Here is a 121,896-nt window from a genome sequence, read left to right as displayed (position 1 = left end):
TTATTGAAGGGCCACGTGACCTGAATCTGATTGGCCCAGCTGTTCATTGGTCACGTGACACTTCTCTGACGCATTCAATCTCCGGATCTTACGTCACAGATTGACGTCAATGACCAGCAGAAGGAGAGCCTTTGAATGTTGGGCCTCTGAGATCATTTGGTCACAAATCGTTTCCTTGTCTTTGCAGTAAATGCTTGCAAACACAAAGCCCATTAGAGAATTAATGGGCTTTAAGATTGGTTTATCCTTTCTTAAGTTTACAAGCTATGCACTGCTCAGGGAAATGTAGGGTCATGAAAGGCCTGTTTGACCCCCGATGACAAGGGGGGCTGTGTCATGTGATTATGGTCACATGACACATAGGATGGGAAATAAGCTTCCATACCTAGGTATGGAAGCTTATGTGTCATGTGACATTCTCTTATGTCACATGACACATGGGATGGGACAAAAGCTTCCATACATAGGAGAATCTCAAATGAACATCTATCGATCGATATCTATCGACATCTACCTATCGATTTCTATATTTCTATCTGTGTGTGGAGACATATTTAAATTTTGTGAATGACATTTTTACACTTTGTCACTTAAGTTGTAGAAAATTATAAAAAAGTGAACACTAAGTGATCATTTCTTTTACCATAAATCCCAGAAATGCATGCGTTTCAATTCATGATTAGACAGAAACAATGTGAGCCTGCCTAATACGCCAACATTATATGCAGTTTCTCTTACACATTGGGGTTCACATTATACAGAGGGGATCCAAGTGAATATTCATGTGTGATACTGGAAGTAGTGGGTTAATATGCTGTGAACCAACACAAAGTGGAATCAACCACATAAATACAAATTATACCAATTCAAATTCCAATGAAATCTCCTAGTCTGTGTGCTGAATGGAGATTTGAGACTTAGCATAGAAATAAAGCCATTACAAGGAGGTTGTTTAAAACAGTTTTAGTGCTGTGATTTATTCTAAAACCAAACAGAAGTACAGGACCTTTGGATAAATGGATCCCTTTCTTCCTTTCAAACAGATTTAAGCATTATAAGTTGAATTAAAAGATTTTTTAAATTTTGTTTAAAACCCAGGAAAACTGATTTCCGAACTTAAAAATAGTTACATTTAGTTTATCAGTGATTGGCGCACCCCCAAATGTTGGACTTATTGCTCTGAAAGTGGGAGAAACTGTGACTGTCTGTAGCTAGGGTGTATTACTTAAGGAAAGTAAACTCTAAAACTATGTGCTTTGGTGTTGCTATGTTGAAATCCTAAGCTCTCCAACTATGTACTCTCGGATGTGATGTCGATCGCAGCTCCAATTTCCAACTTCTGAGGTAAATGAAACGCATATCCTCAAATAAAAAATTTGATTTCACAGGTTCACAAATTTGCAGTGACATTCACTTTATCGAGGACTAAATTGACACTTTGATAGAGATGCTGACAGTTACATAAAATCATTAGACATTAAAACTCTTCACAGATCAAATGTAAAAGACTGTAGTTTTTGAATAGAAAGTTAATCCAGCAAAAGGCACGGTCGTGATGTAAGAGTTTAACATTTGAAAACACAGAGAATTACAAACAATTATCAAAATAGTTTGAGGTTTTTTCTTAAAAAATAAATATAAAGTTTGAATTTTATAATTACTTGGTTTTTTTTTTACTCAGATTTTAAATATAATAAAACAAGATAATATCACATTAGGGTCAAAAATGCCTCACGTATTTAGTGATCAACTTACAAAAATACTTCAGTCTGAAAGAATCTCTAGAGTCTTTAGAAAACTACTAAGGACATCAAATAGTGCAAGGAAAATTTCTCACGGCTCAGCAGTGTTAACGCTTTAAATAATGAGCTGTGTGCGCCTGTGTGTGTGTCAGGCGACACTCTGCCCATCACAGTCCCCTGAGCAGTGGTGCGAGAAGTCCAGAAAGATCCCGTCTGGTTCCTGCTCCGAGTCCAGAGACTCTGTGTTGTGGTCTGCCGTCATCTCTATGCTGGACGCCGGACTGGGACCAGAACTCGTGTCTTGCGCAAGAACCTTGGAGGATGACAGAGAGTCAAACTCCAGCGAGCCAGTACAATGAGCGTCCTCAGCTGGAGACGGGTCGGGGAGGATGCTTGGAGAGGGCTGCTGTGGTTTGAGAGGGTGGAGCATGGAGGGGCTGTCGTCGTCTCGGAGCTGGAGGTCTTGACTGGATGTTAAAGTGTCTGAACAAACAGTGTAGAGATTATGTTATGATTTTTTGTTTCTGCTAAAGAGATTCCTTAATGATAGGTGCTTCATAAAGGTATTCACACCTGTTGAAGTCTTTCCAAAACATGACAGTACAACACACAGTGGCATAACAATGGAAGGTAAACAGTACGTGATTTTCAACTACTTTCACAGCTAAAATCCGAAATGTTTAGCAAGCATTTCCATTGAGCTCCCTTTGCTCCCACACTCCTGAAAAAAAAATCCACAACTTATTCACTCAAAACCCAAAATGAGAATAATTTAATCAAATGCAGCTACTGAGTGAAAGACCCAGAGGCATGTTAGAGAGCATTAATGAAAAATAGAGTTCAGGCATACATCTGCTGTAAAACCTCTAGCAGTCAGGTCATAAAACAGCTAGAAACTACAGATCAGCCCCAAAATCTGGATGTAGTAATGGACTCCAACTTGAACCATCAGACACACACAAAAACAATTTAAACGGCTAAAACCTGAATCACATTTCCAAGATCAAAAGGACTAATGTCCCAACAAGATCTTGGGAAACTCGTCCATGTGTTTATCTTTATTCAAACTGATTACTGCAGTAGTGTCTTTACAGGTCTGCTTAAAACTCAGACAGCTGCTTGCGTTCTCACTCTACATGGGAAAATAGAGCACATTACCCCCGTTCTATAGTCCGTCCACTGGCTCCCTGTGGCTCAGATAACAGACTTTAAAATAAATTTGATAGTATAAAGATCACTGAATGGGCTGGCACCAAAATGTATTAAAGATCTGTTGGCGTAGTATCAACCTTACAGACTTCTCAGGTCGTCTGGTTCTGGTCTTCTCAGCATTCCCACTCAAAACCAAATACGGTGAAGCAGCATTCAGTTTTTATTCTCCTCTAACCTGGAACAAACTTCCAGAGAATTGCGAAACACTGAATTTCGTTAAGTCTCTAGATCTCCAAAACCGTTCCCGCTGTAATTGCAGCAAGTATTCATCTCAGATTTCTTGCTCGTAAAGGATAAAAGAAAGGAAGGAAAACATGTAATTTTCCCATTACAATACAGAAGTTCTTTGTGTTGGTATGTAACATAAGATTCCAATGAAGCACATTGGAATTTGAGGATTTTACGTGACGAAGTGTTGGTAGGTTCAAGGGGTGTGATTGCTTCTGGGAAGCACAATAAAGAAAAAATAGACAACTTCTGTTTGGTTTACCTGTCAGTGCAGCAGAAGTGGTTGACGCTGTGGAGGAGTTTGAAACGCTGATGTCATCAGTCATCCTAGCAGCGCATTTATTCATTGAGCTGCTCTCCTCCATGCAAGAGGGCATCTCACAGACGGAGTGCCGTCTGATGCCGGTGTTGCCACCTGAGGATGAGTCTATGTCATACTCAACAACAGGAGTCAGCATGGGAACGTTGTAGCTCTTAGAGCGGACCACTGGATTCTTCACAATGGGAGAAATGTGTGGTTTGGGAGCCCTTGAGTACTGCAACTTCTTTTCTACAGTGAATGAGGGAAACGAAGACATTTTGTAATACAGAGTATGTAGTGCCGTGGAAAAGAGCATACGAAAATACCTAACAAGCAGGATGAGCAGTGCAAATTGGAGGATTCGTCTCTGGAGTATAAACCATGAGTCCCCAAATACGGAGAGACTACCTTCTGGATGAGAGACTCCAGACGAAGGTAGTCGTCTGTTACACCTTTGGATTCATGGACTCCCTGGGTCAAAGGAACACAAAGCGAAGTCAGAAAATGTACAAAGCAATAAAACATTCTGAAGTAAAAGAATAAAGACTGAAATGTGACTTCCTGGAGTGTCGCACAATCTTCTTAAAAGAAAAAAAGCATCGGAGATGTCTTTTGGGTCTTAGTTTAAAACATGACATTCATGTTTGAGCTGTGCTTTGTCCCTTTCTAAACAAAGTTGATTAGTAAGATGATAACAAAACCTGCAAAAAAAAAGTTAAAGTCTTGAGAGAACTTAACATTTTACAGATTCGTTTTAGCCAATATCAATCATGTTAAAAAACAAAAGCAGCAATTATAATAATAGACATTTTATTTATTTTTTTATTTTTTTAAAAGCAACAGATAACTTCAACACCAAAGATAAAGATTAATATACCAGAGATGATATGACTAATGGTTTTATTTTCAGTCATAATAAATAATAAATGTACTTCAATTATTATTTCTCTTATGGAGAAAAGTAGACACTACGATTTAACTGGAAACATTGCAACCTCTGGGATGTTTGGCTCAATGAAAGAATAAAACAAGCAAACAAATTTATTCTGTGTGACTTAGAAGCTTAGCCAAAAAGTTAATCTATAATATAAAGTTGATTCTGTTGCTGATTTCAACAATAATCATAAAAGCCATTGAAGGAATGGAACAAAAATTATCGCACTTAAACCAGGTTGCCGCTGCAAAACTGAACTCCCTGAGAAAATCAATCAAGTTTCTATACTCTGAATCACTGAGCTGCTGCTTGAAAACCACAAAGATCAAAACCACATGAGTAAAGTACACGTCAGTGAACTGGCGTCATGTGGTCTTAAAGAATAAAGAGAAAATTACCATCAGATGTGAACAAGGAGAAGCAAAGACATCTTAAATTCACAATTAAACCTAAACTTTTTGCTCTGTTTCCTTCCTTTCTTCCGTCCCTTGGTTTTAAAGAAAAACAAAAAAGGGATTAAGCAAAAATACACTACTTTCTATGTGTGTCTACCGTTCTTCCTGGATGCCTGTGTGACCTCTGTGTCTGAATGTAGAAGAAGCAGATTTGGGTCAATGAGTCACTACATGTTAACCCAAACACAAAGAAATACAGACTCTCATACATGCAGAGAACACAAGCACAGGAAATATTTAAAACTCAAACATGTTTAGTTGCCGATTAGTTGAACCCACCACAGCTAAATGATCCTCAAAGAAGAACTTGTCAGGAACTGCAATGTTGAACACAAATTGGTAACTTAAAAATCAAAATTATTCACACAACCAGGGGGTTTATTACCTCCTCGAGTCTGACCTTTTTGTTTAACTTTAACACTTACTACTATTTCACAATAGTAAGACAACGTTGTAATACTCAACGCTGACAAAATGAAGGAAAAAAGGGACAATTTTCACAAAGTAGCAGAACATCGATTAGGGTTTGTAAAGTCACTTCAGAAAACATCAGACCAAACCTATTTTTACTTGAGAAAACATTTGTAAAGTTTGTGGCAGAGGAAGGAAGCCGTAACAAATGTTTTTAAAGTCCCCAGAACAACTGGAGACACACTAATGAATGACTGAACCAGTTCAGATATTAAAGGAACGAGATAAAGTAAACTCCTCTTCTGCTGAAGAAACACCATCAAATCAAACTGTTATGCTACAAACAGCCAGAAAAAAAATATCAGATAACTAGAAGCAACAAGCTATAAATTTAACCATTTTAACAGCAAACGAAACACATAGTTAGCATTAGCTTTAACTAAAATATAATTTCCAGTTTGCATTTTATGAATTTCATGAAAAACAAAGGCCCTTTACAATTTTGTTGAGGAAATGCATTTCTTTTAAAGTCTTCCTGATTTTTCACCAATTCTCCTTTGCATTTTACATTAAAGCTCAGTTTTCCTTTAGTCTTTTTTAGCCTTATTCTGAGAAACAACAGCTTTCTGCCATCTTCTGTGTTGCAGTGTTACACATCTTTTCACATGCAACACAAGTTGTACTGGTCATTGCATGACAATGAGCAGTTCAGTCACAGGGGGTGACGGTTTTCCTCCAGGCTTAAAACAGAAAGGCCAAATAGTTCAGTTTTTAGAATAAAGGATCAGTGAGTTAAAAAAAAAGATTTTTATATAGTATTTGTAAACCACCTTATCACTGTTTGACAACTAAGAGTGTAAAATGATAGCTTTATAAACTCTAATGTGAAAACAAATAGGTCAAACTTTACGAAGAATTGCCTCCCAAGGGGAAGAAAAAAATCCCAATAAAAATTCTTCTGAAGCAGTTTTCAGTGGAGTTCCTTACTCAGCAAACTGCCTCCCATACCTCCAGAGTACCACTACCCTGCTTGACTAGGCGCAGCGTTCTTTTCTTGAAATGCAAAGCTACTTTAACAGCAGATGTAACAGGACGCACACCTTCCACAAAGATTCACTTTTGTCTTATCAGTCCTCAGCAATGGGAGATCTGAGTCAGGCCTTTAAATTCTTGTTCTTCCAGAGTCTCTTTAAATTAAATTCAGTTAATAGTTTGAGGAACTTCTAATCATGTTTTTAAAGCACTGTAAGGATGCAAAACCACAAGTTTAGCTCAAATACAATGCAGAGTAAGCCAATTGTGACACCATAAAAGCAACATGTAAAATTGGCTTAAATTGTCACATTTAACCATAGAAATGTTTCCAAAAGGTTCATAGCACATATGATTTAATTATGCAGCTTCATCTACTTTTGAGGCAAAACTCTTTTAATGTTTTTTTTCCTATATTATTCATATGAAGCAAAGGTCAGAAAAGCTAAGGCTTATACTGACAGTTGTTCTGGTTTTGTGGCGTTGTCATTGCTTTAGTGTAAACATGAATAATTCCCTGCAGGGAGAGTGCAGAGGGGACTAAATAGTCATGGGAAGACAACTCCATTCTGTGTTCACACTGAGATTACTTCCTTTGAGATCTCTTTGAAAGAAAAAAAAAAAACTCCCTCATCCTCTAACCTCTGCTCTTCTTCTCAAAAATATTATTTAGTCCGCTTCTCCTGCTCGCACAGCTGAAACTTATTTTAAAATAAGGTTTCACAAGGAAAGAAGATACCTGTAGTATCATCAGCATTTGAATGATGGAGGGGGGAACTCTGGCTCGAGGTCGAGACAATGCCTCATCCAGTTTCAGGTTGAGGGTGATGATGTTCCTGAAGTGGAGGAGAGCAAGTTGACGCACTGAAGGCTCCTTTCCCTTTTCAAACAAGCAAAAAAACAAAACAAAAAAAACTCTTATAACAGTAAGGCTGTCACTAGAAGGGGACATGTGCATGTGTGAGAATTTGCATACCTGCACAGGGTAGAAAATGGCCTGCAGCATGGACAGAACATCACAGAAGAAGAAATCCCACGTGTCTGCCAAGGAGTCCAACAGCTTCTGACCTTGAATGCAGCCAAGGTGATAAACATGCAACAATATAAGTTAGGTATCATAGTAAGAAAGTAAAATTATTTTTGCATGCCAAGTTTTTATTATTTTCTGCTTTCGTCTCCCTGTATGCACACTACATTATCTACTTTGAGATTGTGTGCTACATTGTGCTGCTTTATCACATAAAATCCCCCTAAAATACACAGAAAATTGTGGTTTCAAAGTGACTATGTGCAGAAAAATTCAAAGGCTATGAACACATTTGCAAGACACTGTACCTCCCACTCCTATGTACATAATTTTATTTTTGGGCACTTTAAGTCTAGTCAGAACAATATGTCTGTAGGTTTCTGTGGTTTGACTTATCCTAAATTTCTCACCATCTAGATGAAATGACGTAAAAGGATCACTTCCTGCCTATGTTTCTGTGACAACAATGCTGAAAGTCAAAGACGTATTTCTGTCAGTTTAAAACTGCTTCACATTTACTCTGCATGTTAACCAGCAACAGGAGGAACCAATGCCTTTTGTTTTGTGTTGCTCCTGTCTTTTCAAAGTCTTTGAAGTAACTCTGTGTTTGTGTCGGGAAATGTCCTTCATTAAAATTCTCCAAGGAGAGATAAAGCCATACACTCCCAGTTCAAACTAATGGTTAACTCATGAGGTAAACTCAGCATCTGGTATTGTAGTCAATAATTATTTTCCCCTGCCAGTCCTTATCTGAGACCAAACAAGATAAAACACTGATCTTGGAGTTTCCCTGAAATGAATCAGGGCTACGGCGAATATTGTTAATCAAAGCAAGACGACACAGATGTCTTACAATGGAGACAATTCTTCCAAAGAACATTCAGGCGGAGACTTTCTGTTTCATAGCTATTTGTAATGTACTTCTCCAGAAGTTATGCAAATTATCAAAAATATTGACAGCTTTACTAATTAAAGGAAAACAATAAACCATTGCTTTAAAGGTCTGAAAGCAGGTCTTACACCCAAACAAATTTGATTTTCCAATCAAGTTTGTTAAGGTGCAAACTTTCATAGATTAAATCTGCCAGCAGAACAAGACTTTTGAACCAACGAAAAACTAAAACAACTTCAGTCATCAAAGGTCTGACAACTAAAAATGTACCTCTTAACATATTCTCAAAGCTTTTTGAACCAGTGTAAAATGGTGCTCAAGCTGAAGTTCACCTTCCTTGAAGCTTTTTTTTTAATTTCTAAAAATTTAGTGACTATTTTCAACAAACAATTGAGCCTAGAAAATGTGTCAGATTCTAAAAGTCCCTTTTTGTGTGTTTTTTATCCGACCTCACCATCTGTAAATATCATAACTCGCCACTCAAAAGAGGGAAGTGATGACATGACATCTATCCGTTCTGCGATGCCCGTCACTGAACTCTACTAACCGCAATGCAAGTGCTTGAAGTTTTCAGAAGATAAAAATTTGGTCTGCAGTTGTCAGAGTTCATTTCAATACAATTTATCAGCAATTTATAGTTCTAATGTTAAAAAAATAAATACACGCATGCTGAAAGTGCTGCTATTTTGATTGACTCATCATTACGTTCAACTAGAAGTAGTTTGCACCTTCATAGAAGCGAATCTTGTCCCTCAGTATGACCATGCCTTTGGTGAGGAGCTGATTCTGCAGGTACTCTGTGAAGAAGGAGCCCAGCTCAGTCTTCAGCAGCTGCCTATAAAATGCAGATACACAAGGGCTTATGAAGCATGAAGACACACACACGCATCACTGGTTGGTTCTTATTTAAAAACAAACCAGATGGAGAAGTAAACTGCAATGTTCAAACAGCAACAGTCTCAGGAATTAGCAGAGATGCCCACTTTGTGTTCAGGAGCTAAAGCAATATCCCAAAAAGCTGGTTCACCCCTGACAAATGGAGAACATGGGCACATAGAGAAAAATATGGTTGCTAAACTGCTCACATGTGAAATCGCTGTTCAAACACTGCATATCTGGCGACTATAAAATCTTTATTGAAACTGTCATATGGCGTAGTTATGGCCATGTTTTAAAGCCTTACAAAAGCATTCATAACCCCTGGACATCTTTGTATGTTCTCATCTTAAAACCACTAGTTTCAAGAAGGACAGACGTTGCTCTGACTATTGCGCGTACCTGTATGTTACCAGAGAAAACCTGTTTGTGTGCTTTAATATTTACACCACACAGTTTTAACAACACTACATAAGCAGCCCTCAGGTACATTGAAAGTAAACAGCAGTGACCCCTGTGTAACCTTAACCTGTCTGTTCCCATCTGATCAAATAATCATAAGGTGTTTCCTTTTCAGTGGGAGCACCTACTGTTATCATGTATGTGCAAATGTCTGAATGAAGAGTTGAGGGCAACACCAATGCAGCTCAGTAAATGTATGTCAAATAAAAATCGGCCACAATTAAAGAAGTGCAGTATGCTTGCAACAGAGGGCTGTACCTGACGCCTTCATTCAGGATGTAGAGCTCATTTTCTCCCAGGTCTTTCTTCTGGAAAACCGAGATCACCGCATTGTGGATGCTGAAGACAGCAAATAAAAATGTAAGTAGTTGCTGAGAAAATCACACCTAGCTGAAAAGTTTCCAACATCATAAACTTTTGAGGTTAGAGGTTGAGGTCCAACAATTCTCAGTATATGTTGGAAAACAAAATTGTGTTCCAAATAATAAAAACAACAAGGCATGGAATATTTTTACATATTGCTTAGTTTCCTATATTGCCTCTTTTCTCTCTCTCTCTCTGTGCAAATAGAGCTTCACACATTTCAAAGTAACAGAGTAAACATGATGAATATCTAATCCGCTGACCTGTTCCAGGTGGCATTAGCTCCGGCCCTCCTCTGCTGAGTCTCTTTGTTCCTCCCGCTCTCCTCTGACAGCCCCCCAGCCGACCCTCCTTTCTCCCCACCTCCTGATGAACTTTTCGCCTGCGAGAGGTCGGTGAGGCTGGAGGACGAGCCGGTGCCCAGCCGCAGCTTGTTGTGGAGGCTCCTTGAGATCCAGCAGGAAGGAAACAAAAAATAGATAAATTTATGGACATGAGTAGCAAAAGTTGTAGACAGACTAGATTGCAAGCTGATACAGTTACCACGGATAAACTTTTATAAAGCAAAGACTGATTTATTTGGTTCAGCGAAGTACTGCGTGTTTGGAGAAATCGAGGTAGTGGCAGCATCATGCTGAGGTGTCAGCAGTCTGAGTAAAATAATTATTAGCGACGGCTTCCAAGCTCTTCAACAGCAGTAAGGCTAATAGTTTTTTTCTGCAAAAAATCAAATGATGCTGAGAAATTTTTTTTGAAAAAACTTACAGTTCTGTTGGTTTAATAATTAAAAAACTTCAGGAAGTTTACTATGCTCTATTTTTATTTTTTTTTAAAGAAAAGAGTCAACTACATTAAAAAGCTGGGAGCCAGCTTGGCAGTTATTAAAGGATGGTTGATACTAGTAACACAAGCTGACGGACCTGTTTGAAACTCAAAGGACATCGCTTTGAAGGACAAACAGAGGAATAAAACAAATAAATGAAAACCTTTCGAAAAATTAGAAGAAAGTACGAAGTGTGCAAAAAGAAGAAAGTCAAGTATCTCAAGTGGTGCTTGAAGAGTGTGAGCCGGTGCATGACGATGAAAAAACATTTCCTTTGATTCGGATCACGTAGAAACTACTAAACTGAAAAAAAAGAGAAACACAAATCCATCTTCTGCTCCCACAAACATGATGATATATACTTACTCAAGCACATAAAAGAGTATCAGATATCCCCACTCCATGACTGGATGTGTGTGAGTCACACTAATCTGGATGGAAGCAGCGCCTCTGACTCCCCTTTTCCAGTTTTGAAAAGTTCCCAGCGCTACTCGTCCCGAGCCACTCTACCTCTCTGAGCTTCTGTCCCTTTGCCAGTCTGTGTCAGCTTGGTGCCCATGTGACCATGAGAGCTTTTGTGCCAGGGGAACAAAGCAACTCTTTGAGGTTCAAGGGCTACCGAAGAGGGAGGGAAGAGTTTAAAGGTGACGTGTTTCACTCCATCTATCTCTCTGTCCATCTGTGAGCAGGACTCAGAGAAAGAAGCTGGACTCAAGCTGCTTTACTCAAGTCAGTTTTGATGTTAAAGGCTGTGGGTGGGTTTGCACTTTAAAGGAACATTTTTAAAGCCAGCAGATTAAACCCACTGATGTTTTCCATTATGGGGTTCCAGCAGATTCAAGTTCTTTTAATGAGAAACTGACCTATATTTTGTCTGGCCACATGCAGAAGAGTTAATGCAGCAAAACCCCTCCCCTACCTGTTGCTGTGCACTGCCACTCAACTATTTGAAATACGTTTAAAGCAATTTTTCTCAGCTACAGATGAAAGCTAAAGATGAATTTGGCTACTCAGAAATATTTACATGAAAACGCTTGCAAGCAATTTTTTTTGTGCTACACCTAGAAACATTTGTTACACTAGCGGCAATAAATAGTAAAGTTAGACAAAGCTATATAATGAATTAGCATGTGGAGGAAAAGGAGAGAAGGTGCGGATCTTAGTCCACATAAATAGGTCACTGTGGGAAACAGGAGCCGTGTGCATGTTTGGACGCAGACTAGACTTGGTAAACTATGCAAAGCTTCTCAAAAAAGATGGTTCAAAGTCATGCATACAGCTACCATGACTTTGCACACTTCAGTTGCACACTTCAGTTTTGTCAAGCTCAGAGAATAAATAGATACCAAGACCAAAAATAAGTATGGAGTTGCTCTCGCTGTCTAGACATGTTAACTGAAGTGGGGAAGAAAGTGTCTTTTCTGGATTTGCAAAAGACAAAAATGTTCTGATGTGAGCAGGAAGTGAAACACATTTGAATATTTTGCCCCCTGTTCTGCACAGGAAGGCTGCAGTCTAATCACCGAACAAAGGAAGAAGAAGAGTGAATGCACGAATGAGGTCATCCAGGAATGCATGCGCATTAATGTGAATTATTGTAAGTCTTTGTGCGTCCACGAGGACAGAGACAGCGGGAGCTGAGGTGAAGCTGAATTTGAATGTTTGTGGTCTCACCTCCTAAATGAGCCCTCTCGCTCCATGTTAGCCCCCGGCAGATGGCTAACAACCGATCTGCAACTGCAACCGGCGATCCAGCATCTGAAAGAAAGTGATCAGGCTTGAGATACTCCTGCATGACATGTCACAAAAAAAGCGCAGGTGTAAAAACATACGTACATTTGTTTTCATTCTAATCTACAGGTTGCAAGGTTCTCCAGTGCAGATCTCCCTTACAGGAGATGTGGCTAACAACACGCCTGATTCTAATCAAATTACAGTAAAGTGGTTGAGACAGACATTTGATCCTGCCACAAACTCAGATGCCCCCTGTTTGTTCGCGCGTAGTCACACAGACAGAGTGGCACATGCATTTCAGACAAATCTAGGCAGGTGAAGCTGAAGCTTTTTTGCCCTTTACCATACAAGTTTGGCTCCCTTTTTCTCAGGACCCCAAAGCTGGTGTGACTACGTGTGAACCGCTTTACTGCTTCAGATGTGGCTTTAGATGTTTGGCTGCAAAGCATGCAAGCAAGCAAAGTTTCAGTAGAGACCTCAGGGCTTTATAAGAGAAGGGTGTTGTGGGTGTAACCTGTCTGGTGAAGCTGAGGTCAAGACTGAGGGTGATTAGAGTCTGTTTATATGAAAACTGTTGTGTGTTTTCTCCAGTCCTGCCCTGATGCCAGCACTTAGGTCCTTGTGAAAGCTTTCTGAGGAGGTTGCTCATGCATATCTGATTTGTAGTTAAAATAATAATAAGTGAAGTGCATGTTTTTCAAACCTCTACCCAAATAAAAAATCTGGCCTTTATGGAAGGGTGGCAGGAAGAAAGCCACAAGAAGTCATGGTTGTTATTTGCCAAGAGCCATGGAGGGGCTACATCATCATGTTGAATGATGTGCTTTGGTCAGATGAAACCAAACCTTAATTTGCTGGCTTCACTGATTAATGCTACCAGTGGTGGGAAACCACTGCACATTATCCTGAACACAACATTCCAATTAGGAGAAAGATGGATTCGGCAGCAACGTGCGCTATCGGCAGGGAAGTCGATCCGAATTTCTAGGAAAATCAAGTATTCCTCGAAGACAATCTGTTGTTGCAAAAATATTTTACACTTTCACCTTTCTGTGGTCTCCAGATTTACAAGGGACAGACCACATATGAGCAACGCACTTTTCAGATCTTAATCAGTAAAACAAAGTGAATAACTTTTGTTTGTCCATCTTGCATCCTCTGGTTGCAAGATGGACCAGACAACATGACAAAATGTGAACAAGTGGAAGGAGTATGTACTTGTACAAAGAACTGCACTGCTGAAAATGAATACCCATAATCTGCTTCAACACACACACACACACACACACACACACACACACACACACACACACACACACACACACACACACACACACACACACACACACACACCCACACACACACCATTCTAGAGGCTGGCAGCCCAACAGGGAAATTATAACCCAGCACCAGACATGTGCTAAAATAAATGCCTGTGACTTGCAGGAGGTTGTTTGTTTTACTGACATAAACCACAAGTTGGTGGTCCAGCTGTTAAAAAAAGCAAACCATTGCTGTCTCTCTTTTTTTAAAATTATTTTAAAATAACTATTCTACTATTCTTCAGGACTGACAGCCTCTATATGAGGCAGCCACAGAGCTAAACTAGAGTTTAAGCGCAAAGTATAATAGTTGGACGTGTCCCTCAGGAAACGTCCAAATCACACTCCTGTGACAACTGAGACTTCAAGTTCAGGCTAAATGTTTTCTGTGAGCTGAAACAGCTGAAACAACGAAGCCAAATATTACCTGCAGGGCTTCGACTGACCCTCTAAACTCGCGTGGAAAGGTCCACGACGTTCCGCCCGAAAAGCTCCGTCACGATATTGTGAATCTCCGCGCGCGCGACCCACCGCGAGCTGTCAGCGCAGCTTTCACTGTCCGCGAGCGAGGAAGACAGGGAGGAAATGAGAGAGAGAGAGAGAGAGAGAGAGAGAGAGAGAGAGAGAGAGAGAGAGAGAGAGAGAGAAACCCGAGAGCCGCGCGCGCGCGAGTGTGCGCTCGTGTTTTTTTTTTTTTTTACCCCTGTGGGTGAGATGGAGGTGCAGACATGGTATAAATTGAGTCCACCCTCTTTGTGTGTTAGAATCGGACGCACAACAAGATATTAGTCATTACCTATTGACACCCTTAAATATGTTTTTAATTGAATTAAAACACAGAAATGTAAAAATAAAAAACACCCAGTCACGCCCCAGGTCGTGAAATCATCACGCAGCAGTGAGTTGAATTCTTTATCGTCAATAACTCGTCAGGAGTTGTTGAGGATGTTGAGCCCACTCTTCTTGGCGCTGTTTCAGTTGAGGTTTGTGGGCTCCTATTTCTTTGCAGCTCTCTAAATCTCACATTTGACACCAGAATACTGAAAAAAAAACAACAAAAAAAACTGCAAAACAAGCATCTATTCAAGGCGCTTGTGCTGAAGTTTCTTGATTGAAATATGTCCCTCTGCAAAATAAATTGCTAAAAAAAAGAGAAACTTGTTGACTTGGAAACATTTCAGTTCTAAGACTTTGCAAAGACAGAAAATCTAACTTTGCAGTTAATTTTCTAAATTGTATTTAGTTTTGTAAATGAACAAGACTGAAATGTTTCTCTTAAACTTGATAAATTTACTGATAAGGCATTCAGTAAATAATTTACATGCATGACTCAAACTCTCCTCAGTACACTCCAAAGTATCTCACAAGGTCCATCCTGAGGGTTTTGTGTAAAATTGTGCAGTTACTGGTTGTATTAAAAAATAATTAAAGGCTTGTGTGTAGATAGACCTGAACTACCCAACACAATCCATTCAGATAAGTAAAATAGAATAAAAAAAAGAAAAGGCTGCGATACTCACGAGTGTAACATTTAAGGGAAAATGTAATCTTGCTTAGATATTAATGAAACGTGGCTAACTTCTGTGGATCAGGTTATATTTAACTTACTCCTCAGCTACAGAAATACTGACCTAGATTCTGGTATTTAGTTCAGAAGTGGAGGCCAGTAAACAACTTTCATTTTATCCACTATAGCGAATGCGAACAGAAGGGTAAAAGTACAGAAACATCACCTAAGTGGATAAAACTTATTGTGTTTAATGCAGCAAAATAACTCTATAAGAATAAACTGTTTGGTATTTTTAAGCAGGAAGACTGGCCGTCCTCTTCCACACGTTTGCATGAAGGGGCATGGCTGAGCATGCATGCATGCGTGGCCTCTAGTGTGGGGGGGCTTTCAGCAGAAAGATTAGATCAATGCATTAACCACAGAGCTTGAGCTCACTGTCACACATCCCACAAACTGCATCTGCAGAGGCTGAACACGTTTCCAGCACCTCGGTTCCCCGCCTACCAATAATGCATCACACACCCAAAGGCTAAATGTTTCCCTTCCCCCCTCGTGGATGTAATAAGGAACCTGTGTATAGCGGTAAAGTGGACCGGTCAAGGACAGACTGTTTCAAAGTTCCTTGGCTCATTTAAAGCCCTCACATGCGCACGCACCCACACACACAACCAAAGAACCTGGAAAAACACAGTTTGCACGTTACTCAGTGTTACATAAACAGCAGCATCTGGCCGACACAACAACATCCAGACAAAGAAACAGTGGACATTTTCACACAACATCTCAACCACCTACGAGCTCGAAAAGTCTGAGGTAAATGAGAGCTGGCAGTTTCTCATGCAGTGTTTGCTTTAGGTCATGTTCTACTCAAAGCCTCTCATGACCTGGACATGTGTTTGGACAATTTTATTTTCCACATTAAAGCGCGGGACCAACCTCTGCGCCTAAAACGACATAATAACTATGACAAACTACTTGGACACCCTGGCCGTATAAATAGTAAAACATGAACCCAGACTACAAAAAGAACAACTAATTGACGCAGATGATTATTTATTTCCTATGATGTGAAAATAGAATTGCTCTGCCTTTTATCAGTCTTTTTATGGCATGGTTTATGGCTGTCATTTCACAGACTTACTGCTCATTTTGAACCCGAGCTTAACGAGCGAAGTCTTTAAAGTCTACAGGGTTTTGGCCTGAAGATGAACCAAAAGTGGTTGAAACTTTTGGTTCAGCTGTGTTAAACGTAGACCCAAAGGACAAAATTAGACAAAACTGGTTTACAAACCACTCGCAGACCAAGAAAAACAATTTACTCCTACATATCCATAAGTTGGGAAAGGAGATGAACCTTTGCTCTCCAGTGATCAACTGCAGGAGTTTTGGGCAGATCATCCACTCTGAAAAGCTCCAGCTCTGAAATAAACTCCGAGACAAATGTGTTTTGTTGGATTGTTAATGATATTTGTTTTTGAACAGGTTCCAAAAGTGTCACAAATTTTGTTCCGAGTTTTGCATATAACTATATGAGATTCTAAAAACTTGAAAAAAAGTACTGTTCATGTTTATGCAGGATGGGTCTCATGTTTATATAATTCTTCTGACTCTACATGACTCTGTTTTTGTCCTTGAGTGCATTTTTATACCGTGATCTGGTTTGTTTAGCTACTTTTAAAATTTGTTTAAAGCACAATAGTTGTCCGTTTTTTTAAGAACGTGACACACATTTCTTGCCCTGATCATCTGCAGACTTTCTTCAGCTCAATTTAGGCCTTTGTGCTTTTCACTTGAAAAAAAACAACAACAAAAAGAAACTAATTTCCTCTTTGGCCAAAGAGAAGCAGGAGCTTGCAGCTACCTCCACACGGCCCTGAGCAGACCTGCAGCTTCTGCTCACAAAGCTACGTGATTACACTAAACACAGAGGGGCTGCAGCAGCACGGATGTAGCAGGGAAAGCATGAGATTCTCCTGCAGAACTCATCAATCATTCTGCAGAACTCAGACAATCATGCAACATGTACGGCTCAGTAAGATTAAGTTCACCCTTTGGTATCCGGACATTTTCTGTGAACTAAATAAACTTGTTTTGCCTAAGTTGCCTCTCTCGCCTCGGTCTCTTCTCTTGGAACGATTTTAATTCAAAATGCAGGCTTCAAGCTGCATCTGCCGACCCCGGGCTGGAAAACAACTCTAACCTGTTTTCACCCTCATTGTGGGCAACAGCAGGCGTTCTGCTTCAGCTGCATCCAGGTCAGCTTTCTTCACATTTGGGTTGTGGTTGTGAGCCTAAATATTTCATCTAAGGGCAGCTGAGAAAAATGCAGATGGAGCAAGTGAAACTGAGTTTTTTTTTTTTAAGTTCAAAGGTTCTGAACGTTTGGCCTGTTACTGCCTCCGCACTCAGTTTTTCTGCACTCTAACAAACTAGTGATGGTTGCTTTATTCCTCCTGTTTAACAGAACAACAAAGCTATGAGAGATGATGTCTTTACTTGCTTTGTTTAGTACAGTTAAAGTTGGACTAATCAGAAGTCTTTTCATAAAATCTGATTTTCTTTGCAATCAGTAAGGTTTAAAGACAAATGAAAGACACTGAATGTGCCATAAACTTGTTCTGAATGTTAAAATAAAACACTGGCAGTCACAGGAGCTTCCATTACTGGTTTTGTTGATTCCGCATTATTTTTTTACACTAAAACCAAACATGAAACTTAATGGTTGCCAAGGAGCATTAAACAGCCGAAGCTGCAAATCACCCGCCGCATTTTCGTCCTCATGTGAAAACTTTCACATTTTAAGTCTATTGTGTTCAGTTTCAAGATTCTTTTGTTGGTATTTTTTCCCCCCACAGTTTTCATATCGTAGCAGGAAAACTGCTGGATTGATTTTTTTTTTCTTTCTTATTGTTTTTGTGTTGCAGAAAGTCTCGTTTTCCTTCCTCCTTTCCTTCCCCAGGCCTCCAGTTTCACTGGAGGCCAAACCATTCCCATCGTCTCCATGGCCACAGATAACAGGCGAAGATTCACACCTCACAACAAGCAGCTTCCTGATCACATGTGAGACAACAGGCTACTTTATGTTCCAACAGGATGCGGATTGTGACTCAAAACGGAGAGGGCTGTGAGGTGAAGTGAGGCAGCGCAGCCATGTGGACAGTTGGAGGTACTGCAACACCTAAGTTAGGCTTGCAGAAGCCCATTTCTGCCTGTTACAGGGAACAGAAATTGTACAATTATAAGCTTTAAAGTCATACTTATGACGAACAAGAAAATTATTGCCTTGAAAACTGGATAGATTTCATAATTGATGGAGATGCTTAATTACGCAATTATGTGATTAGAGCAAAGATGGGAAACTAAGGTCAGAATGTACCTCAAAGTATGAAAATGGCTAGAATTTCCATTTTCTAAACAATGAATTGCGTCGTGTGGAACGGCGAAACTTTCAGCTGCTTCCGTTCACCACACAGCTTTTGTGATTATTTGAATGCAACTTGTATAACTGCTCCGTTGATTGATGGCATCAAAGAAATAAATCTAGTTAAAATCGAAGGATCCATGATGTCTTTATGAATAGAGACAAAGTTCTTTTTCACACCAATAGGCAGCCGCCGTTTCGTTTAGAAACAGACTGACGTCACAAAGAACAGAATTTGCTTTGAAAGTAATACAAAAAAGCTCATTCCAATTCTACTTATACATCACTGTGAGTCAAAAAGAAACAAAACAAAAACTTATTTGGTTTAAAACCACACATCAGATATCTTTGCAGAAGAAAACCCAACAAATACCACAAGCCTCATCTCTTCCATTCATTTAAACAACTTTATTTATTAAGGTTTTACAAATAAAGTAACAAATGTCATTGTGTTGTAGCGCAAATTTTCTTTCTTTTAATTTGAAGCTTGAACACTCTATATAGTAAGTGCAAAACATAAAGCTCTGGGTGTCATTTTTCCGTTTTCCGTCTTTCGCTCAAGCCCTTCTGTATGACGCTGAGCGCCGTGCAGGAGGAGCCCACATGCTTTAAAACAGCTCATAAAACAACAGACTTAAAAGTTGTGATAAAAAAAGAGAGGCCAAATTGATAAAGATGTTGAAACAAAAGAATGAGAAATTAATGCTGTGTCTGACAAAATGCTTTCTTGAGACAAGGAGATATAAGCAACACTGCTAAGGTTGTATTAAGGCGGCGTTGCCTATTAGTGCTCCTCTTTTATAGCTTCATGGCAAAGGGTCACTTTAGCTTTACTGCTCTGCACTGTAAGTACTTATTGAAATGGGGAACAAGTTAAATGTGGAAATCATTAGCGATACTTTTGCCTGGCAACTGGAGCAGCTCCAGCAATGAAATGCTGTTAAATCTGTTTTCTTCTGATGTTTTTCCACCATTAAGGCTACCTTAAAAAAAAAAAGCACAGATGTCTTTGTGCTGTGGTATTGTTGCAGGTCAGGAGGAAAGCCCATCCGCAGATCTAAAGAAAACCGGCTCAGAAAGCATTCACAGCTTTAACGTAAAAAAAAAAAAAAAAAGCATAAGAGAAATTGTTTTTGGGATGGGGAAAATATCACAATACAAATAGCTGAATTTGCACAAGCTATATTTGAATTGTTTAGAGAAAAAAAAGGCTTAACTGAATACATTCCCCAGCAACAAAACCGTCACAGTGCTTACACTTCCAAATGTGCCATGCTTAGGTTCCTAGACATTTAGGAGTAAAATTTGCTGAATTCTCATTTGTGTCGCCTCAACCGTAGGCATCTAAACAAATGTTGACCTTTTCTCAGTGGAAAAACGGCAACAAACAAAAACTGTGACCCAAACTGGGGTGAAAAAACTAAGCATCAAGCTGAAAAATACTCCAAACGTACAGGATGGTAAGTTTCCAAAATAAAACCTTACTACTTAGCATACTAAGAATAGAAATAGATTTAGTAAAGAAAAGTGAGACTTTTAGCTGCTTCCATTCACTGCTGCCATGTTTTACACAACCGCTGCATCCCCAGTAACCAAATTGCACATTCTGGAGAAATTATGTAGGTCTGAAGATATTTTGGGTGGATTTTAAAATCGATTTAGATTGAATTTGTTTACAAACACTGTTTACACAGTGATATTAATGTAGCTAAATACTTCCTTTAGCTGAAATACACAGTAAAGTGTTAAAGAGCTTTTCAGCTCCTTCCATTCACTTCTTCTGCATTTTACAGAACTCCTGTGAAGCTCACCATGTCAAACTATTCAGAGGAAAATTAAGGATGTCTTGAAATAAAATAAAAAATGTAAATCTTATGTCAAACAACCTCCAATGAAACTTTCGGTTCAGGTTAAGGAAGCAGTATGTTGCACCCAGAGTACAGAGTGGTCCAAGCTTCAGATACAATCTTTAACAACTTCCCTCCTTAAAAATGAAAAGACTCACAGCAACAGAAACAACACTGACGATTGACGGCTGCCTTTTCTAACTCCTGGATTGAACAGCGGCAGAGTGACGACAGATTTACCTTCCCATCTTTTGGACTGGAACAGCAGTCACATGTTTGCATTTTCGCAGAAAGTAAACGCCTCGTTCGTCACCGTCGCACCTTGAACGCATCCCAGCCGTCGGCGGCTCAGGTAAAATCTAAACACATTCTGCCGCTTTCAACCGACAAGCAACAGGAAGGATGCAAGGCACTATAAGTTCCTCTGGTTTTAACCCGAGGCTCTAAGATTTAGGGGAGAAGACAGTGAAAATAAAAAGACAAAACAGTTTTTTCTTTTCAAGTACATTAAAATGGACACCATTGGTTTATACATTCACATTCATCCAACAATACCGGGGTGGAAAGGGAGCAGGAGGGCGTGTTTAAAGTGTCTGACATACAAGTACTGTATTAAGGAAAAAATAGCTAGCTTTGTTTTATTATCTAAATATCAACTATCCTGCCATTCGAATGCAGGAACGATGTCAGTTTCCCCTTTCAGTTCAATAAGTAATCAGAGAAGCTGATCAGCTATCAATAAGGCCTTGGATTTAAAAAAAAAATACAAGCTCGAATATGGATGCCCGGATGATTATTATTTTTTTTTTTTGAAAGAAATGTCACGAGGCATTTTACTGGATTCAAGGTTTCAAATAACATACAAAATGGAGAATAATCCTCTGTGCTGTTGTTTCTAAAGTTCTTCAAAGGAAATGTCAAAGAAACTGTTGCAGTCTGGAAAAATGCTAAACTTTTCCTTTGCATAATAGAAAGGAACAAAATCACAAGATATGCGGTTTCCTGTATTGTAAAATTTAGAAAAGTGTCAAAAATCTTTGAATATTCTGCAAAATTGTTGTATTTTAGGTCATTTTAATAAGAGATTTGGCAATCAGATTTATCTGGCTGTATACAAATTAGACAAACAGTTTCACCCCATCTCCATCCATTGCAGCAAAATGTCATTTTACTGAAAGAAATGTCACTCTTTTCTTGCAACGAGGAAGACAAATTAGTTTTTTCCCCCCAGTTATAAACATAAATGCAAAGTCTTTGTGGTTACTGGTTTTCCTGTCGCAAAATCACTTTTTCTGCTCCTTCAAAGCAACAAACTCTGGGGAACGGCCTGATTTTGGTCGCTTTGAAAGTCGGACATTTTTGTTTGAAACGACCAGCCCGTGCCTGGTTTTGCATTTTTGTTTTCAAATTTTGATGGGAAGCCATTGAACTGAAAAGGAAACGACTCGAACCGCTCTCTGAATGCTTTTTGTGACGCATCGCCCTAGAAACTAATGTTGTCCAACAACATTTATTTTTTTTGCTAAGAATAAACAAGAGTAATCACAGTGTCTCCACATCGTACAGCGATGTGCACGTAACAGGTCCGTTGACAGAACGTTTTTTTTTTAATATTTGTTTCTTCTTAAATAGAATAACATTAATATAGTAATTTACATTTGCAATTATTTCAACCCAAACGTTGAAACCAGCCTAGTCAGAAATGAGGCATACATACATCTGTGAGTCTAAGTCGATTAAACTGCTGCCACGCCTCATCTGTGTGCGTGTATTTGCTTTTTTGTGAACGTCTTGTGCATTGTGTGTGTGTTTGTGAGTGTGTACGCGCGTGGACGTGTGTGTGTGTGTGTGTGTGTGTGTCGGCAGCGAGCAAAACAAACCCAACAAAACCAAAATAAACACCAAAATGGAATCATCATAAGCAGACATTGAGAAAATAAAATAAAACTGTACAAGGACTCTGATATTATTCTGATAACAAGGCCACTTGTTTTTCTCATTTTTTTTGTTCCCTCCTTCCCTTCCTAAAAGGTTGCTGCTGTTATTGCTTCACACGGCGACACAGAAAGGTGAGCGGGGGGTTGAGAGGATGAGGCGGAGTCGCGGCGAGGAGGAGGCATCTGGAGTGTCGAGGCAGCCGTTTGGCCCAAACGGTGAGGAGATGAGGCCCGTTTCCCTCTTCTTCCCCAACTTGTTAAATAATTGATCAGAGGGGGAAAAAAAAAAAAAAAACTCAAAACAAAACCAACCGAGCTACAACTCCTTGATATGCACTGATTTTGAGATATTTCTTTTTTTGTGCTTTTTAAGATTACACACACCGAACTCATGCTTTCATGTGCAAACACCTGTATTTGCCATGATGCTTTGCTGGATTCACTCTGTTTAAAGACTTTGTTTTAAAAAGAAAAAGAAAACAAATAAAAAAAAAACAATTTGCTTCTAAACAATCATCTTATAGGTGAATCTCAGTAAACTAACAAATGATTGAAAAGCTTGTTTACTTCAGTAGCTTAATTCAAACGGCGACACACAACAGTTATATGGATTCATTACACACAGTGATATATCTCAGGGTTTTTTTTGTCTTAATGTTGATAATTCTACACCATAGGTGATAAAAATAAACCGCATAACTCTGTTTCCCAGAAAATCAGAATATGATGTTCTTGACAGCGATCCAGCAGATTGTTGCTGAAGAATATGGTGGATAACAGAGTTCTGTATCAAACATGTTAATATCAGAGGTTTAGTGGAAGGAAAAACTGTGACTGGTAAGTCGTAACAAGGTCAAAACACTACATTTTTAAAATAAAAGTTATTGCTTTTTGCTCATTTTGCCATCATTTGTAAACCACAATCATAACAACATGAATAAATCCTTCAGTTATATCATTCTGTGTGTAATGAATCTATTTATTACTGAATTAAAATGCTGAAAAAAATGAACTTTTCAAAGACAGCCCATTTGCTGTGATGCACCCAACAAACACTGAACTTGGTCAGAAACCTTCTTTAAACAAAACATGCATTTATTTTCCTTTCTGTTTGATCCTTTGGCTGGTTGTCACGACCCCAAAGCAAGGAGGGCGCCTCATCTACACACTGCTAGTATTTTGTTTTCTGCTATAATTCTTTTTTTCTCCACTCCAGTGCATCTCCTTTTCCTCTGGCTGCAAAACAAGCCGCCTTTCACTTGTCAGACTGGACTTGTCCGTTAGTAAAGCCGGCGGCCAGCCCCTACGTGGTCCTCATGTTCGGCCCTGCTGGGCTGCTCACTGACTTCTGCAGAGTGGTGGTGAGCAGGTAGGGGCCCTGTCCTGGTAGATGGCCCTGTGGAGGGGGGTAGGGCCCCAGAGGCTGGGAGGCGCTGACTAAGAGAGGCTGCGCTGGTGCTTGCTGCGGGTTCGTCATGCTGTGAGCCGGACCGCACCACTGGGCGGTGTAGGCGGCACTGGGGGTGTAGGGGATAAACTGGGGGGGCTGGAGTTGGGGCGGGGCAGAGGAGGCAGGAGGGTGCGAGAGGGAGCCTTTTCTGGCAGCCAGAGAGGTAGCACTGGTGGGGTTTGCAGGGAGGTGGGCGGAGCCTCCGATGCTGCAGGGACACAGCTGGCTGGGAGCCGAGTACTTCCTGCCCAGACTGGCCGACTGGGTAACCTGCAGGCGGCGACAACAGCGTGGGTCAAGAAATCTCGTCTGTGCATTGAAAATGCATTCATAGACCAAGAATGTTTCTTCTCATTTTAACCACAAACTTTAATAAATGTGATCTTAACAACACAGAGCAACAGTTGGTCTGAAATAATAAAACTTCCATTTAAAAAACCTCATTAAATTTAATGGCTAGAAGTGAGTTTTGCAACACACAGGGACACTCAGTGTTAATCAGTTATCACTGAAACCAGTTCAAGCTTTTTATTTTTAAATCTGAAGCACTAGAAAATGCATGTTAAAATGTAAGAATGCAAATTCAAGCAGAGCTTTTCCCCCCACAGATTATATGCAGCAAAACAAACATGCACCACATAAGCACAGGATGGAGTTTCCTACACATCTTTAAACTTCAGCTTTCAGGATCCAGAAGTATTAATTCAGTAAAGTACATATAATCAAGTTTATATAAGTTTATACCTTTATGTTTTTAAGTATTGGACTGCAGTTAGCTAGTCCAATACTTTGGAAGCGGTAAATAAAAAGACGTCAATTCATAGGTGATGTGTTTGGGGTATGTTTTCATACCTACCTCATAACTGTGTCCTTGTGCTGGGGCCTGCTGCAGCTGCTGCTGTTTGGCACTCCTTTTACCCTACAATGATTAAATGCAAACTGAAATGAGTATCATTAACAGCTTTAATACTGCGACTGCACAATATTCTGCACTACAGTGGTCTGTTTAGGGTTTCTCAAACTTCCTAGTATGTAAAAAAAACCCTCATGGTGAGAGAGATAAAAATAAAGATCTAAGAATTCCATAAAGAACTTTATTTAAAAAAATTTAATTCCTACAGCATGGCCACTGCTGACCTGTGAGAGGTTCATGGCATCCCTGGCCCAGTTGTCCACCAGTTTATGGAGGTCATCGGTGAAGGTTCCTTTCCTCTGGTGGGGTGCTGACATGTTGGGCGCCAGACACTGGGAACCCCCCTGGCTTTGACCCAGTCCCTCTGAACCACTCACTGCGTTGGTGCTGTTCGTCCCTGCAGGGGGAGACAGAGAGCGTGCGAGAGAGAGACTGAGACATTGGACACAAAGATGGAAATGAAGTCGTCAGGATGAGTGTGAATGCAGGACCCGGTTGGATTTTAGAGCAGGACGGCATAATTAACTGTTTAGTTCTGACGGAAATAAAGACGACAAACAGGAACGAATGACACATTTGCTTTAGCACTTAAAGTCAGAATTTTTTCAGAGGTAAAGAATGAAGTCAAACGCAGTGCAGTTCAAATCTACCATATATTCGATATGAATGGTTCAACTATCCAAATATTTGTGGGAGTGGTTGTATTATCTAAATCTTGTTTTGAAAAGCTACTCTAAATTCAAACTACACTAAATTGCACCTAATTTGAATTTTGATAGTTAAATCAAGTTTTCATTGAATGGTAGACATTCAAATTACACATTCCAAACTTACTTTTATTCACAATAATGATGAGTGTATGGAAACTGTATCTTCAGACTGTAATTCCTTTACTAGCCTTTAGGTGGCACCCACGCTCCAGTGGGGCAGAAAATGCAATTTCACACTTAAAAAAATACATGCACTGCTATTTGACTTCCTACAATGTATAACTTTTAATAGAGATGCCACTTAGTTTTACTCTTAGTCATTTGATTAGGAATATACAGATTTGCCTTCTGTTCACAGACAAAACAAGCTTCAGAGATGGAGCCATGCTGACAGAATGAGCAAAAGGGAGGTAATATTCTTGCTGTTTTAATAAAAGAATATATCAAGGGACCTGAGGCAAGAGAACCGTAATGCTGGTCTGGTAAATAAAACTGTCAATTCACACTGAGCAAAATGGAGGGAAACAAGAATGGGGAGACGCTGAGTCATGTATGGCTGCAGTAGCAGGGGATTCTGGTCAATGCAGTCCAGATTACAAGCCATGGGGAGGGAGGGGAGGCAGAGGAGAGCCTGCAGATGCATGCGGTCTGAGTCTCTAGTGAAGGATCATTTCAGTTATTAAAACTCAAAGTCAAAACAGATCATCTAAAGTTATTGCAAAAAAAAAAAAAAAAGAATACAGGTGATAACTGAAGTGAACTGAACTGATCCCAAATCTGGCCAACGGTCAAATTTGATTCTACGCAGGGCGAGAGCAAACAAGAAGGGGATGGATGGAGGGAGGAAAGACCAAAAATAGAGATAGTTACTACAGAGCTGGTTGCAGGGGCAGACTTTTTTCACCATCTTCCCTGTAGGAGGTTGGGGGTGGCCGGAAGACAACGGTCGGAGGATTGGGAGAGAGTCAGAGTTAAAAACCCCGCCCACATCACCCCACAATCAAACACAGTGCAGCTGAGTATGATTGTCAGAACTTGATATACAAGATACACACAGAATCGGGGTGGGTTAGGGTCACCAACAACATCTTAAAGGGCAGAAACGACCTCTGCACGAAAGAAGGACGTCAACCGAAAACTGGAATAACGTCATCTTCTGAAGTCAAACACGGTTCATGGAAGGATAATGTTAAATAGGAGACATGCTTGGTACAGTAAAAACAGTTATCATGGGAATTTAAATGCTTTCCCACTAAAGTCTGTTCTCTGAAGCTTTAAGATGCTTTTGGGTGACAAATCATCAGGTTCTGATGTGATTCTGAGTCCTCTCTACAGCTCACCAGGATTGGGTCAATGTCACCAGGGCCTTGCATAAGTATGTACACCCCTTAACATCATTTTCACAGATATTATTTCATATTTTGATCACAAATTTTAATGTATTTTGCACAGATTTTACAGTGTGACAGACCAATATAAAGCAGAGTATAGTGGAGGAGAAGTCGACAGTGAAAGAAAAATTATACATAGTATGGTGTGGCATGCCTTTGTATGTCACACACAGCCCCATTTACCGATTCCCCTAAATAAATTAAGAGTGCAGTCAACTGGTGTCAGACATGGTGGTGGGGAAAAAAGATTTTTATTCGTTAATTTTTAGCAGGAGCTGGGAAGCGGTCACATTTTTTTGGACTTTGACTAGGCTGACCTAACACTTTACACAACTCCAGTTTATCTCTGATCTGTCTCAAGTCTTTTGCAGTTTCAACTTTGGTCTGGATTTAGGGGATCAGAGTAAATAGGACCAAATACAACTGCATGTCACTTTCAGTTTAATTTGTAAAAAAATAAATAAAGTAACAGCGTGTAACATTTTCTTGCTACTTCACCGCCATCCACATATTGTGTTGTTTGTGAGATAAAAATCCAACTTCAATACATTGAAGTTTTTGGTCGCACAATATAAAAATGTGGAATAGGTGCAATATAATCCAATTGCTTTGAGTTCCACTGATATTATTACAAAATATTACAAAATATGAATTTTATGACATTTCTTTTAAAGCCAAATCCAGTCACCAAGACCCAAGTCTGTCTCTCTCCTCCCCGGTGATGCAGTGATGAGGTTAAGGTGGGGGTTCAATGGGAGTGAGGATGATGAGTGAGGAAGGGGAAGGGCTTTGAGCTGCAGAGGGATCAGAAGCATTCAGAAAAATACTTTCATAAAGCAAACAAAAAACAAACAAACAAAACCCCTTGATAACGAGAATATTCTGACTAAAATGACAGATTTAAAAAATACAGTACATTTCCCATTAAAACCAAAATTAGATGGACATAAACTCAAGTCACCAAGTCACAACTTCCTGTTTGTTTTCACAGAAATGAAAGCAGGCCTTGTCCAAATGGATTACTGCGAAAGTCTGTGTGCTGCGAACTACTTGAGGAGTTAATTAGCAAACTAAATATAAAATATGCGTCATAATCAAGTTACTTTAACAGCACAGCTTTCAATTACAGACCAGGACCTCCAAAAGAAACGAATAATCCAATCACTGGAAATTGTAATTATAAAGAAGGAGCAGCGATGAGGTGTTGGACCAACGTGTCGGCGCTCCACGGTGTCCTAACATGACGTGGAAAATTAAAGCTGCACATGGCACAGAAATCAGATCATGGCTGCTCACGGCCTGATGACTTTACAACCCGAGCATGACTTTGTTTAGTCCCACAGTCAACAGATGCAACAGCTGCTCTTCTGTTTATTCTCCAACAAAGGAGCTGCTCTGCTGTCGACCTCAGAAATACTCAACCGAACCGACTCACGCCACCTGTAAACACTTTTGTAACCAGATCAACCAGAACAACAAGGACTTTGTTGACTGTTTTCTACTGCTTTGCTTTTTAAGTTTAAAGTAGCAAAGCTGTAGCTGATTAATGTTGGGGTTGATAAAAGGTTCAAAGGTTCATCTTTCATGCTCATATTTTATATCACATCTCATAGTGCGAGCTCCGAGTTCATTTGTGTTCCTTCTGATAAGCAGGATCCTTTCATTTTCATTAGAACAATCACAGTATTTATAAAGGCATGAAAAAATTCACATTAATGCTGTTAAAAATAGAAATGAAAAGCTTTATGTGGGTTCTGCTTGGATAATAATATTGTCTGCTGTAATTTTGGTGTGCTGAAATTACAATATGAAGCAATAGTTAGTATTTATTCACAAGGCAGCCTGATCAGCCTGTGCAGATGTTCACATTGAGCCATGGAGATATTAGAAGGAGGCGCAAACAGCGGAGAGCAGCAGGAGGAGAGAAGTAAGAGATATTCTGCACTTTGACAAATTTTATTTATTTTTTTAAAATCAGATATTTGGAAGTCAACAGATGCTAAACCACATCACTGCGTGCATGAATAGGAGAATTTGCAATAATGACTCTGAAGATGCTCCGCTGCAGGACTAAACAAATCCACCTGAGTAGTTTCTGATCTGAACACCTAAACTTTAACTACCATGCAGATTCATACTGACTCCTGCGCTTTGTGGTGATTCTAAGGTCCATTTTTATATAACTTAGATTTTCTGATTCCAGGTTTTGGCAAATCAGTTTTTTATAGGTCAGCAAACATCTCATTAAGTTGACACTGTACCTAAAAATACCACAAAGCAATGTTAATGATGGAAGATAAATGGATGGATGCGAATGGAGGGATGGACAGAAGATGGTTGGACAGATGGGTGGATGGACAGACAAAAGGAAAGAAAATAAAAGGATGGATAGACAGATATGGAATGACTAGATTTTGAAATGAATTACTTTTTATTCTTACTTGGATCTGGAAAATCAATCTTTACTTTAGCAGATGGATTTTTTTGGCTATAAAACCTGAAACATTATAAATTCACACTTTGTACCTCAAATATGTAACTTGATGGATAGAATCTCACAGCAGCAGAACATCACACCTGACACGATGGTCGTTGCAAGGACAGGAGGAATCACCACAACATGAAGAGGACTGTATGGATTTATGGCAGCTACTACTTTCATCACATCATTCAACAATATTACAAATCAGTTATTCGTTCACGATCCCAGAGCACTTCTGCAACAAGCCAACTTTCAGCTTTTCTCAGGCAAAACATCAACATCTAACATGCTACATTCTGCCAAAGGACAAAATTTGAATTCTCAGGGAAAAAGCCATTATATTCTCCCTGAAATTGATTAAATCTGCCTCATAATTTTAAAACAACAGACAGAAAAGCTTTGCATCCCTCCAGTTTTCCTCTAATTTCTGCCAGAGCAACTCCGACTGGACTTATCTAGCTTTTCTAGATAAGCCTAGTTCTTGCAGCTGTTCAAAAACCACCAGGAAGAAATCACGACTGTGTCTCAGCAGATACAGAAGAAAAGAAAACATTTAAAAATGAAAGGTAAGTAAGGATAAACAAGAGAAGAGCAAAGAAATAAAGCGTTACACACAAAGAGCCAAGCAGGGCGTACTCAGAAAGCGCGTCCTCCTGCCACCCGGCTTGAAGGCCACACGCTCCGAACCCCAGCTGAACTTTACACAGCCTGAAGAGAAGGATGATGGGAGATGCAGAGAGGGGACAGGGACAGAGATGAAGGAAAAGCAAGAGGAGAGAGAAGGAGAAAATACAACAGAAGATAGATGAGAGAGTTGAAGAGTATAAAGAAAAGATGTTAGAGTGAGTGAGCCATCACACCGTCCATACTCAACAGAAAGACAACGCAAGACAGACGGGCGAGCTTCTTGTTTTTTTACAACGCTCCTTTCTGTCTGCATGCAAAGAGCTGTCGGTGTAAATGGCGCGCAGAGGTCTGCCGCAGCCTGCAGCCCCCAGTGACATGCTTACCCGGGGTCGGAGCACACAAGCTGGGCACAGACAGCGCCGCCTCGCTGGTGTAGGCTGAACAGAGGTTGCCGCTGGACGCGGACTGCTTGAGGGGCTGGAGCGCGGTGTCGGCCAGCACTCCGGGGGCCAGCAGAGGCAGCTGGCCGGGGTACACGGCCGGGACGCTCTGGGCGGATAAAGTGCTGCCTGGAGATCGCAGAAAGCATCGACACGACGCACATGCAGGAATGTGGATGTGGAGAGACATCGAAGAGGACAGACGGAGAGAAACGTCACCCAAAAAAACAAACCAGACACGGAGACAAGAAAAAAATACAACAACACAGAGAGAAACAAACAGGAAAAGCAGTCATAAATGTTCCGGCTCCGAGCCTGATGCAGAGAAATGCCCACATGCACGAGTGACGAAACACGCAAACGCACAACAAATATGTGCACATGAATGCATGAACATAGAAAAGGCGTGAAAACAGAGTAAAGGTTTAACAATGTTTACAGTGACGCCATGGCTCAGGCTTTAACATGTGAACCTCGTTGGGATGGTTTTGTGCAACAACGCAGGTTTGAGGGCAGCACAACTTTTAGAAACATCTTTGCAGCATTTTATAAAAGTAATCATTGAGCATTTTCACATTTTGTCACATTAAAACCACAAACTTGTTCTGTTGAATTTTCTTGTAACATTGGTCAAATAAAAAAAGTTTTATGAAATTTTAATTAAAACAGCAAAGATGGTACATAAGATGGGATCTTTTTGCCCTACATACAAATCATTTTAGATGGGTGGAAACGAACACTGAACGTAATGGTGGACGCATCCGCATGGTGTTGGCAGCATTATGCTGTGGAAATGCATGTCTTCATCAGGAACAGGGGAGTTGGATGAGTGTAAATACAGATCGGTGGCTCAGAAGAGGTTTATTAAAGAGACAAGAGGTTTGTCTTTAGACAAAGAGTGTGTTGCTAGACTTGAAAATGGTTGTTAACAGATGTTTTTCTTTTTGTCCTTCTGGATTAAATCAGTCCAGATTTCAGTCTGGATGAATTCAAAGTAGAAATACACATCAGATGTTGGTTCTCCAAGGAAATGACTCAAGGATTCCCTTGGATACACACTTTTCCAGTTTTTATTTGCACAACAAATCAAAATTTGCTTTAACTTTACAATTACGTCCTCCTTTGCTTTGCTGTGCCATATAAAACCCCAGGCATAACTGAAATTTGTGTTTGCATTGTGATCAAATGAGTTCAAGGGGTGGGAATACTTTTTGCATGGTGAGTGGCATTGACCAAACATGAATAAATAAACTCTGCTGCACTAAGGTGAGCCTACCTGGCTGTAAAGGGCTCTTGCTGCCATGGGTGGAGCTGCTTCTGGACGATTTTGAAGATTTACTTTTGGTGGGCCTCCGCCTTCTGCCAGTAAAGGCGATGAGGGGTGGGATAACGGCAGCTGGAGGAACCTGCACCAAATCCCAGGTAGGAGAGGTTACTGTCTAGTATTGAGACAGCATTGTGGCTCCAATCAGCCACATTTCAGAATGTGGCTGATCACATGGTGTTTATGTGATGGATCACCTTTCCCAGCCTTGTAAACAAACGCTCGATTTCCTCCTTCTGGCGAGAATGGAGGGCCTGAATTTCACGTATGTGCCTGAAGGAAGAAAAGGGAAACCATTTATACAAGAATGTAGAAAGTGTTATTGAAGCAAAGAGTTTTGGGAAACCCAAGGTTTTATTTACTTTTCTCTGAGGCCTCTGACTTCCTGCTTAAAGTCTTCATCCTCAAATTCAGAGTCGTTGTCGCTGCTCATGTAGGAGTTGTTGAAGGAGTTGTTGTTTAGGCTTGGTAGAGAGGCTTTATGAGGAGAGACTGGAGACAGAACCTGTCCGGGATCGCTGGGTCCGTTAGCAGCAGCCCGAGCGGCAGGTGGAGGGCTCTGCTTGGGCTCCTGGGTTCGACTGACCGAGAACCGCCCGACCCGGGTCTCAGGGTTGGTCGTAACCTGAATTCAAAGTACACGTTTGACAAAAATGTGTGAACTGATGGCGTACTGGAAAGGGCGAAGTGAAGAGAAACGATGCACACCTGAAAGCGGCCGATGGTGGTGGTGGGTTTGGGGGAGCGGCACGGGGAACCGAGAGGGGAGATGAGGTGGGATCCTGCAGGAGCCTTCTGGGGGAGTCCGTCCACAACGTCTCTGCCTTTTACTCCTTTCCCTCTGAGACGGGACGGGGAGTCTTTGTGCAACGTGTTCTCCGGGCTGGAGAGGCTGGAGGACGAGGAGGAGGATGACGTGGAGGAGGTGGTGGAAGACGACTCGGTGCAGGACGGGCGCTGGACAGCAGGCTCCTCAGCAGCCAGGGATACCTGAGCGTTCAAACGAGAGAGAAGATGGAAAAGAACTGGAATCAAATTCTGTCTAATTTACGATCCAAAACAGAGGACATCATTTTAGTTTTACGTGTACAATTTAAAATTTTTTTGTAAGGTGAAAGTGAGTTGTGCACTTATGGGTGAAAAAAAACTAATTTACCTGAAATCTTCCTAATTTAATTCCACCTGCAGGAGGAGGAGCAGGGGAAGGGGCTTTTTCCTCTTCCAGTGAGAAAGGAACTGTAGCAAAGGTGAAACATTTAACAAAATAAATCAGAGAAATAAATTGTTCACTATGTTTAATAAATAAGTTGTACATACTTGGCTGTCCTATTGAAGGAACACTGCTGTGAGAGACCTGCAGTAAGAATTAGAAGAGAAGAAACGGGTTGAGTGGCTCCAACAGCACCAGCCTAAGATCCTACAATGAGGCTGTAATCGGAGTGTGTCAACCTGTGTGTGTGAGCTCACAGGGACAGTTTCTGGACTCAATGCTCTCCTCAGCTGGGCGTCCAGGTCTTCCAGAGGCTGCTGTGACTGAAGGAGCCGGTAGACAAAATATTAGATTATTATGCTCTAAAAGAGGAGCAGCGTTACAGAACATTGAGTTCCTGTCAACATTATGTGGATGTAATGGAAAAACTGTCATTTTCTGCTCTGGTTGCACTTTCTATCCACATTGCAAATTTTAAACAACTGGTTTAGTTTATCCACAGTTTTCTGCCGTCACCCTGTCAGTATTTTGATCGCTAAAACTGAATGCTTACAGCGCCTGCTGGCATGGATATTTTTACAACTTTCTTTCCTTTTTGTTTTTAAATTTTTAAATATATGTTTAAAAAAAAACAAAAAAACAATTATCTACAGTAGGATAGTTGCAAATACCATTGTCTTTTTATCATGAGCATATTCTAGCTAAAACCATAAATCGTTCTCAAAACAGAAAAGTTGTTTTAATTCAAGAAGTTAAAAGTATACCTAAAAATGTTAGATTTGAGGTTCCTTCTTTATTAATTTGTATTTAATAAAGTTGTATTTATTTATGAGGAATTTCACCTCATATTTTCAGCTTATTTTTTTATTGAAATGAGAAAAATATTTAGTTTTTCTAAATATTTTTTTTTATATATTTAGAAAATTTAGAAAAAATAATATATTTTTTCTAAATATTGGTTTTAAATAATTGATGCTATATTGTTTCAAATAAAATTAGTTTCCAGTTGTATTTATTAGATTTTTTTTCAGATGGATTAAAAAAAAAGTTTATTTATTCAAGCTTTAATTTGACATAAATTTAATTAAATATTCTTGAAAAGCTTAATTGTTCAAACAACACTGCATCATTTTTCCAGTCCATTTGCCATCAAGATGTATGATTTGAGCAGCGTTACGATTAACAAAAGAAAAACTTCATAGAATTGGATGCAAATGAAGATCTTACTTCCTGAACTTTTCATAAAGAAACAAAGTTTCCTTGTTAGCACAAAAACACAAATAAGCACTGAGTGGAAAACTTGAAAGCCCTCGCATTCCCTTAAGCAATTTAGTCACAATTAAAAAAAGTAGATAATTAAAGTCAGATCCCTGGTGAACCTGGACCACAACACGATTACCTTAATCAAATAGGACAGGTCTCACCCAGAGGGAGTTGCATAAGAGAAACGGAGTGAGTTTTATGACCAGGCAGGTCATATTTTCATAAAAGGAGCTTCAAATCATGTCTCGCTGTTTAGCACGCGGTTCTGGTTGAAAAAATGTCTATTTTTAGACGGCCACAGCCACAACAACAAAGCCTGGGAATGAAGACAGTCTCTGGCCTGAAGTGACTCGTCCTTGCCGTGTTCTGCTGGAACCTTAGCAATCATCTCAGGCTTTTGGACTTTTTTATGCTAAGATGGGATATTATTCAAGCATGCATTGCACTACCAGTGACATTTAAGATTGCAATTATCCTGTCTCAACATCAGAGCCGATGCGTCAATCAAATTATTTAAGCTTGGAAGAAAGATTGACAGTTTTCTTTTTTAAGAGTTAAGTGTGGAGATGTTACACTCACACATACAAATGACATTTAATTAGTTGAGATACAGTTGAAACAAAAACAGAGCTGCGTTGCAGTACATACAATAGTGTTAAAATGAGCAAAAAAAAAAACAAACACCTGCATTAGACAAGGTCCAGGGAAGGGTGTCAGGAGTTCTGAAGAAGGAGAAGTGGCCTAATCCCAGAAAAAGAGTAGAAAGTGGCAGAAAGTAAAACAAACAGATATCTGGAGAAAAGATTACAAAAGTAGTGTTCATGCCTAAGAATGTTAAAACTGGATTCCTGCACATTCCTGCATCCCTTTCCAAACCACTCTCTAAAAATAATATGAGTTACGGCAACATTTAAGTTTTTTTTAGGATAAATAAAATATTTCTAATTTGATTTGAATGATCCCTATTGGGAAAATAGTATAGTTTTAATGCAAGATCAGGATTATAAATTTTTGGCATCAAATGTTGTTCTGTTTGCCCTAAAAAATCTCTGCTTGTTTAGAAATATCCTGTCCTCTCTCTCAAAACAATGTTTCACTGCAGCTGGTACCGTTTGCATTCCTCTCTGTCCAATCAAACGCTTGTTCTGCTCTCTTGCAAGACGGATTGCTAAACCTGCATAGTCAGATTATTTAGCTTATTTTTAGAAAGTTTGACTTTTTAATATCTGAACTTTTTTCCTGAATTTTGAAAACAAATTATGTAATAAAACTGTGCAGGAACCCTGTTAAAATGAACTTACATGCCAGGTGAGTTGTAAGAGTAGTAAGAAACAATTAGAACTGAAAAAACATTTTATACAATACAATTTTAGCAGTAAATAACCATGCCCATGCTTCCTACCCAACATGCACAAATTAAGCAATTAGACACTTCTGGAGTTATTAGATATGATATTCTGTGGGACTCACCGGAACCCTGGATAGAGGGGTTTTGGATGGAGTCGTCTGGCCCATAGAAGAGGCAGGGATGACTAAGGAAATTTGAATCAGAAATTCAGTTCAAGAATTAATTTGTTTTTAAGAGTTGCATTACTGCAGAAACATAATCGTCTACATACTGGACGATGCCGGGGTGGCTACAGGTGTCCCTGGGCCTTGCATGGGTGCTGCTGACCCCAAAGGGCCCAATGCCAGGCTGGAGGGGGGCAGCGGTGGGTTGACCGACTGGGTGGAGCCAGGAACTGTTACAGACGTGGTGGAAGTCGGGCCAGCGCTGATGGGGGACGAGGTGCCAGCCACCGAGGCTCCAGAGGCGGAGTCAGCAGGTAAGATGTCTCCCTGTGTGGATGGCACCGCTCCGCCAACGTCCATGAAGAGCGAGCGCAGCTTCATGTCCAAAGCTTGGATGTCATCCGGTTTTCCTATGGACTCAGAGGAAGCCTCAGTCCTGAGACAGACAACATAGAAGATAATATAATAATCAGCAATTAATTTAAAATATACTTACTGGCAGTATTTTTGGTCTGGTTTCTAGAGCAGCTAATAAACTTGAAACAAGACAAAAGTAACTTTTCAGCAAAACATAGAAGCTTGTTTTAAAATTTAGATCAAAATCACTTGGTAAGATTTTGTGATTTTACAATGCATTGACTCATTTATGCTGGTCTTGAAGTGGCAGATTATTATTTTCTCTAGTGTGCTAGGAGTCATTCCTGAACACTTCTGAATAAATAACTAAATGGGAGAAGCACTGCTTTGTAAAGTACATATTAAACTTTATAGAAGAACATGACAATAAACGCCGCAGGTTTAAACTGAAACTAGATCTGTATGAAACACACCTCCATCACAAAAACATGTCATTTTTCACATCCACTGTTTTATACACGCGTCTCACCTCGTGTCACATTCTCCGCAGTGTGTGTGTGTCTGCCCCGGCAGGGCTGCAGTCTGTGGCTGTGAGTGGACCAGAGTGGGCTGGACTGGAGGAACGGTTGTGGTCACTGGCTGGAGACCTGCAGCGGTGGATAAGCCAGCTGCAGGAACTGGAGGTGCAGAGGAGGGTGGAGACATCTGTGGACCTGGGATGGCGGTAGTGGGGATAGTGGAGGCTGAGGTGGGGGAGACTGACGGATTATCCAATGAGAGTTCGAGAGCAGACGGAGGAGGCGAGGATACAAACGGGACAGTCTGGCCTAGAAGAGAGGAAGTGAGCATCGTCGGCGGGATACTGGTGATGCTCCCCGTTGGTACGGAGGTAGGCAGCGAGGCGGCAGAAACCGTTTGGGGCTGGATATAAGCCGGGGCTTGAGTTTGCGTCTGACTTTGTGCTTGTGGTCGAGACGCAACCTGCATCACGGCCTGAGACTGGAGGATGATCGGATTTACCACGGTGGGAGGAGGAGACGAAGAAAAGGGAGGACTGAAGGAGACGGGGGGTGCGGAGGTGGAGGACGAGGAGATGGGAGGAGGAGACGCTTCAGCGAGCTGCTCTTTGACTTGATTTAGACTTGAATCCACGGAGGGAGTGACTACGCTGCTGTGTGGGGAGGCCGCCACTGCTGCGGGCTGCAGGGGAGGGTGTGTGGAGTGGACGGAGGCTGGGGCGGTGCTGGGACCTGCGTCGTACTGGTTTTTACTCTGCCTGAGCTCAGAGAAAGCTTGTTGTAACGTGACCGCTCCCGCAGACTGGGAAAATACCAACATTTGGCCAGGAGTATGAGACTGAGCTAAACAGACACCAAAAAGAGAAGAAACCCAATTTAAGTAAAACAAAATATATAGAGAGAAGCTCATCCAGGAAGAAGATAAGTCGGGTTTAATTACCAGTTTCAGATGGAGTTGGCGGGGCAGGTGTAGGTGAGGGGGGCAGGGTTTGGTCCCTCAGTCTGCCTTCTGGTACAGGACTAACAATGAATCTCCGTCCTGCTGAGTGGACCACCTGTGACGTCGCACTAGGAGGGATGTCTAAAGTACATAGAAGCAAATGTTTTTCCATCTATGAAAAAGCTGAACTGTAAATGTTAGTTTTATTTATTAAGTTTTTCCTACCTGGCATGGGGCTGCTTATCGCAGGAATCTGCTCTTCCTTGTCACCAATCATCTGGAAATCAACGAGTGAACGTGTTAGTGGCCTAGAATGTTTAGGTTATTATTGCTCCAGAAAACTGGCTGGTTTTTTTGAGAGGACGAAGCAACAAAGTCAGAAAATATTTCAGCAAAAACTTCCAAAGCTGCAGAAGATTATCGTTCCACAATGAACACAAGACCAAAAGCTTTTCCGGTGAAGATGACTTATTTCCTTACCTGACTACCTGTGTCTCCCTTCTGATCAGCATTCTCGATGACCTCTCTGACCTGCTCAATGAACGACTCGCGCTCACTCTCCAGGATGAACTCACTCTCAACCTGGAACAACCAAACAATCAGATGCGTTTAGATTTTCTCCATCTCTGCTCAAGAACCTTATCAAGCATAGGAGAAGCTGAGCAAAATCTCTGACAAAATATGGACAAAAGCATTCGGGTGATCGGCACCATACCATGATCTGGGCGATCTCCTCAGGGTTGTCTCCATCCAGATCAAACCTAAATGTCACCATCTTCCTGTTGTGAGTCTCCAGCTGACACTCTGCCACTCTGTCTCCTCGATTGGAGATCTGCATTCATTTACAAACAAACAAAATAAAGAAAGAAGCACGAGAACAGAAAAATTACCTCTATTTTGACCAACAACAATTCTACAGCATGTTACGTCGTGCAAAGCAAGACGTTAAGACGACAGATGGTTTGGAAAAGAGTTGTTACACTGAGGACGTGGAGTTTCGCCTTGGATGTCTTCTCGTGGCGCGACCGGCTCCGCACAGAACGCCTCTGATGCCGTTTGGTGGAGCGACCCTCGTGACGGCCGGCGCCTCCTTCGTTTCCGTCGCTCAGGCCTGAGGTCTCCGAGTGGCCGCTGAGAGAAAGGCAGGAGTTAAAAATGAAAACGGCGAGAAAGGCTTTTATTATGCGTTATCCCATATCTACTTGCACACATTACCTTTCTATGGATGAGAGTACTTGGGGTGGCTGTAATTGGCCCTGCGACAGCTCTGAAGCTTGCGAAGCCGACTGTAACACACATAACCCGACATGTTTATGTTGTTGTGAACAAACATAAGGTGACACCACACACACACCCGGACACACACACCAGGAAAACTGTGGGGATGAAAAAATGCACTAAAGCTGAGAAAAACACTAAGGAAGACTTGAAAACATGAGAATTACCTCAACAACAAATGTTAAAGATGCTTACCCAGTCTCTTTTCATAAAACTAAAAAACTTATGAGCCTGGGAAAGTGGTTGAATCGCCCTTAATTTAAGACTTTGTCCCATAAATACAAATCCCTTAGCTGTTATTTGTTTTGCATATCAACACTCTGCACAGCACTCTTGACTCTAATTGCCATTGTAACAGATTTTAATTTTATTCCTGTCACCAGCACCAACAAAACAAAGAAATGCTCAACATCAACACATTTTATACAAACCAGCTTTATACTCTCAACACAGTGAAATACTTAATTGTGGTGTCAAAATATTTTTTTCATTCTTTATTTTTGCATGCGACACAATCTTTTCCTTGTTTAAGCGACATTTCAGATATGCATACTCTACTTGTGGCTAGGATAAAATAATTAAATACACAAATATCCCTACAGGCTTCCTAAGGGAGCTTTTCAAATGTTTTTCCACTCCAGATCCTCACACAAACCCATAAAGCCAAAATGTTTAATTTTATTATCTGAATTAATTAAAATCCACAATAAAGTCAAGCAAGTGGACCCAATTTTAATCATGCAAATCAATGCACTTGATTTTATCATCAATAGACTTTGGAAGAACAAAGTTTATATAATTAAAGACCTAAATCAAATTTAACTTAATGCTCATGAGCAGATGTAGGCCAGAAATACGAGAAACTAATTTACAAGTTTGAGCTATAAACCGGAGAAAATGAGAATACAAATCAAAAAATTTACTTTAGGACTTTTGGACGATGCAGCATTTATTTTTACCCGAACCCGTAACGGCGCCATAACCTCCAGTTGGTGGTTTTGAACAGAACCAGTACCTTAGGAGGGGCTTCCATGGGAGAGTCAGGAGGGACGGTGACTACGCTGATGACTGGCACCACGGTGGCCAAAGGCTGAGGCACAGGTGTGAACACAGGAGGAAGAGGAGAGGGAACGAGTGTAGGCACCACCCCAACAGGGATTGGCAGAGGAGAGGGGAGGGAGGGCACGACTGGTGTCGGAAGAGCCGACGGAGAAGGGAGGTTCGCCATGGGAACAGTAGAAGTTGGCGGAGGTAAACTGGGCTGAGAGGGCGGTACCGAGATGAGGGGAAAACAGAAACAAGAAGCAGGAGGGGGGGGGAAATCAAGAAAAAAGATAGAAGCAACGTCAAAGGAACGAGGAGGAAGTAGATAAACCCAAACGATGATTAGAAGTGAAAATGTGGCGAGGATCGACATTTGTGGCTTTTGTAATTTTTTGCACCATATGACCTTTATTTCAAATGTGAAAATTAAGAGCAAACATGTCTGACTGTGGATGGCAAAGTGGAACGAACGCACAGGGTTTTTAGAGACGTGGGAGACTTGAAACTGAACAGCAAATTCTGTACAAGTCACACACTTAAAGCACAGCTGTGAGTCATGCATGCATCTGTGGCTCTTCATTCAGTAACTAAAACCAAATCATAATGTGTTTTATCAATCCATAACACCAAGACTCAGACCTTGTGAACTTCATCACATACAGCTTAACGCCTGAAAGTTTAAGAAAATATATTTTTGTACTTTGTTTGGGCTTAGAGTGCCGTCCAAAATGTGAGCTATCTTTATACATACACATAAAATATATTTGTTCATACATCATGGGCCAAGACAAACAATCTGTTTATTGATGAAGAAAAGAAAAAAAAGTTCAAATAAACCATGAAAAAATCTAATCTATTTTGATTTTGTGTAAGAATTACATTTTTACAAAAAGGTGATCCAGCTTGCATTTAAAGCTTCTCATTTGCTTGGTGATTATACATTAAGCTTTTGATATTTAGCAGTCTTTTATTCTGTAATTGGTATTTCCATAAAATATCCTGCTATGTATGATTCATGCTTTTAATCACAGGAGTTAGTAGGACAGTCAAAGAAAAAACGCTAACAAAAGATAATATCCAATTACAGAGGCTGGATTTGTCTGCAATCTGTGGGACATCAAACAAATTCACCAACAAATAGCACTGATGTGTTGTTAGCTGGAAGGGTGCAACACAAACACACACACAGACAGTCACTGGTTTACAATATGCATTACCTGAACCAGAGCTTGCTGGGCAACCTGGTATAACAGATAAAGATGCTCTATACTGGGAGAGGGGCTTAGGTCACAAAACTACATGCACCACAGAAAAACAATCCCAGAGGTGAAAGGCAAGCAGCATGCAAGTGGATCAAAAGACAAGAAAATGAATCAAACTAAGAAGGAAAGTTTAAAGTGAATCAAAGCAGAACATGCCATAAACAGCAGTCATTTCAAAGCTGTCATCTTGTACAGTTCATTTGCTTATTCATGTGAACTTGCAGCTTACAAGGTCTTCCAGTATTATCAACAACCCTGGTAAAGGTAAGAAGATCGCAATTCAAAATACTTTTAATGGAGATCTGATCAGTCTTAGCTACTCTCCTCGTCACAGTACATGTTGGTAAGGGGTGCTGGGGTGCTGAGTAGCTGTTGTAAGATATCAAAATAAATACAATTAAATTTTGTAATTCTAATAATTATGAATTTGCTTTTTAAAACAAGAGGAAACGCAAAGTTATTGAAGATTAATTTAAACTTAAAAGACAACTGAAAGGCTTCAGTTATCTTTGTTACATAGAACACGACAGAGACTTTACTATAAAAAAATATAATTTTTAATGTGGAAAGTATTCTGCATTGAATAAATGATTTTGGTCAGTGTCTGAATATTTCACAGCAATAAAAAGCAATTTCTAAACATCTTTACCAGGAGTGATGATAGTAATGGCTAACATACATCACATATGCAGTAGACATAAGCTAATTTAGTACATAGACCTCTTCCTAAGTCTCTGAAGTGATTATGAACATGTGTGTCTGCAAAAATAGCAATATATGGACTTCCATAAACATCAGCAAGTCAAGGCTTCAGGACAGGGATTCTACAGCAAGATTTTAGACGTGTCCTTGGTTCATAACACACCTGAATCAAATGGCTGAATGCCTTCCTGAACATGCAGTCAAGTTCAACATAGTCCTGCTCCTGACCGAGTTATTTGATACAGGTGTGCTGAGGCAGAGACGCATCTGAAAGGTGTGGAGCTCAGAGCTCATCTAATGTATTGAGTTGCATTACACATTGGTTGCAAATAATTTAATTACAAAGTTCTGGCAAAATGCACATCCACACTGAGAATCAATGCATGTTTAAGGCACATTGCAGCCAAATAACTGAAATAATTACCTGTGCAGACGTCTGCTGCAGTGTTGTGTGTGTTGGACTCTGAAGGGAAACAGAACTCTGACCAGATAACACAGCCTGGAAAAAAAGTTTTAAATTAAATATAGATAGTTTAGTGTAGCAAAATGTAAGAGGTCAAAACAAAAGGTTAAAAAAAAGCAGACACTCTGAATTTGAGCCAATTTTAAGAAGAAAGCAATGTCATGCATAAATGTTTAAATAGACTGTCGTATATATATCTCAGTGCAAGACAAAACATTAAAAGAAAAAGAGGCAACCTCTCAATTACTCTTACAAAGAACCAAAAAATGCTTTTTGTTGGGTTTGGTTCATAATAATAGCTGTTGAATTTAATTTCTCTTAATTTTCCTACCTGTTGGGAAGTCCCTGTGGGATCAGGCTGTGTGGCGGCAGGAACCAGAGGAGTTCCTGAACTTGGTTTAGGGGTGGGCGTCTGAACCTGCTGCTGAGAAACAGATTTATAGAAAAAGACCAAAGAGGAAGAGATCCAATGTGGCAGATGGGAAAAAGATGGAGGATGTAGATGGGAAATCAGGAGATTGACAAAAAGAAAAAAAAAGAGAACCAATCAGTACATGTTTGTAGATCTGAACCCAAACCAAGCATGAGTGCAAACACAAGACACTCCTTCTCCCTTACTTTCACACTACACTCTCCTCTTGTGTATGCACACATGCATAGAGACACCAAATGTACACTGAACCATCCAGAGACGGGTATATGCACACCGACATTTGCTGGATGGAAATATAGCAACAGTACAGGCACATTACTGGGGTTAGGCAGGGTGTAAGTAAGACACGTCACATGCAGGTAAGACCCTAAGTGATTGGCAGTGATAATAACTATTGCATAATGTCGCGAAAGTAAATTCTAGTATAGTGGCTGAGATATAAAAAACTGAATATTAAACTAAACAGTTAAAGCAATATTTGGTGTATAACCTTCCTTGTCCCGCTTTGACAGATTAAGGAACGTTTTAGTGGTGAAAAAAAAAAATCTCATTTGAGCTCACTCCTTCAATTTTGAGCCTCAACCTTTGTGGATGTCCAATAATTGTGCATAAACAAAAGATACACTGGCATTTGGTGGTTTACATAGACATATCATGGAAAGTAATGTCCTAGTAATGTTATGCTTTTATGTTATTTGTTTTTCTTTCAGAGTGGAATGATGATGCAGCAAAGAATTTCAATGACCCCAACAAACAAAAAACAAACTCAAAGCACAATATCATATTTATATTTTTAGTATTTAATCAACAGAGTTTTCAAGTGCATTTGAGAAAATTGAAAATCCAAACTAAATATAAATATGTCAACCAAATAGTTTTTTTGAATTTGTAAGCGGATCATTCCACTCTTGGAGTTTGAATCTGCAAAAGCCTAAAATTAAAGCAACATTTATGTCCATGATGAGTGTAAGTAAAATTATTACCAAACTGTACTTCACCAAGTTTATGACATAATCTAAAGGATTAAATGGCAGCATCTCACACAACCTTTGGATGACTGAACCCTCAGGAAGCTGTGGGTGACTCTTTATCTGTCATAAAGCTCCCCTCGACGGTCTGCTGAAAGCTTTTGGCAAGAATAACATGTTGCACCACACACACACGCACGCACGCACGCACACACACACCCAACTGCACACACACACACACACACACACACACACAGACGCCTATCTCACCTTCTTTTAACAACATATAGGAGGTTCACGCCACAAATTTAATTGATAAATTTATATATATTTTTAATTAGGATGAATGACAGGGAAACCAATTATGAGTGAATGATAGGAAAATGCAGAAATTAAAAGTGGCATTTTCAAAGCAAATGCGAAAAGATATTGGTGGAAATGTAAACAGCAGCGTTCTAAGGGTTTGACACATTTTAATTAATTGCTGAAATCTACAACAACATAAAATAAATAAATAAATAAAAAAAACTTCTAGGATTCACAACAGAAAATCTACACAAACATAAAATGGGTTTCTACACAGTTACACTGCTTAGTGTCCAAACCCCCTCGGTTTTGTTGTATGTCTCTGTGTGTTTGCGCGTACAAACCAAAGTCTTGCATATTATTATGACTATTATAATTTTTAAAAATTTTATTTAAATCTTAGATTGCAATAAATGAGCTGTTTTCAGATAGTTCGAGTGACTTATATTTTGAATATCCAGCCGACTTTGGATTTGTACGATCAACGTTTTAGTATACCACAGAATCAGTATACCTTTACAAACACACATTTTTCCATATACATTCATATATGAACATACAGACAAAATATTACTTACTTATACGACAAAGTAAACAAATAAACAAACAAAGGCACAGAAAAGAGGGGGCTTAGATCGTTTCTAAAGCTTATACACCAGAGAGGGTCTCAAACACAACGTCTAAATTACATACAACCAGTAATAATGACTCTTCTAATGGACATGAAACAATGTGATCCGGGTCGAAACTTCTCCTATTAAGCTCTAATTGAACTGTGTTAGATTAAAATCACTCTCCTCATCGGCAATGATTACCGAGTGAAGGAACGGTGAGCTTGTCGTTCTAATGGTGGTGTTGAGACTCTCTGTGGTGCTGATATACGACTGTAGGGGGTTAAAATCACAACAAGACTACAGGATGAATAATAAGCATCATCTGGGGAGAGCCTGGGTCAGCAGGGTATGAAAACAACAGGGGTCTGTATGACTGCCTCTGGGTCAGATTACTAATATAATTTGATTGAAAAGCACTAAGATTTGACATCCTCTTGCTTTAGGCACTCCCAACAATCTCATGGGCAAAACAAAAAATAAATATTCATTAAATAGTTTTAAAAACACTGAGGCAAATCAGGTAAAACATTTAGGATAGAAACCAAAGGAAAATAAATACAGGGTTCCAACATATCTTATATTTAACAGAGTTTTCCAGACTCAAATGTCAAGATTGTTGAAGGAGTGCTTAGAACATTCCCAACTTCGAGTTGGTCTTAAAAACGCACACACTTCTGTGAAATTGCAAGTTTTTGAGATCATGATTTAAACCTTTTTCGACCTTTAACTGTGACATGTCCTGTACAATTCAACTTAAAAACAAAGGGGCAAAAATGTCAAATTAATGCAATAGAGTGGTTGTAGAAGCGTGCACACCCTTAAATACTTTGTTTAAATCAACCCTTCGTAGGCAATAACAGAGAGCTGCAGAATTATTGGTTGTGTTTATATGTCTGATTTGGTTGAAGATGGAAGTAATACCTTCCAAAAGAATAAAAATAAATAAAGATAAACATTTAGACCTGTTTAAAATAAAAAAAAATGAGAACATGCCATATGTAAACTTGGGCATTCAGATTGCTGTGGCACATTAATTATTTTTATATTTTTCACCTCATAAATTTGTTTTCCAGAAAAAACAAATTAGTAAAGGAGAAATCAATTCATTATGGTTTTGATTTCTAAATATTACAAAAACTGGCATATTAACAGAAATGTTCACACTTTTGAGAGCCACTCTAGATTGTTCAGTTTACAGTTTCTTGGCATTTTGTTCTTTGTAAAAATGCAAATAATCTGTAATATAATATTATATAAAATACAGAAAGTTATTGTTTTAAAGACTGTAGGAACCCTGTAAGAAAAGAAATCATCCCTGTTCTGAAAAGTAATAACTGAAAGATTTCCATTAGCAACTGACCCAGAGGTATACAAGGGTTTCTGAACTTTGTACCAGAGGGGCAATAGTAGCCTGCAATGACTCCTGGTGGGCTGCATCGTGTTGGGCTTCCTGCCGGGGCCAGGGACTCTGCAGAGACTCCGGCTGAGCTGACGAAGCGCCGCCAGGTGGGAGTTCAGACGACGGGGTAGGAGGGAAAAAGGTCTGAACTGAAGGCGGATGACCCTGGGGTTCTTGGAGAAGGGCTCCCGCCGAGGAATCATAGTGTGCGGAAGAGGAGGGCCGAGGGATTGTCTGAGCGGCCGACGAGTCAAACTGAGCGGGGAGATTCAGGGGAGGAGGCGACTGAAACTCTCCTGCATCAGAGGAGGCCAGAGAGTCGCTGGACGGTTCAGGGCTTCGGTCCTTTGTGGTCAAACCGATGTGGTGAAGGAGGAGATTTCCTGGAGGCAAAGGAAGCTCTGGGCTGATGTAGGCGTAGAGCTCCTCTGTTACCGGCTGGAGTCGGTTGTAGGTTCCCGAACCACCCGACCCCGTCCCAGAGCTGTCCTCCAGAGGGAGGTCCATGGAGCTGCGGCGAGCTCTATAAATCCTGGACGCCAGCAGGTTTGGGTCTGCAGCGGCGGCTGCAGCGGCTGCAGCGAGATGGAACTCAAAAACACTTCCAGCAGGCGGCGCATCGGCCATTACTGGAGGTGCAGAAATGGGGAAGGGGGAGGAGGGCACATGCTGTGGAGCAAAGCAACTCTCGGACGATGAAGAAGAGATTGAACCACCGGTGGAAGGAGTCATGGGGGAAAGCGTCGGAGGTATTGGGCTGTGTGCGCTTATTCTCTGCATGATCTGTGGGTGGATGAACCCTGGTTGAGGTGGAGGACCAGGATCAAAGCCCATGCTCGCTGCTGCAGCTGCTGCTTGCCTCTGATGATGGAAACTCAGGTGTCCCAGCTGGTGGGCAGTCATCGGATACCCCGCATATGCCATTGCTTCGTAATGGTCCAACAAAGCGGCTTGATTAAGACTCAGCCGCCTCACTGCTTCCTCGTGTTCCGCTCTCATGTCCTTATAGCCATACAAAGTCGACTCGGATTGCCCCGGGAGATGCAGAGAGTCGCCGGGGCCAAGTCTCTGAGCCGCTGCCGCAAAGCCAGGATTCACCATAAAGAGAGACGGACCCTCAACAGTTTCCATCCCAGAAAACGGGTGCAGGGTGCTCCCGTAGCGAGGATATGCGGGCTGGAAGTGCCGCGTATGCGCCTCCAGAATGGAGGTGCTTTTACGTCTCTGGGTGTTGTAGCCCTTCGGAGGGCCGGTGGGAGGAGGAGAAAAGGAAACGGGGCGCTCGGGGATGGCGGGGAAGAAAATAGCTGGAGGCTCAGGAAGAGTTGGGACTCCTCCGGCTGAGCTCGCTCCTCCGCCGAAGGGGTGTGGCATTGTATGCTGCTGCGACAACAAGATACAATCGATTTGAAAATGAAGTTCAGGTGAACCACAGAAAAGACCAAAAATTAAATGGGGCAAGAAAAAGTTGAAATTTCAAATAAACAAAATGAAAAGAAAAACACATCCATCCACCAGAACATAAGGAAGCTGAGTTAGGTGACAGCAAAGTTTACTCAAAAATTATATATACAGAAAAAAAAGTCAGCAAGTGAGGCGAAGATGTAAAGCCAGTTACAGTAGATGGATCACAGCTGCAGCACAAAGACAGGCCAAAAAATAAACCCAAGATAAGAAAAGACACAGAAACTCACAGTTGAACAAAAAGTGGAGAAGGCAAAGAGGAAACGCCAGAAAGAGTCTAAGCGTGGCAACAGTCCAGATGCATCTTCAGTCAGATAAGCTGTTTTTATTACATAATTTACTATTCATGAGGTAGTTAAAAATACATGACACTTCTGTTTACCCTTCAGTTGATCTAGAAGATTTTGGTTCTGACTGTAGATGCACCTCATACAAGACGTCTGTACCATGGAGCGTGATCATGGCTCACGACTGTCTTTGTTCAATGTGAACACATGAGGGTCAAGTTGAGGGAGAGAGAGAGTCTAAGAGAGATAACCGTCTCAGTGCTGTTCCAGATTCCCACCCTGGATGTTCGGGATGTTTCTCAGCTCAGACACATTTTAATCTTTATACTGAAATTACCTAATGCTTAGAGAAGTTAACTTAATGTTTCACTGTTAGTAATAATTTTGTTTCCCATTTGAACAAAGCTAAAAGAATCAAACTTTTAGCTTTTATTTTACAAAACTAATACTGAGATGGTCTTGTTTTTGATACTTCTATTGTTTGTTTTTCTCCTTTCCGTTAAACAAAAAAAAATAAAAAATTCCAGTTTTTAAATTATGAAAAATCAATAGATTAAGATGTTCTTTTCAAATATTTGTTGAATGTTATAGCACCTATCTAGACACCATGGATAAAAACAGTTTGTGTCAGTGATTTAATGCGTTACAACTCCCTTACTTTGTCACTTCTCGTCATTGATGATTTCTCTTTAGGGTTTTACTGACAGAAAATGTATGTATCTGGATGAGTGTGAGTGTGTGTATGTGTGTGCATACAGCCAAAAAACATGGAAAACATCAGTCACTTTTAGTGTTGCACTAAAACATGCAGAGCAGGAAAGTCCCAGGAACAGCGACGTCAAACACAAAAACTGATGCCAAGATCTTCTTAAGGTGCAAATTTCAAAGCATCTTGTTAAATAATTTTTTTGCTAATTTAGCATTATACCATAAGCTTTCTAGTTGATATAATGGCTAAACTAATAAAGCTTATTAGATAAAAAACGATACTAATACTATTCTTACAATACTGCAAACAATGACAGGCATATTTGCTTCCTTAACTAACTTCTAACAAAAACAGAAAAAAGTTTCTCATCTTTTTCTCTCTCTTCCCTCTTTGACTCTACCCACTGCTGGGGGGCTTACACGTGAGAACCTACAGGGGTGGAGAACAGGGCGGGCAGGCTGGCCCTCCGCTGCCTGGCCCTGGGCTGGGAGGAGCCCGAGTGCAGGGGCAGCACCGTCTCCAGGGCCTTGGAGAGGCGGCCAGCGAATGTGTCCCTCTCAGAAGCGAGAGGTGCGCAGGGGGAGGTGGTGGAGGTGGAGGTGTGGGAGGACAGGTCTGGAGGAGGCGTGGCGGGCTGTTTCGGAGGAAAGGCCAGGGACGAAGGAGCGTGGGAAAAGGAGTACGAGGAAGGGGGGACGCAAATAGACATGCTACGGCTTCGACGGCCATGTGACGCAGGCTGCAGGCCGGGGAGAGGGGATGGAAGAAGGCGAGAGTAACATGGAAAATTAAAACAAAATAAAAACTTCAAGAGAACACAAGAGCAACCGGATGAACAAAGGGAAAACGTAACTGAAAAAAAAGCAAGTTAACATATGTTAAATATACATTCTGCAGAAATCACCCTATTTATCTGATAAATGTAGAAGGAGATTATCACAAGAGGAACGATTTTCTGCAACTTCAACAGAACTTTTCTTTTTAGAGGAATTGACTCAACAATCATATCAAAATACAAAGATGACATGAATTAAACTTTAACCAACTCAGTGACTGCAAATGAAAGACAGATTTTAAACAGAAGAAGAAAAAACATCTAAAATTTTGTAGAAAATAGAGCAACCGAGAATGAAAGCTGAGAATTAAAAATCCCCCATTATGATGATTGCATTAGTCTTATTTTTCGGCTATAAATCGGTCCAGATCCAAGGCAGACCACAGGTTTAATGTAGCTCATAAGTCCATCAGCTACTCCGAAAGAGACGTAAAGAAAGGAACTGAACTTGTCTGAATCATTGTTGCTTGTTATAATCAAGGAGATTATAATTTGAAACACATCTAAATATGGAAATGATGCTGCAATAAGACCCTAACCATAGAGTGGAAATAAAACTCCATAATTACACATAAAACATTTTGCACATTATTATCCGATCACATTATAGCTACAAGATTCGTTGTATTTTTCCAGGATTCTGCGTGATAAATCAACAAGAAGTTGTGCATGACTGTAAATGGAGACATAACACATAATTTTCCATAAATCTTCACCTTCAAAAATAAAAAAAAAAAGAAAAAAACCCTGAGTTTGTTTTAAGTCTCTCTGAATTAAAACCTTTGTAGAATCACCTTTTGCCTCACCAGCTTTTCTTATCTGGAGCTGGAAATGTTTATTATTTTGGCCTAAATAGCTCACGCTCAGTCTGATTGGTTAAAGATGTTCTGTGAGGATCCATCAGCTCTCAACCCTGACTGGGTAAATTAAAGGAGGCTAAATAAGATTGCATGGTCTACTTTTCACATTCCTATATGTAAACATAGCTGAAAAACCAATCATCTTCTTCCCTCTTCACAAGCGTGTGCTCCCTCGAATTGATGTTAGAATTCAAATAAAAAACACAGATGTGTGTTTATGCATCATAACAAAATGTAATAAAAATGGTCCTGATGTAAACAAAATCATTTCTCAACATTTTATCCAACAATGTGTAATAATAGGTAACTGAACAACTAAATTTACATGTAAATGAGTGAAAACGTGTTGAAATGTTTTCGTATTTTGTTGGATATTATGGGGAGTTCAAGAAGGAAAGAAGTGGTTGATCAGAAAGCAGGACTGTGGGAAAGAGGGATGGAGGAAATCTTGGAAAGTGAAGAAAGAGTGACTGACTCTTGAACCAAAAGTGAATAGCCTGATCAGCTGGTTGCCTGGATAACTAAGCGAATAACTGCCTTAATGTCTGACTATTAGACGAAACCTCTGACTGTATTACCTGATTGATTAAATGCGGAAATTCTAACAAACTTTGTTTTGCTGTTTAGATTAGATTAAAGATTGTGAATTGCAAGTCTTGGTGGATCAGTGAACAAATCCTGCTTCTTGAGGTCGATAAATTTTTTGGTGCAACAGAAGAAAACTATCCACATTCCCACTCCAAAACACTGCAAACTGTCATTCCAGCTCACTGCAAAACACCCAGAGTGCTCACTTCAAACAGATGAGTCATTTCTATCACGTATGAGAGCAGAGAGTCGCGTCGTGGACGTGACCGCCGTGAGGCGTTTACAGGAAGCTGTTACTTACCATCGGCTGCGGCGGCTGGGAATAGCCTGGATGTTGCTGCGAGGCAGCAGCAGGGGTTTGGGGGTATGGGGTCTGGGGTTGGGAGGGGGGCTGGGAGGACGGGGGGCAGCTGTAAGACATGGTCAGCTGACCGAGGTGGGGGGAGTCGGAGGAGAAAACCGAGGAGCCCTGTCCGCTGTCCAAACCGCCTTCAGCTAAAAGTCAGAAAGACAAGGAGGCAATCTCCTGTTATTCTGCTGCAGCTTCACTTAAGCTGGACAAAGTTAAGGAAAGTCAAATAAAAAAAGTTAGGAATCAGACGTGGGGTGTTTTCTGATTAAACTCGGATGACTTCACTTGCATATTTTATTACCAGCAAGCTGTCTATAATTTAATATATCACAAATTGAACCCTATTAAAATTTTTCTTGCAATTAAACCCAGCTTTTTTTTTTCTTTTAATAAATCAAATTTTCATTTAAGTATTTATCAGATAAGGTGAACTAGGTTTGTAAAACAGGTCCCAGTCTTACATGTGTGAGAGAGGCCCGTCTGCTGATGGTGAAGTTGTTCTGCCTCCGTTTCTTCTGTCTTCGACTAGAAACACAAACACAAGCTACAGTCAAGCAAACGTCAAGTATGGACGACATTCAACGACTACTGACCCCCCTGTGAAAGGTGTGTGAAACACAAATTATTCTAACATTATCTCATACATAAATATTTCTGGAGCATCCAACCTTTAATTTCTTTGCATTTATTGACAACATATATCCAGGGCATATGTTCTGTCAGCCATAAGGCCACCATTATTTACGGTGGAGGATTTGATTAATGGGCTTGTTAGAAACAAGTACAAATTAAGCCCCAAAGATAAATTTTATTGCCATAACATTATTTACTGGAATAGCTTTTGAAATGTTTACATTTTAAGATTGGATGAGTTGTGCCCACATATAGTAGATCATAGACAATGAATCTCAGCTTGAGCACACAGGCATCATAAGTGAGATGGGACTTTTGAATACAGACTCTAATGAATGCAATAATGAACAAAATCTAATATTTCATATAATTCAAACCGGGTTCAATAAATTTTGTGAAGCCATCTTATCTGGAGGCACCACTCCAACAAACCTGGGTGTGTGGAGCTTTGAAAGCCTCTTGTTGCCGTTTCTCAGCCTCCAGCTTCCTCTTCTCCTGTTCTTCTCGCACTAGCTGCCTCTGCTCTCTCTTCTTTCGGATCAGAGACACGCGGTCCTTGATCGCCTTGGCCATGGTTTTGTGGTCACCCTCGGCAACATAGCCAGACTCAACCTGGCAGAAGACACAGGTGATTCCCATCATGCATATTTTGCATCTTGAGTCATATTTTTTCTCCCCTTAAAGGGTAGACGTACCATTTCCTGCGCCACATCTTCAGGCACGTCTCTGTTGAGGTCAAAGGAGAATTCGATGGCTTCGTTTTCTTTATATTTGCCTATAAAGATGTGAAATAGTTCTGCTCAGTTAATAACCAAGGCTTCTAAAAAAAGCTCATAGCACATAGATATTATGACTAAGCTTTATGCGCGTTCATATTTTTGCCTTTGAGTTTCTTGACGTCTTCTATCCTGAGCCAAAGTTTGATAGCAATCATCTCCCCATCATCCTCCTCCGCAAGTTCAACCCTGACCCCCGTCTCCTCCTGGAAGAACGCGTGATTCAGCAGGGTCTTTATGGCATATCTGGAAACATAAGAGTCATTAAGAAAGACTGAAACATAAAGCTATTTAAAATCTACTAGTCTGGTAAGATAATACCTGTTTATGTAAAAGAGAATGTGTCAGAAGATTAAACGGAAAGTTATTTCTGTTTTATCAAAATTAGAAACCACTAAAAGAGAATGAAAGCACGGAGAAAAAAAAACCAAAACAAAAAAAAAAAAAAAACCACAAGAAATAAATAAAATTCCAGAAAGCACATGTCAAGAAAAGAAATCCATATTTGGAGGCAGGTTTTGTCCTTGCGACTCACCTCTCATCTTTGTTTGTTCTTATACAGCCCTCTATAATTTCCTTCACCTCAGGAATGGCCACCTTGTCAAAACTCGCAGGCTTTACTCCCTGCACACACAAAAAACAGAAGAGCAATGAAAGCAAGGAAGCTTTCAGAAACATTAACACAGGGAGAAAAAGAAGTGAAATACAGCTTTGTTCTTTCCCAGGGTCAAATTTACTGTGACACTTCCCGCCATTCGATATGCATGTGGGGAAAATTAAAGTTCTTCATCTTCATAACAGATGTGCAGTTATTTGGTTTTTCATCTCTGGACATAATGTTTCTTTTTTCCCCATTACTTTAATATAGGTATTTAGCTTTGAATTGTGTTTTTGAAACGTCTAATCCTCGTTCCCCACATGTTTAACTGAGTCAGCTAATTGAATTTGGTGTTCAGGTTAAATATTTCTTGATCAGGTGACCTGCGGTGTCAGAGACTAGCTGGTAAAAGTTTGACCCCAGGACAAATTCCACATAAAGTCAGCAGAACAGGAAAATAATGAACCACGGGCCCCACAAAAGCAATTAAGAAGTCAAGAACCAAATTTGAGAAGTAACACTGACAGACATAATCAGCAGGGCTCCAGTTCAGAGGTTGGGGACCAAATAAGACTGCTGGGGCTGAACAGTAATAAACAATATAATGGCTTCCTGGGTAGAGAAACAATTAAAGCTCAGAATGTAAAATAGAAAAGAAAATGGAGCAAAATCTAAAAAATAAATTTAAGAAATGGTTGAAATTTAAGAAACAAAAATGAAAAAAATGGAAAAGGAAAAAAAATGGAAGACAGAAAACAAATAAAACAATTGATAATAGAGGATTATGTAGTTACACTTTGTACTGCTGAATAGAAGAAACAATTATATCACCATTTTTCATATGTCTGGAAACATTTAAAACACCCAAAGTTGATTATAAACCATTACATTTTTTATATTTCACTTCATTTGACCTTACTAATCACATTCAGGTCATTTAACTATATTACTTTAAAATCCACTGATGAGTAAGAGTTAAAAAAATAAAGAAAGAATTAAAGCTGAAGCTACTTTCCATATGAAAACCTTAAAAAAAAATAGCATATTAAATTTATTCAATTTATTACTCTTTTCTGGACTCTTATTACTCTTTTTTTTCATAAATAATTTAAGTCAACATAAGTGGGAACCAGGCGCACACGTCAGAAATAATTGATGATGTAACATAACTCAAATCCTTAAAAATAAACATCTATGCAAGGGTGGACGACGTTAAGATTTGTTGAAATAGCAACTTACCAATTAAGTTGTTAAAGAAGTAAATGGAGATTAAAAAAAAAAACTCAACCTTCAAACCAGAAAATATTCATCCTTCTCCTCTTCCTTCACCTTTTTCTTTTCTTTCATAGCATGTTGCCTTCCGGCTGCTTCGCCATGAAATAACAACCCCCCATCTCTGTGTGCCACAAAATCTCTCTCTCACACACGCCACTGTGAAGCCAAACAAAGTTAGAACTGATGGACGATGTAATGGCATTAAGTCTGGTATAAGAAGGGAGGGATTTTAGTTAAATAAAGCTAATTGGAAGGAAGGAATGTTCAGCAAGGAGAAGGAATGAATCACAAAAACACTGTTTGGCGAGGTATAAAATGATAAGCCATAAAAAGCAAATACAATACAATCATTTGGTTTCTTAGACAAAACATAACCTCTCAGGAAATTGAAAAACAACCAGAAAACTATTTCAACTTTCCTACCTAAAGAAACCCCCCAAAAAACAAACACATAATGTTAGCGTCTTGAACATAAATGTATCTTAAAATTAATAATTTTCTCTCATATATTTCATATTAGCCATACAAAGAAAAAAAGCAAATAACTACAACAAACAAAAATGTAGTTTATACTATAAGCAAGCTATTAGCCTTTACTTGCTTCCCCTCAACGACTAAAACATAACTGAACGTACAAATTAATTAAATAAGCAGCATAAAAATAACTTGTTCACAACCTGCATAAAATTTTGCTTATTTTTTTAAAAACTCCCAGCAGATGCAAAAAGAAAAAAAATGCTATTGTTACTAAAATGTGATGAACATTTTGACCTTATCCACTTTTAAAATAAAATGATTTGAGCTTCAAGCAAGAAGCTCAAATCATCTCAAGCTGCTATTTTGAACATGACTTTACTGAACTTCAATGGTCTCCACAGCAGCCAGAGATTTGGACTTTATGGATGTAAAAAAAATAAAATAAAAAAATACAAATCTGCTTCAACATCCCGTCAACATGAATCAAAACCGTTGAGGAAATATTTAGGCATCTTTTTGAATCTAAGCCACAAAGAATTAAAGCAACTGTAAAGGCAAACAAAGTTCTAATGCAGTAATACCAAGAGATATATCTGCGAGAACGAAAATGCTTTTAAACGACAACCATTGATTTCAACACCAGATATCAGTTTTATATGTTAGAAGAACAAAAGCTCTCCGAGGGCAGTGGGAAAAATAACAAAAATGTGGCTTATTCACAAGACAGTCAAAATAACATATCTGTTATTATTTAGGTCGACATTATTTTAGCAGTACTCAATGTTACCACAGAAACAATCCTTTCCATCTCATCTTTTTCAAAGTTTTCTGATTTATTTTGAACTAAAAGATACAATTGTCCTATTCTTCATCAATTCTCCACTTATCATTCACTACTGCTTTAATTATTTGTGGCATCAGTGCAGCACTCCTCTTATTAGGTTATAGATTGCTCTAACTGAAGGCAGCTCTTTGTTAGAAGCACAATTATATAACCGGCTGGATAAACACCAAAAGACAGTGGGACAATTTGTAGACAGTAGATATAATGTCTTCTGATTTGAAGGGTGTGGGTCGTATGTGAGGCTGAGGAAGAGCTTCGAGGAGACGCACAGTTAAACATGCTGTTGGCTGCATTATTCTGCAGGACATTTTGTATAAGAGATGCAAAATATTAGACGAAAGAGCAGAAAATGTGGAGCAGTCATGAATAAAAAGCAAAGTTTTGTCAGTCGGGAGAAACCCTGCTCACAAGCGTTCAGAGATTGTATCAGTTACATGAGAATTTCCAAATAGTGCTGCTAACAAAATGCAAAACTCCTTGGGTAACCAAACCCTCAAGAAAACAACCTAAAGTGTTTCTTTTGCTAACCTTTGGATAACCCCAAGAAATGAAGGGAAGCTGGTGATCAGGCGGCCAGTGGCTATCACAAGGTGTTGTCACACACAGACGGCAATAAATTTTCAAAACTAAAGTCGGATGTTTGGGATTCGTGTTTTGCAAAATCCTGTGTTGATTAAAGTATATGAGATCCGTCTGCTGGAAATCTGTTATACAACCACACAAACAGCTGAGTTATCCCAGAGCTGGGGTCACAGTAATAACTTAATAATGTTTTAGTGAACCGACAAAAAACTGAAAGCGAGATAAAAAGAACAGGAAGGCAAAAATTATCAGATCTAAACCCACTGAATTTATTCTGCTCATGTAGCGTCTTAAATTAAACTGAGAACCAAGGGCGGCGGAGGGGACACCAGGACAGTGGACGGGTTCTGTTTCCTCGAAGCGCTACAGGTAATCTAAATCTGAATCTTTTCAATTTAAATGTGCAAGCAAAACAGAAGCGGAGGGAACCGCAAGGACTAAATCAAACAGTTCCTGGAATTAAACTTTGAAATGATCAGAATATATTTTGAAATCAAGGCAACAAAATGTTGCCTTTAGTATTTTTAACATATTACAGTAGTAGTAATTGACTTTATTTAAATTGATCCAATTACATAAAAACATTGAACATTTAAGAAACATTGCCCTCGTTTTCATGTGCTTTAGTGAAATCCAAGAGCTTTTATTTAATGTCGTTTTGCAAGCACAGCAAAAAAAAAAAAAATTTATTGTAAAAGTTCAATATTTTGAAGCTCATCTTACTGCTTCATTACACACACAGTGAAATATCTAAAATATCTCCCTTTATTTCTTAAAATTAAACCTTAAATTCAAATGTGTCAGAAAATTGGAGTAGATAAGATCAATAAGATGAACAGTTGGTGTATTGATCGAAGACAGATGGACTATTGAACAGAGGGAGAGATTGAATACCGACTCATATCGGCGTTTCATTTATTGTTGGGATTAAGAATGTATTTTTGAGTCAAACTGAACTGGATTGGAAAAATGGAAAAATGGTTGAACAGAGGAAATGATGATCAATGGATGAACAGATTTTTAGAAATACTAGTATTTTCCATACAACCTACCATTTAAGCTAAAAATATGGCAGAAATAGAAGAGTAAATGAAATAAACTCAAACAGTGAGGTTCAAATCTTTAATTTGACGCTGTTGTGATCACCTTCCATGTTGTTGCAACTTTCTTCTCTTTAAGTCTATTTGGCAAAAAGAACAAAATAGAGTTGCAGTGAGAGGGAAGAGTGCATAGAAGGACTAATCAGAGCAAAAAACAGCATCATATGACTGAAACTCCTGAAGCTCATGCCAAACTTATTAATACAGTCAGTAAACAAGTGCGGAGGGGGAAACAGCGGACACAGGACGGAGAGATGAGACAAAAAGACAAACAAGACTTTCATCTCCGACGTGTAAGTGCAGCAAAAATGTTGACGGAGGAGCTCAGAGGAAGCGGAGACTTACACTTGTCACCCGTCTGTAGATCTGCGCCGCATTCTGGCATTCTGAGTAGGGATACTCAGAGGTGGCCATCTCCAGCATGCACATCCCGAAGGCGTAGACATCTACGGATTCATCGTACTTCTCCTCATACATCTCAGGAGCCATAAACTCAGGGGTACCTTTCAAAAAGAAAAAAAAAAAAGGCAGAACTTTAAATGTCTGAATCACCACAATATTTCTTAAAATACCCCATGAAACCACTCGAACTCCTGACAGTCAAATTCAGGTCGTAAAATGTAATTTAGAAAAAACATGCAGCAAACCACAAAGTTGTACGTGGTCTCTGTAATTACTACAAACAATTTGTGAACCTCGCTTAAAGGTGGAGGAGAAAAGAGAAGGAATTCAGAGGCATCACCAAGAAAATACCTGTGGTCAGCTACATGGCTATTCAACTGAAAACAAGCCAGGCTTTTATTTTCTTTATGTGTGCAGCCATTACATCCTCAGACAGCCTAACCCCCGGCATACCAGCAGACTCGCTGAGGGTACTTTCCAAATACCTGCGGCTCACTTTAACAACTGGCAATAAAATTAATGTGCGTGTGTAGATGTTTGCATTTCAAGTAGGTATAACTCCTGCAAAGGCTGTTTCCTTTTAAAACTTTAGCTGTTACTCTGCGGGCTGAACGGATTTCTCACCTATGACACTTTTGGCGAAGGAGGCCCTCTTCAGCGTGGCCAGTCCCAGGTCTCCGATCTTCACGGAGCCCGTGGGCCCCGTGATGAAGATGTTGTCGCACTTCAGGTCCCGGTGGATGATGGGCGGGGCCCGGGTGTGCAGGAAGTGGAGACCTTTAAGGATCTGCCGGCACCAGGAGCGCAGGACCTTGATTTTCATCACCTTAAAGCGCTTCAGGTATCTGAAAGGGGAAATCAGAAACAGTGTCACACTCTGCTGAACACAAAGAGGAAGCAAGAAAATAACAATCCGTCTTGTCTGTGGGCTGAAATCCAAATTTAACCTCAACTTCAGACAATTAAATCACAGCTTGACTGTTTTTATTTTTTTGGGAGAATCTGTATTCAAGCAAACAAAACAAAACAATTTTTTTGAGGGCGACACTGACAGGAAAATTAATGAGTCCAAATCAAGGTTTTGCATTGCAGGCAATAAAGACAGACGGAAAGGGTACAACACATTAGATAAAATATAACACTTACATAACCACTGTTTACTCTTGTCAGACAGTCCAGGCCTGAGCAGCTCATTATAAATTACTCCATCATTGTGCACAAACTCAAAATTAGAATGGCCATTATTGAAATTAATTCCCCTGCCTGTAAAATTAAAGGCGGCCTAAAATACCACTCAATTAAGACATAAATACAAAATATTCCTGTGAAAGCTTTCCATTGTGACAAGACTTTAAACAGAACATAAAAATAAGCAAAGACAGGCAGACAGGCATTGATGAAAGAAAATGTGCACTTTTAAAACTTAAAATAACGGAAGCACATTCCTTTGTCTATTTTTTGTGACTGCATAATGACTCTGGATTCAAGGGCTGAAAAGTAAAAGCTCTTTTTTTCTTTTGAGGTCCAACAAAGAAAGGCTACTTAACTGATTAAGCCTCAACATTTCGAGCTCCTAAAAGGAAAAGGATCCAAACATCGTCTCCATAAAATATAAAATGTTCATCATTCCGATGCAACAGCAGAAGCCATTTAGACCCACATCATCAGAAATGCTCCTAATTTGGTTATAAACAGCGCAGGTGGCCTTCAATCTCACAGCATTCATTGCATCTTATCAAACAAGGCAAGCAATTCCCGTGCTGCTTATTCCAAACCCATTAGGTTGTGATGACTGAGAACAACAAGCAATCATTTATTGTGGACTTGCTGCATTTTTAATCTTTACGCAATTTCGACTGGTTCGTTACATCTACACACTGATTCCTGTTTGGTACATGAACGTTTGGAGCCTCTCCCAGCACACACCTTGCGGTAAGCAGGGAGACACCCACTGAGAGGCTGCCAAGTGATTTTTAGAGCCAACACAGATCACACCTGCGGGTGTTTTAAGACGTGTCAATCCACCTGGTTAATATGGCTCTGGAAAGAGGGAGGAAACCCGCCGACAACACAGGAGACACAACCTTAAACCTGAAACGTTTTCAGTTTTAAAATTATAAACTGAAATCTTTACTGTTTCTATCAAAGAGTTGTAACAAGAAATGACCCATCCGTTTTCAGCCATGTTTATTCGCCAGCATTTAAATTCAGTTTTCTGAAGAAGGATTTAGCGCAGAGAAGCAACTTCTGATCAGCTCAATGATAAGGGAGAGCTCCCATTTTCTTAAATTACCTTATTAAACAGCAATTACAATATAAAGAATACCGTGATTTACAGTGATTAAAGTAACTTCTGCATCTTAAACTAATCTTCTCTCTGATCTGTTAAGGTCATTCCCAGTTCAGGCTTAATCCGTTTTCTTTCCTGATGCTAAAAAAAAAAAAAAAAAAACTCTAGGAAAGAGTTGCTGATGGCCTCCAGCTGCAAATCTGTCCAAGCTGATGAGAAATGGCCTAAAAACTGCTGGTCAGGAAATCACAAGCTAGTCCTCTCCGACACGGCCAACAAACATCTCAGATTGTTGAGCGCATACACAAACACCAGCTAAGATGTCACTGGTTTTATCACCTAAACAAGTCATGAAATACATTTACAATTACTATCTGCAGTAAAGTTTATGATTTTAATGCAAATATTACAAGAACAGTTCAGTTGAACATAATGCGATGCACACTGCTAAAGGGCATGGTATGAAATGGTGTCACAGCATTAACTTTAAAAGTTAATGCTCGTTAAATGTCCTGTTATGGACAGATCTAAGCTGACAGAAGTACTACTATGTCATGGCCAGAGATTAAGTTTAAACTGAAACCTCAAAACTAAATTTCTAACATAAAACAAAGCAATTATTTTCTCAGTCCACATTTTTTGTACACTTGAAAATGTAATCTCCAGCATGGCAATAAATTAAAGATGAATAATGAAAGATTTTATTATTATATAAAACCATAGACAATATTACCATCAAGACAGAACTGTCTCAAACATAAACTATGTGGTTAGCATTGCTAACAACAGCCTGTATCTTCTGTACTTTCTAATCTCATTAAAATTCTTACTGACATTAAAAATGCACATTCAGTTACAACTTTCACACAGAAGAGTGAGGTCACTGCAACATGGCAGTGACATGGTGTGGTCCGTTCTCTGTCAAATGTAATAATGTTTCGATTCCGGTGGCCAGAGGATTCATTGATGCATCTCCACCTTACATATATAACAGTGCAAATAAGCTAAAAGGGCATTTTAGCTTATTGTAAGTTACTTTATAAGTGATAAAAAATACTTTCACTGAATTCTTGTGTCACAGTAATATTCACTAAACTAATGCAAAAACACTGATGTTTAAGCCCAGAACACTGTGGTTAGTGCTTTACAGGAAGTGCTTTTAAAAATCAAAGAATATGTTAAGAAATTATACTTAGTTTCAAGTGAACAGTCTTAAAGTGTTCCACAAAAAAAAAAAAAAAAACTGCCTTCTCTCCCTCATTTCATCTTTTATTTCCACTTCCCGCGGAAAACATGACACCTTGTTTCCCCTCCGTCTCCCATCCCTTCACCCGTCTCCTCTGCTTTGTTTCTCCCCCGTTCTGGAGTCAAAGTGGTGCTGACAGACGAGTTAAACCCTGTGGCACGCAGCAGCTCTGAAGTGACACTGCACAGCCTTTCTCCCACACAAAGTCGCTCAAACTTGCTCTTATTCCAGCACACAGACCCAAGTACGCAGTTTTATGTATGTCACCTTTAGTAATATTTAATAAACAACAACAACAAAAAAGCAGGACAAACCTTTCTTACAAACACATCCACATGCGCTTGTAAGAAAACTTCACCATCTTTCTCCCTCCCTATCAGGCCCCCCGCCATCTCTCTTTCTTTTTCCACTGCCTCAGCACTGCACAGCACCTCTCCTTTCTGAGAACTCAACTGGACTGAAGCCGAACCCCTGCACAGCTTTCATCCTGTCCGTAAACGCACCACCACACAGTCTGCAAGTTCTTGCAAAAAAACCCTCAAAAACTGCTAGCTGTATGCGGAAAATAAGTTTTAATCTTGACAATATGTTGATTGGGGACTTTTTAAGCAAAATTGCACTGGTTTCAGTGTAGTGCAATTGGGGATGCATTCTGGTTTCATTATATATTAAACAACATGTTTTCATTTATCAAGAAGTTCAATGTTATGCCATCAAAAGCTGCAGAGCAAAAATGTGTTGAATAAATATGAGTTTGTAAATTCAAACTGGAGTACAGATTGCATTCGTTCATAATGAAGTCTTCCAGCGGAGGGCGCCACCCTCCTGAAAAGTACTCTGACACATTCTTCTGCCTCCTCTGTTACAGGTGAGTCAGTGGTTTGTCACGTCCCCCTCTGTGCTTTTTTTCAATTTATGCCAAGCGTCTCTCCAAGATTCTTTTGTCTCCCTCCAACTGCAACAGTCTGGTTATATATCAGCGCTCCTCGACCCCCAGCACAGAGGAGCAACGCCAGGAATGAGAGGAATCTGCAGCAGAAGCAGCAGCTGGCAGGTGTGCTGACGGTGTCCCGTGATGCACCATGTGGCGCTAGCTTATTGCCTTTTTTTTTGCAACAGTGACGTTCACAGATGCGCGTCTATTCTCATCAGCACAGAGAGGCATTTAGTGATGGCATGTCTATTATTCACATTGAGTTTTGAGAATGGGGCAGGCAGAAACTGATCCTTGTCAGTGGTGCTAATATCCAAACCTGAATATTGTAAAGTCCCTTCATCATTGTACTTTTTTTAGATAGGATACTTGTGTGTTAGAGTGGCCTAGTCAAAGTCCAGAGCTTAATTCAACTTCATTATCCAGCTAAGAGTCTTTATGTTCACAAAACATAAACTCTCAAGACTAACAGCTGTTTTACAAAGTATATGCTCAGAGAGGGGGAAGAAAACAACTGTATGCCATATATAGAACATATATACGTGTAAATATTAAGTAATTTTACAAAGCATAAAGTGTGAAAATGCATTACAAAACACTTCTTAGGCTCCTGTACTCACGTTTTCAGCGTGCCAGATGTCATGAGCTCGGTGACGAGAACAATACATTTCTTTCCTTTGCACAAACCCTCCCAGGAGTCATAGAAGCGGACAATGTTAGGATGCTGGAGCCCCTTCAACATCCCGGCTTCCTCTTTGAACCGCTGGCGCTCCGACTTGGACAGCTTACGGTCCTGCACACAGGACAGAGAGAGGGACACTTGGTAAACAGGAGGCAAAGCAAATGCTAAATACAAGCAATGCATGATGGAAATCTGATTGCGAGAGTTTTTATGTCAAATCGGAGACATTAACAGAGAGACTGCAATTACAATCAAATTTAGGGGAAGGAAGTTTTCACAGAGAAGAGATAATCAGCAGAGGTGAAGCTGACTCTCTACAAAACGAGTCAACTGTTAGAGCAAAAACAACATGGTTTTAGTGCTCCACATGCACAGAACAAAAAATTCAAAAACAGATCTAGAAATAATTCTCGCCTGTTCACATCAAGGTGATGTTTTACCTTCAAGTCAAAGGAGCTTCAAACATCCATTAGAGGGAGTCTAAAAGTCCATCATCTCTGCTTCCTTCAGGCTGCAACATGTTGCTTAGATTGTTTATAGCAAACTGGTTTCCCAAGTTGAAAGCCATATCTTTTGCCAGATATTATTTCATAATCATCAGGAATATTATGAAACACAAATATAATGAAAAACATCCTTTTATTGAACAAAGGTTCTTTTGGTGTGAAGGCTCTTGTAGAAATAACGAGGAAGGGAAATGCGTTAATGAAATCTAGATTAGACATCAGTGAAGTTTTCAGGAGAAAATCACCTAAACCTATCAGGTTTCAATATTTTTGTGTTTAAAATTTGCCTGTGTGTGCTTGCTTCCTTTCATCCATTGTGCTTGAACAAAATATATTAGTCCTAAACCGCTAAATGACACATTCGGCACATCGCTGGCCCAGAAATAAACATAATCTTTGCTGCCTAACAACAGTAGGAAAAGGTGACGGATCCTCAATTCTCAAGGGATTTGTGTACAAATAAAGCCGTAATAACCTCAGTGACTCCAAATTATTAAGCTGCATGCCAAACATGGACTTCCTACAGCCGGTGAAAGGGGACTGCACCAGATTTAGGCAGAAAAAAAAACGGTTTTAAAAGGATAAGAACCAATGATTAAACTGACTCTGTACAGATATCCAGAATGTTTTATGTCAATGAATGTCTGTGACCCTTTTAGAGGATGAAACCTCAGTGGAGTAGCAGACAGATGAACACAGAAAGAGCAACAGGATCGGCTGACGCTCAATGAATTAAACATTTTTAAAAAAAGCATTCAGTGGATTATGTGAGAAACGATTCAAAGACAGTTTATTCCCTGACTTTTGAGAAAATCTCCAATCTCTTGCCAAAGTGTTCACTCTGAACCTCAATGAATTTACTGACAGACCAACAGAAAGTAGCATATTATTGCAAAGTGGTAAAAGAAACGATGCACTGCTTCAGATTACTGAAAAAGCTGTGACAGAGTCACAATGTGCACATCTTCTGAAATGTTTTTTCAAGCTTTTAGAAAGCCTTGTGAGCACCCTCAAAGATTAGAGGAATATCTGAGGTGATGAGCTCATACTGTATAACCCAGAGCTCTCTCTCTCTCCATCATATGACTTATTCACTCTCCAGCACATTAAGGGGCTTTGAATCACACTGAAGCTTTCAGAAATAATGCATGTGCATGGAAGAGACAGCCTGAAAAAGCTTATCCCTTCATCATCCCGCTGCTGCCGCTGCATTCACTTCTCCTGATGGCAGCCATTAGCAGCGGGCAGCACAAATCATCCACTAGGCTTTACTACCATTCTTTTCTTCTTCTTTGGCTCTTTTTCTCCAGCTGCGATCACATGATCCCATCTACTGGTCACATGACTGTAGCCACTAGTCACCTGACTGCCTGGAAGACAGTATTGCATTTCCCAGCAGCACTTAAGAAAGACCCAGATGACCCATAACAATTAGAGCCCCTCCACTGGGCATTGGATGGTTCTTCTCTTTTCTTCACTCTAGGATCACTCAGCTCTTTGTGTCCAATGTTTATATCACCCCCACATGAATCTGTTAAGAAACTATATAGATTAGTCTTAAACCTGATGACAAATATGCTTGTTGTAAATATATGTACTCAAATAAGCAATGCCTTTGACCAGTCTGGGTCAGCTTAATGTCCAGCGAAGTGACAGGAACATGACCACATGTGTGCATATTTGTGTGTCCACAGACAGACACGGTTCGAGACACCAGACAGGAAGTCTGAGCGGACTCACTAATCCAATATTAATGTTTGCTTTTTTAGTCTATAAATGGACTGAGAAACAGCAGAGGAGTTGAAGACGGCACTTAGACCCTCGCAAAAGGTTTCCCTGCCACAGCAACGCTTTCTCGTTTTTGTATGACAGACCAACTCAGAGCGTTGCAAAGTTGTGAAGTGGAAGCACTTAGTTTTCCTGTTGAAAGGTCAACCTGCAACAAGTTTCCTCCAGATATGCCCTGTATTTAACTTAACCTAACTTCTCATTAGTGCTTACAAGCTTCCCTGTCCTGATGAACAAAGGCACAGCCACTGCATGACACTGCCACCACTATGTTTTATGATAGAGTAAAGCTTTCCTGTACCGATGTTTTGCAAGAGGATAAAAGGCATACAATATTTAGTCTAATCTGACCAAAGCATGTTTTGTAATGGAAACACATGTAATGTCTGTGCTAGATTTCTTTTTTTTTAAAAAAGGGGCTTCTTAGATTTTTGTCAGAAAATGTTAAAAACCATATTTTTTCTTCTTCTTTCTCACAATAATGACCTAGTTTCTGTCGGTGCATTACATAAAATCTCAAAATGCATTGAGGTCTGCAATTGTGACGAGAAAAAATGTGAAGAAATTGAAAGGATTTTCTTCGCAAGGCACTGTACGTGTGTAATAAAAAGACTAAAGGGATGTCAGAATGTGGGTTAATCTGATCCATAATACATAGGTCCTCTTGTTGAGTGTAGTTGTTTTTCTCCCTCCCTAGTTTCCTCACCCTCTCGCTTCAAAAACATCATGAGGTTTGAGTTTGTCAAGACTCCAAAATATCCCTTCATTTTCCAGTTAAGATCATTTCTTTCAGGTTCTCATAAACCCCTTCCACCTCACACAGACATGCCTGCGCACTTAAATCTGCAGCTTCTTATCTGCCACTCGCACACAGACGCTTCGTTTCAGCATAAGGACTTCACACTCTCTAATCCCAGGCTCTGCATTGTCACCGCCTTCCCTCAGCCAATCTGAGGGCTTCGAAGAAGCCTCCTATACATCCCTGAGTATGTGACAGCTCTAATTTTGTCTGGACTATTTCTGCTCTGCAGAAGCCAACCAAGGACAGCACACACACACACACACACACAGACACACAAAGAGCACATAGGCTCGCAGACAGCCCGACAAACAAGCAAACAGGCAGAGAGGCTGGCAGAAACGCAATCTGCACTGTTACAGTATTATGCCGTTTCCGGCAGAGGAGCAGAAAGCCGACACCGACTGATCAACTCATGTAGGTCTGGATGTCCCGCTGAGTTTCAGCACTCTGCGATCATCCACTCTACCCGTCTCTGGTGCTGTCGCACAACCAACCAGCGAGAGCAGCGATCCCAGCAGCAGATGGGCCGGCGCTACAGCTGACCGCTTTGCTACATGTGCCAGCAAACAACTATTCTCTCACGGTGAAACCAGGACTCGAGCAAATAACAAAATAACTGAGAGTTCAAGGGTAATAGCTGGGCTCTCTCCCGGGGAGATTAAATATAGAACAAATAATTGCATCTGATTATCCGAGTCCAAAGACGTGTGTTTCTCAGGGTTTTTGTGGAATTGGAGCAATTTTCTTCTATTTACATGAGGGACCAAAAAAAAAGAAGGATGGGATGAAACTGTCAATTGGTTGCTAATACCTTAATTTTACGTGAATTAACAAGACTGAATGCATGCAAAACCTATTGGCTCCCTAGGTAGGGTAAGGTTTCCAAATTAATGGAAAAAAAAACTTGTAAAAAAAAAAAAATAAAAATAAATAATTTAATAAATAAACGCTATTATGATGAAAACACAAAATGGCTGAAAATTTTAAATGTTCTAGCTAAAAAAGTTATACAGTAGCTCAAAACCATAAGAAAAATAAAAAATACATTTTAATAAAATTATTAGATTTTAGGCTGAGTGCATCATAGTGCCGTGAGGTTTGCCTACAGAAACATACCTTATTTATAATTTGTGTTACTGATTTGAAGCAACATTTGGACTTCAAAATATCAATGTGACCTTTGAAAAAGGAAAAAAATCTACGATCACAAGACATGAAAGCAAGAGGAAAAGTTTATTCCTTAACTGCAACAGCTAATGTAGCATCATAAACCGTTTTGAAAGCCGTACCACACTGTAAACCTTGGGTCCAAGCTCTCCAAGAACGAGTTGCCGACCCAATTTGGCTTTCATCGGGTCCACCTCTGACCCAGATATTTCTGAAAGTCAGTCTTTTACTCCAAAATCTGGACCTGTAAATCTTAATCACATCCTGGCTGCATGAATGAGCTGGCTTGTTGTAGACTCATGGTGGGGCGCAAAGACCTGGTGCGCTCCTCAGACCCCCCACGGTCTGGAAACGCTTCCCTGCAACAAAGCGCAACCCCTTCTGCAACACACACACACACACACACACACACACACACACACACACACACACACACACACACACACACACACACACACACACACACACACACACACACACACACACACACACACACACACACACTAACAAAAAGACCCACATTTTGCTTTACTTGCACACACAAACCAAGACTTTCACCACAGCTTGTTATGGTTAGCCAGCCTGAGAGAGTGAGAGAGCATCTGGTGTGAATAAGACTGACTGATGAGAGGAGGAATAGGTTCAAGGAAAAGTCAGAAGAGGAGAGAAAGTGATGAGATTGAAGTCAATTTAAGCCAAAAGTGAAGCAGCACATGAAGTTGTTTTGGTCACAAATTCTTTTCAAATCCCCCGAATGTCCCATTGATCGTAATCCCCTCTCCCCATTTTAGCCCATCTTTCTGAGCTTCTAACTCGCTCTTTGTTTCGCTGTCACAACAATCCGTTCCTCCCCGCCTCATGCCTCCCATTTAGATGGTTTTTGGTTTCCCATCAATCACCACCCCACATATTGCAGTAACAGGGGCCAAATTTCAGCGTGCATCTGCGTCTGGACTGGATGGGGTTGAAAAGCAGTGCTTGCTTTCTTTAGGAAATGGGGTGAGACATGTAGTGCTGTCAAAAAGTGTTAACATCCTTACAGATTTCTCCTCTTTTCACTTTTATCATCATGGGTAAATGTTGCAGATCGTTAAAACTAATTTTAATACCAGATGAAGATAGCCCGAGTAAATCCAAAACGCAGATTTCAAATGATGATTTTATTAAGTTTATAAAGTTACCCACAATTACCCCTTAACCTGGAGACTTTGATTAGGCCAATTTTTTTTGTTTTGGTTTTTTTTTTCAAAGCCATTCAGAGGTGGGTTTGTTATTGTGCTTCAGATTACAACCCATGTGCAGATGATTTATGACAAGTTGTCCAGGTCCTCAAGCAGCAAAGCAGCTCCAGACCATTACAGTACCACCACCATGCCTGTTTGTCTGCATAATGTTCTGTCTGTAGTATTGTGTTTATGTAAGATTTAAATTTTTCCAAACAAATTAACTAATATCTCATCTCTCCACAGAATATTTCCCTCCCAATAATTGAGAACCATCAAGATGTTTTTTTTTGACAAAAGTGAAACTGTACTTTGTGTTGTTTTGGTTTGTGTCCCGACAGATTGGTTTTGTTACCCAACTTTTCTTGAATTTATTTAGATTGTAGCACAAAGTGAAATTATTTCAATTCACCTAATGTTGTCAAATAAGTTCTGTTGGGATTATTTCTTACTTCTACAGATCTGGCAGTAATCAGGCTGTGGCTGTTGAAACTAAACCAAAATAAATAAATAAATAATTAACTGATCCATAATTTCATAATGTAACATATTCTTTAACATTTCCAGATTGCTTTTTTCTTACTTAATCCTCATTTAAAAAGACATCTTTTTGGATTTAATGTGATCCATCACATTAAAATGTTAAGATCTGAAACATTTGAGTGTAACAAGAGTGGCTTTTCTGATGCTTGCTATTTGGATACAAATATAATCAGGTTTTCTTTTGCTGTTCTGTTGTCCTGAACAGCAGCAGACACTACAAACAAAGACCATTCCTTCAGACCGCTACAACAACAAGGCCATGTGAACACAAACACTCATCTTCTAACAATGGCTGCCGTCCCAGCCTGTCACTCATTGTTTCACGTCTGTGTCTGGCTGCAGGATGCACACTAACGGTTCACCAGTGGTTATGCTTAATCTCCCTTTCTCACTTCTGTCTTCTAGTTTCCACTTTTCTGGTTCTAAGAATAAAAGGAAAGAAGAAAATTCAGACCCCACTTGATCCGGTCATCCTGATCTGGGGTGTAATAAGAGGAAATCTGAAGATAATGAGTGAAACTTCTGGTGTAAAGTGTTAATCCTTAACAGCACGCTGCACACAAAGGGTCTGATTATACCTGAAGTAATCCTGATTCCAGGAGCTAATGAGCAAAATGCAGAAATGCCAGGTCCCCGCAAGTGAATGATTTTCTAGATGCAAGCCCCAGTTTGAAGCATTAAGATATCTGTAGTTGACGCTGGTAATCACGCATCATCTCCTTTTGGTGCAGTCTAAAACCAAGCTAACTTACTGATCTGAAATCAGATGAGCTAATCTATTTAACCAGGACTAAAAGCTCTTACTCACCCATTAGAGTTTTCAGTGAAATGATTAGGAGCCTTGAACGGTGTCCTTTGTTCAAAAAAAGGAATCGCAGCCCTGATAGTTGCATGACCAGAACGGCCATCAAGAGTTGAAAAGGGACTTTAAAGGTAGTAACAGATGCATTGGAAGACGTTGTTAAGAAGTGCAGCGCTTTGCAACAAAACATACCTCTCTAACATTTTTCTCATTATAGTCATAAACTTCCATGTGTTTTATTGGGATTCTTGATCTTACAAGAGCATATTGGGAAGTGAAGCGAAGATGACACAGTTTTAAAAATCTGATGAATATGAGGAGAGTTTCAATTCATACTTCTTTACTTTGATATTCCTGAATAAAACCTGTTGCTCTAGAGAACATTAGCGAACAAACAGCATCATGAAGGCCAGGGAACTCAACATGAGGATGTATATAATACATCCTCATGTTGTGTAAAAACCTATGAGGACATAGCCGGCTGTCTAAACAGGGAGAGAAATAACCAGTGAAGCAGCCAAGAGGCCCATGGTAACTTTGTAGAAGCTCCAAAAATCCACAGGTCAGGTGGGAGAATCCATTATAAGCACAACTATTAGCTGTGTATTCTGTAAATCTGACCTTTATGGAAAAGTGTCAAGAAGAACATCAGGGTGCACTGTTCACCCTGAATGTGCCATCCGCCATGTGAGACACAGTGGTGGCAGCACAATGCTGTGATAATCCTTTTCTTCAGAAGGGACAGGGAAGCTGGTCAAAGTTGACGGGGCTAAATGAAAGGCAATCCAGGAAGAACTCCTGCCAGAGGCTGAAAGTTTGTGGCTGAAATGTTTTTAAAAATTTGAAAGACACTGCTGTACAGATAAACTATAACTGCAAAACTGATTAAGATCCTATTAAATTTGGATCTTATATCTAATTCTTCCATATTGTCCATGTTTAAAAAAAGGAAATGACCAAGTTATTAAGCCCATTTAATCAGGCATTTGGGTCCAGAGCAAACTGAAATGGGAGGGAAATGACGGACCTCCTCATGCTTACTTTTCCAGGTCTTATTCGACTGATTTAGCTGCAAAACCTACTTTGAACTACAACAAAGATTAATTTGAAACTTAAAACAGTTGAATGAAAATGGCTGTCGTATATCACCATCCCTGACTGCCTTAAACGCACCAAAGTCTTTGAACTTTTTAAGGACTTGACCCCTTTTTGGCAAGGAGGCCATGGTGTACTGCTTCAGCTGCGTGAGAGTTGGCTGCACATTAAACGCAAGAAAGGAAGTCAAGTTTCTAACTTCTTTTTTCAGGGTATAAATGCCTGTACTTATGTGTTGCATAAGCAAGTGCAAGAGTTAGAGTGCAAAAGGTTAAACTCCTAAAATAGTGCCTTTCTGTTAGCACATAATAAACAAACAGATCACAGCGGATGATATGCTGATGGCCAGTAGCGATTCCAATAGTGTCTGGACATGCCTCAGAGGTTTAAATCATGTCTAGTCCCACTTCAGCCGACTGAGCTAAACATCCAGCGCCAGAAAAAGGAAGAAGAAGAAAAAAAGAGAAACATGACAGAAGAGCTTAGAGAGTCTGCAGAGCTTCTAGATTAGAAGAAACATCCCAGAGACTCTAGGAGGATCATGGATAAAATCCTGACTAAAGCCTGTGAAAATACCAACAGATGCTACAAGCAGGCGTTCATTACCAGGAAACCTGACACACATGTCTGCGTGTTGTTTTCCAGTGGGATGTTTATGTGCACGGCTGGATTTTGACAAGACCTTCAAACCGCTACAGTAGCAGATGACCTGACTAGTGGGGAACATTGGAGTTTTATCTGAAGGGGGGCAGGAGGACAGACAAGGGCCGACCCAGATAAAGATCTTCCATAATCTGGGTGGGCTATCATTTTACACTCCATTAAATCTAGGGCTCCGCTTATTAACACCTAAGCTGAACGCTCAGCACTTCTCAGGTTTTATTTCACAAAGTATCAGCAGCCATCAGCATCCAACCTCAGAGCTGCACTTTGTGTGTGTGGTATATGGCAGGGAACAATAGTGATGGCTGAAAAAAATGCAAAAGGCGAGTTTGAGAGGCAGGAAGCCCAGGAACGAGCTTTCCGGATCCCCTCAACTGTAGGAGGGAAAGTACTCTAATAAATAAAAAGTACAAATTCTGTAGGCTCCATTTTTTAAAGAGAGCACAGGCTGTAAAATGGAAAGCGTCTGGTAACATCATTTTAAGCCCTGGCACAGATTCTTAACTAGATTTAGATTTGGACTTTGACTGGGCCATTCTTATAAATGAATAAGCATTGACCTACATATCAGACTTGCAGTTTCACTCAGATGGATCTGAAACAGAGAAGTCTGTATAGAGTGTATGTAAATATCTGGTTTTATCTGTAATTTTAGCAGTGAAGATGTACTATAAATGTCCCCAGACTTAAGAACAGTAACAATAAACAACATAACTAGACCCCTGAGACCCTTTTATTTGTTTTGAAGGCACACAAGTTGGAGGTTGTGCAGAAAAAAAAAGTATATTTATGGACACAGAGGGAGGAGAGCATCAGTAAGCAATTAAAGTGGTGTCCTCTATATTTACAGTCCTCAATATTTATGCTGTGTCTCTGAAACATCCACTTGAGGAGGAATGTAACCAATAGTGTGCCTAAACGAATGCAGTCTTACTTTTGCCACAAACTAACAACGGCTTTACAACGATGTGCTGGAAAACTGTGAACAGAAACACAATCCATCTATAAAGTAACCATCAACACACAGAGAGTGGAACTGGAGATGAGAGGACATGATGGAACAAAAACACCAACACTTAATATCGTGAATCACTTTTCCTCCTTCCTCATCTCTCCCAGCCTTCGTCTGCCCTTTTCCGCCCCTCACTCTGGCCTATATTTCCTCTGCAGCTGCTCGGTTTAAAACGAAAGGGAGGAAACGGATTTAGGCTCCAGCTCTAGGTAACCAAAACGGCTCCACAGACACAGCCGGCCGATAGGGACGTGTAAGAGAAACTAAAATAATTTGTGAGAAACAGGCGGATCAGTTCCAGGGCGACCGGCCGCCAAAACCTCTGTGTGCATGCGGGGTCAATGTCTACACACCGTGAATGTGTGTGATGAGTGACTGTGGTTATGTTACAGGCTGGATTGGAGGTCAACTCGTTCCAGATGTCGAGACCACGAGTGCCAACGCTCACGCTGTTATGATACGGCAGAATGATTTTCCTGCATTTGTTTTTGTGTTATGATGCTTTCTAGGACACATGAGCATTTAGAGAAAGAAAAATTATTGAGGCAAATATGAATGTACAGCTTTAGAAGTGGAAGCAAATCCCGCTCTGTGAAGACATTTGTTTTATGTAGTTCTTTAACACAAACACAGAAAGTGTAAAACCCTTCAGTTGTTTGTACAGATGTTGAAATGAACGGATGAGTGACTAAACAGAAAGCGAGGCGCAGGGGGAGGCCTGGGAGCAGACCTGAGGACAGAAATGAGATCACAGGAAGAGGAAATGGGCATATTTGTCCTCTGAGGTTTTTTTCCTGTTACGACAGAAAAATATTTCAAAAACTGGATGCACTCATAACTCTTCACAACAAATAAAAATTAAGATATGGGAATTTGCAGGAGCACGCCCTTTTCAGTCTCATTTGCCCATAGCACCAAGCATCAGATGTTTTGGCACTGAATGCACCTACCCTCACATGTGTTGGTAACAGAAGTGAGTCAGTGGTGAAAACAATCATCATCCATCCAACTGGTGATGAATTTGCCCTTGCAGGGTTTGAAGCGATGTCGCTCCCTCTCCATTTATTTGCTGTAACTTGAGGCAACATGCGCTCGCCCTCCTTCATTCGTGCATGTGAAATTTTGCGCTAGTAAACACAAACTTGCACAGGCTTATGACGCGACATAAGAAAATTTAAAAATGTTCGTTTGTCGTTGTCGCATCCTGTGTATTGGGCTTCAGCCCAAGTCAATGACTTTCGCCCGCCACCATCGTTCCCCATGTCTCGAGATCATTAACCCATAATAGACATGAAATCTATCCAGCTAGCCAGCAAAGGTATACTAGCAGCTAGTTAGTGGTAGCCTCAACTGCATTGAGCGATTGAAGGCAATGAAGACGTGCACGACTCAAACTTTTGCCTGACAAAGAAAAAAAAAATACATATATGAAATCTAGTAAGCCTGCCACAAAAAAATTTAAGATACATCATATATGTATTTAAGATTTTCAAAGTCCTTCATTTTAGATGCACAAATTTAAGACTTTTTAAGTATGAACACATAAACTTCACTATGACCTTCAGGCAGATTGTGATCAGGCTTTAAATGTACAATCAGAACTTGAAGGAAAGATTGATGCATGGATGGCTAGAATCTCGTCTCGAGAATCTAGGGAAACAAATATAGATCTAGATTACAGAATAAAATAAAAATTTAATCACTGTATGGACCCCGATCATTTTAGTCTGCCTAACACTGCAAATTTCTGCAGAATACTGGAAGGGGATGAGCAAAGATAAAAACAGAACTGAATGGTACAATGATGCAATACGTGAGAGAACATCATGCACTGACCCACACATATGCACACACAGGGTGTCGTGTTTCTGCAGAGGTGCCTGTCTGTCTCCAGCAAACCTCTCCGAGAGCACAGATGTCAATGTCACAAAGACTGAGTCTGCCCAACAGTTACATCAATGAGTGTCACAAGCTGCCTTTGTCACGAAAAATCGGGACTCACGCTGCTGACGGGCGAACAACCAGTTGACCCGCCTCAGACATGCAGCAGAAAATAATCTGAGGAATAATCAAGGTGCAGGACAAGATCAACGTCTAGGAGAAGCACAAAAGGGGAAATATGATAAAACAGAAGGAGGAAAATGGTGAAAGCATATGGGATAGACAGAAAATAAGATGAGGAGGAAGCAGGAGCTCAACAAATGCCAATGGCTGAGGAGAAGAAGAGGAGCTCAGTATATGTGGTAGGCGAGGAGGAAGTGTGGGAGATGTGGGTTGGGAAACATAAGGAAAGACAGAAGGGAAGACGCCAAAGATAATGAGCTGTCAACTGAGACAAAGGCTAAACAATTATATCGCCATAATGAGTGTCGTTCTCTGTAAAGATGACTATGATAAAGACAACAAGCCCTTACCAATGAGACCACACCAGCTCACACACATTGGTATAAAGCTTTCTGAAGCCAGTCGTTACACCATGTGTTTAAAACTTACAACAACGACAGTTCTGTAAAGGTACAACCTTTATTCAGAGAATGATGTCATTATCCATTGTTCTCAGAACCTTTGTTCGCTCTAAACCTGGCAGAAGGAAGAGGTTATATAACTAAGACTTTATCCAACAAGCCCACACACTAATGATTGGATGTATTTGTACTTTGATGGAGGGCAAATTTGTTTCAGTTTCAGGCTCACAGTTGTTAGTTCAATATGTTTTTTTGCCTTGGTTCAGTTCAAGGTTTTGGTCTCACAGTTTTCAGTTTCAGTAAGTTTTAGATTCAGGCCAACGGTTTTCCTTTCAGCTTCTTTCATGATTTTTGTTTTTGGTCACAGTATAGGAAGTTTTTTTTTTGTGAGAAGATGAAGGCTTGAACAAAATGGCAAGTGGGCGAACGAACAATGTAGACCACCATTTTCTTGCACAAACTATGCCAACGTGGGCGAACCCTAACTTTGAACCGTGCGTCAACGCTTTATTTGCCTATCTGGGACATCAAGCGGTGCACACAAGTCCTGAACCAACTCTAATGTCCCGTTTTCAAGCGGACTTTTTCCAAACCTAACAAAAACATTGCATAGAGCCACATGCCTTAGATTTAGTTAAACAAAAACATTTCTAATTGTGATTTCAGGTCCCAGTTGGGTCCAACTTGTGAGTCATTTTGAGCTTGAAGCTAAGGGGGGGAAAGGTGGGCTTGTTATTTCAGCTGTCTCTTCATTGGTTTAATAGCTGGCACACTTTCATGTGAAGAGAGGGCGGATAATTACAATATTGTACAAATCTGTCACTGCAGAATGAAACCATTGTAGTTCATTACAAAGTACATCTGGCTACAATAAGCTTCTACAATAGCAAACCACTTATCACCACGAGAGGCATGGGCCTACATAACCTGTTTTAGAGATAAATATTATGCAGCAAAAACTATGTTCAGCCTTCTTTCCACTGAAGATTGTAGGACGGCTATCCAAAAATGTGATATTTTAGCAACAGTTCAGTAAAGGAAGATGGTATGTGTAAAGCATTGATGAAATAGAAGCATTTTACAGTTAAAAAATAAGTGGGATTAAAAAAAAATTGTACAAGTAAGCTTGAGTTCAGCAGGTACAAGGATCTATGCAAACACAGATTGTAAACGGAGAGAGAAAAACAGAAATTTCTGGAAAACCTTTCCTGGAGGGAATGATCACAAGAAGAGGGGGCAAAGTCAACAAAACTGATTCTACTATGCTGCTTGGCTGGAATGAAAACACACGAGCCCAACATTACATCAGCTTCTGGTTTAATCGAGGTCAAAAAACAGGGGTGAAGCTGATGGCGAGAGGAAAAAGTTAAGACAGAACCAGAGATTGCTGTAAACAAGCCACTGTAAGGACATACTGTCCATGCTCTGACACAAACGTGGGACGGATGGCGGAAGTGTTGCTCAAGTTTGACGTTTCTCATTAAGTATTAATTTGGATTTTGATGAGAATCCTGCAACATGAGCACTTAGCAGATTATGGGAGTTACTGAGATGGTTCCTTTTGATTCAATCCCAAATCCCCAGAAGAGAGAGGGAAGCAGGAGTACGACACTACATATCAGAGCTTCAAATGCTTCCCGCACCTGTTCATGTAGAACGCAGTGCCCAAAACACAAAGCAACATCAACAAATTAGATACGTGGCTGAAAGTCTGGGGAAATGCTTTATTTCTCTGATTACAAAAAAGAAAACACACACACTGACACTTGGCAGGCAATTGTGAAAATACCATATCAGTAGAGAGCTTTTTAACATTCCCTGCAGGTCGGGAGTGGGAGTCTTTTCAAAAGCCATCCTGGGTAGAGGGAATTAAGCATCTCTGTCTCAGCCAACATAGCCGTCTGCGCTCCCACCTTCTGAAAACATTTCTGCTATGCTTCATCTCCTGAGCAGGGAATGTAAAACCTCACCCAGGGCCATATTCAACACTGCCAGCCATGAGGTGCCAATTGACAAATGGTTCACATTTATAACAGTTCGTGTTATTTTTATTAGCCAGTGTCTATTTGTGTCTCTATTTGCCAATTTCCAAAACTATGGAGGACACATGCTCCTGCTTGGAAATGTTACGACTTGTTGACTGAGCTTGTGATGGATCGGTCCAGTAGGTTTGTTCAAACTCGTGAATCTTTCATCAAGCACAAGTCAAACTCACGGTTACTGTTGGGAGGGCAGTTTCACTGACAGGTGCAACTCTTGGGTGGTGCATGGCTGTTGTTCACATTTGCATTGTAAACATGCTGCTTCATAACCCTGTAGCATGTGAAAACAGGATGTCCACGTGACTGATCAGAAGATAAGAACGATCACCTAAGTTTACCTGGTTTGACTACTAGGAACACAAGAACTCCCAACTGGCACATCTAAATAGATCTGAATAGCATTGAAAATTTTATTTCCAGTCAAAAACTAAAACCGAGCTTTAAAGCACAAAGATTGATGTGCTTTAGCATTTATATTTACATGTCTGTTCTTTAATTCTCCAATTGTTTCAAGGTTGTGCTTGCGCAACTGTCACTGCCACACTTTTTCCTTCCACTTAATCTTAATCATAACGATGACATGCCTGAGTACAGAAGTTTAGAATGACTTTTTCTGTCTTTGTGAAAGGAAACATTGATCATCTGCTGGACAGCTGTCAAGTAAACAGTTTTTCCCATGATTACATTTTTTGTAATTGTAATTTCTACAAATAAAGGTGATTTTATAAAAGCTGTTAATGTATTCCAGGAGAAATAATTTACAAATTTACAAATATTTGTTCCTCATTCGTCCAACACTGCTGAGGACACACACACGCACACACACAAGTAAACCGGAAACGAGTTCAGGTCTCAGTGCCCATACGATACCAAGTTAGCACAGCATGTCAGATGTGATTCCTTTCCTGCCTGTCTCTACTAATCTGTCATCATTCTGAAGAACGCCTCTGATGGAGTCTCCGACCAGCGTAAACGTCGACCCCCGAACCTGACCTCAAACTCCTCTACTCAATGGAACCCTCAATGCCTCTCCCTTATTAGGTGCATGTGTGTATTTCCAGGCATGTCAGCGTGTGAATGGACATGTTGACCGTTAGATGAATGTGAGTTCTCATGCTCTATTTGTATGTTTGTTTGAGTGGATATGTAAACATTTAAAAAAAAAAATTTAAAAAAAATTTAAAAAATCAATGTTTGCATGAATGTTGGTGAAAATATGTGTTTACCCGTCATATCTGCAGTCACTATGAAAGTTGTATTTATCCAGATATTCCATTAGGATCGCCGCTAAATTGTCTCCAAGTTTAAATCAGGTACCAGAAAACATCAAATCTGGTCCAGGAGAGGATAACACAGAATGAATATTCATTTCTAGGGAGCCATAATTTCGACTGTGAAAACTATGTATGGAGTGGATCTAAAAATAGTAATTTTGCACAGAACCGATTAAAAGGAGCAAGTTGTTTTGTTGAATCTCTTTCTAGTCACAGTCCAGATGGCAGCCATATTTCCCTGGTTTAATGCCTTCCTAACACCTATCCTGCTACAGCTGACAGTAAGGGACATAAACCTAAGCTGACAGAAGAAATATCTTTTTCTTCATCAAACTTTTAATAATTTATCTCAGTGTGTTTGGGCACTTGGGTTCAAGAAGGTTAAAAAAGGTCTGTGCTGCAAAAGTAAGCGAATCGGTTGCCGTCACTGCAGAGACCAACACCTCCAACTCACAAAGAGGCTATTTATAGACACAGAGATGGAAAGAAAGAAAGAGATGGAGGACAAAACGATGCCGTTGAGGAGGACAAGTATGGAGACAAACATTGCAGCACTGAGCGCAGACATCTGGAAGGAGAGCGAGTGGAATAAACACGGACAAAAAAGGAGAGCAGCGCAAACAGAAGAGGAGAGGTGCAGTTTCTGGGAGGAACTGGACACAAAGAATGGCAAGGAACAAAAAGATGGATGGACACAGCAGAGTGAGGAAACACCAGGGTCAAGCAGGGGTCATCTGGAGGACGGGCCGAATGACTAAAAACAGCTGAGGAGGGAAGATCTGGAGACGAAAGAAAGAAAAATATCTGAATCTATATCACTAATTGAATGCAAGCAAATCATTTCTTATCTAAAAAGAACAAAACAAATAAAAGTAAAAGCTGACTTGTTTTCAAACACAAATTGGTGGAAAGTAAAATCAGAATGTTTAGTTTAAATTTGGCCAAGGACAAAACGATCCCTCAAAAAAAAAAATCTAATATGATTGCTAAGTGATTTTTCATTTTCATGTTTGAGTCCATTGTCTAAATAACTACTATTCAGCACAGTTCAAAAGGCAACTCTTAAGATATTCACTATATTGGGTTAATGGGATTAAATTTTAACTGTCTTTCAGCAAAAGTAGAAACTGAGGGGTGATTTAAAGTGTAATTTGCTCTGTTTTTTTTCTTTTTTTGCAAAGGTTTGCAGCTTTAATCCAATTTATGACCATCCAAGCACTCAGAAGGACATTTTCACTCCATCGGTCATCAAACACATCAAATGCTGCACCTGTCTTTTGAAGTACACCTTACGGTTGGATCCAGGATGGCAAACAAACTCAGCGTCAGCTTGCCAAACCCCAGAAATAAAAGCAGGTGGGTGTGCATGCATATCAAATAAAAGCTGGCTTTAAAGAACAAGTAACTACTGCTGCCCGTTTTGTTTTCTTTCTATATGAAAAATGCTGACTTGCAAAACCTGTTTTGGTTAATAAAAAAAAACATTAATAAAAGCTCAATACATTAATAAAAGCTTTCATATCAGGGACAAAAAGTAGCACTATGATAAATATGAAGCATTGAGAGAGATGCCAGAGAAAACTAAGCTCATGCTCGCAGCTTCCAAAATACCTGGAAAACGTCCTGAGAAAATGTTAAGCCAGAATTGGATTTGACTGAAAGAGAACTACTCAGACATGTGGAGATAGACCAGCTGACACATGTTTGCATTGGCTGATGGGCCCCTCCCATGGCAAAGTGTTACGTGCTTAGTCCTGCTTGCTTACAAACACATATTTGCCTTATTGCTCAATATTTGACCACCTCTCTGATGAATTTCTAAGCAATTCATTTTGAAACCTGTTGGATGACGTGCATTAAGTCATGTCTTAGCACAGAAGCAAGAAATCCCACACACGTTGAGGACAAAAGTGCCTTGAATCTGACTTTTCAGACACGCTTAACCGTCTCCTTTAAATACTTGGGCAAAGTGTCCTTGTTGGACTTTTAGGTTTGGTCATAGTTAAAATGACTTCTTGTATCCTGATGTATTCATATTATTTTTACCAGTGGGTATTTAGATTATTATTGTGCTTAAGCGTCAATCAGTGCATGTTTATTTATAATTACAGGAGTCTCTTGCCTATTGACGGGTTGGTATTTGCAGATTATTCTGTGGAAATGTAACAAACTATAAATAAAACAAAAAACAAAAACAAAATGCAGTTCTGGATGCTGAAATTCCTCAGATCAATGACACTTGACAATTTATTTTCCTTTGTGCTGATTGGCTTTATCCTTGAAAGGGGAAATAAGGAAGCTCATGGATATTAGCTTAGTGCCAAGATGGTTTTGATTAAAATGATAAACAGTGAAATGTATGCCTTTATTCATAAAAGCAATTACATGGAGAAAAGCTCACAAAGAAAAAGTTAAGAATCAGGAATCAAAAGACCAAACCGGAATCAGAACTGATCAATTCGAGTCACGATGTAATTATAGTTCATATTTTTGATTGCGTCACACGGTGCCATGTTTATCCAACTTTGTTATTTCCCGACATTGAACTGGTAAGACAAACCTATAAGCCGAACTGGAATGTTCTGCTTTCATCCTGGTATTAATTTGGTTCCCAGTTCAAACTGAGAAAACATCCAAACAAACAGCCTTTTCCATGCGACTTCACGGCAAACAGAACTATTGTTCAGAGCAAAAACAACAACTTCAAAACAGATTTCTCTCCAGCTGGAAGAGAAAGAGAGAAGTACCGGAACCAGAACCAGAAACGTATGTTGGTTCAGCTTCTCCTGACCAAACATGGGGTGATCACGTGTCAAGATTATTTTTATTCATTGGTAATAATAATATTTAAGGAAATAATTTGAATACTTTGATTTTTTCCATGCCAATTGGCCTATCATCTCAGTTGTGGTAGGTCAAATAATGATCGCACTGTAATTAATACATATAATCCTTGACTAATTCATCATTCCAAGTTTAAAAATTGTGATTTTTTTTTTTTTGTTAGCGTTTAGGGTGCACATAACCGTACTGTGCTTTCCTATACACTGAGCTGAAAGTTTTTACTTGGAAAAAAAAAAAAAAACCTACTATAATGTGCTGAAGTACTGTATGGAAGGGTACATATAGGTAGCACATAGCTGGTGGCTAACCATGGTATGAAAAATAGGTTTTAGCATTCAGAAATAGCCCTGTGCAAAGTGTCTGTGTGCATAACAGCAACCGCAGAGTGCGGAAACGCAGCAGACTGTGGTTAGTTCTTTAGTGGCACCTGCAGCTTCTTTCTGCAACATTTGGATGCCAATAAGGTTTGCTTTTCCTCCAGTTGTGCGCTGATAAGTGTCTGCTGTGTGTTCCTTCCGCTTGCTGAAAGAAAAAATGATCCGAGCTCTCTCTCCTCTCTGTCTAACCACCAGCACCACTTCTGAGGAATTGTGACACAATAAAAGAAGAAGGAGGAGGGAAAAAAACGCTACATATTCAGGAAATATGTACCGTATTAAAAAGAAGAAGCTGTTTTTTGGTCAGCATGTAAAATATGTCAACATACCCAACCTGCTCTTCTGCAAAAGCACATGGCTGTGCATGCATGCATGCATGCATGCATGGCTACCCACACAACAAACACAAGAGGAGCTATCTAAACTACAAGGATAATACACAGGGATATGCTGAAATAAACAGAGTAAAATGCACAAAATGATGGAGAAAAGCATGCCTGGGTGTAAAGTAATTCCTCTTCCAGCTGAAACTCAACTACAGCATAACGGTAGACAGAGCTGAGAGCTGTTCTGTACTCCTGTGGAAAAGCCCTGGGGCAGGGGAGCATCTGGATATTGGATCGACAATGCAGCAGACAATGCCTAAAGTACACAGGTTGAATAAGCCTGCCGTTCAGCCACAGGGGATCCACAGTCCATTACGTTCTAAAGCTGGCCATTAACTTCCTGTCTCACCCTCTCGCATGCTGTCTGCGACTCCTTCTGTCTCTCTCTCTCTGACTCCATGTCTATCTCCCTGCTTCAACCATCTTTTTTATCTCAACAAGTATTACAAGTTCGTTTGACTTTGATTGTTAAAAGCCTTCTTTATCTCCTTTTGGTCCTCTGTCTGTCCTCATCTATAGTTTGTGCTTGTGACTCATCTCTCGGGTTACCCCATGTCTGATTCTGCCAGATCTCAACTGTTCAGCTGCCTTTAAAAAAACAATTTGGAATAAATGAACTTTCTTTTTTGATGGTATAAAAGCAGAAATGCACCCTGGACAGTGATTGGATTCAGGTGGTTTTCAGATTTGCTGGCCCCAATAGTGACAGAGCAATCACACATGCAATAGCATGTTATTTTATGATATTTTATGATTTTATGATTTCTGAATACATCAAATGAAGAGATACCTGATTCCACTGAGAAAACTGTTTGGTTTGGGCAGTGTTATCAAACGAAGAAAACTCAAGGGGTTTAAATTGAGTTGAACAAAGTCGAAATTTTATTTTGAAGCATGTCAATGCCAGGTTCGTTCAGAAGCGCGAGAGAGACCGAGACTTTCAGCAGGTAACAGAAAGGCTGAACTGATGGAAAACTTTTAGCCCATTTCTAAGTTTTAAACTCGTCTACATTGGAACTTGTAAGATTTGGAAATGATGATGGCATTTTATAAATCAATGTACACTGTGAAAATACAGTTTCTGGACTGCTATTCATATGAACGCTGGTAATCACAAATATAAGACTTTTAATTGTAAACTTGATGAATATTTAGATTCTGCAAAACCAGAATAAACCAAAATGTACCAAAACAGCTACTGACAAACTGGAAAAAACAAAAACACTGTTCTCACCGGGCAACATGCATGGCTAGATTACATACGCATTATCTAATCATATTACATGAATCCATGTCCATATTCAGCAGTCAAGAAAGGAGTATTGTAAATAAAATATTGATGTAACTGGAATAGACAGAGGCTTTTAGATGAGCTTAGGGAGACAGAGAGAGAGAGACACACACACACAAGTCCCCAAAACAAATCTTTAAAAAAAAGCATCAGACAAAAGAACAACCGGACTCTCAGCCTCTTTCTTTCTTTCTAAATTTGCTTCTAACCCATCCCTGTTTTTTCTGAATTCTCTCTCTTTTGCTGTCTTCTCTGTATTTACCTCACTTGGGTGGCTGGCTCAGCACCACCCTCTGTGCAGCCTAACTAAGCTTGAGTCAACAGCAGTGTGACCGAAGTGAGCTGTTTGTCACCCATAACACAATGAACAGACAGGGCAACACGATCCATGCACATTCACAAACACAATGAAAGGACAATAAGCACACAAACAGATCTGACTTCTTTGTTAATGCCTCATTGTTAGAATTTATGCATACACTATTTTTTGTACATGATGTCCAATATTTATGCTGCCTTTTAATGAATAAATGTCTGAACAACCACAATCATAATGAGATTTAGAAGAGAAAATAAACAACAAATCTACTATTTATTACAAGTTAATTTTCCAGGATGCATGATTTGAATCAAAACCTTTTCATTTGAGTTTTGAGAACTTCAGCCGGAAATTCCCGTTTTGTGGACGTCTGCAGTGTAGGAACTGTAGCCTTTGTAGCTCAATTGAAATATTTCTTTCTTCCGAGAGGAAGGTTTCCTCTGCATGTGGGAAACTATGTGATACAATTACAAAGTGGTCGGTCAAAATGATTTCAGTATTTAAGGGACCGTCAATTTCGAAAAGTACCTTTTTAAAAAACTACCGGTGTTTTAGAGAATTCTTATGTTTGAACTTTGACTAAACCTTGTGTTATTTTTATTCAACTTCATAATATTCGCTGTTTTGTGTTGGTCTGCTATTGATCAATAAAAACTAATCCTAAGTCAGTGATTCATAAGCAGAAGAAAATGTAAAAACAAAGGTTTAAAGAGTACTTTTGTAAGACATTGCACAGTGAAGTGTAGCCTTTATTGAGCTGGAAGAAAAACAAACAAAAAACTGGAGATCAAATAACAATAATGATCAGAGCTAGAGTGACTCAGCATAAATGATGCAAATATCCTCGAACCAAAACAGACACGTGGAATCACTGCATTACGGAAAATAATGCGACGGGACATGATCTGCTGCAAGACACCAACATTTGTTGGTTTTATCCCGAGATAACACCGGATGGCAACGTTCCCACTTCCCATCCTATCACATTACTCGTCAAAATTTTCCAGAGCAGCTCCACCACAGGGGTTCGCCCTGTAAAGCTTCCTGTCAGCTTGATCTTGTAAACAGTTTCTGTGTCCAGAGTGTCATTATCTAAGTAAACTTTAGCTTTAAACTTTGATCAGCCAAAGTGTCCACAAACCCAAAGCGTGACCAAAACACAAACACTATGCATTGCTTACATGTGATGTACAAAGTTTTACCCATGAAGGCTTGAAGTAATTCAGGGATTTTCAACTACTACTGGATTTAAAAATATCTGAAAGTTAACTTTTTTTCCTCTGACTAGTTGTACGAATGCCTGGAGGCAGGAGACGATTGTAAGTCGTGCAGCTGCTCGACCTTGCCCCCAGCCCAGACATGAAAAGACAGAAGGGGCTTTCCCCCAGTAAACCCCAACACAACTGAGCTTTGCATACCGTCCAGTTGATCTCGCAGTGATTACATCATGCAACTCTGGTTTATGAGGGATTGATTCCTAATCTGGTGAGGAGAACGTCCTGCTTGCTCGGCCACAGAATCTTTTTTTTTTTCCTGAGTGTTTCTTAATCTTCTACTGATTCAGCATGGTGTTAAGCTAAGCAACTGATTTGGAGAGTTAAAAAATGTAGACGAAATAAGATACTTGAACAGAACTGGCTTACAGTGTCCATAAGGTCTTTACTTGTGCTCAATATGGGCAGAAAGATCCTTACTTTGGGTTTCTTTATGATGCATCTGAAGAGTGATTCTTCAAGATTACATTTACTCTGATTTTTGCTAATTCATTCAAGATCAATCTATATATCTATAAGGTCAAACATAAACATGCACTCTCATTAATAGGTGGATAGATGCCTCTAGGAAAGCACCATCTCTGTCAAATGGGTTTGTTTTTTTCTCTCTCGCAACTTTCAGCATAGTTCTGGCAGGATATTTGGCCCCTCCTCTTGGCAGAATTTGTCTTTTAAATTGGTTGGTTTCTCAACTTTTAAACATAGTCGATAAATATTTAATAGGATCGAAGTCGAACGCATTCCAGAAGCTCAGTGCAAGACGGCTTTAGCCATTCCAAACTTTCATTTGGAGTGATTTTCCTGCAGCACACCTACATTCGTCCAAATCTCAACAGTCTGACACAAACTGTCACCTATAAGTAACAGGAAATTAGTTAGGATGTCCAAGAACCACCCAGAAAATATTTGGGCTCAAAAGCTATGATACACTGGAAGAAGCTGGAACAGCAGTGTCACCGACCACAGTGTCAATATAACATCACCATGGAGCGAGAGGGTGCCGACTAAAAAACATCTTCCTGTTCCAAAACCCACACCTCCAAACTCATCGGAAATCTGCTGCTGCCCACATAAACAAAACAGCTGCCTACTGGAGAAACGTTTGATTTTTGAGAGATATGTTTGGAGGAGTTAATGGGAGACTTTTAAACCAAAAAATAAAGAATGTTTCAAAATGTCAAGCATGGTGGCACAATTATGCCATGGGACCTTACTGCTGCTAGTCAGTCCTGCTCAAAGTTGACGGACTGACCACCTCAAACGCTGTCAACGCAAGCTCAATTTAACGCCTAGATACTTCAAACCATGACACAGTTTGGGATTTCAATAGGACCATGGCACCACAACACAACAAATCCGCTATTAGAATTAATGAAGAAGATACAAACTAACCTTAGAAAATAGCCTCAAGCTAACTAAAAGTGTTGAACTGTATTTAAAAGACAAGGTTCTACAACAAACCAATGAAAATGACCAAATATCCAACCAGAACCATGCCTGAAGCTTGTGGAAGGCTGCAGCCTGCGTTCAAGGTTTAATTTAATTAAGTGAATGTACATTCACATCTGAGCATTTGTAGTTATACATGGTATAATGTGCAACACGTGGGAGCAAGATGATTATGATTTGACAAGCAGAGATTTCTAGTGAGACTTCTCAAGTTTTTCTAAGAGAAAAAAAATCCATATGAAAAGTAAAACTTCCCACACTTGGAAACAATGGGCTCTAGGACACATATAGCATCGTTTGCAGCCAAACCCTGTCCCCTCTCATTCTGCTCCAGTTATGGCTCAGCAGATGACACTCCAGTGCTCTGGTGCTATTTATAGAGCCAAAAGAAAGACAAGGGAGAGACAAAAAAAAGAAAAAATCCCCACATCCCCTCTCACTGTGCTCCCTCTTTTCTGTCTCTTCCTCAAAAGCTTAAGGTCATGAAGGATACCAGGGATGGAAAAAAACGGGCAGAGTAGGAGGGAGAGTGACAAAAATAAAAAAATAACGAGAGCAACAATACAGGAAACATTTGCACAGTCAGCGAGCATCAACATGACACGTTCCGTCTCACTGCTCTTCGTTCCGTTTCCAGAAATAAATGAACTTGTTAAACTGAACAGCATTTTAGATTAGCACAGTTTCATCTTAAGCTCAACAAGAGCACAGCTGAATGGTTCAAATATATTCAAATATTTCTAAATCACAGTCATTTTTGTTATGAATTGGTCGTATATACTACAAGTGCTGAATGAAAAGAGGCTAAGGCAGTACAATCTGGGGCGGACGGGGTCGGTGTCAAATTTTTATCCGCACACCCCAGCCCATTTTACAGAGAGATGACATCTTATCAGAGGAATGTGGAGAATCTGGGAGGGACACAATGAAACCAGGGAGCTGCCCCCTCCTCAAACACACCAAATAGGAGGTTTAACACAGAGACCCAAACAGGACTTCACTCACACATCCTATAGACTGACCGATTGACGCACACAGCAGAAAAGCCTTTGGTGTAGACAAAAGCAAAAGCAGACTAAACACAAATAAAACGACACACAACAGATTCTCACACCCGCCTGCCCACCCCTCCCTCTCTTCATCCATCCATCCATCCATCCATCCAGACACACACACACACACACACACACAGTTATAGATCAAGCAGCCTGTGTTTGCACCCCGGGTCAATTTACGCTGATTCAGACAACTGGCAGTTGTCTATTTTAGACCGAAGTCGCACACTTCCCATCCACATTTCAAAGGAGATGCACAGGTTTGTTAAACAAGCAGAGGGAGAAACCTACACCAAGTCTTTTTAATCTTATCTCTCTCGCTCTCTCCCTCTTTTTTTTTTTTTTTTAATAAATACTGTAGATTTAGTGAATGAAAAAGACACAGGCACAGGGCCAGGAGAACTTTCTAGTAAAAAAAAAACAAAAAAAAAACAAACAAACAAGAGCAGCAATGACTCAGTGAACGACACTGTCCAGGGGGAAAAAAAAACAAGAACAAAACATTTTAACAATAGGACTAGAGCGGTAATACTTTCTATGAAGAATAAAACAAAAAATAAAAAAGTAATGGTAAGTATTGCTTTGTCAATGATGGAACAGGAGAGACGTTTTTTTGTGAAACAAGTGAGAGTTCACTTTACAAAGCAGCACTGGGCGAGATCTACTTTCTATGAAAGAACACAAAGTTAATGATTATGAGGATCCATTAAGTACACTTTCTAGGAAAAAATACAGAAAAATAACAGAGTGTGCAGCATTAATTGCTCAGTCTATGACTCAATCAAAACAAGAGATGCAGCTGAACATGAAAGAATCAGATCTGGATTACGTTCCATGAGAAACTTATAGACGGCAATCTTTTTCTACAAAGAGCTAAAGACTGAATCACTGGGCCATCGACACTTTCTTTAGGAAACAAAAAAAAGGCAAGTCCACAAAGCTGAATGGATGACAATAACCCAGTTTAGAAAAGCCACACAACTAAACATATAAGGTTAAGCTTTTACTATATTCTATAGAAGAAAGAAAGAAAAATAAACTTAGAGAGTACAACTCATATGGGACCTATTCCCCTAAAAACACAAACATTTTATTTTAAATAAGGCAACAGAGGGAGATGACTGTACACTTTATTTACTTATAGAAATCAGCAAAAGCAAAAATGTGTTCATCTGTGTTTAGATGAACAGGTAAAGGACTGAACAGTCCAGTCTATATAGTTTATAGAGCCCAATAACCATAAATCCCAATTTTACAATCCAGGACCAAAACACTTCCTCTATCCCTGGACTGTCAATTACACAAAGATAATTCTGTGTGGGAAAAAAAGAAAGTTAAATTACCAGAGGGGAAAAACTCACCAACAGAAACACAACAGATGATGCATGCACAAAATATTGAAGCCATGAAGACAAAAACATACATTAACTATAAAAAAAACAAGGCACCAAATACATGATAATGAAATGATGACATAGTGGAATTTGTTTTTTGTTTAGTTTGTCTGTGAACCGGGTAGATTAGACATTAGTATGTCAGAAAATGTCCAAAAATCAAAGCAGGAAAGGTAAAAATTCATCATCACGTTAATCTCATTTTCAATCTCTATGAGAAACAGCTACAAGAGGTTTCAAGTGCAGGATGTGACCTGTAAAGTTTCTGTACTCTGCAGTTTCGGGAGATCCTGAGATTTGTCATTTCAATCTAAAAAATGTGACTCAGTTGCCCATTTATGATCTGCAGCTAACAGCCAATCACAGATCTGGGTTTCCAGGAAGCGCTTACTCTTACAATGTCAGTATTGTTTAGAAACTTCTTGGCAATATGTAGAGACCCTGAGACTCCTCCCCTTTTTCACTAATCAAGCACATTTAGTCAGACTGATTTTTTGGGTTGCAGTAGGAATGTTCAGATTCAAGATGCATTTTAAGGGAAGAATATGAATTAAGTTTTGTTTTTATTTTCTTCATCTGATAGTCACAGTCCTGTTAATACTCCAAAAGAACAGAGAAATTTGCTATGTAATCAACAAATGTGAGGACAGGAACAGGTTTTTCTTACAAGGACATTTTGCCTTGGATCAATTTTTTTTTCTAGAACAGCCTATCAAAGTTCAAACCTGAATCGAATCAACAATCTGTGTAAAGAATTTAATTACTGCTCTTTACCGACACTACCATCACTGTGACTGAACCTGATCTATGTTGAAAAGAAGATTAAGTAACGCTGGTAGAGGCATGTCTCCAAGGCTCTGCGTTTGGAATTACAGCGGAAAAAGTAGTTTTCAAAATATCGAGTCAGTGATATATCGACAGTTTTCAGATTTCCTTACTTTTGACAACCGTTAATCTGGAAAAGCTAGCATGCAATTGGACCTGAAAGTTGGTCTAAATGAAACAGATACTGGTTAGGAGGAACAGAATGAATCATAACTAAGAGTGTTAGTTTATTTTAACAATTATGTTAGTCTTTAAACCCTGCATGCTCTCTCATATTTACTTTAATTTTGAGGCAGAATCATTAATCACAGGAAGAATCACAAAATGAAGATGCAACACAATAAAATAAAGGCAGAATTTTTTTGCACTTCATAAATAAGTTTGTTGGGGAAAAATGTACAAATACAAATTCCAAAGAAATGCATTAACTTGTTACCCAGATACATCATAACCAGCATATGAACTAAGCAGAGAAAACTTACAAGACAGTAAGAGAAGTAATTAAAATAGAGAAAGTAATGAGAAAAACAGGAACTGATCCAAACTGAGACAAAGAAGGAAATATACATGAAGAACGGATGGGCAGGAAGAAAAGAACATAAAAAAAAGTCTCACAAAGGAAGTCTTCTAACATCTGTCTGATGCATTCACTGTCCCCGAATAACCCCGTCATATACACACACACAGAACGGCTACATTAAATGTAAGCACATTCAGTGCCTTTCAGATTCAACCACACACAATGTTTCCCATTAAGCCAAGGTCTAATCACCATTAACATCACTTGAACACACACTATTCCGACACATACACCACTTTCTGCTACATCTTTCATCTCCCCCTCCTCCGTTCTCTCAGCTCCTCTCATTTGCAGCATGACTTTATTTAGAAGAAGGTGCCAAAACTCTCCTCGTCTTCGTCAAGCGAGCACAAACACGCGCCTCCTCATGGTCGCTGCCAAACGTCTGAGCTGGAGGAGTTCTAGTTTGACTGAATAAACACTGAACGCTTGGGGAAGAGGTCAATCGTCTCTGTTCACACATATAATCAAACCACCGGCTCCCATTTTTAGGCCTTTATAGTCATCAAGTTTGATTTATACGTGCGTGATAAAAATAAATAAATAAATAAATTGCAAAATTCACAGTTGATGCAGTTTGATTGATGATTACGGTTTTACTCCTCACTAATAATGCGACGCAATGTGAAGGTTAGGTCATTCCACCCTGAAATCGATACTAATGAAATTCCAAAAGGCAGAGTGGCCTGACCTTTTCCGCTCGGCGTCGGGGGGGAAGCCCTGGTGTTTAAACACACACTTTAAACCAGGGCGACATGTGAGTGGATGACGACCAGCATGGTTTACATTTGAGGAAGTGCCACCTTCCCTGAATACTTCTTTTTTTCTTTCTTTCTTTTTATTTATTTATTTTTTTTGCACCTCACAGCTGGTTACTGACTCAGCAAAAACTATGTAGAAAACTAGAACTTAATCCAAAATCATAGCTGCATCCAAATAGGAGGAACGGCGAGAATTTCAAACTTAAGTTCTTCCTCTCTGCTAAGATGAAGGGACAAATATGGCAGAGTTCATCAACAAAAGCTTTTTAAAGTTATTGCTTGCCTTGTTATATTAAAAAGTAACTATAATTAACCACATTTTTCAAAGCTTGGCTTCATGTCACTTGTCCCACGGTGACCTAATTACAACCAGACCTGTAGAATCCAAAAATGCCCCAAATAGAACATGAAGTAGGCCAAAAGAAATAAGCAGGCAAAATTTTACACACTTCTCTTACTGCAAAAAAATCTAAAGTGATTAAAATACAGATAAGATCAGATTGGAGATGGTTCCAGTTATTTGTAAGGTTTTGGGAATCCAGTTAGCAGTAGGAGCCACTGTCCAGGGAGAAAATAGAAACAGTGTTAAACCTTCCCCAGGAGTGGCATCACTGGTAAAACGACTCCAACAGAGCTTCAATGATTCATCTAGGAGGTCACAGCAGAGCCCAGAACTAAATCTAACTGCAGGCCTCACCTGCCAAGTTAAAATCACAAAGGGACAAAGAAAAAAAAGAACACACAGAGAAATCAAAATCAATTAGAGGTCATTTATTTTCCACTAGGTTTTTTACTTTTTCCTTTTTGTCTTTTTTTTAACGGTAAATTAAATCCTCTTCTTTTCCTTTGCATTCCCCTTATTATTAAAAAAAACAATACAAGTAACCTCAGGCTGAGGTATTTGCCTTTTCATCTCTGTACAGTGGCCTAGTGCGCGCAAAACCCTCCTCACCAAGTGCGCTTCTATGTTCCAAGACCAAGGTGTTGGAATGTGTTGAGTGATGAACCCTCAGCTGCATTTTCATTATGACACCTAGTCCTGAAAATTCTCCCTGATACGCTTCATTCCTGCGGTTTACAAGGCGGCAAAGACACTCATGCTGCTGCTCGAAACATAACATTCAAGTTTATCTTATTAGAGAAGAATAACAGCGCTTTGAAAGGTGTTATTCATGCAAGATCTTGACCATGTTGCGTCCTCACATGACTGGCGTTGTAATCTGAGGTTGCGTAAAATAAAAAGCTAATGAACATTAGAGGTAATCTTTTCAAAAGTTGGAGTCATTTACCAAGTTGTTGTGGGTTTCCACCCTGGTGAAACAATCATCACAGTTTTGGTCTTTCTTGTCAGGCTTATAAATTACTTCAGCAACTAATAACATTCTTTTAAAAGACCAAGAAGAAAATTTCTTTCTAAAAACTTTCACAAGTGATACTTATAATCAATGCGATGCTGCCCAAACATCAGTAAAAGCATGTAAATCCACCTTTGTTTTTACACGCACTTTGGAGGAATTTTCTTAGATTATAATAAGAAAAAGGAAGCTATTTGTAGCTGGCACTTAAAACATTTACAAGAGTGCGTTTAAAAACCGAACGCAGTTTCCATTCCTTTTATTATACATGTCTGTGTTTTTAGTGAAGGCCATTACAGCGACTTCACAAACTTAACAGGGAAACGCAGCTTTTGCCAAAGGTGTAACTTTACTGCAGTTTGCCGTTTTGTCAGGGAAATCTGAACCCAGGCTCTGCAGACATGCAGTAATCTGAGCAGATTTATCAGTCGCTGCATTCTTTGATACAAATTCAAATAATGTCTGGACCAAAATATTCACATGCAATGCAACACTCTCATATAAACTCAGAAGCTGCAGATGGTGCCCTAATCTTTTCAAAAACTTTTCTTCTGGACAAGCTCTTTAAAATGTTTACCAAGAAGAAACCATGTAAGGTGTTTTAAATGATTGTTAAAACAGTAACATTGAAAAGACATCTTGTTAAAGTAAGGAAATACAATCTTTGGTAATTTCCTGCCATTTATCCTCTTCAGTCTCTTTCTTAGCACCTGCAGCCGCCTGTATCAGGTTAGCATGAGTCATTGCCACCTTGCTCAGAAATAACATAGCCATGAATGATTCAATCCTGGTAACAATAAAATCATAATGGGCATGAATACGGAGGTCATTTTAGGCTTTTTAATGATTTATTTGAAGTGGGGGGGTTCATTTCAGGGTGGGATGATTGCACAATATAAATAGGGTGAATTTGAACCCACTCTTAAAAAAAAAACACCAGGTCAAAATTACATATTCAGCCCCAAGAAAGCAATTCAATACTTTTGTATCTGGGGCTTAAAGTTTTAGAATATCTTGACTTGACCTTTGTAAGGCCAATTATCTTGTTTTATTTATAAAACTTACTATTCAATTTATAGATATAAACAAGAAGGGTAAAGTCCTAAAAACCCTGCAAAGATCTAAGAAACATAAATTGGGAAAGTCTTCTGAGCCCCTTTGAAAGCAACTGCAAAGTCTAAGATCATAAATTCAAAAAATCAGTTCTTCAGATTTAGCGTCACAATGCCAGCACGCAAGAAGCACGAATCACAGAGAGGGCGAGGTTTAATTTTTTTAAATTAACAAAATGTATCGATTGCAATCTGAATCCACCATGAAAAAAGGAAAAGACCAGACAATAATCAGATCATCAAGTTCAAAATTGCATCATCAAGGGCATTTTGAGTGTATGAAAACTTCTGAGTGCAACAGTGCAACTCACTGTTTGCATCACCAACAGTCGCAAGTTGACTGGTGCCAGAAAATACATGCGAGATGCTGTAGCTGATGACTCTTCCTCATAAAGGAGTACTAATTCTTTTCATCTTCACTTCGTCATCCTTGGGCCTGATCCTCCTCCACTCCAGGTCTTTAATCTGTTCTCACCGTTTTCATCATTCCTTTCTCATTTACCCAATTTCAGGTTTCCTTCCTTCTTTCCATACCCATCACTTGAAGCTTTCCAATTTTCAGGTCAACTGGCAAAGAAAAATACACAAAACTCAATCAGTTCTTGTTTATTTTATTTCATTCAGTCTTGTATACTCTACACCCTCTGCTGAACCAATAGGTGGTCTCAAGCAGGATCAGCGTGACCTCTGAACTTCACCCCTCCTCTGTCAGTTTGAAATCTTTGAAATATACCTCTTAGTGCATGAGTCACAGAAACAATTACACCGCCACAGCCTGAAAGTACAGGACTCCAATCCACTGGGTTTTTTCCCTCACCTCTCCGACTCCAACAAATCAACATGGAAACTAACACAAACAGAGGAATCATTTAAAACTTCAAAGATAAGTCATTTGAAGGATTCTATTCATCTCAGTTCACCTGAATCTTCTCTTTTTTGCCATCCAAACTAATGAGACCTATTAAGATAAATGACTGGGTGACCTTCCTCCGTCTCCTCCTTCATCAGTAGAGTTTGCTTAAAAGCTTAAGAAACCTGTCAGCTATTCTCAAGCTGTGTTTCCATCCATCCAGATTTTCTTGGCGAGATATTTGATCAGATCAAATGCAGAGGGACGTTCAAGACCCAACTACTTTAATCTAACCATCAATCACAAACACTGAAGCATGCTGCACTTAGAACAACTGCACCTTTAGAAAGCCAGCCATTACCAGATGATCCCAACTCTCAAAGATCTCCAGTTGCCCTGCCCACCCACAGCGGGAATGTGATTGGTTGTCGGGTGGGTGGAGGTGTACGTATGTAACTCTACTCTCAGCTTTCTGCCACATGTCAACAGTTGCTCTGTCATCTTCGACAGAAACACACTAACGAGGATTATAGGAGAGAAGTGTGGAAAACTGTTTGTTCCAGCATGCACAAATGTTCACTACTTAGGTTACACAAAGTATCGTTAAGTCAAATTATACCTTATAAAGTTCTTGGCAAAATTGTTGCCCTTAATTCCATCAGACATCATGTATCAAGAAGAAATTGGTAGAATTATTTAATACAGTTCATATATTCCAGAAATTTAAAATTTACTTTCCCAAATTAACCAGAAACATTACTATTGATAGTTTGTTTACCAGAACAAGCCATGTTCAAATCCCTGCAAAGGGTTCAGTAATCCTTTTCCAGAAAATATGTGGTTCTTTAAGGACTTCTGAAGCAACTTTTCTTAAAATTACTGAATCCTTTTCATAACTTTTCTGATAAAGTATTGGAAATGGGTAAATACCCAAAAATTAAATGGTAAGCTCAAAGATCCAGAGAGCAATCCCTTAAATTCAAGAAGATTGCCTGATAACTTCTGCAAGAGAATTTCAGAAAACTGTCTTAGTTTTGTTGGAAAGTAACCAGTAACATCTTTCAACATTGCAGGAAAGTAAGACATAAATAAGAAGAAAGTGAGAAAGTGATCTAAAAAAAAAATCTGATGTGACTCTATTGGAATATGAAACTGAGATAAGTGTGATTAACTATTAGTCTCTGGCACTAAGCACTAAATACAACAACAGAGTTCTCAAACTGTAGTCTTACAGCCAAGCAGTTTTTGATGTATCACATGACAGCTGGTCACATGACTGGCCAACCTCTTCAAGATGCCACCAAAGACCAAATAACAAGCCATTCACTTGATTCAAGTAAGGAACGCATCTAACACCTGCAGAACCTTAAAATGTACAAACTTAGGTAAAAACTAGGACACATCAAATTTCAGCAACACTACCAATCCTCCAATCCATATATATTTCTGAACACTGTGCATCTAGAAGGGAAACCTGGGCCTCCGAAATCAAAACAGCGGAGACACTCTCCATGTTCGCCGATGATCTTCCAGCAGGTGATGTAGACTGAAGAACAGAAACCCAAGATTTTTAAGGGGTGAGCTAAGGGAGATGGATTTGCCGAGGCACTACACGCTAGAGTCTGTGCAGGTCTGGAGAAACGTCTGCTGGACAGCTGAGCGTGATGCAGTCCTCCACAGCATAATGAACTGAGTCTAAGGGCTCATCCAGCATTCTAAAACGCCAAAGTACTGCATGTTTGAAGAGACCATTTGTCTGACGCACAACATAGTTTCCATTCGCCTTCAAGTGCAGAGTTCACATTTCTGTTTTTAGCACCTTTTTATTTATCTGTGTTATAATTTCTATGTTTATGACTGTAGCTATGAATAAATAGGCATGTGACATGTAAATGACAGTTGTTTGCAGCTGCCAGATTTATGAACAGCTAAATGTTTGAACAATGAAATTCATGAGGATTTATGCACCTTAGTATACACAACCTTTTTATTCATGATGCCCATTACATTTTGTCATTGTTCTACCGTTATCCAAAATTAAAAAACAAATGTTTCAATCAAAAGCTATTTTTTGAAAGTTTTCTGACAGATATTGGTATTAAAATAGTTCTTTTCTTTTTCAAAGAATCTTTGATAAAGCCACAAAAAAAATCTTCAAAATGAAACAGTCAGAAAACCTTCAAAATCAAAACTTCATTTAAAAATGTTAAACTCCTTTAAAATGAGAAAATATGCACAGTCCAAAACTATGTAGAGCTGTATTGTGCGCAGCCCTGCTAAGGATCACCAGGTTTCCATATTTTCACAACTGACGCACACAGAGAAGGAAAATGAGATTTGTGTGACAGACAAGCTCAGCCAGGGCTCGATATTTGTTTTCTGCCAAACAAACCATCGTCTCCTTGACGCGGGGCATCAGGCAAAGCTCATCTGAGCCCCTAGGATTCATGAAGACTCGAGGAGGATCTTGTGATGGAGATGACAGCAGTACAAGCACATGCTCCCCCCTAACCCCTGCACAAACACACACACACACACACACACACACACACACACACACACACACACACACACACACACACACACACACACACACACACACACACACACACACACACAAAAAGCTAAGTAAAAATAAAAAAAAATTATAAAAAGAGCAATCTTCTAGCTGCTTCTGGTTCTAATTAATCTGCTGTGAAGTAGATTGAAACTGCATGTGTTTATTAAGAAATGACATTGGCTAAATCTGTGGCATATCCCAAAAGCTTTGTTTAAAACCTTGTATGTTTGTCTTCCTTGGCATAGCATCAAGCGGTTCCACGTGAGCCCATGTCAGTGTTTTCCTTCTCCTGCTAAAAGCTCGGCTCAGTCCACATGTCATGTGACTGGTAAACATCGTTTTTCTACATCTTGGACTGCTGAACACACCTCTGGGTCCTGTGCATTTAAACCGCAGATAAAAACTCAAGATTTGCTTTCTGACTCCCTTTTGCAGCTAATAAATACCGGAGGGGGGGAAACAGCATGTACTGTCATGTTAGGTTTCCGTTCTTCAGGCCTCACTTTCTTTCTGACACAAACACTCACTGCAAAAGTTTGCATCAGAACACTTTGATGAAGCAAGACCGCGGTAGGGCAAAGCGCACGCCGTCCTGCCTTGTGTTTGACACATGCCGTTCCAGTTTACTTGCATGCTGCAAAAGAACAAGAGTGACAGTTGGCTGGATGCGTCCCAGCTACCTGTCTTCACCCAGGGTTTTAAAAATGTCAAGCAGGCATATTTTGTTGAATAATTACCAACACAGTCATCAGGAACTCAATCCCATCTACACTTAGTCCTCAATTGTTTGGCAACCTTTCAAATTACAGCATGCAATCTTAGTTGTGCTTTTCAGCTTATGATCCAGTCACAGTTTATAAGCCACATTATGATCGATTATTTATAGATTTGATGACGAGTTGGACAAAAACAGAGAAATGGATGCAATGAAAATGCTGATAAAACCTATTGAAACGTAGAAGACAAATATTTAAATCCATATATTTCAGTTTTTTTACAAAAATATCCCTATCTCTCAAACAATGGCAACTGCAAACTTTAATGTATTTTATTGAGAATTTGCTGATAGACTGAAATAACGCAACTTGTGATCATAAAGTGGAACTACTTACATCCTTTGAGTCAACACTATGTAGAATCCTCTTGCACTGAAATAGCTGCAGCTATTTCAGTGAACAACCACAGTGGTTGGTTTTTTCTCAATCACTGTGAATTTTGTGCAGTTTGGCCTGGTTTTATACTTGCCTAAATTATGAAGTAATCCTTGGACGGAGCTGAATTAAAGGTAGATTTTGCCACACAACCAACTTTCTTTTGATTTGGTTTCAAAAGATAAAAATCTGAAAGTACTATATGCACTTTTAACTAAAATGGAGTCTTGCTGGTTAATTTTCCAATTTTTGACGCATTTCCCACTCGACCAAAATTAGATTAGATCTCATTTCCAGCAAACTGGACTCGTTTGTATTAGTGGACAAAAAAGCTTGATCATTTTTATCTCAGTTTGAGTCTTACTGGAAAGGTTTTTAAATACTTTGTCTCGTTTTCGCCTGGAGAAAAAAATTTATCTGATGGAACCCATGAAAACAAAATTTCAATAATATTAACTCTTCTCCGGCTTCCCTAATAAGTTTTCCTTGATGACTGCCTTGTATTTAGCTTCCTGGATTGCTCCTATATAACCAGATCAGTGTACCAAAATAAAAATGGTGCTCGCAAGACCATAAAGGTAAAATCCAGCGCCTGACAAAGAGTTTCAGCAACAGCGATAGTTTTCAGAGTCAAACCTTACCTGCAGCTCACACCATGCCACTTCCACCGTTGTCTCCGTATCCAGTCCCTTGTACACGGTCTTGAAAGACCCTCTCCCAATCTCTATGTCGAACTTTAAGAAGCGTCCGTCCGGCGAAGTCCCTACGGCCTTCGTCTCTGCCTCCTCTATGTCCTCTTGCACTCGTTTCTCGGCCTCCCTCTGCTCCGCTCTCGCTTTCGCTTGCCCCCTCTCCTCCTCCGTCTCCTGGTCCTTCTCCTCGATCGGGCTGCTGATGCTCCCCTCGAGTGCAGGTTTATCGACTTTATCGCCCTTTGATGAACATTGTGCTTCCTGCATCCCTCTGGCACATAACTTGACATCAGGCTGTTTGCCTGCCGCTCTATCCGTAACATCCAATACTGTCGGGGTTGGCTCTTTTGTTGGCCCCTTTGCACCATAATCAGCACTACTAGTTGTGGGAACAGCCACAGTGATGACATTTAGATCTCCCTCAGCATGATGTGCATGCACCTGTGTGACCAACCCACCGTGGTCAGAGTAAGGCTGAAGGCCGGTACTTTGCAGGTAGGATCCTCGTGCGTTCTTCTCGCCCTCGGGTTCTTGTTCCTCGGGCCTACAGATCTGCGGGGAGAAGAAGATGGCAGTCCCTTCGCAGTCAGGGGGCGAGGTGAGAAGCACGGCCGCTTTGCTGGGCAGGTCCAAAGCTGTGGCATTAGAGTCGCAAATAACACTGCGGCGGAAGAAGCGGTGCTCGGCTGTTTTGGAGTCTCTCTCCATGGTGTGGCGCCGCCGACGCACCTCAGGCTGCTCGCCGATCTTCTCCACGACGTGCGAGTCTGAACTGGCAGAGCCGTTCACATTCTTGTGGGGTGTTTGAGGTGACGGGCAGGGGGAGTCGGAGGACGCCGGGGGATGAGGGGCGAGGAATTTTACTGCTTTGTTGCTACTTTCGGACATTCTTCTGCAGGGCTCAGACCACAAAGGAAAGAAAACGGAAATATAAATAAGGACTTGTAAAAAAAAAAAAAAAAAGTGAGGAATTAGACAAAACTATCTGTGTAAACTTCAGAACTCAACTTGATATACTCTCAGAAAAACTCAAAGGCAACTAGTTATGTCAGGAAAGTGGACACAGCAACCCCTGTTCTGTGTAAGAGTTTGTAAGGACTTATCAGATCTGCTTCCTCTCTGCAGCGTCAGCTGTTTTAACAAGACAACCTGCAGTTCCTATAAGGCCCTTCCTTACAGGGCTGAGGGAAGCCCCAGGTAAGAAGAGGGGGCTTAAAGACTGGGGAGGCGAGGGACGACAGGCAGTCCGTCAGGGAGCGTGGCCAGCGCTGCAATGAGGTGTGAACGATCAAATCAAGTCCAGTATCCATCCTGCTGCCGACATCCAGACACAGCTGATTGCAACATAGAAGGACTGGAGACCAATTGGACGCCGACAGCCACAGACGAATCTCTTTAAAGCTGGAACGGCAGCTTTAAACGAGGCCCTTTCCCAGCTGACCCGTCTGGTACGGCCTGGCCTCGCCTGGCCCGGCCCGGCTTGGTCTTCTTGAGTCTTTGTCACTAGAAGACAAGAAAATAATGAGAATTAGTATATGTTCAAAATGATCATTTAATTCATCTGTAGAGTCTCTAAAAACTGGCTGATGTTTGTTGCAGAAAACTCAATCTCAGCTGACGAAAAAAACAAAACAAAAAAACAGTCGTTTGCAGTTGATGTTCCAGTACATTTTAGTTTATTTTTGTGATGGTAGGGTAGAAGATTCTTTTTCGCTCACGGAGTTAGCTTGTATTGGTTGCACATACACACACGTATGCACAGACGCACGTACAAACACACGTCTTTCACACAACAATGCAAAAAATATAGTTTTGACTTTTTTTCCTTGGAAAAGCTCAAAGTGTCACTTTACTACAAATTTCCAACAGTGAAACTTGAATATTTTTTACCGTACTGGGAGTGACATTTGATTAAAAACAGACACTCGCTCACAATTTTTGGCCCAACTTCCAGTTGTTCCAAAAGTTTTAATTATTACTTTTATCCCAGACATGGAGAAGTTTATGTGAGAAACTAATTTCTTGCAGACATTTTAGACTTCCCTGAACGGCACGTTCTCGTCTTTCCCATTTTGAAGAGCGACTAAAAGAAAGAGGCCAGTTTGTCCTGTTGTATTTAAGCTTCTCTGAAACAAGACGTCTTTGAGCTAAAATTTGCAAGACGGTCTGGGATTACGACAACATGAATTATATATAAATCCTGGTAACATTCCTACCAAGTTAAAAAATTATCAATTTAAAAGACTGAGTTCAGTTTAATTTATTTTAGAGGCACAAGACATTTCTAAATAAAATAAAATATATTTTCTTCATTCGTTTATTATTTCCTTCACTGAATATATTTTTATGTGTCTGTATATTCAGTTGCAATAAAGAAGCATTTATTATACAAATATTTAGAAAAGGTTGCCAAAAGTAGGCAGTGTATTATAAGCCTGGCGGGCCACCAGGCTTTACTTATTCCCCCACCAGGCTAAGCATCGCTCAATTATTTTAGGTCTTTTATCAAATGTTTTAAGACTTTATAGTTGGTGTTCAGATATTAATCTTCCAATAACACATAATTCCCAAGTAATATGACTGACTGCCGAGCGCCCCAACCACAGGGCTTAGCGAGTTTCCCATAGGGAAACCTTGGTAGGTGAAGGACAATTTTAACCTGAGTCAAAATGATGGATTTTTATGAGCTTCTGAGTCCACAAAAATATTTCTTCCACAGACTTTCGTTCATAAATAGAGACCATTCTCACGCAAAGCAGAACATTTGCTTCACAGAAAGACTTAAAATCCATTAAAACCCATTAATCGGGAAATTTGAGACGTATGACAGTGCGGTTCATCATGTAAGGCGACGATGTGCATCCCGAGTGCCTCTGTGCTGTTAGTGCATTAGAGTGATGTAGCCTAATTGCTCCACGCTCTAAATTTAGCCCAAAGACACAGCAGCAGCCCGACTGACCTCAAGGTTAGGCCAGCCTGTAGCAATTCGGCAGCTTAACATGAGAGAGGAGGGGTGGTCCACTCGAAGTGACATGGAGAGAACGACTGCATGGACTACTAAATGCATAAGTGAGGACAGGACAGCGCTCGATATATATTACTCAGCATACAGGATTACAGGGCAGCACGAGGCGTAAGGGAATATGCTTACTGGGTTTGGCAGCAGCCTCACAAAACAGCCAGCAGATAAACTTCTGCTCTTATCATCACTGGCACAGAGGAACAGCAGCTGCTTTGGTTTGCGATGATGGAACTGTGAACATATTTTCAAGTTTATGTGTGTATTTTCACTGTATAAATCAAAGTTTACGTTTCAGCTGAGTAACATGCAAGTCAGTGAATTTACAACTCGGCAAACCGCTCTCTTATTAACAATCCAGAGGAATTTATGTCATGAGGAACTTTTTTAAAAAAGCCTGAAGTATGTCATATTTGGCAGAGTTAAATCTAAAACAAGCGGTCCAGAAGACGCTACCACGGCTGCATCAGATCTTCCCACTGAAAGGTCCCCGGTAGGTGTGTGCTTAAGACCAGCAGGTACAATCAGCCGGCTTGTTTGTGCAGCCATGTGTGCTGTGCAGTTACACGTGTATTGAACAGGTTTTAAAATTAGCACGGCACAACACCGCAGATTGCGCAGGCCGCCCTCGAGGTTAAGAGAGGAAAATTTATTCAACCAGATGTCTCAAGTCCCAGGTGCTGCACTGTCTGCTCCTGCGAACGGCTCCAACAATGAGGAGGTGAGGTCATCCCTACAGAAGGAGATGACACAGACTGAATAGGGGTGCAACTCAAGAATGGGAGCGCTGAAGTGCATTACTTTCGTCTAAATCACAGACAAAAAGACGCAGCGGTTTAGCACCCTCTCGGTGGACAGTTGCTCTCCTGGTGCCTGAATCATCTGTGCATCGCAGCCAGCAGAGCAGCTTCTGCGATGGGTATGAAACCCGAACCATTAAATAGTTACAACCATAAACGTATGACATCAGATGACCACAAAGGCGTGCAGCAACAAAGACTTGAATATATTTCTCAAGAGCTACAAGACATGGCGCTGTTTACCCGGATCAATCTATGTTAAGGTTTTAAAGTGTTTCAGTTTCAAAATCTGTCTAATTTTCTTTCTTACTTTGGTTTTAAGCACTTTGATCAGATTGAATCAGTCTGTGGTTGTTTTGTTTACAAGATGAACATGGAAGGAGTTCTTCTGAGTTTTGGTGAATTTCATAAATTCAAATTTTTCAGTATTTGATCTGCAGATGACCGCAAAGTCAGTTGAAACCAATCTAATAACTAAGAGCTCTAAACGCTTTCTTCACCACCTCCATTAAAGTCCAACAGCATAAGGAGCAAACAAGGTGACCAAAAATCACAAATGCTATGCCAGGCCTTAAACGAAAAACAGAAAAATAACTTGGGATAGACCGGGGGGGATGCTGATATATGTCCTTTAAATACCTTTACAGCAGCATATCTGTGGAGTAAAATCAAAGTCCGGGCATGTCAGAGTGATGGAAGCTGTGACTTATTGAAAACAGATTTGTTTGGCAGCATCAAGAACCCAAGTCAACAGCGCAATCAACGTTTACAGAATCATCATCGCGCTCCTGGCGGATGAAGCGTGCACATCATGCACATCATAACACAACTGGGAAGCTGCGTGCTTTTGCGGGCGTTCAGAGCTTCGGAGCCCAACAGACTAGAGCTGGACGTGATGCAGAGCTCAGAGCAGCACTGCGGGCTTCACTGCTGCCTGTTGAGGATCTCGCAAACCCGGCTGCGCTGCAAACTTTACTCGCAGACATGAACAGAGTCTGTCTCCGACTCAAAAAAAAAAAAAAAAAAAAAAAAAAAAAAAAAGCAAAACACAAAAAAATAAACGGATCGTTACCTATCACATTGGTGTTGGTTGCGCCGGTCCCGCTGAAGTGTGAAGGTGGAAACTTGAATAAACGAGCCTCTACTGAACTCCTCTGCAGCGGGAATCCTCCTCGAGACTCGGCACTAATGTCAGCCCGGTGCGTCACATTAAAGCCACAGTTGGTCGCAGAAACAACACAGACACACAAGAATGGACTAATTACACAAGCATGAACCCCGACAGACACACAACTCCCACGGCGCAGGGATGCCAAGTTCGCTCACCGATGGAGCGGCGGCTCCGGTACTACTTTACTGTCTGTCTGTCTGCCTCTTTTCGGGGTTGTCTGCGTTCGGGTCCAGACTGAAAGATAACCGCTTCACTCAAACGTGCAGAAGCCACAATCTGCATGGAGGTCCGGTTCGCCTCTGTAACCGCCGTTTTGCTCCTCGAGGCGATAAATCCGCGGTGATGAGGCGATAGTCCCCCCCCCGGTAAGAAGCGGCTCCGCAGCGGCTCGGTCTGCTCTGGGGTCCTCTCCAGCGATGACTCGTCAAGGCTACGGCTGGGGCTTTCACACAGCAGTGACGCCATCAAGTTCCTGCCGGGTACTCGAGGGGCAGCGGAAACGCGTCTCCCTTTCAAAATAAAACGGCATAATTTTTTTTAAACGGGAGAAGAGACGCAGCAATTTAAAAAAACTTAAAAATATCTAATTGAGACATTATGTGTCAGACAAGCACTAAATAAAGGTTAATATTATCTTCTAGTTACAGTGACTGACTAAACAAAGTGCTACTATCATTATTTATTTATTTATTTATTTGTTTGTTTATTTATTTAATGTAGTACTGGATGTTTCTGTGCTTTCTAAATAAAAATAATGCATGACTTCAGCAAATGTGACAAGTTTATTGTTTAACATTAGACCTGCTGTGGACGCACACAAAAAAAGTCTAAGAGGGGCTCTGACCCAAGAAAAAGAACAGAATAAAGTGTAAAAGACTTTAAGGGGTTCCTAGGTTTTTATAGTATAAAAAAATATATAAAAAATAAAAAAATCACCTCAAATAGAATAAGAAATGTTTTATTTTCCATACAAAGAGATATGATCTGATTGGATTGAGTAGAAATAACGCCTAACCATCCTCCAGTCACGTGCAAGATCTCTCTGAGATAAACACGATAGATTAAATATTTAAAAATCTTAAAATAGCAATAATAAATTCTGCCTGCAAACCAGTATCACTACAAAAACATAATTACGTATGTAAACAGTAGATACTAACAATAGAAAATATCCCTTTATGAAAACCGCTGCAAAGTGAATGAAACGCCGCCGGAATGAAAATTTTAATTTGAAAGTCCAAAGCGGAAGTAGTGTTGTCATTTTGAGCGCTGTGACATTTAGTCAAGAGCGCCGGTTGGGATCCAAATATGCCGTGTTGTTGTGTCAGAGTCCAGTTTTTATTGAATTTAATCATAATGCACTTTCTTCTGACAGTTGTTGACTTTTAATTGTTTTTGTTGTTTTATTTTTTATTTGTTTATTTATTTTTTTGCAGGTGTTAAAAAAAGTGTATGCCTTTCAAAAACGGCACAATTTTACAGCATTGGTATTCAAAGTAATCATTGCTCAATCTTGGAAAATCTTTGGACTTCTTTCTATTGACTGACTTTTTTTCATATATTAATAGATGTTTTTGTAATTTATTTGACAAAAACCTTTAATTATATCAAAGAAGACTTTTATATGCCCCCATTTCTTTCTAAATCTGCAGTGACCTATTGGTTATAAAACACCATTTTGGATGTCATTTCCTAATATTTCTTGACAACTAGATGTTTCATGTTTAATATTGCTGCAAATGATATAGAATGCTCAGGATCTTAGACAGACCAATCCACCGCAGCTGTGAAAAGACCCAGTCTGGGTCCTGACCTTGTTCTACTGGGTTTTTGCATAGAGGACTAACTGAGAGCGTTTGAGGTGTGGAACGAATCGTTCGGTCCGCTCCTGCATCTCAACCTGAAAAGCAGGAGCGACGTGTACAATTTGTGAGAGATGGCTGCTTGGTGTTCCTTTTCCTTCTCTGGGAACACATGCTGAACATCCTGCACCTTCCTTTAGGCACTGAAGCTGCGCTGTGCGGGATTGCTCAACAGCAGAAAAGCATGAAACAAACTAGGAATTATATACACTGGATCTATGGAATGTAGCTCTACGGATAATATTTACCATAACTTCATAATGCAAGAGTGTCCACACGTTGTGCTTTGCCGTCTTACAGTCTTGTTATCTGTGCTTTACTTAGCAAATTTCAGATAAAATAAAACAATGATTTTAAGTCAAACTCAATGTGAGTTTAACATCTTGAACTATTGACCTCAGAGCATGGCAAAACTCTCCTGTTTCTCTTTACTCACCTCACTTGTGATTGACCCCAAAAAATGCAGCTATTAACTTAAAGAACTGGATCATAAATTTCTCAGTAAAACCCAATATAGGAGAAAGAATTTTTTAAAAAATAAATAAAAAAACAGCCTATGTAACAAATGTACTCCGTTTTAATGAAAGCAACCTTTTACATGGATTGAAATCAGATTGTTGACCAATTCATAATATTGGTAAAAGTTTCAAATTAGCGCTGCACCTGACTCTTTAGTGTTGGTATCATTGGTTCTCACTGATGAGTTTGACACAACTCATGGAAAGAAAGGCTGACGGCTGGAGATCGAAGTGTATTTAGAAAATGGGTGTTTACGACTAAACTTGCATGACTTGCCTATTTGCTTACTTTCTGCAAGCTGCACTTCTGCTAGAACAAAAATTGTACCTGCAAAATCTGACTTGATCACCTCTAAAGCACCAGAGGCTTACATTGAAAAAATCGAGAGAAAACAAGTATTTATGAAAAGCCTGCAGTTATGTATCTATGAACATGTTAGCTGCTTTCTTTGTCCTTATCCATTAAGCTGACTGGCCAACTTCTATTTTCCCTTGACAGCACAAACCACGACGCTCATGTTATCTAGTGCTGATCCTAGAGGGGTAGGGGGCAGATCGTACCTCTATAGTAGGCAAAGTCATAACCTTGCACCACTTGTTTGAAGAGGTTACGTCCGCAAATGCGTTTTTTTTTTTTGTTGCTGTTCTTTCATGTGCAATGATTCTCAGAACATTGTCGTCACTGTGCTATTTTTTCAGGTGTCAGCATAATGGTAAATGGTAAATGGACTGAACTTATATAGCGCTTTTCCAGTCATTTTTGACCACTCAAAGCGCTTTACACTAGAGTCACATTCACCCATTCACACACCGATACGCAGACCAGTAGGCAATTTGGGGTTAAGTGCCTTGCCCAGAGGCACATCGACATATGGCAGGAGGAAGCTGGAATCGAACCTACAACCTTCCGATTGCAAGACGACAACTCTGCCACACAGCCACAGCCGCCCTATATTCTCCTATAATGCCTGAACGTGGCATTTTGTGTTAAGCGTGAAACGTGTTGGAAACACCTCTCGTCTGGACCTTGTTTATCCAATGACTTTGAGGAAATAGCTTTAAATCAATCAATATAGTTTTTATACATTTCATTTTGCGGTGATCAAACTAAACCACACGTTTGGGTTTCAGACCCAGAATCCCGCTGAGTTTGAAAAAGTCTGCCCGTTTGCAACGCCCTCCATCGGTGGAAGATGAGAGTAATTTTTGCTTAGGAGTAGTATGATCATCAACTGAGGCGGCACCCCAACTAATGAGGATGTACAAAATACATTGCACATGGAGTCAGAGGCAGATCTGTAAAGTCATTAGCTAGACCTTGAGCTGACCTGCATAAAACAGCCACACCACAGCATCTTGCTCCCCACCAACTGGACATGGAGGCAACTGGAGTCCTTCTGCTCATCCAGTGTAGCAGTAGGTCTACCGCATATTCAGCATCTGCTTGTCCTCGATCTGCTTCCTAACCTCGAAATGCAGCAATAGAAGTGATAGTAGTATAAGCAGTAGCTGATTACTGTGGAGCACGAATGCAAGTTGTTTGTGGATCAGGAAATTGTGTTGATTTCTGTCAAATCCTCTTAGGAGACATAATCAAAATCCTTTGATTAAAAAAAACAGCAACAAATCATTTGTATTACACATAAAACAGCAAGTAGATTTTGTAACGCAGCACCTAGTGGTACTTTCGGAATGTTTGGTTGATCGGGAAGCCTTGATTACGGAAGGCAGAAGGTTAAAGTGAAGTTACAGCAGCGTAAATAATTAGACACAGGAAAGAAACAGAACATCAGATAATTTATCTCACAGCATTTTCTGGAGCAATTAGCTAATGCTAGTTTTCACAATAGAAACTGTGCATTTAGCTAAAAACTGTCATAAAGCTAAAGACCTGAGTAAATCTTCTGTTGAGTTAGGATGCCGTTCTTTAAGCTGCACTAGTGTGGGGATGACAGCCTGCCACCTCCTGCTCTAAAGACTGCATAAGGTCATTTTAGTCTGAATCACCAGACAGCATGATGGGCCGAATGAAAAGCAACATCAAGGTCAGCAGCATAATATTCCAGGTGGAGACGGATAACCACACAATCTCACATAAGATTATCAAAACAGCTGACCTCCCTCTTGAGATATTTAGGTGAGAGATTTATTTTTACGGTCAACTTCACCATCCATGAGATGTTCCGAAACAAAGATCCTCTCTGCTTTGGCAATAATTACCGAATGTTAAGGCTTCCTCCTGCCAAGCAGAGCAGAACACATCGCTCTGCAGTTCTGAAATACGGTTTTGCTGACTCAGTGGTGAGCAGCCCATTCCTTCTGTTTGATTTTTTTTCTTCTTTTTTTTTTTTCATGGAACCAGAAAACATTTCCAAGAGCAGAATAGTAAGACTGGTGCTGCAATACTTGAGTTCTCAATTCTGTCATTCAAGAAATGTACAATTCTTTGACGGCTTTGCATGTGGCTGCGAGGTGTAAATGTTCAAGCAAGTCTAGTTCAGTTGACATCTCCCACAGCAGTGAGTCACGGTGAATGTTGATCTTTTCAGCTGAAAGACAATCGATTTAGGGACACACTGCTGTCACCTTACCTTTGGTGTAATGCTTTTTCTTTAATAGGTGAGAGGAAAGAAACTAAATTACAATTGCATTAAGAAGGTGTTTAGAACATATGCATTTTTAATTTCAAATACATATACATTACCTTTGTCTGGTAAAGATATATCATTTGTGAGGCTGCAGTGTAGCACAATGCAACACAGTGCACATGCACGGCTCTTTCTTGCACACCTTTTCCTGAGATTCAAAGGGTTTTCTGTGTCTTAATTTGCCTACATGCACACTCAGGAAATGTACGCACACATCGCATGTGACTTTTCAGCTCACAAACAGCACAAAAGCCACACAAAGACACAAACGTGCAAAAGAGGAAGCTTGAGAGAGAGCGAGAGAGAGAGAGAGCTCAAAATATATCAGCGGGAAATATGCAAAGAAAGGTTGCCGATATTGCAGTGCATGTGTATGCATGTTTGTATTTATATGTGTTCGTCTGCTTCTCTTTGTAAGTACGCAATCAGGTGATTTTTTATTATTTTTTTTTTTTTTTACTTTTTTTTGCCCTCAGCCCTTCGGCTGCTGTCAGTCAGAAGCAGATGGACAAATTTCATAAGACAAAATTCAAGTTTACAGATAATTGTGAGCTTTTCTTTCGGTAGATTTGCAATTTTGTTAAAGGTTGTGATATTATCCGGGCAGATTTTATGTCAAACATTCTTGTTTGGCTCCATATTTCCTGCAGGAGAACAAACAGCCAGTCGTGTTACCTCATCTATAAATGTCAGTGAGAATGAATCCGATTTGACGAGCTACAGCAAGTTGGGGAACTTGTCAAAACTCAGCTCAGGTTGTCAAATTTAGCTTCAAGGCCTGCATGCATGCCATGCAGGAGGGCCTTCTGCTGAAATGCACACGGAGGAACTTCTGTGTACTTCTGCATTGCCGCGTCTTTCTCTTTTGACTTCTGCATCACTTTTACTTTCAGACTTGCAACCAGACTTTTTGTTTTATCTGCTGCACTGTTGAACGTGTGGATATTATGCTGCAGAAATCAACTCCCATGTTTTTAGGCATTTGATGCATAAATTACAGACGTTTACACACACCGATGTAGTGATCATCTCATGTCAATCTCAATAACTGTGGATTTTATCAATTTATTCGGAAATCTTAAATAATCACAATCAATGCTAATGTGAACGGATGTAACCCTCTGACCTGAATCGCATCGTCCTAATTCGTTTTTCTTTTGCTATTATTCCAGGATTCTACAGTGATGGAGAGAAGCTATTAGCACCACTTTAGCGCAGGAAGTTGAAAGCATGATTAATACATTTCCTTTTTGGTTTGTGTATGTCCACTGCGCTCAAAAGCTAAACCTACTTGAGCTATGACTCCCATACAGCGAGATGTCTTCTTGCAGGGCGAAGCACGTGGGTGTAAAAAAGATCTTGTGTTGCAACTATGAACCTGTCACTTCCCTCCGCAGTGACTCTGCATTCAGTCTCGACTACTCTTGTTCTCTCTCTGCATCCTTTCAGTCTGCTTTTATGTGTTTTATGGTTTTTGGGTTTGTTTGTTTTTTTGCCATAAGTCAAAACCTTCCAAGCAAGTCAGATTTCTGACTGCTGCTTTCACCTCGCCTGTGCAGCCTCATATAGTGTTTTGAATTTGAGCAGCTGGCTTTTTTCTTTTTTTATAAATCAGCGCAACGTGACTGTGCAGTACGATCTCCTACCAGACAGTGACACTAAAGAGTCCATCCAGTCTGTCTGTGATTAAGTGCGTCTCCCTGCAGGCTGGTGAGGAAGCTCAATGTTTCCCTGTGAAGGCGCTCACTTGCAGTTAGAACAGTCTAAATTAGAAGGCAATTAACATGAATAAGGCCCCTGTCCCTGGAGACCGAGGAGTAGATTAAATATGTGGTTGCGTTTTTCTTTTTTTGCTAAAGTAATTTAAAGGGCAGGCATGCCTTGCCAGGCAGAGGAGAGCAGAAGAGATTAAATACGACAAATGATTATAACTACAGTAAAGATAGTCAATCATCTCTTACTTTGACCTTTTATCTATTCGTTTATTTTTTGCAGCCCTTTTCTAAGCTGAGTATTACTATTCTGATGCATTGATTTGCTTTCAAGTGATAGAGAATTATTTAAATTCATTGAGGTTGAGTGTTTTTAGGGGTGGAAACCATCCTGTGTGTGGTGTTGGCAGTGAAGGAAACTCATTTAACTGTGTGGAAATGCCAGAAAAAGATTTTAGGGTACAAGAGAACACTGTTTGGTTTTTTTATATGTATCATAATCCCTCTGCAACTCACTCCTGATTACGCTTTTTAATAGATCACTATTAAAAATAGACTAAAGTTGCTGTGGAAATCTACTCTATTGACCATCTAACTTCCTTTCTCCTCCGTGTCTCACCTGGTGGGCTCTGTTGTTGCTTCCTTTGAGTCCTTTGAGTTTTTGTCTCCTTCAAGTGTGTTGTCACCAATGGTCCCAGGGCAAATCTCAGAGATCACCTTCCTGCCCCGCTCTCTTGACCCTCTGCTCAATGTCTCCAGAAACTCAAACCTACCATCTGAAGCTGTCTGCCATCAGCCCAATCATTTGGCTCACCTTGTGTTTTCCACTGCAAAATGACACAGATCGCATAATTCATGGCTGCAAATGAGATATAATCAATTTTAATATTTTCACATACTTTATTGTTATGAAAACGTCTACACCCATCCACACCTCAATTGGTGTGCTCTCGCCTTTAACAGAAAAGTGGCAGTGAGAGCTCCTGAAAGGAAATCACAAGTGGTTCCGTTTGCGGTTTGTAGCGTGCAAACAGGTGGAAGAAGAGGCTGTGGCCAGATGAGAAACAACATTTTGTGCAACTCCCAGTCCAGGACTCACATGCTCTGCAAATTTTGTAATCCATACCCACCCACATATGTCTGCAAGGGGTCTCTAAGAATGTCTGCATCCAGATTAAGTGATGATTGAGTGTGCTGACAGGGACAATGATAACTTCAGTTATTCAGGGCGATGCCAAGCACACAGCAGTTAATAGATGCGGAACGGCCAGCTCTTGAGGAAAGAAAAATGACAACAAGACTCATTCCACGGCTATTTTCCAAGAGTGGATAATTCACTCATTCACCAAAATCCAATCAGAAAATCTGTGACAAAGGTGAATTTTGCAAACGCTCTCCATCCAATCTGAAGGAACTTGAGCTCTTTTGGAAATAAGATTTAAATTAGTTTAGATTGACATCAGTAAAAGCAATAACATGCTGAACCAATCAGGGGCAGGTGACCCATATTTATACATTTCACATTCTCCAGTTTGGAAACTTATTCCCCACCCAGTATGTCACATGTCATGTGCCAAATTCACATGACACAGACCCCCTATTATCATTTAACAAAGAGCTGGCAGTAAAAATATTTTTGCATAGCAATGCTTGTCCATTTAAGAAAGGATAACCAATCTTTAATGGGTTTTGTGTTCGCAAACATTACCTGCAAGACAAAGAAAATTAGTTGTCATTTTCTCAAATGTAGGCAGAGGCCCTACATTCAAAGACTCTGCTTCAGCCGGACATTGACGTCAATCTGTGATTCGGGCTTTGAGTTTGCCACAGGAGAGTCACCAGCTGGTCATCAACAATGACCAGCTGAGCCAATCAGCCAATCGGGCGACTGCAAAGTCCTATTTACATACAGTATTTGAATGTACGTCCTTTCATTTTTTCATCTTAAAGTTTAATTATTTCGAAAGAAGCAAAATAAGTCAACAGCTTAGTGTGGATTTACGGAAAAAGTGGGGCTGGTGTTATTTTATGTGGGAGTCATTTTTTCCATAATGGAAATGTCTAAGAACGCTCACAATTGGAGCATCGTGAGTGCTTATTAAACATTGCGAGTTCACATCTGTGACCTTGTGATTCACATTGTCTCAGGCCTGAATCACATGGTTGATCAGCAGGCCTAACATCCTGAATCACTTCATCTGCAGCCAGAGCACCTTTACTTACTAATGTCTTCTCTTTTTAAAGCGGCGCAGCTGGTCTTCATCTGAGAGCGTACAATAGAACCAGGGCAGGGACGCCGACGGCATTACGTTGTTGACCCGTTTCAGACAATGGGAGTTCTGGTTTATCAAGTGTGTCAGAACATTTGTGGGTTTTTTTTTGACAATTTCCTTTGAAAGGAACCTATTAAATTTTGCGTGGCACAAATAATGGCGGTGCAATCATTTTGCAGTAAACAGTGTAAAACTGGACTGAACATAACGTGATTTGGTGACAAAGATAAAGATAGTTAAAATGAATTTTATAATTCTGGATTGTGAACCATAACAATAGAGTTCTTGTTAGATTAGCTTTGTCTATTATACCAAAATTCCCTGAACTCCACAGTGTGATTTAACTTTCTGGAGACACCATCTGAAAACAAAGTATTTTATCTTTTAAATGTTGCTTTTCTTTGAGGCTAAACACCTTAATGTGACTTTATGCTGTTGAGAAATGGCTTAAATTTTCAACTACCTATTTTAATTTTCAAATATGCCTCAATATGAACAGTGGATCCAGTCTAAATGCTACTAAAAAGACTAATATTTACTCTTTGTCTCAACTTTTGAGCTTACAGCCAGTAGTTAAACTTTTGTTGATTCTACGGTGATTTGCAGATGTAGGCATTTAGCCCTTTGAGCTTTTTCACACTTTCCAACATCACAATCACAAACTTCAATATTTTTGTCGACATTTTATGTATGTTAAAGAGCAACACAAATTGTACATGAAAAAAATTAAAAATCAAGAAGGTCTGATCCTTGATGATATCTATTTACTAATCAAAGTCAATCTGCAAGTAATTTGACCTCATGAATCAGCTGTTCCCCAAAGGGCCTGGGAGATTTATTATGCATCTCTGGTGAATGAACAGCATCATGGAGCACAGCAGACGGGTCAGTGAGAAGGTTGAGCTGAAGTTTGAAGCAGGGTTAAGTTACATGGCCAATGAAGAAGGCATTTGTACTTTGCACATTGTGGGCAGGAGTTGAGTCCTGCTGATTATTTCAGGATCTGCATAAAGCTCGTCAGCAGAGGAAAGCATCAAGCTCTAAGATACCCTGATGGACAGATGTGCCAAATCTGGACACAGTGAACCAACACCAGCAGTTGACCTGCCTCCCCAAATCATTGTTTACTGGAAACTTCACACTGGAGCTCAAGCAGTTTGGTTCTCCCCTGAGACTCAGTTTAATTTTCTATTCTATTCAGTTCGTCTAGATAGATGGAGTGTTTGTGTCAAGTTCACCAGAAAGCTGCAACATCTGCATACTCTTCATATAGTACTTTTATTGTGATCAATCAAGGAGCAGACCAGATGGAAATAAAAACAAACGTTGTGAAGGAAAAGAGATTGAAACTATCAATTTTTAGTTTCAAAAGAAAAAAAAATAGTTTCTCTGTTCGCTTTATTTTAAAGATTTTATTTCACTTAGATGGTGTGCAAATAGGTCATGGCCTACTTATGTTAGTCTTACATTGTGCTTTAAACCCCTTAAATGTAAATCAGCAACAGGATTGAACTGCTTTGTTTTTTTTTATTACATGACTACAGATAATTGGAACGATGATGTTTTTAAGTGCACACTGCTTTCATGCTGAAAGTTTTAAGTCACCATGGAGGCTTTGGGGAACTCTAAACCAGAAAAAAACAAATTACACCATCTTTCCGCCCAGGTGAAAGATAAAAGTGCACGAGCACCTGTTGCTCTGTCAGGAACACGGACCACTGCTTTGATCCGTTACGCCCTCATCCCGGGTCACTGGCTGTACGTCTATATTTGTACATGAGTGTGGGCAAGACTTTGGAGGCTTGTTCTGATCTGCAGGGGCACGGCTGCTGTTATCAGCTGTCATCAGGAGTGGAGATGTACAACTTTGCTCTGTTAACTTTGAAGTGGCTTCCTGGTAGAGCCTGCGTGCATGTGTGTGTGTCTTCGAATTTCGAAACAATCAGCTTCTAAATGTTTACAGTGTGACAGGAATAAAGTTAAGAGAAGGAAATATGTGTTTCTATCGTTGCTAATGAGCTCTTTGGTGCATAAAGGCCTCTTTATAGGAGGAGAGACTGGTAGTGTCTAGCAAAGAGTGCATTTGTACATGCATGTGAGTGTGACAAAGAGGTAGAAAGTGAGAGGTCAGCGCTGCCTGGCACTCAGCTGCTGAAGCCTTCTCTTTGTGTGGAGCAGAAAGAGCCACTGAACAAATGACACAAAGACAACTAAGCAGGCTGACAAAAGACAGAGTCTGCAAACAGATGTTGCCTCAGCTGATTCCTGGGAGTCATTCAAAACCAGCACAAAACCGTTTTAAACACCAGTTCGCTTCCACGGCTGCCAACACTGAAGGACAGGTTTAGAGTCATGAAATAAGCTGCTACCTTTTGAGTTCATTTTACAACCACACGGTCACAGAAAGTGTTTGTTTTACAACAGTGAGAGTTTTGGTATTATAAAACATGGGTCATAAACATGAAGAATGTCAACAGCCAAAGTTGATAATTTCTTGTTTGGACTTGTCAATATTCCTAGGTATTACTTTTTGCACATAAAAAAAAAGGCTCCCAGGAAAAGCGAGGTGATCTGACGCATAAATTTGCAAACTAGGGTTTATGATTCAAGCTGAAGTCACATTCAGATGTGATTCCTAACTCTCGTCGGTTGCATCAATGCATGGATAGAGTGAGCATAAAGCGTTTGCTCTCTGAACTGCTAAAAACGTTTTTTGGAAAAGTCAGCGCATCCTGATGTCTTTAAATCTCGACTAAAAACACACATGTTTATTTAGAGTTGTATTTAAAACATAATCAATTATGAATTTTATGATGGCAATTGACTGAATGTAATGTTTTGATTGTTGATTCTATGTTGCATAACTTTGTAGTTTTGTGTTTGTCATGCTGTAAAGCACTTTGAAATGCCTTGCTGCTAAAATGTGATATACAAATAGAATTTGATTGATTGATTGATATTGACAGGGATAATAAATGTGCGTAAAAAATAAATCTCACACTCAAGATGTCCGAAATGTGTCCAAATTGTGTGGTGGATAATTTCACCATTAAGAAATAGTTTACTAAATCAGCAGTGCCACCTCTAACAGCTCCTGTGAAATAAGCGCAGCTCAGCCGTTAATAGAGTCCAGGAATGAATAATAATGATAATGAATAATGTTTATGCTGGAAATACAAATTCCGTGACAGTGCACATTTTCAAAGAAAACCTCCAAAATAGAAAAGACAAGAGAGAAACTCATTAAAACAAAGTGGTGGATAAATGTTGAGACGTCCCAGCGTCTCGCCTGTCGGCTGTTGCATTGCATTAATGAGGGATGTCTATTCACAGGAAAGTGTTACACAAGATTAAGTGTGTTTTTTCTTGGCTTACCTTTCTAAATTACATCTTTCTTTTCCGATTGACAAACCTACGGCCGGTTTTTCTAACCTCTGTATCGTTGACTTTTCCTCGTTGACTTTTCCTCCACTATTATTATCAGATACAATTGATTTCTCCCACCGAGTCACAGTCACGCAAATTGTTTACAAGGTTTCAAAAGCAGTTGGCATTTCAAGAAAACTTTAATTACCCTGTCAGTCTCCAGTTACTGGAATTGGCTCATATACTTGACTTGTATATTAATCACACCCAACTTATCAGAGCTTACCATCAACAAAACTCTTTTTAGAGATTTTTGTGTCAAGCCTGCAGATGTTTTGAAGAAAGAAAAAGAACTGATAAATGCAACATAACTTCACTTTGATGCTGTTCACCCCACCACAGCTATGTATGAGATTTAATGTTGATCACTTTCATGTTCACAAACTAGATGAGTCATTTTCTTTAATTGATTCAAATGACTATAGGGGAGAACGAGTGATAATTTTTCACAGCAAGCCCAGTCAAGTAGTTTTATCTGTCACATTGAGAATTTTTCTCTATGCTGGTGATAAAGATCCTGCAAGGAATGTTCCATCAAAAAAAGTCTGGCTGTTGGAGGAGCAAGCAGGAGTCTTGAGTTCATCACTCTGCAATTCACATGTACTTACTTTAAAAGTCGAAGTCTGACAGCATATTTAATGTCAGTCTTACCATGTGTTAAAATAAATACACATTATGCTTGGTAGGACGCTATATCTGTACAGATAAAAATCTAACCTACATCCCCTCATGACAGTGAAGAGATGCGTGTTTTCACCACGACTGAAACTGATGGTGGAGATGCAGAAACCTTCCATATGTTCAGGAAAGTTATGCAGATTTTGAATTTTAAATGTGTGTGGTGGTGCTATCCGACAGCATGACCGAGAATGGAGAACACCACTTCACAGTCAAATGAAGCCTATCAAATTGAGTAGTACTCAAATGGCTTTAGAAAGCTTTAGAAATTATGCTGCTTCCATAGTGATAAAAATAGCATTCAAGCCCCCAGCAGAGTATAGTTGCATTAAGATGCACTCCTCCTGTAATGACATGAGTTTCGTTTCAGGAGAAACTTCATACCAGGAAACAGAAACCTGGGAAGATGGATGGAAGAACAAGAAACAAACAAACAGAACTGAACCCAGGATTTCCCCAAAGACATGGTGAAAAACGAAGGTGTTGATAAATAGATGTTCCTTTAGATCAGATGCCAAACTGATCAAAATGTCAGCATGTTAGTGTGCTGTATTTCACAGTGTTCATTATTACATCAGTTATTAGCTGGCAGCCAATAATGGGGAGTAAAGTGCTGCCATAAACCATGGCACAGACTCTACCGTGCCTTCTGAATGGTTGTAAATATTAACAGCTGCACTTCGTGTGACTCTGCCAGTTCCTCTGTAATTTGACACACTTCCACCATTTCTTTTGGTTGCGGTTTCTTAAGAATAACTACTTGTCAATTTAATTTTCCTTAAACGCTTTTCAGTCAAAACTTTTGCCAAACACATTTGTGCACGAATCAGTTTACACGTCAGGACCTAACTTGTGTTTTCTATTTGTTTACACAGTTATAAATTAATTTTATAGCCTTAAACCGTTTTTAATTTCTGGACATAGTGTATTTTTAAATATGCTGCAATGGGTGTCATTTGTATTGCGCTACAATACTATTTCTACAAGTATTTATTTCCCTTTCGGATCTTGTACTTTATGAATTTTCAGATTTTATTTTTGAAATTTGTTTACATGTCAACACAACAGGTACCAGATTTATGTTTAGGTTGAAATGGTTTAAGCAAAGATTACCGTAATCCTTCTGAAAATGGTCATGAAAAACTGAAAAAAAAAACAAAGTTTGAAAGCTGGAAGCTTGCAGAGTAATTGCTTAACACCACACCAAAAGATTTGCAGCAAAACATACGGAAATATTGACGTGCATAAGCAATCTAGAATGTGTGAATGCATTCCCTCTCAAACCTCAATCTTTCATCTTAGGTAAACCAAAACCTTTCCAAAGTAGTATGTATTCACCTGGCACAAACCAAACTGGGAGAGATAAGTAAACATGTTTACTAAATAACTTAAGCTGACATCAGGATTTACAATTTGGAGGAAGATCTGTAAATGTCATCCTCCAAATACAGTTTTTTTTTTTTTTTTGTCTCTTGGAACCAGAAAATACAGAGGTTTGGCTAAATGAGCCATCTTGTGCAAGCTTCTTCTAGGAACAGAAATTAACTGCCTGTGGGTGGGGAGGTTTGTGTTTATCCTAAAATGTAGGGATTAATTTAGTAACTTTCAGTCCAATAAAGTACACATAAGTAAAAAAAAAAAATCCATCATAGCCTTATGAACAGTCGCCATGAAGCCTCGAAATACTCAAAAGAAGGAGAATGAAGCCACAAACTCAAAACCCTTCCTCAAGCAGCATCAGCTCATATTGCAGGAACTTTCTGACATTAAATGAGGCCAAACATTTCGCTTTTAAGTGACAACAATTAATATTTGCCATATTTCAACTGCTGACAGCCAGCATTCTGTTATCGAGGCATCATCGTGGTGGCTGTGTATTTTGATTGTGTTCAAGGTTTTAACAAACTATAATAGATTTAGTATCTAAAAAAAAAAAATAGCAACAGAGACAAATTGCAAAGTGTGAATCAGTGAGAGGAGGAGACCAGGATGGACTGAATGAGCCATTTGTTTGTCCCTCTGTTGTCCTGCCTGGCCTTACTTGGTGCTCGGTGCCTGGCTTCCAGGGTATCTCCCTCTGCCATCGTCGCATTGGCATCTTTTGCTCCTGTGAGAGCAAACCTAAAGCGCGTGTTTGTCTCGACGTCTGGAGTGCTCGCTGCAGGCCTCATGATGCAGGGACTGGGGAAGACGGAGAGAGGAGAGCAGGGACGCGACATCGACCTGGCATCGATGAGATCCACCATGCCAGCCAGCGGCCCACTGCAGGTCAGTGCGACCCAAACAGATGGAGCAAGGCAGGTGAACAGGAGAGAAGTTTTCCTGCTTTGCTCTGCGGCGCCTCTTCACTGCATTCCCCCTGTTTACATTTCCTTCTCCTTTTTCTCTTTCATCTTTGTTGTGTCACTCCTGGCATATCTGTTCCTCCGAATCGCTGCTCCTGTCTTGGCGACGCCACACAGTTGTGGTATGTCCTGCCTAAGTGAGACCTGAGGATCAGAGGGCTGCCGTTTGCCTCTTTAAGGTTTCGGTTCAGTGTTTGGACACTGTTCCAAGAAAGAGACGTGATCGCGACATCAATCAAATATCAATTAGGACCAAGGTGTGAAGGTTAATAATGGATGCTAATGGAGTCATTCTAGGTGGGAGCAGCAGGCACTCACAAATGCGAAGAAGTGAAGGTCACTGACAGGATAAAAATCTGACCCAAAACGATGGGGAGTTTACTATATCACAGTGACAAATGCATCATATTTAACAAAGTGTATATTTATGACACATCTACCTCTAACACAGTTGGTGCTTTTCTCAAAAGCCTATTGATGGAATCAAATATCTCTACGTATGAGTGAGTGTGAGCATGGCTACCTGACGATTCGTGACACACTGGCCACCTGTCCTACCTGCCAGACACCAGCTCCTCATGAACCTGTAAAGACCCACAAATAAAGACAACAGACGGTTGGATGGATAATGAACAGTGTTATGTATAAACTAAACATACTGCAGCCTGATTTGTTTACATCTAAAACAACGGTGTGTAGACTTTCTAGATCCATTCAAACCTGCCAGCCATCAATTAATGAAACTACACAACCAGTCCAACTCTAAACATGTATCCATGTTTGAGTGAGTTACCCTGTATGAATGAACCTTATTTGCGCCGACAGCCTCAGTAAGAAAGGAAAACATCGTCCTTTATGGTGTTAGTAAGCAGCTGCAGAGGTTCTTGCAGAAAACAGAAGCTCAACACCTCACAGAGCAGCTTTTAGCCACAATCTGCCATCACTTATGTCTGTTGCAACATATGGCTTTGTACAAAAATGTGTGGCCAAGTCCTCACCTCAACTATTCATTGCTGGTGGCTTTGATATCTGTCGACAGATGTAATGAGAAGCATAATCAACACTGAGCTGAAATGAGTTCATGTGGGAGTAGACATCCAGGGCATAGCAAAATGTACATCCTGTTAGATAACTAAGACTGTTTGATTCCTCAGTCCTGACGCTCACGTGTTATTTGAGAGAACAGATGGTAGCCATTGCATCTTTAAAGACATTGTGATTATAATGTATGTGTGACTATAAATGCCAGCGACAATGTGCAGGAAAAGCATCTTAGTCCCAGTTATGTTCTGAGATTAGATGTGGTTTGACCTACAAATTCAAGCTTCTGCTGATGTTGCACAATAACTGGAGGGCCTGAAATTGAGAGCACGTTGACTCAGACCGTTAAGGGTTACTGTTTGACATTTTTCTTCATTTCACATCGACGCAACGCCTTGACGCAATTCTTAAGCATTTGCGCGTAGCCTTAAATCCTGTTTGGTTGTGATCCGTGATGATAACGTTGACTGAACCTGGGATATTCCATTTGGACTCAAGAGTTTTTCATCTGTCTGTGTGTAGCCATCATGATGAATCTATTTCTATGGTGTGAAGGCTTTGCACCTCGAAGTCACTCTCTATGTATAGCGCACAGCAGCAGAGTGTGGAGTGCTGATAAAGACTTAGAAATAATCACATGGCCTCTCAAAGCATGAGAGTCAAGTTTCGATGTTAGTAAAAGAGAACAGTTGTTCTCTTTTACTGATGTTCTATGTTTAGAAGCAATACTGCACTCTATACGGTACCATCTGGTTTTCTCTTTTTTTAAAATGACTTTTGACATAATGTGTGTGAAGATGCGCGGCTTTTGAAGCAACTAGCTTCTTTTACACTGATGTAGCCGTAATCTGGAAAGAAAATTTAGATTTAGATCACCACTTATAATCAAATAATTGATTGTTGCCTTCGACTCATATCCTATGGAGAAATGATGACAAACAGTCATCTGACAACTAAAGCATTTGTGTTCATAGACATACTAATGCTGGTGTTTTTTGTTTTGTTTTTTTCATTTCTTAGGTTGTGGGTTTAAGCTTTCAATTATATACAGAAATTTACCAAAAAAAAAAAATAAATGAATTGGTCAGTAATGGCTATTGCCTACCTCTATAACCTTTTCAATATTGTTAGCACAAGTCAGCACTGAAATAAGCACTGATAGTGACCCAAAATAGAACCAATAAATTCACTAAATTCCTTAGTTAATCCTTCAAGTTTTCTTTGTTTATTTTCCCAGGATTTATTAGTCATTTCCCCCCAGCTCCTCAGTTCAGGCCTCAAGCCAGCTGCAGGACACTCTGATTCCCAAGAACCAGAACAAAGTTCTTGTTGGCCATCGCATTTGAAAAACTCAGGTGCAAAACTCTTGGGAAGTCCTCACGTTGCCCTTCTTCTGCAGCATTTGATTATAAAAGTTGTCAAGACATTACACAGAAACTAAATCTGCGAGTTCTTGTAGTATCATATTTTATCAACATAGCATCACATCGAAGCTGAGTCTAGAAACTAAACATCCCCATAATATCATGTTTCCCCAGTGAGAAAAAATAATACGCTTAAAGTAATGGGAAGTTGGAAATCTTCAGTCACTGAAAGACATGCAACGTCTTTCAACTTGAAAGCAACTTGTCTGTCCCATCAGGCAGTTCAGTCGTACAGGCAGCAGGACTTTGTTCC

At 40.0% G+C, this 121,896-nt stretch overlaps 3 protein-coding genes across 15 annotated transcripts in view; 1 reads left to right on the top strand and 2 right to left on the bottom strand.

Annotated features, from left to right (window-relative positions):
• Window positions 1–283: 283 nt before the first annotated feature.
• LOC129375483 (proline-rich protein 5-like) lies at window positions 284–14,372 on the bottom strand. Of its 2 annotated transcripts, none has more exons than XM_055054599.1 (10): window positions 14,242–14,372; window positions 12,433–12,516; window positions 10,199–10,381; window positions 9,831–9,911; window positions 8,963–9,069; window positions 7,292–7,383; window positions 7,055–7,195; window positions 3,810–3,954; window positions 3,445–3,732; window positions 284–2,225 (listed from the first exon to the last, which is right to left on the bottom strand). In XM_055054599.1, the coding sequence occupies exons 2-10, from the start codon at window positions 12,456–12,458 to the stop codon at window positions 1,891–1,893; spliced, it is 1,398 nt and encodes a 465-aa protein (XP_054910574.1). In that variant the 5' UTR covers window positions 12,459–12,516; window positions 14,242–14,372; the 3' UTR covers window positions 284–1,890. The 2 variants fall into 2 exon arrangements, with proteins under 2 accessions (XP_054910574.1, XP_054910573.1); XM_055054598.1 differs by having other exon boundaries at window positions 10,199–10,391; window positions 12,434–12,516.
• A 4,761-nt stretch (window positions 14,373–19,133) lies between these two features.
• On the bottom strand, window positions 19,134–104,223 carry wnk1b (WNK lysine deficient protein kinase 1b). 12 transcript variants are annotated; one of them, XM_055054569.1, is made up of 39 exons: window positions 103,872–104,222; window positions 103,618–103,730; window positions 98,676–100,229; window positions 63,008–63,180; window positions 58,542–58,762; window positions 57,861–58,018; window positions 53,175–53,263; window positions 52,746–52,885; window positions 52,559–52,638; window positions 52,296–52,475; window positions 51,692–51,755; window positions 51,180–51,373; window positions 46,130–47,518; window positions 42,747–42,839; window positions 42,377–42,451; window positions 39,960–40,205; window positions 38,882–38,952; window positions 38,647–38,797; window positions 38,382–38,498; window positions 38,147–38,248; window positions 37,892–37,943; window positions 37,667–37,807; window positions 36,738–37,569; window positions 35,959–36,287; window positions 35,810–35,871; window positions 35,024–35,080; window positions 33,316–33,399; window positions 33,184–33,220; window positions 33,023–33,102; window positions 32,575–32,856; window positions 32,229–32,491; window positions 32,064–32,139; window positions 31,819–31,948; window positions 30,486–30,671; window positions 30,091–30,183; window positions 26,473–26,514; window positions 25,117–25,289; window positions 24,836–24,898; window positions 19,134–24,249 (listed from the first exon to the last, which is right to left on the bottom strand). In XM_055054569.1, exons 3-39 carry the CDS (start codon window positions 99,612–99,614, stop codon window positions 23,833–23,835), a joined length of 7,881 nt encoding a protein of 2,626 aa, XP_054910544.1. In that variant the 5' UTR covers window positions 99,615–100,229; window positions 103,618–103,730; window positions 103,872–104,222; the 3' UTR covers window positions 19,134–23,832. The 12 variants fall into 12 exon arrangements, with proteins under 12 accessions (XP_054910544.1, XP_054910546.1, XP_054910547.1 ...); XM_055054571.1 differs by having other exon boundaries at window positions 33,334–33,399; window positions 103,618–104,223; XM_055054572.1 differs by having other exon boundaries at window positions 33,334–33,399; window positions 42,747–42,836; window positions 103,618–104,223.
• A 14,645-nt stretch (window positions 104,224–118,868) lies between these two features.
• The window catches only part of LOC129375655 (ninjurin-2-like), a 23,666-nt gene continuing 20,638 nt past the window's right edge, over window positions 118,869–121,896 (top strand). The window contains exon 1 of the mRNA XM_055054893.1: window positions 118,869–119,101. Coding sequence (XP_054910868.1) covers window positions 119,003–119,101 — 99 coding nt within the window. The 5' untranslated portion in view covers window positions 118,869–119,002. The remainder of the gene's footprint in view (window positions 119,102–121,896) is intronic.

Source organism: Poeciliopsis prolifica, unplaced genomic scaffold (genome assembly GCF_027474105.1).
Source record: "Poeciliopsis prolifica strain line A6 unplaced genomic scaffold, Auburn_PproV2 SCAFFOLD040, whole genome shotgun sequence".
Lineage (NCBI taxonomy): Eukaryota > Metazoa > Chordata > Actinopteri > Cyprinodontiformes > Poeciliidae > Poeciliopsis > Poeciliopsis prolifica.
This window is presented reverse-complemented; position numbering and strand designations above follow the sequence as displayed.

Bases quoted from the DNA above. Each gene is read 5' to 3' on its own strand.
- wnk1b (XM_055054569.1), bottom strand. From the start codon at position 99,614: ATGTCCGAAAGTAGCAACAAAGCAGTAAAATTCCTCGCCCCTCATCCC. The intron at 58,763-63,007 runs GTGAGTACAGGA...TTCCCCTTTCAG, and splicing joins ACATCTGGCACGCTGAAAAC to ATACCTGAAGCGCTTTAAGG. The intron at 33,221-33,315 runs GTTGACACACTC...TTCTTACTGCAG, and splicing joins CTGTGAGCTCACACACACAG to GTCTCTCACAGCAGTGTTCC.
- LOC129375483 (XM_055054598.1), bottom strand. From the start codon at position 12,458: ATGGAGCGAGAGGGCTCATTTAGGA. The intron at 9,070-9,830 runs GTACAGCCCTCT...TGCATTTTATAG, and splicing joins ATCCTGAATGAAGGCGTCAG to GCAGCTGCTGAAGACTGAGC. The intron at 3,955-7,054 runs GTATCTTCTTTC...CCTTTGACCCAG, and splicing joins AAATGCTGATGATACTACAG to GGAGTCCATGAATCCAAAGG.